This window comes from Ursus arctos, unplaced genomic scaffold (genome assembly GCF_023065955.2).
Source record: "Ursus arctos isolate Adak ecotype North America unplaced genomic scaffold, UrsArc2.0 scaffold_5, whole genome shotgun sequence".
In the NCBI taxonomy this organism is placed as follows: Eukaryota; Metazoa; Chordata; class Mammalia; order Carnivora; family Ursidae; genus Ursus; species Ursus arctos.
In genome coordinates, this window is record NW_026623067.1 from 44934154 (window position 1) to 45052339 (window position 118186).

Here is a 118186-nt window from a genome sequence, read left to right on the forward strand (position 1 = left end):
TGCTGGAATCAACTTTGTTTTTTGAACTCTGGCATCTAATAAAAAGATGTAAAACAACCAGGGAACACTTACGAAAAGAATGCTGAATTCTGGCAAGAGAGCACTGTGATCATCTCCTATACTCCAGGTTGGTAGCAGCCTTAAAGACAGTAGCTTATGTTCCTGGTGTAGGTTGCTGGTACCTGAGGCAACAATGTGGACCTTATACTCAAGGAATTGTAATTATGCATTTTCACCTATCTGGTGGTTCCCTGAAAGTTTGGCTCAAGGGCTTGCCTTAATTTTGCCTGCCTTGGAATGTCTCCAGGGCTGAGGCAGCTTCCCAGGCCTGTGTGTTTGTAGAAAGCATTTAAAGTTGAATGTATTAGTCATTGAGTTTACTAAGTAGTTAGGTCCAAACAAATTAATATGCACTTATTTCCTAACAACTTAGTAGCCATATAAATATATATTGAATTAAAATTGAAAGAAACATATTTTATTTCATTCTTAAATAGCCACGGTTGTTTACTAATGGGATGTGTACATCTATTGGGCACTGCCTAACTTCTCAAACCTTGAAATCAGGTGGGATACCACTATCCTTGTTTCATGCTTCACATTGGATTTTGCACACTTGTTTGAGACCCTAGCAACCACTGAAAACTCAATTTGGCGGATATGATGTTATCCAAAAAAATTAACTTGATCTAATGTTGGAATTGTGAATTATCTCAATGTGGTAGTTCACATGGTATCTGACAGATGTCACTGTATTTTCCTCAAAAATTTAAAATACCCTGGGGCACCCAGGTGGTATCTCTTAAGGATCCAACTCTAGGTTTCTGCTCAGGTTCTGATCTCATGGCTCGTGAGATGGAGCCCTGCGCCCAGGCTCCATGCTTAACAGGAGTCTGCTTGGATGGTCTCTCTCTCTGCCCCTTCCCCCTGCTCATGTGCACTCTCTCTCTCTGTCTAAAATAAAGAAATAAATCTTAAAAAAAAAAATAATCGTACTCTGGGGGTCCCTGTGAGTTCCCTGTGGTACTTCCACAGTTTGGGAACTGCAGGTCACTAGCCATTATTTCTACAACAAGGATTGTCAAACTTTCTCTTTAAAGGGCCCAGTAGTAAGTATTTTGGGTTTTGTGGCCATATGGTCTCTGTCATCAACTACTCAATTCTGTCTTGATGGCATAAAAGGAGACAACATAGACAATATGTAAACAAGTGGAATGGCTGTATTCTAATTTATTTATAGAAACAGATACTGGGCCGGTTTTTTCCAGTCTTCATGTATCCCGAGGCTCCTTTATTCTGGAATGGCTCCTGAAGACTTTCATTCTCTTTCATGACATTGACATTTTTTGTTTGTTTGTTTTTTAAAGATTTTATTTATTTATCTGAGAGAGAGAGTGAGAGAAAGAAAGCACGAGAGGGGGAAGGTCAGAGGGAGAAGCAGACTGCCTGCTGAGCGGGCGCCTGCCGTGGAACTCAATCCCAGCACTCCGGGATCATGACCTGACTGAAGATAGACGCTTAACAGACTGAGCCACCCAGGCACCCCATGACATTGATGTTTTTGAAGAGTATAGGCCATTTAGTAGAATGTCCCGCAATTTGCATTTACCTAATTTTACCTTGTGATTAGATTCATTATGCATTTTTGGTAGGATTAATACATGAGTATTGTAGAGTCTTTCTCACTGCATCATATCATGAGGCACATGATATTAACTGGTGCTAGAGATTCTAATATTAATTGCAACATGGGAGAAGGGTTTCCCATACCATCAAGTAATTCTTCGACACCAACTGGGTGTTCTACAATTTACCTGAATTCTGATACTGTCTACCTGGAGATAGTTCCAGATCCACACGTTAAAGTCTCAGTCCTACATGAATTCCAACGCCCCACCCAGTCAGACACCCCTTGAAAGTCCAGATTGTCCCTTGTGCTTCTGACCAACTGGGTGTATAGATCAGAGGTTTCCATGACCCTCTCCTTGGGTTCGATTAATTAAATAGAGTACATTTGCAAACATTTGCCATTTTAATAAGTGAAAAATTATATTTCAGTGTAGTTTTAATTTGCATTGTTCTTGAAAGAAATCAAGCATCTCTCTATTTTTTAAGCCATTTTGTTGTTTTTAGAAGATATTATTTATTTATTTGGCAGAGAGCGAGAGAGCGAGTGCACAAGCAGGGGGAGCAGCAGGCAGAGGGAGAGGGAAAAGCAGACTCCCTGCGGACTAGGGAGCCTCAAATTGGGCAGATGGTTAACTGACTGAACCACGCAGATGCCCCAGCATCTCTTTGTATTATAGATATTAATTCTTTTTCTGGATTATGTTGGAAATAATTCTTCCTAGTTTGTCATGTGTCTTTTGCCTTTGCTATTTATTTTTTTGTCATGCAAAGTTTTATTTTTAATATTTATGTAGTCACACTATATAAAATTATTACTTCTAGATTTTGAATTGTAGATAGAATGGTTTTCCAAGTATAGAGGAATTCACTAATGTTTTCTTCTAGTATTTGAAAGGGTTTATTGCTTTTACATTTGAATTTCTTATCTTGTTATATGGTGTGAAGAGCAGGTCCAATTTTATCTGTTTCCATGTGGTTGTCCAGTTATGTAGAGAATATTTTTGTAAAGAAGAAGTAGTCAACAGTGTCAGGGATTGATAAAAAATCTGTTAGGTTAAGAATTGAAAACTGTCCACTGGTTTCAGATACAAGGAGGTCAGTGTTGCTATTGACCTTGCCAATATCAATGAAGCGATGGGGCAAAAGCCAGATTGCAATGGGTTCAGGAATGAAAGATGGGGAAGTGGAATAAGCAAGTATAGGTAACTCCTTGTGAGTTCGTAAATTAATAAAGTCTTTTAACTAAGCACCATATAACAAATTTACAATTCTAAAACATAGATTTCAGAGTATTTTTCAGTAAAATCCCTTTATTAGTCGTGGACCAAGTAGGAAAATAGACCATTATAAATATGTAAAATAGAGGGAATTTAACCTTTCTGAGAATTAGAACTTGGTACCTGATGTGGATACATGCCACTCTGCAGGTGCACGACTTGGTAGGTGGTGAGTAGGCTGAGTGCAGCTCCTTCTTGCCTCTTGGCTTGGTGCCTTTGTGCAGGGCCTAACCTTCATAACTCTATCTGGTGGCCCTGGTTGTCCCCATTTTACAGACAGAGTGATTAAATAACTTGCCCAAGTTCATATAGTTAATAAATGGACAACTAGAGATTACCAATACTGACTTCTCAGACAAATGCTAGTAATTTCTTCCTCCCTGTTTGAAATCTCTAACTCTTTAATATTAGTAAGCATAGGTAGAAAGAGGTTTATCCCTGGTCAAGGTTCATTGACAGGACGTGGTCACTACTTCTCTTGAGGTGAAATACTTCCCTCTTTTATACCCAGGAAGATTGACAGTAATGACTTTCACAAATCACAATGCCTTTGCCATTTGGGACCCAGAAGAGTCAGCTTTTTTGGTTAGGTATAGCTAATATCTGCTGGGAATAGAAAGGGCTAGACTCTGGTGTACTGTGCTTTCCTTGTGACTGTTTACCATACTCCATACATAATTCACTGATGAAACACTGTTTTACAGCGAAGGGCCAAGAAGACCCCTTAGTCAGTACTTGACTTGTATCCTTCACTTACTTTTAGGTCTCATTAAATATACTTGTAAAAGTACTTAGGGACTACTGAATGTATTATGTCCTCTAGGAGGTCTGGTTGATTATAATTAGGACCTTTCAGGAACACTATTTAAACAAGACTGATATCTAAACCAGATTCTCAATGTATTCATTCATAATGGGGAGCAAATAAGGCTTATATGTCTTCTCCACTCCACCTCCTTTCTTAGTAACAAAATATTTGGGGGAAGTTGAATTATTAATTAGGAAGTTGCCAAGTGAGCATAGAATCAGAACATGTGCTGATGAAATATCTCTACCTCATAATGGAGAAAACCCGCCTAGTGACCAGTCCCCATATCCAAAGTCTTTTCCATTTGCACCAGTGTTTACCAAATGCTAGTCATTTGAATACCACCTTCATGATTTTTGTCATTCCTGCATACCATTAATATTTACTTTTTCTTTAATTAAATACACTTTTTTTTAACTTAACTATTTAGCTTCATTCTAAGCAATTGTATTTCTGAAATCCCAGGTTTGATATGATTGTTAGTTTTCTAAAACATTAAGATAAATATTAAGTATAAACATTCAAATAACTGTTAAAATGAAAATTGTCCATAAATTGCCTGAAATCAGTGGTATGTGTACCACACTTTGGTAAATATTGCCTTAATCATTGGAAAAATAAAGAGTTCGTCTCTCTGAACCCTGCTTGGTACCCTGAAAACCCCTCTTTGGTGACTTTCTTCTTTAGATGTGTTACTAGCACCATAGTATCTTGGAGGTGCTATAAACCTATCCCCTCCTCCATTTTGTGTTGATTTACAGGGCTCCAACCTGTTATTTATTTATTTATTTATTTATTTATTTATTTATTTATTTATAAAAGATTTTGTTTATTTGAGAGAGAGAGAGTGAGAGAGAGAGAGAGAGAGAGAGAGCACAAGCAGGGGGGAGTGGCAGAGGGAGGGGGAGAAGCAGGCTCAGAGGGAGCAGGGAGCCTGCTACAGGGCTTGATCCCAGGACCCTGGGATCATGACCTGAGCTGAAAATAGACCCTTAACCAACTGAGCCGCCCAGGCATCCGTGTAATATTTATTTTAAAAAAATCTTTCGTGTGGTTATGTGCAGAGTAAGAAATTCTCAGGTATTTTTAGTACCTAGGAATGAATATCTCTTTTCCTCCATTTGAGGTGACTCATTTTTGGCCTACTGGTAGATTAAGAGAAAAATTTAACAGCTTTGACATGATACTAGGCACAGTTTACATCAATTAAAAAATCATTCTTTGAATAATGTGGAGATAATACCAAAAACGTAAAAAGTCTAAAATATCAGTTCTCTTTGGAGAACTTAATGTTTCTTTCTAAAGTGTAAAGTATATTAACTGCAAACCTTGATTCTAAACTGTGAAACGTATTTGAGAAAACCTTATTACATGGGATGTACAGAATTTGGATAAACTGTATGTAAGCTTTCCAGTGAACCTTCTAAGACAGAAATCTTAAGGTTTTATATTCCTTAGGCACTGCCATTCTTTTCCCTAGACTGTTCCTTGAGAAATTGGCTAATTTTGTTTGTAGCACTTAACATAGTACCTGGCACACACTAGGTGTTCATTTAAAGCTTATTTAATAACTAAATGTATAACTAAATGAATTCCTGCATTTACCCTATGTTGCAATCTAGTTCTGTCACTAATTTAAGATCTGTCGGAGGGAACACAGAAAATAGAACACACGGGTATCCCCCACCATCTGAAAGTGGAGTGTTCTTATGAAACCTTTCACAGGTTACAATAGTGTAAAGTGAAGAAGCAATTACCATGAATTTATATGAAAAAATTTTGACCCTTCTCAGACCAAAAAATGACCTCTCTTAGACTTTTCTGATACCTTAGGACACATCTTGCTAAGGGATGCACAAAATAAACTGGGTTAAAGCAAAGATGCTCACAAACACAGTTCAAAGCTACAGTGGCTTGATGCTGAGATGCTTAGTTCTTGGGGAAGGAGCTTGGTGCCACTTGCTGCCTCTAAAAGACATCACTGCAGAAACAACACTGAATGCTATTTTTGCTTTCGCTTTTTCATAAAAGCAGAAATCCTCTTTGGATTTTTCTGTTAGTGAAAACAGGCCCAAATGTAGGTCTTTCATAGAAGCAAAGTGGCAGAATGTGAGCTTTCTAAACATGGGAGATACCCCTACTGGCTTTACTTTCTTGGCACACATATCATGGTGCAAGTACTTACTTAACTGTGTTTGTCTTTTTCCATGTTCAATTTTTGAATTATATTATTTTCATCCAACTCTTATTTATCCTTTCCTTAATATTGAACTTCTGTTCTCATTGTAATTTACTTTTTCTTAACTGAGGATAGTTCTCAAAAATTATAGAGAATGTTTCATAAAGAACTGTTTCATTGCAATACCTGAAAACAATAACAATCTGTTCTAAGACTGAAAAGCAGAAAATGTTGGCTAAGTGTTTTTTTAACCCAAAGAAAATGAAAACACTAATTCATAAAGATATACGCAGCTTTCTGTTTATTGCAGCATTATTTACAATAGTCAAGATATGGAAGCAACCTAAATGTCTATTGATAGACACATGGATAAGGAAGATGTGTTGTAGCTATACATTGTGGAATATTATGCAGCCATTAAAAAGGATGAGACTGGCATTTGAGACAACATGGATGGGCCTGGAGAGTATTATAGTAAGTGAAATAAGTCAGATTGAGAAAGACAAATATATCATATGATTTCACTCACATGTAGAGTCTATAAGGGAAAAAAAGACAACAAAAAGCAGAATCAGACCTATAAGTATGGAGAACAAACTGATGGTTGCCAGAAAGGAAGGGGTTGGGGGAATGAGCAAAATGGATGAAGGGGAATGGGAGATACAGGTTTCCAGCTATGGAATGAATAGTCACAGGAATAAAAGGCACAGCATAAGGAATATAGTTAATATTATTATAGTGTTGTATGGTGACAGATGGTAGCTACACTTGTGGTGAACATAGCATAATGTATAAACTTGTTGAATCACTATGTTGTACATCTGAAATGAATGTAACAGTGTGTGTCAACTGTACTCAAATTTAAAAAGTTATTATCTTTACCTCAATTCTGGAAAAAAGTTCATTTTAGAGAATAGCTCCCAAGTTCTCTATACCTAAAAAAGAATCTACTTGGTTATCATCCTATCAACGCAATTTCATATCTTACTCCTTTTGCTTAATATTTTCTCATGACATAAAAAATTTTGAAAGAACAACATGCAATTCAAAATGAGTTAAAATACATTAGAGGACCCCTTTTTACAAATTCAGAGCATCAGGAGTATTGGTGGCTCTCCCGTACACCCATAGTGATGTAAGGTACTAGCCTCCTCAAGGATATGATGTGAAAATTTGGTTTAAAAAGAGAAATTATTAAAAATGACAGGTATGTTAAAATATATTCTGGTTTGATCTTTGTTTAATATAATCTTTTAAAAACGATTCACCTTGAAAATAGTGCTAAGTAGATAAATACTGACATATTCTTGGTGGAAGAGACAGAAATAGTAATGGTGGTTCTAAAGATGAAAACTATGAAGCTGAACCCATAAAGTGCATTATCCTCAATGCTGAGTGTCAGATTATGTTGGGATTTATATTACTGAATGAAATATTCAGGCATTTCTTCAAAGATTTAGAGAACAGAAAACGATGAAAATAAAAAATGGAACTATACTTTTAAAGCAGCCCTTTGTTAGGCTTTTTGGTGGAATGGGAAAATATTGAGAAATATACTTTTTGTGAGGCAAAACTAGAAAATCTGGTGAAAGCATTAAGCATGAATGACCCTTCGTCACTCTTAGGTTTGGCTAGTATCTCTAGGGATATAAACCTGTGCACCATAATTTCAAATCTTGATGAACGACCTATTCTAGCACGATTTTCGTTTCCTTCTGCATCAGAGGGCGTCTCTTTCCCAAAGACACAGACCCTTGACTCTACACGACAGGCTTTCTTTACAACAGCAAGACAGAACCTCATCCCAGCCGTCACTGGGAGGAAAAGGAAATCTGCCCGCTCCATGGGCCTAAACTGTATGTTGAAGCAGCAGAAATCTCCGCATGTGAAGTAAGTGCCTCAGAAACGAAGAACCAAAGGGGCCAACTGCCGGGGACTGCAGTAGGAAAAAGGAAACAGAAAGCTCAAGAGGTTGTAGGGAGGGCACTACCCATCTTCCTTTTTATTTTTGGTGTTAGAAAAAGGGAGGTGGACATTTTTGGCTTGCAGTACTTGCACAGAGAAAATCTAGGTCATCTCCAGGTTGAAGAACCCACCTAAGAATCTAGAGAGAAGTGGTTCATGGCCAGCCTTGTACACACAGGATCAACGGGCCATTATGCGAACAAGATAGTGGCTCTGACCACAGACACCTCAAATGCGAGGAAGTAGGGAACGCGGGGCGGAGGTGGGGCGGGGCGACGCCGGCTGTCTGAGCACTGATTGGCTGGTGGCGCTCGTCGCCTGGTGCCATTTGTTGTTGAAGCTGCGCACCTGACGCAGTCGACTGCGTCCTGCACGTGCAGCCGTTTAAGCGGCGTCGGCGCCTGCGAGGACCCTGGGAGAGCAAGCAGCGGAGAGGTGAGTGGCCCGGCGCCTGTCTTCCTAGCGCAGGCCTCGACCTACGCCTTTGGGCTTCCAGGTAGCCAGAGTTTGGGCTAGACAAAGAGTAGATGGGGCAGGTGGGGCTTGGGGCCGTCTTATGGGGCTTTTCCTTCTCCTGCCTGTGTAGGTCTTGAAGACCGCTGGACGCCCGAAGGGCCCTAGGCCTACAGAGGAGGCGAATGAGCTTTTCTCTGCCCAGCCCCTGAGCGGCTTTTTCTCTGAACAAGAATGGCAGTAGTACCTTTTGTGTACACACGCTTCTTGAAGTAACTGGTTGTTCATTGTTGGAAGGATTTGGGACACTTAACCCAGGTCTCCTGCCCCGCCACACTTAAAGGCCTTGGCCGCAGCTCCCACCCTTCCATTAAACCACCAAAGATTTCAAACCAAGCATCTTTACAAAGATGTGCGAAGAGAGAAACTTTGAGTAGTAGTTGAAAATTTTCCCTTGCCCTTAATGTCCAGTAAGCTGTTTGGGGACACTTGGAAGGCGAGGGTAAATTCAGTGAACAGGTTTTGGGGAAAACCCTAAACATCAGTAGGGATATGGTGATTGCTAGAATGATTAAGTTGTTCAACTCATTTTTAAGGGTAAAAAGAGATGGGTAAAAGGTAAGAAACAAAACTTCCCTCTTTTTGGAAACACTTTTGGGGAAGATCAGCAGCTAATTCAGTAGTTTCAGGAGGTGTATGTGAAATTATGATAGTTTATGCTTTTAGATATATGATTCTGATCTAACAGGCCAAATGTGTGTGTGTGTTGTTGTTGTTGTTGTTTTAAGATAAAGCTAGAACTGGAAGCCTGGAAGCCACCATGGGAGATGAAGATTGGGAAGCAGAAATAATCAAACCTCATATGTCTTCCTATGTTCCTGTATTCGAGAAGGTAGTAACATTGAAAGTTTCTGGTTATTAAATGCTACAGATTTTATCAAAGTTGAAAAAATCACTGTGGTGGGAAAGTTAGAAATTACAGTCTGTTTCAGTATGCTGTGCTTATCTCCATCTGATAGTTACTAACTATCTTAGGGACAATGAGGAAGAGGCACTCTAAGCCTCAAATGAAATGAAATAGGTAATTTGATAATTAACTAAAATAAATATGACATTATTAACAATTTAAATGCCAGTGATTTAGGACTTACTGTGGGTGGAAGCACGGTGGTACAAATGTGATTGAATATGTCTGAGAGACACTTGTGTTGAAAATTGAAAAATACAATTTGGTGTTGGGTGATACTTTGAATTTTGAAGATTAGTTTCATATACCTTCTCTAAAGATAAATATGTTAGGCTGATTGAGATGGTATCAGCACGTTGCTTTTCAAATATGCAGATCTTCAGAACTTTTTCCTTAGTGGCTTTTGAAGAGTTACATTGTAATTCACAAGAAGAGGCCATGGAGTAGGTTTTTGGTTTCAGTTCTGACTTGAAAATTGGCTTTAAGTCTATTTTAGAAGTTTATATATATATGACATATATATATATATATTATGTATTTTATATATATATTTATTTAGAAGTTAAAAGTTAAAAATATTGTAAGGGATTGTTTTTGCATAAGTGAAGTCTACTTGAAAATGTCTCCAAAAGTTGATTTTCTTTTCTTTCTTTTAGAATTTCTAGTTTGCATTTATGCATTATATTGATCAATTTTGATGAACACTTTATTTCAAGTGATGTCTTAGTGGAACTTCTTATATCACACAAAAATATAAAATACATAATCCTTTATTTGTTTTAAATGTATTTGATCTGGGGGCGCCTGGGTGGCACAGCGGTTAAGCTCCTGCCTTCGGCTCAGGGCGTGATCCCGGTGTTATGGGATCGAGCCCCATATCAGGCTCCTCCACTATGAGCCTGCTTCTTCCTCTCCCACTCCCCCTGCTTGTGTTCCCTCTCTTGCTGGCTGTCTCTATCTCTGTCAAATAAATAAATAAAATCTTTAAAAATAAATAAATGTATTTGATCTGTATGTAAAGTTTATTTCAAAATACCCAAGATAATAATCTGAATTGATCATGTTTCTTTTTTTTTTTGAATTTACTTTAGAAATAACATCTTTTGTGTGTTACTTTTTTTATAGTCCTCTGCCTATCATGAAAATTCTATTACAGCATTGGGAAAAGAGGAGAAAAATCACTTAACAGTATTACTTATTAGCACAAACACTCTTATAAATTTTTAGTAAATTTTCTTCTTTTTTCCCCCCAGTGATAGTACATAATAGTACTTTTGATTCCAGCTTTTTCACTCTTCAGCACTATTCCATATTACTACTAATTTCCTAGAAGTAATTTCTTATGGTTGCATAATATTTCATGGAATGGAGCTACCATAATATAACCGATTTTCTGTTGGTGGGAATCTAAGATGTTAGCTTTTCACTGTAATGTCATGAATATCTACAGCTTATTTTTTGCTTTAATTTGGGGGTTTTGTTTTCAAAAATGGAATTACTTGGTCAAAAGGTGTTTTATGGTTCTTTTTACCCCTGGTTCCCAGTAGATTTATTATATTACAAAGTTTAATTCACAGATAAAGACTTTTTCACGTGAACTTTAGTCACCTAATTTTTATTTCTTCTTAGTCTGAGATTTTTGTCTTCATTAAGTATTCTTCAAGTACTACACTAGACTAGAGCATATTGTGCATGTTTATTGCATAGGATGTCTGAAATTGCTAATGGTTGACTGTCAGAGCTTTCAGTATACCTTTCCTGAAATATTTTTGCTATTTAGTAACCTACCTTGTTTGTTAATATTAGGAATACTAAATTGGATGTGAATGCTAATTTTACCTTATGATTCTGAATACATTTGTGTGGGGCCAATTTGTAAATTTTTTGCATTGTCTGCAAACTAAATTCTTGGTGCTGGTTGTGCAATTAGTTATCTGGCCTAGTTGACTTGAAGGAACATGGTGCAATCAGTGGCTTTGTTTGCCTTGGTTGGAAAAAAAGTGCAAAAAGTGAGGATGAATACATGATATGCATGTGTGGGAGAGATCTGAGGTCTTTTATTCAGTCTAGTTTCATTTAAAGGTACCATTTTGATTGGCTGTTCTGAATTTCTGGTTTAAGAGACAGCTGGGCTTTTGTTTTTTAAAATTTGTCTTGGCTCTGCAACTGTCTTGGATTGATGTCTTAAACAATATCTGATCAGCCTTTTTTGACTACTTTTCAGGATCTTTTTTTGGAGATTTAATATTTACCTATGCTTATATAATTTTGAACTAATAGGCCACTGTTTTGATAGCTGTCAGAACTTCCCAAATACAGATTTTGAAGTTGGCGTATCACCTAGGTATGGAACAGTGAAAGATGCAAGGTTAAGAAAAATTTGATAATCGAGTAATGATGTAGTCCATACATCTCAGTTTTTAGACAGTTACACATTGCATGTAAGCTTGTTGGGATGAGTGTTGGAGTGGATGAGTATGGTGAATAACAAGGTACTGGATTTGCTTACTAGCTGTGTAATGAATGCTTCTTGTTAGATGACCATGGGAGTAAGTCTTCACAGTGATTGCTTCTGTCTCACCTATCTGCCTTTTTGGTGGCACATTTCAGAAGACAAATATTCTTGTGATTAAAACAAACATAGCTTGAGATAATTGGTCCATCCACAATTACAATTTTTTTTTTTTTAAGTAGGCTCCATCCATGCTCAGTGTGGAGCTCAGTGGAGGGCTTGAACTCAGGACCCTGAGATCAAGACCTGAGCTGATATCAAGAATCAAACACTTAACAGACTGAGTCACTCAGGTGCCCCCACAATTATAATTTTATTAAGTAGCAAGGTTTATAATAATTGTCTAGATAAGAATATAAAGTTCAGGACTTCTCTGTTCACGTTTATACTGTGGTTCTGAAGTATTAGGGAAAAATGTGGCCCTTGGAAATGATTGAGTTGGCAGAACTAAGGAAGCTGAAATGTTGGAGCCGGAGGAAGACTATGAGCAGTTTCTGCTTATAATCATCACTGAGATGTGGGAGGATATAGTGTGTCCTATTAGAAAGCAGGGAAATTCTTGTTTCTTGCTCAGTATGTGCGCCTTGTGGAAGACAGTCAAAATGGTCATCCAAATAAAAGTCCAAGTGGCAAGCTTGGAGGAAAGATCTCTGACTAATCTTTAAAATATAAATAATGGAGTTGAGGATAGAGTGATAGAAAGGTATGAGAAGGCTGAGGGAGAAGGTTAAAGAAATTGCAATATGGCAGAGATGTTGGTGGAGTAGGTCTGGAAGATAGGGAAAACGAAATCCTTTTGAACGTCAACAGCTTATAGCCAATGGGTTCTAGTCAACTGATAGAGATTGCCTGATTCCAGAGAGAAGGTGAAACTAGAGAGCCTTTTGTTTTCCGTTTTTCTCTGTCTATACTATGTCCTCATTTGCTCTAGGTTTCTCTCAGTATGGAGTAGATGATTTCACTGTGAGTTTCGATTGTTAAATGTTTTTATTTGGGGAGATAACTTTTATTTGGAAAATGCTCTCACATACAGAAATTCAAGCCTAGATTGTGAGCTCTTGCAGCAGTCACATTTATTCCTGGCTTTGGTAGTTATTTCTAAATTTTGAGGTTCTTTGTTCTTTCTTGTGTGACGTGCTGACTCTCTTGAACTTTGGGTATGTGTGTGATATGTGAAACTCAGGAGTTGGAGTTCTTCAGCTCTGGAAGTGCTGAAATAGCTGCAGTAATTTTAGAAGATGTCTTCATGTAGCAATTGCTGAAAAAGGGGAAAAAAGATGATTTCAACTGGGGTTGTGTATGGGGCTGACCTAGCTAGGACTGATCAATCAGAAGAAGGGATAGAGGATAATATTGTCTGTATTTTGGGACTTTAATTTCTGTGTCAGACCAAAGAAGGAGACATGCTTTGTTTGAAATTAAAAATTTTAAAATTTTATGCAACACACTGACATAACTTGTCAGTTTATTTGGACTACCTATCTGAGCTTTATTTTACATGGAACTTAGAATACAAAATGAGATCTTGGTATTCTGTATAAATTGATATAATACTTCTATGCATTTCAGGGGATTTGGGGTATAAAATGAAAGAGATATTTGCTAAGGACTTTAAGTGTCTGGGGAAAGAAAACATGGAACTATCTGCATTGGACCCCACATTGCGAGCCCTGAAGATGCCTCTTCCCTATCCAAACTGTCCAGCTATAAGTTCATTTGGATAGCAGACCTGACTAGTTTTTGACATCATAACTTTACCACATTAAAAAACAAACAAAACAAAACCTTACGATATTGATGGAAGTATTCATTGGCTTAAAAACACAAAAGACCTAAAAAAAAAAAAAGTGTGATATTCCAAAATTGAAAATACTGAGTATATACAAGGTCAAAAGAAATGTGTTCACCAAAATGCAAATAGATTATTTGCAGCTGCGTATGAGAACCCTTATGTGTAAAACATTTTGAAAATTCTAAATTGGCTTATTTGAATCATCCAATGAATTTTTTTGAAGATTTATTTTTATTTTTATTTATTTGACAGAGAGACAGCCAGCGAGAGAAGGAACACAGGCAGGGGGAGTGGGAGAGGAAGAAGCAGGCTCCCAGCGGAGGACCCTGATGTGGGGCTTGATCCCAGGACTCTGGGATCACGCCCTGAGCCGAAGGCAGACGCTTAACGACTGAGCCACCCAGGCGCCCCCATCCAATGAATTTTTATTGAGCCCTATTAGGTACTGGGGATAGTGGTGAACATGATAGATAAAGTGCATAACAAGGTATTAGTTTCCCAAGGCCAGAAATTAGAAATCTTGGTGTCACCAAGGCTGTATTCCTTGTAGGCTCTAGGAGAGAATCCGTGCCTCCTCCAGCATTCTGGTAGCTATTGGCATTTTCTGGCTTGTGGCTACATCTCTCTCTGCTGTCTTCCCGTGGTTGCCTGTGTGTGTCTCTCTTAACTCTTTTTGCCTTCATAAGGACATTGGTGGTGACATTTAGAGCCTACACAGGTGATCCAGAGTAATCTCCTCATTTCAGAATCCTTAATTTAATTACATTTGCGACAACTCTTTTTCCAAATAAGATAACATTTACAGATTTCAGGGTTTGGTACTTAATGTCTGTGGTTGGCCACATTTTGGCCCACTACGGATAGTATGGCTAAAGTACAGTGAGATAAGACAAGAGTGGTAGAAAATGAACTCAGAGAGGAAAAGGGAAGAGGAAAGGGAGAGGACACTGACGGTAATTGTGGACTTAATAGTTAATAGGACTGGAGTGACTGGATATAGGAAGTGAAAGAGTAATCAAGGATGATGGCTAGGTTTTTAAATTTTATTTATTTATTTTATGGAAGTATACTTGAAACACAATGTTACATTAGTTTCAGGTGAGGGAGAAGGAGAAGCAGGCTCTCTGCTGAGTAGGGAGCCTGATGCGGGGCTCGATCCCAGGACCCTGGGATCATGACCGAAGCCGAAGGCAGTTGCTTAACTGACTGAATCTACCCAGGCGTCCCAGAATTTCACTTTAAAAAGGAAAAACTGGATCACTCTTGTTAATTCTTCTATTTATTTAAAATTTTTTTTAAACATGCTATGTCTTGCATTCTGGCTTTCCAGTCCATCACAGTCAGGTTCTTAAAAACCCATTTATCTCATGGGATATTTGTGTTAATGTTTATGGTAATCATAAATTGGAACTTTTTATTGTAGTAGTTACTAAAAACCCAAGGCATTTCAACGATGGTGTTCTGTCTGTCCTTAATAACTCAGAAAATAATTGGATGACTCTTGAGCTTTATAAAAGTAGTTTTTTAAGTCATTACTAAATAACTTTTGTGAAAGAAATTTTAGAAAGTAAGTATGACTAGTGCACTATCTCAAGATTTGGTTTAATTTATAGGAACTCATTTGAAGGAATGTTGTGACTATTCTAATGTAGTCAGTTAATTAAGATATCATTTGTAAGTTTTAGGTCACCTTTCATTTTTATTTTATTTTATTTTATTTTTTAAAAGATTTTATTTATTTATTTGACAGAGAGAAAGACAGCCAGCGAGAGAGGGAACACAAGCAGGGGGGGAGTGGGAGAAGAAGAAGCAGGCTCCCAGCAGAGGAGCCCGATGGGGGGCTCGATCCCATAACGCCGGGATCACGCCCTGAGCTGAAGGCAGACGTTTAACGACTGACCCACCCAGGCGCCCCCACCTTTAATTTTTAAATTATTATATTCTGCCTTTCATGTGCAAGAACTTGAGAGTTCTGTAAGTTTTGTCCTAACTAGAGGAAGCTTATGTGAGGGAAAATTAAGGAGTTAGTTAATGATAAGGACACCCTAGATGTTCCAAGTGAGAAGAAATTACTCAAGTTGTTGTTAACGCAGAGATACACTGAAAAATGTTGAAAGATTCCCAGATTAATTTGACATTTAGCTGTTGATTTAATAACAAAATTTGAATTTTCTGAGCCCAACAGAAATGCAAATATACCACTACAAATCTAATACATATGCATTGATAGTGAATACATTTTTTGGAGACTAAGATAGGGAAAATGGGACAGCCAGTATTTGAGAGCATCAACAGTAGTCTTCAACTGTGCTGTGACAAGTTTGATTAAAATTAACTGTGAATATTCTGTGGCTGACATGAACCACTTCTTTGTATTTATATTGTATTTGCAATGTACATATATAGGTATATTGTTTTTAGTGCATCAGTGATGTTTTCTTTATTTTAGAGTGAACCATGAACACATTAATTTGTTTCTCTTTATATAAACACAAGGGAAGTTTTTTTTATTTTTATTTTTACTTTTTTATTTTTTATTTTTATTTTTTTATTTTTGATGTAAAGTTCGATGATTCATTAGTTGTGTATAACACCCAGTGCACCATGCAATACATGCCCTCCTTACTACCCATCACCAGCCTATCCCATTCCCCCACCCCCTTCCCCTCTGATGTCCTCAGTTGACTGAGGGAAGTTTTTTTAAAAAACATTTTATTTATTTGAGACAGCACGTGCACGGGAAGACAAGTCGGGGGGGGGGGGCAAAAGGAGAGGGAGAAGCAGACTCCCTTCCAAGTGGGGAGCACAATGCGGAGCTTGATCCCAGGACCTTGAGACAGTGACCTGAGCCAAAGGCAGACACTTAACCAACTGAGCCCCCCAGGTGCCCCAACACAATTGAAGTGTTTTTTGTTTTTGTTTTAAAGATTTTATTTATTTATTTGAGAGAAAGAGAGAGACAGATAGTGACAGAGGTAGCGAGAGAGAGCACAAGCGGGGAGGAGAGGGAGAAGCAGGCTCCTGCTGAACAGGGACCCCGATGTGGGGTTTGATCCTATGACCCTGGGATCATGACCTGAGCCAAAGGCAGATGCCTAACCAACTGAGCCACCCAGGCCCCCCACAGTTGAAGTTTTAACAATAAAATCCTGTAGTACTTTGCTTTAGAAACTGTTACCTATTAGTCTCCTTCTGTGCTCTACTTTATTCTGCACAGTATTGTTGAGTATACTGTAGAATACTGAACTTTTAAAAACATATATTGGCAGGCATTGATTTATTCATGTGTTACTTTGGTCAGATTTTATTTATATAATAATACTTAATGATACTTTTCAAGTATATGAGTGGGTAAACTTTTAAGTCAGATGACAGCAGAATCTTCCCATAAAGGGGTAGATTGTAAATATTTTAGACTTTGCAGGCCTAATGATCTCCGTTGCAACTTGGCTATTGTGGTGGGAAAGCAGCCATAAGACATACCTAGATGAATGAGGGTGGCTATGTTCCAACAAAACTTCATGAGAACCGGTGGCCCACCAGATTTGGCTCATGGCTGTAGTTTGCTAGTCGCTGTTTTAAGTGATATGTTAATATGCCATGCATTCGGGGCACCTGGGTGGCTCAGATGCTTAAGCATCTGCCTTCCACTCAGGTCAAGATCCCAGGGTCCTGAGATCAGGCAGCATCCTGCTCAGAGGGAAGCCTGCTTCTCCCTCTGCCTGCTGCTCCCCCTGCTTGTGTTCCCTCTCTTGCTGCAAACAAAGAAATAAAATCTTAAAAAAAAATATGCTGTGCATTCCGTGTTAAAGTGAAGAGGTTTTGGAATAATTTAATAAAGTAGTGAGTGATCCAGAAATCTTGTAGTCTGCTTTGTTTTGTTTGGAACAGAGCCCGGTTATTAAAATTTTCTAGCATTTTTGATGACACATTTTTTTTTTTTCAAAATAGAAAATGAGTCTTTTCTTCCCTCTTACAGGAAAGGTATTCTTCTGGAGCAAATGGAGACACTTTTAACAGGACTCCACCTTCATCATCAGGTATGTGTTAAGGCAAAACTATGGAACCCTTTTTAGGTTAAGGGCTTTATCTAGTGAATGAAGAGCAGATTAGTAGACATCTTGTAAAGTGTGTTTGTTAAATTTCTGTGAGAATTTATTGTTAGAATGTTTTAAGATGAGGGCCACTTCTAGCTAGAGGAAGGGAGAGAAGAGAGAGTGTAGTGCAATAGACGATTATTTTATTTCGTGGCTGTCCTGTAGAACCTTTGCCCAACCTGGAAGTTGCATATTTGGCTTTCAGACTGCTAGAGAATTGTCAGGATTCTTAATATAAGGGAGTAGAAGATGGGACTACTAGGGTGTTTTTTTTCTTTCTTTTTTCTCTTTCTTTCTTTCTTTCTTTCTTTCTTTCTTTCTTTCTTTCTTTCCTTTTTTTAAAAACAATGTAAATATTAAACAACACACTACTTACAAGCAATAGGCCGAATAAGAAATCAAACAGCAAATCAAAGGATGTCTCAAAACAAAATAAAAAGAAAACACAATATTCCAAAACCTATGGGATGGATGCAGCAAAAGCAGATGTTAGAGTGAAATATATGCTATAAATGCTTGTATTAAGAAAAAAAGTTCAGGGCACCTGGTTGGCTCAGTCAGTTATGCATCAGACGCTTGGTTTTGGCTCAGCTCACGATCTCAGGGTCGTAAGATTGAGCCCCTCTGAGCATGAAGCCTGCTTGAGACCCCCCACACCCCCGCCCCCAGCTCTCATGCATGTGTTGTCTACCGCAAAATACTACATCAGAAACTAATGATATACTATATGTTGGCTAATTGAATTTAAATTAAAAAATAAATAAAATAAAAGGGGATCATATTCATAGTCATGATAAACCCTCAAAAAATGAATAAAATCCAAAAAAAGGATAAATTCTATAAAAGAGATAAACACTAAATAATCAAATAATGTGTACTCTAGGTTTTTATATCCTATTCTGTTCTTTCCAGGCTGTCTTCCTTCCTTCTTAAACTCAACTCAAACTGTAACACTTTAGTGCCTGAATTGTCATATCTAAGCCTCTGCCAGACATCATTTCAACTACTCAGAATCTTAAAACTTTTAAAAAACTTGTTCTGAATTCAGTAACTTTGATGTAAAATTGGCTGAGCTGTAACACCCATCATGGGCACCAGACCAATTACTCTCCTTTCCCTTGTCCACCCCTGCCACGCCTGGGCACCCTTGGCCCAGGCTGGGCCCGCTGATGAGTAGGCCTGGTCCACATTTGGTTTGTTGAGGAGTGCGGTCACATATCTTACACTTGGGGCCTAGTGTGACCCCTAGACTCCTCTCCACCCATTCTCTGCCCCCCACGAGGATCCCAGATGGGTGTCCACTAGGCTGGAGCCCCAAAGATCCACCTTGAACCCCGAATTTGGGTGTCTGCATGGGGAGCCTTTCTTACTGGAGCCAGGTCAGCCATGGCCCTTTGCAGTCCCACCTGGCCCTGGCCTAGTCTGTGTTTTTATATGGGTGGTTTCCTTTAAAAGTCTGGTGATACTTGTGTGCCTTTTTGTATTTAAGAGTGGAACATTAAAAATGCCGATGAGAAATCAACTTTATGTGCATGGACTCAGCTTGTTGACTGATTGGCTCTACTATGGATTGTTTGGGCCAGGGCCAGGCTGTTTTGTTGGGCACAGCAGGTTCTCTAAAGAGGAATCAGCTAGCCTTTGTCTAGAGGATTTAAGTTTTTTAAACTATGTTTTCTGTGTCATTTTGCTGTTAAGTCCTTCCCTCTTCCTTCATTGTATTGCACAGACCTTATGCTGCCTTTGCTGATTTTTTCATTACTCATTTTTGAATATTTGAATTATTCCTAGACCAGCTATTTAAGTAAGGGAGTGTCCGGGGTTTCTTACCGTTTTATCCCCCAAAGGAACTATTCTTTTTTATATGTGTGTTTTAACACATTTCGTGTGCCTGTTTTTTCTGTGCATATATTTTTAACTTAGAAAAATGTTATAGAGCTAAAGATCTCATTCTTTTCCACCCCACAGCTATGTTTAAGATCGCTTTATATGTGATAATCGATGTCATTATTTCTTACTACTGCAAGGTATTTCATACACTTTATCATCAAGTTTAATTTACCCCCTATTCCCATGATGAACACTGAAAAGACCTCCTATTACCCTCTGCCACCACAAGGATGAACATTTCTATGCTATTCACTTATTAGGCCGAAGTGAGAAGGTCTTTTGGGAATGGACTCAAGAAAGGAATTATAGGTTCGTGGGTGTATGTGTACTTAATCTGACTAAATATTTAACAATTGTTCTCTGGAATAACTATACTAGTCTAACTGAAATTATTGATAATTGCAGTTATTGATAATTGAAATTATTGAGTCTTTTAATTTTAGCCATTCTTTTGGGTGTAAAGCAAAATATCATTTTTAAAATGCATTCATCTGATTATTAAGAGGCTAACTGTCTCTTTATGTGCTTCTTATTGTTTTCGGTTTCTACTTCTGTAAGTTGCCTCTTCATATTTTAGTCCATTTTTATATTATGCATGTTCTGTTTCTCTCGTTGATTGGCAGGCACTTCTCCTATATTTTAGATTTTATGCTCTTCTGATAGTGAATATCTCCTTCCGTTCTATATCTGTGTTCTTTGTCCATGATGTGCCTTATTGATCAAAAATTTTGTTCTGAAGTGCTTAAATGAATATTTTTCTGATTTGCTTTCTGATTTGCTTTTGTAGTTTTAATTAAGAAACTCTTCCTCAACCTCTATGTCAGAAGTAACCACCTATGTTATAGAGTTTTACTTTTCACATTTAGCTTTTAATCATCTGAATCTCTCTCTTTTTTTAAAAAAACATGGTAACCGTAATTATTTGAGTGCCAAATTAGAACCTCATACATGCAATGTGAGTGTACATCCAGGTTTCACAAAAAAGAATTATTGACCTTTGGGTTTTTCTGGTCACCCCAGGTCATGAGTCTTTAGCATTTACAGTGAAGTTTTTTTTTTTTTTTAATTGTGGTAAAATAAACAAAACATAAAATTTACCATTTTTTTTTTTAAAGATTTTATTTATTTATTCAACAGAGATAGAGACAGCCAGCGAGAGAGGGAACACAAGCAGGGGGAGTGGGAGAGGAAGAAGCAGGCTCATAGCAGAAGAGCCTGATGTGGGGCTCGATCCCAGATCGCCGGGATCACGCCCTGAGCCGAAGGCAGACGCTTAACCGCTGTGCCACCCAGGCGCCCCTAAAATTTACCATTTTAACCATTTTTTTAAATTTAAAATTTTTAATAAGACTTCCTTTTTTTTAGAGCAGTTTTAGGCTCATAGCAAAATTGAGGGGAAGACAGAGATTTCCCATATGTACCTGTCTCACACCTGCATAGCTTCCCTCATTATCAGCATCCCCAGCCGGAGTGGTACATTTGTTACAATTGATAAACCTACAGTGACACATTATAATCATCCAAAGTCCATAGTTAGGGCTCACTTTTGGTGTTGCATGTTCTGTGGGTTTGTATGAATGTATCCATCATTATGGTACCAAAAAGAGAATTTTCACTGCCCTAAAAATCCTCTGTGCTCTGCCTATTCATCTCTCTTCCTCCTCTTTCTCCTAGCAACCAATAATGTTTTTACTGTCTGTATTGTTTTACCTTTTCTAGAATGTCATACAGTTGGAATCATATAGTATGTAGGCTTTTCAAATTGGGTTCTTTCACTTAGTAATATGCATTTAAGTTTCCTCCATGTCTTTCCATGGCTTGATAGCTCACTTGTTTTTTGTTTTTGTTTCTGTTTTGTTTTTTTAAGCAATGAATAGTATGCTGTTGTCTAGATATAACACAGTTTTTAATTCATTCACCTACTGATAGACATCTTGGTTGTGTCCAGGTTTTTGTGATTAGAAATAAAGCTGCTAGAAACACATCTGTGTGCAGGTTTTTGTGTGAATATAAGTTTTCAATTCCTTTGGGTAAATGCCAAGGAGCATACTTGCTGGATGAAATGGTACGAGTATGTTTACTTTGGTAAGAAACTGCCAAACTGCCTTGCAAAATATCCATACCATTTTACATTCTCATCAGAAATAAGTAAGAATTTCTGTTGCTATACAGTCTTGCTAGTATTTGGTATTGTCAAGTGTTAGGTTTTGGCCATTCAGAAAGGTATGTAGTGGTACCTTATTGTTTTAATTTACATTTCTCTGATGTATGTGTTAAAGCCTTGGACCCATTTTTTAATTAAGTTTGTTTTCTTATTGTTGAGTTTTAAGAATTTCTTGTGTGTTTTGGTTAATAGTCTTTTATCAGATGTGTCTTATGCAAATATTTTCTCCCAGTGTGTTGCTTGTTTTCTCATTCTCTTAACATTGCCTATTGCAAAGCAGATTTTTTTTTTTTCAAGATTCTATTTATTTATTTATTTGACAGAGAGAGAGAGAGCGAGCGCGAGCACATGCAAGAGCAGTGGGAGGAGCAGAGGGAGAGGGACAAGTGGACTCCATGCTGAAAATGGAGCCTGATGTTGGGCTGGATCCCAGGACCCTGAGAAAATGACCTGAGCCCAAATCAAGAGTCAGTTGCTTAACTGACTGAGCCACCCATGCGCTCCCCCCACTTTTTTTTTTTTTTTTAAAGATTTGAGCAGAGCAGTTTTTAACTTTAGTGAAGTTTAGCTTATCAATTATTTCTTTAATAGGTCGTGCTTTTGTTTGTATCTACAAAGTCATCTCCATACCCAGGGCCATCTAGGTTTTCTCTTATGTTATCTTCCAGGAGTTTTATAGTTTTGCATGTACATTTAGATCTGTAATCCATTGAGTTAATTTTTGTGAAGGGTATAAGGTTGGTTCTAGGTTCCCCCCCCATGTGGATATTTAGTTCTAGCAATATTCGTTGAAAAGACTGTGTTTGCTCCATTGTACTGCTACTTTGCTACTTTGTCAAAGATCAGTTGACCATATTTATATGGGTGTTTCTTGGTTCTCTAATCTGTTGCATTGATTTGTTTATTCTTTTGCTAATAATACACTGTCTTGATCACTATAGCTTTATAGTAAGTATTGAAGTTGTGTGGTGTCAGTCATGCAACTTTGTTCTTCTCCTTCAATATTATGTTGGCTGGGTATAGAATATAAACTCTCCACATAAGCTTTAGAATCAGTTGATCAATAGCCACAAAATAACTTGCTAGGATTTCGATTGGGTTAACATTGAATCTAGAGATCAACTGGGGAAGAATCGACATCTTGACAATAAAGAATTTTCCTATCTATGAATGTGAAATATCTTTCCATTTATTTAATTCTTGGATTGTGTTCATGAGAGTTTTTTGTAGTTATCCTCATATAAATCTTCTATACCTTTTGTTATGTTTATACCCATTTCATTTTTTTGCGTGTTAATGTAAATGGTAATGTGTTTTTATTTTAGAAGTCCATTTGTTCGTTACTGGTATACAAGAAAGCAGTTGGTTTTGTATATTAATCTGGTATCCTGCATCTTTGCTATAATTGCTTATTAGTTCCAGGAGTTTTTTGTCATTATTTTGGATTTTCTACATAGATGATCAAGTCATTTTTAAAAAAAGACAGCTTTATTTCTTCCTTCCCAATATGTGTACCTTTCATTTTCTTTTCTTGCCTTATTATTTTAGCTAGACTTGGAGTATGTTATTGAAAAGGATGATGAGAGGGCACATCTTTGACTTGTACTTGATTTTGGTAGAAAAGCTTTGAGTTTCTCACTATTACATATGATGTTAGCTGTGGGTTTTTTGTTGATAGTCTTTATGAAGTTAAATAAGTTTTCCCTGCTTAACCATATTTTTTAAAAGATTTATTTAGAGAGAGAGAGAGAGCATGCACTTGCATGCAAGCAGAGGGAAGGGGAAAGAGAGAGAGAGAGAGAGAGAATTTGAAGCAGACTCCCAGTGGAGCTGGATGCAGGGCTCGATTTTATGACCTTGAGGTCAGGACCTGAGCCGAAATCAGGAGTCAGCCACTTGACTGACTGAGCCACCCAGCCACCCCCTGCATAACCATTTTTAAGTGTACAGTTGAATCCATTCTTTTGAATATGATGTAAAATAGAGATCCCATTTTTCCCCACATAAAGTAATCCAGTTTTCCCAGCACCATCTGTTAAATATTCTGTCTTTTCTCTATTGACATATGATGAAAATTTCATCTCACATAATTTTGTTCTTTTTTGTCTTCAAGCAATGGATGAAACCTACCATTAACTAAATAGGAAGTTTCTTTCCATTTCTGCTCAAATACTAATTTTGTTTAGAAAAGGCACTTGAGGGGTGCCTGGGTGGCTCAGTCAGTTAAATGTCCAACTCTTGATTTTGGCCAAGGTCATGATCTCAGGGGTCGTGAGATTGAGCCCCATGTCAGGCTTTGCGCTCAGTGGGGAGCCTGCTTGAGATTCTCTCTCTCTCCCCCCACCTCTCCCTCTGCCCCTCCTCCTCTCTCTCTCTCAATCAAAAAAAAAAAAAAAAAAAAAGGCAGTTGAATGTTAACAAATGCCTTTTTTTTGAATTACTGATTTCTGTTGTCTCCTTTAAATCTTTAATGTAGTGATATAAATAGAGTTCTTTAAACTTGAACTAACTTTGTGTTCCTAGGATAAGCCCTGTATAGCTATTTTATTGCAATATTCAGTGAAATGAGATGTTTTATTTAGCACTTTTTTTCCCCTAAAGGAGACAGATTTTCTCTCTCTCTCTCTCTCTTTTTTTTAGAGAGAATGTGTACAAGTAGGGGTGGGGTGATGAGGGGTAGAGGGAGAAAGAGAATCTCAAGCAGGCTCGACGCTCAGTGCTGAGCCCAATCTCACGACCCTGAGATCATGACCTGAGCTGAAATCAAGAGTGAGATGCTTAATTGACAGAGCCAACCAGCCTCCCCTATTTAGTGCTTTTGAACTAAGTAAGATTGGCCTCTAGTTATCTTTTCTCGTGTTGTCCTAACTCAATTTTGGTTTTATGCTTTTCATCTTTATAAGAAAATAAGCTCTGGAACATGGAAATTCCCTGTTTATTACAAGTTTAGTTGCCTTTGTCCACACATCTGTCTAGGCCACGTTCTTCTTTCTTTAACAAGAAAAAAAATTTTTTTGAAGTGTAGTGTACACACACATTCAGTATTTTTACCTAAGATATACATCATAAATGTATAGCTCATTGAAGTTGAACAACCTAAACACACCCTCATGTTCAGCACCCAAATCAAGAAACAGAGCATTAGTGGAACTGAAAAAACCCTCGTATGTCTTCCTTCAAGGCACTATCACTCTATGAGTAATTGCTATTCTAATTTCTAGCAGGATAGGTCAGTTTTTCTTATAAGTAGGAATCATATAAAATGGAACTATACATTATATTCTCTTGTGTTCAAGCTTTTCTCCATGTTATTAGAAGTAGTTATAGGTTATTTATGGATGTATAGTATTCCAACTGTGTCATAAGTTGTATTAATGGGCATGCGGGTAGTTTACAGTATTTTCCTGTTAAGTATATTTTCTGGTATGTCTTTTGGTGGATATGAGAATATTGTTACTTGGAATGTGGTTGACAGACAAGTAGCATTGATGTCACCTGTGAATTTCTTAGAAATGCAGGGTCTAGGGGTGCCTGGGTGGCTCATTTGGTTGAGCACCTAACTTTGGCTCAGGTCATGATCTCAGGCTCATGGGATAGAGACTGTGCCAGGCTTCCTGCTCAGTGGGGAGTTTCCTTCTCCTTCTCCCTCTTCCCCTCGCCACCCTCCCACCCCCCCCCCCACTTGTGCAGGCTCTCTCTCTCTCAAATGAAAAAAAACTTAAAAAACAAATACAGAGTTTAATGGTCCACCCAGAACTACTGCATCACAATCTATATTTTAGCAAGATTCCCAGGCAATTCTTGTGCATGTTACTTTCATAATTACATTATCTCTGTTTGGAAAACTGAACATTGATGATTTATAAATGTTTAGTCTTCGAGCTACTTGGGATAATAAAGGGGATAAGTAGTTTGGACAGCTGGCTGCCCTCCTAAATACTAAGAAGTTGTTTCAGAACTTTTTGCCATCCAATTCTTTCTCATCTTCCCTTTCCCTTTTCACCTTGGGTTAAGCAGATCACTCTGGAAGACAGTTGGAAGATTACAGGAGGACTAGAGCTCATAGTGAAGTCCCATAGTTCTTTGTTCTTTTGCTTGGTGGTTAAATATGTGGATTTTTTAAACTTGTTCCAAATTTGCTCCTCCTTCCTGGATCTGGTCCAAATGTGATTATATGTGGGGCATATTCTTTGGTCATTTAGTGGGAATTGCTTTCATCTAATTTCATTTTAAATGGAGTTTATTTTTATTTCTTTTGATTTGTTTTGATAGGCTTCAGAGCACTAAAGAAAAATAGCTATACTTCATCATTTATTAGTATCATGGAGTTCTTTACTGATGTATTTCTTACTATGTATTTATTATGATGGGGATTGAACCTGATAAAATTCAGTAATGATGTATCATTAAATTCATGAAAGTGAGAGCAGCAATCCCTAAAATGACTAAAAAAAAAAAATTAAAGAGAGTAATTGCCTCTTTCCTCTTGACTATATGCTAATAACAGAGAAGACAAGTTGGATTCATTCTTTATTAGACCCTTCTGTTTTTGGACCATCAGTTTTAGACTCTACCTTAAGCTTTTTAAAAATTTTGCATGCTGTTTTCTGTAACTCCTAAAAATATTTGTATCGTCCTCTGTTTTACTTTTCAAATTTGAATGACTAATGGAGTCTTCCAAACTTATTTTTAATTTTGTCCTATGATTTACTATCTGGAGATGGCAAGGAGCTTCTCACAGATTTACTGTAGAGAATGTATACACGTCTTTAATAAGTAAGCCTTTAAGTCTGATAATTGGGTTCATATTGAAGTCCAGTCTTCATACTGGCTGGATGACCTTGGCGAAGTTGCCAGGGTTCTCTAAGCTGTTCGTTTTCTCGTTTTTAAAATGAGGATAATACCTTTTATAAGTGTTAAATAAGCTAGTTAATATATATAAAGGCCTAATGTAGCATAGTGCATGGTATCTGTGGTCCTCAAATGGTAATTTTTGTGTGCACATCTGATAACAATTCGCTATCTTAAATTTGACCACTTGTTTCAGTTGTCAACTGATTTTAGTTTGGTAATAAACTACTTGAATCTTAAGTTTTTCTTTTTGGGTGTAAGCTTACTCTCTTTTTTTAAAATGTCTTGCTGCTAGTTCAGTTAATTTAAATTGTTTTTGGAATTGTTTTGGAATGGCTATAGTTGGGCACAGTTTAGGGATGGAAATCCTACCTTCTAGACCTAGCACTTAAAGGTTCTGTTATTTTGGGATTTTTAATTTCATTTTTTTCTAAAAACAAACTTGGCAACACCTACCCTGATTCCTAACAGGGTTGTTATGAGGATAAAGATCAAATGACATGATGCATGTAAAGTCATTTTGTAAAGTGTAAAGCTGCATACCAATGTAGAATGCTTTTGTTGAAGGAGACAGTCCTATGTGTTGTTTGATTAGATCTGTTGTACTTTATTTTATTTGGCCAAACAGGGCATATAACTGTTGGGGAAAGAAACTATATATAATGAGAATTTACTTTTCTCTCCAGACATGGTTGAAAATTTATTAAAATAGATGAAGCCATATAGGAGTATAACCATATCATGTTTTCATTCTCAATTCCAAGTGTGGTTAAGGCTTGCATGATAGAGTGTCACAGGCATTTTAGTTAAGCAGTTATAAGGCTTACAAAGCTTTAATACTCTGTGAGCCTTTCTTTACTAATAGGCATAATACAGTATAGCTCGTATATGTTTAGCTAAATTTGCTTGACTTGAGTGAGGTTTCAGAATACAAGATTCCACGCTCCTACTAGGAAATCATTTATCCTCTTGCCTCCCCACACTTATTTCTATGGTAATTTTAATTTTTGGCCTTCCATCTTAGTAATTGGGTATTTTTTTTTAAGATTTTATTTATTTGTCAGAGAGAGAGCACAAGCAGGGGGAGCAGCAGGCTCTCCACTGAGCAGGGACCCTTAACGTGGGGCTTGATCCCAGTACCCCAAGATCATGACCCAAGCTGAAGGCAGATGCCACCCAGGTGTCCCAGTAATTGGGTTTTTGTCATAGAATTTGGGAGAAGTGTGGATTTAGATATTATAGTAACCAAATGGACATGTATCATGTGAATCTTAAGTGCAACACGGGTTAGATGAAGAGTTACTTGAAATTATAGCAGATGAAGAGAAACAGAAAGAAAAATCAGTAGTGGTGAAAAAATATAAATGTCAAAAGATAGAAGAAATCCTGGGAAGCATATACAGGAATTTCAGTTGAGTAAAGGATATTTTACTCTATTACTTAAGGGTAAAACAATTCCTGTTGACTCTTAAGAGCTTGCAATGTCTTCTTGCAGCGGCGGCAGCTCCAGAGTAGAGTACAAACTGCAGCAGCAGGAGTCATGGCAGAGCTGGTGTTTAGAAAGTTTCTTCCCCTCTTTGACCAAGTTTTAGTTGAAAGGAGTGCAGCTGAAACTGTAACCAAAGAAGGTATTATGCTTCCAGAAAAATCTCAAGGAAAAGTCTTGTAAGCAACAGTAGTAGCTGTTGGATCAGGCTTTAAAAGAAAGGGTGGAGAGAGTCAACCAGTTAGTGTGAAAGTTGGAGATAAAGTTCTTCTTCCAGAATATGGAGGCACCAAAGTAGTTCTAGATGACAAGGATTATTTCTTATTTAGAGGTGTGACATTCTCGGAAAGTATGTGGAAAAAATCATTATTAAAATGGCATGAAGTGAAGCTGCCCATTCCAGGGAAGTTGTGAAGTCTTTCATCATGTAAATAATTTTCATGTCTCTCTTTTATAATAAACTAATGGTATCAAAAAAAAAAAAAGAGCTTGCAGTGTCATATATATGTTACTTTCTTAGGTATTTGAGTACCACTGTACTGAAGTCAGCTTTATACGTTGATTCAAGATGGAAACATGACTGAACACCTTACTCCTTTTTCCTTGATGTCTTTGTGCCACAGCTTGGGAACTACCAATCTTAGACCAGTGCTGTTCATTAGAACTCTCTGCGATGATGGAAATATTTTTTAATTGCACTAATATGATACAACTGAGTATCATACAACTGAGTGACAACTGAGGAATCGAAGTTTTGATTTTGCTTGATTTCAGTTAACTTAATTTTGAATTTAAGTGGCCACATATGGCTAGGGATGGTAGTATTACACAGCATAGCTTTGAATTTGAGCCAGTTGAGGCATGCTATTCTCATCTTGTATATTTGGGGAGAGCCTGGCAAACATTAGAAGTTGGTGTTTAGAGAATTGCTAATTTTTCTGGCTGTGTCCTTGTAATGTCACCTTCCCTTTCCTGTTTGCTGTATGCCAAAAGCTAGGCTACTTCTTAGTGCTATTGTAACTGCTACTTCCATGTGGAATCCCTTGAATGTTGGAGCAGCTAGAGTTTGAATAAATCTTAAGTTGTCTTTGAACTGTGCACGATCGGAGAGCATTTGAACTTAACTTGGTTACTACTGCCTGAAATTTAGCAGCCTTTAGATTACCTGATGAAATGTCTAGCCTCAGTGAAAGAGAAGGAAGCATGTGAACTGTGATGCCAGAATCTAGCAAAAGGAGGAACATACAGAAGAGGGATATGTAGCTTAAATATTTTTTAGCACTTTTTTACTTTGTAAGTCTTCTTTTACTGTGTTAGCTGTGTGGCAACTAGTTAGAGTTAAAAACTCAATACTTGTTACCTTGCAACTTTGTTGAATCTTCATTGAAGACGTTTTCATAAAAATACCTACTGTATTAAAAATGTCATATATGCACATTGTAAAGCTTAATAAATATTTTGAACTATCACTTGTTTAAAAACATTACTACTACTGTTGTATAGCTTATGTACTCTTTTCCTGTTCTGTCCTGTCCAATTCCTATACTGCATTGTTTTCTTTTCTTTGCTGAAACAACGTATTACATATGTATGTCTCCCCAAACACTGCATTTAAGTTTGCTTCTTTGAGTTTCATAAAAATGGTACCTTACTGTATATAGTCTTTTTCTGCAATTTGAATTTTTCATTCAGTGTTGTTTTTTAAGTTTATCCATGTTGCCAATTGTTTTGGTTTATTTATAATCATACTCTCTTGTATGAGTATACTACACATATACAATATATATAATACTACATAATAAAGTGTAGAGCACAATATATGTAATACTCTCTCATGCGACCATGCCACATTTTTTTATTCTCTTCTTGATGTATATTTGCGTTGTTTCCTTTTTGCTAGTATGAACAGAGCTGCCACAAAAATCCCTTAGTTTGCTAAGTATATGTTTTTGTTTTTAAAGATTTTATTTATTTATTCGACAGAGATGGAGACAGCCAGTGAGAGAGGGAACACAAGCAGGGGGAGTGGGAGAGGAAGAAGCAGGCTCATAGTGGAGGAGCCTGATGTGGGGCTCGATCCCATAATGCCGGGATCACACCCTGAGCCGAAGGCAGATGCTTAACCGCTGTGCCACCCAGGCACCCCCATATGTTTTTGTTTTTTAAAAGATTTTATTTATTTATTTGACAGAGAACACAAGCAGGGGGAGTGGCAGGCAGAGGGAGAGGGAGAAGTAGGCTTTCCTCTGAGCAGGGAGCCCTATGAGGGGCTCAATCCCAGGACCCTGGGATCATGACCTGAGCTGAAGACGGACCCTTAAGTGACTGAGCCACCCAGGCGCCCGTAAATATATGTTTTTAAGTCATAAACTGTGTTATTTCATGTACTTTTACCTATGGAGATAGTTTTTTTCTTTTTAATATGTTAATGTTGTTAATTACCTTTTTAAGATGTTGTGATGTTAAAATACCCTTGTATACTGGAATTAACCCCAGTTGGTCATAATATTTTATCTATTCAATTTCCTATTGGATTTGTTTTACTAATAATTGTTACGGAGATTTTTTATCTACTTGTGAGTAAGAGAGATTTTCTTCTGTCCTTCACATGTCAAAGTTAGGTTGACTTGGTGGAATGAGTTGGGGAATAATTCCTGTTTCTATTTTCTGGGATGGTTATATGTCATTGGAATGATTTTTTTCTTTGAGAGTTTGGTAGAGCTCACCTGTAAAACTATATCTAGGCATGAAGCAGAGATTTAAGTACTGATTTAGTTTCTCTATGACAATTTGGTTTCTTTATCCAGAGGAGAAATTAATATACTTTCAAAAAATATATTCTTTTAAAGCCAGGATCAAGATCTAGTTTGTAGCTTCACTATAGTATATGATTTGTGCTTGTTTCCCTATGTCCTTAGCTGTTCTTGGTATTAGCAAACTTAAAACCATTTTCCAGTTAGCCATAAGGTTGAAAAAAGCTATCTCCTTCCTTTGATTTCTATTTTAAGTAAGATTTAGTCACCATTTATTTTTCTTTTGGAGAACTACCTTAGGTAGGCTACTAGGCTGTTTGTCTTTCTTACTGATTTATAGAATTCTTCCTTTGTCCTGGGGGTGGCACATTGAAAACGTTAAACGTTTAAAGTTTGTGTACTACCAAGATATTTACTTTGACTTGCTTCAAATTGTTACTTGATTTAGAAATGGATGATGGACCTTCTCGAAGAGATCATTTCATGAGAAGCGGATTTGCCTCTGGGAGGAGTATGGGAAACAGAGGTAAGTATCTTTGTCTTTCTTTAATCTTATCAACTTGAATGATGGAAAGAATAGAGACTATTATGACTGTTTGGTGCGAAGCTAAATCTGTTATAACTCACAGGAAAGTAGACTTTGGAATAGTGAGTTTATCATTTTTTCAATTAACAGTTTTCTTTTTGCTTTTTCCTTTTCTGGGATGGTAGGAGATAGTTAAATTGATAAAATAGATGGGTTAAATAGATTGGTTAAAGATAGTTGCTTTACAGAGCTACTTAATGTGGTGATGATTATTGATATCCAACAATTGACATAGGAGGAGTGTTTGTAAAAGCTTCAGAGATCTGGGTGAGAAGTATCTCTTCTTTAAGTTTTTATTTTTCAAGAAAAGACAATATGGAAGCATTTCTTTTAGCTTATTAGTGTTAAGAGGTTATTTCCCCAAGCTTGGAACTTTTTATTTTTAGAACAACCAGTACTTGATTTGACAGATAATGATACAGCAGAATACCTTTCTACAGATCATTTTAAAATTTGATAATAAAATGCTGAAAGTATTCTGCTTTATGTTTTAGTACAGGGCCATAAAATATTAAAACCTCCAGTTTATTTAAGAGTCCATATGACCATTTATTTCTTTTATAGGGTACGTAAGTTAGGGGTAATTGGTAGTTTTAAGTACACATAACACTTAATCTTGAATTCATTAGATGTTAATTGAAAAACTTTATTTCTAGGTATTTTTATTCATTGGAGACACTAAAGGTTGATGTGTGGTATTTCCTTTAATACTTGGAAAACTTAATTTCTTGTTTAGATTCAGTTAACACAGATGTAGTTCTATAGATATATGTATTCAAGATTTTATGTATTTATTTGAGAGAGAGGGAGGGCGAGCGAGCAGGCACACACGAGCAGGGGGAGGGGCAGAGAGGAGAAGCAGACTCCCTGCTAAGCAGGAAGCCCCAGGTGGGGCTCAATCCCAGGACCCTGAGGTCATGGCCAGGACGTGAGCTGAAATCAAGACTCGGATGCTTAACCTAGGGAGCCACCTAGGCGCCCAGAGAAATGTTTTAAATTAATTAGCTATTTTTTAATTTTCAAATTCAGAAAGTATACTCATATATCTTGTTAAAATTTTACATTAATTGAAGGTGATTTTTTTCTTCTTTTTAAAAAAAGTTGAAGGGGGCGCCTGGGTGGCACAGCGGTTAAGCGTCTGCCTTCGACTCAGGGCGTGATCCCGGCGTTATGGGATCGAGCCCCACATCAGGCTCCTCTGCTATGAGCCTGCTTCTTCCTCTCCCACTCCCCCTGCTTGTGTTCCCTCTCTCGCTGGCTGTCTCTATCGCTGTCGAATAAATAAATAAAAAATCTTTAAAAAAATAAAAAAATAAATAAAAAAAAGTTGAAGTGTAGTTGACACACAATGTTACATTAGTTTCAGGTATACAGCATAGGTTTTGCACAACTCTGTAGGTTATGCTGTGCTCACCACAAGTGTAGCTACTACCATCTGTCACCATACAACATTATTAACAATACTAATGACTGTATTTTCTTTGCTTTATCTTTTATCTGTGTGACTTATTCGTTCTGTAACTGGAAGCCTATATCTCCGAATAAAGGGTTTTTAAATGAGAAAACCATCACTGAGAGAGATTTTACTACACATTGTTAATTCCATACATGTTAGGTTGGAAACACATTAAACTTCTGATAAAAACTCTTGGTTGAATGTTAATACTTTAAAAAGTTATCATTGTACTACGTATAATCTTGAAAATTCATAGACCCATGAATGTAACTCCTTTCCCTTATTGTTAATGTAATATTTTAGTTTCATTCTCTATATTTTTTCTCAGAGCTTTCGTAGCTAGTAATTTGTTTTTGAAATTGACTCTTAATTTCTTATAATATAGTATTGATCACTTTTCATGTTCTGTGAAGTATGACCTAAATAGTTTTAACTTCTTGAATCATATACATCTTTAGAATCTGATGAAAATATGGATCATTGCTCATATACAATTTTGCACACGGATTTAGGAGTTTTGGAGATCCTTTACTGTCCTGTATTAGTATATGATATAGTTAGATAAGACACAATTTATGAAGACCACAAGATAATGCTTTAATTTTTTCTAGTGATAGTTTAAAGTGGCAGTTTTTGTCATTTCGGATGTCTTTTGTTTCAGTTTTTTGTTTTAAATTGCCATGCTTCTTAACTGAGGGCTTCAGAGGGGAGGGGGTGGGGGAATGGGACAGGCTGGTGATGGGTAGTAAGGAGGGCATGTATTGCATGGTGCACTGGGTGTTATACGCAACTAATGAATCATGGAACTTTACATCAAAAACCAGGGATGTATTGTATGGTGACTGACATAATATAATAAAAAATATTATTATAAAAAAAATAAATAGCCATGCTTCTTGCCATAGCAACTCTGCCCTCAAAATTCTTAACTATGAGTAGAGAAACACATGGAAAGAAATAAAGAGAGTGTGCTGTGGGAATGTGGAGGAAGGATTGATTATGACTGGAGGTTTGAAAGACTTCATAGATGAGGTGGCCTTTGAACTGGAGTTTTGAAGAGTGAAAAGAATTTTGAGAGGAAAAATAGGAAAGTAGGGAATGCCATGCCTAAGGAATAGTGTGTAGGAATGTAGAAAATATTAGAAATTCACAATGTGGAGTATGGGAAGTTGTTTGGTGTGAATTAAAATGTTGGGTGCCTCACTGTTGTGTAGTGGCAGATAAAGCTTACAAGGATAACAGGAGGCAAGACCCTGGAGGGGTGGAGATGTGACTAAGGGAGTGGTAGTTGCAGCTTTTATTTTTTATTATGTAGTTCCTTCCTAACTTGACTTTTCAAAGTGGAAAGACTGAGAGCAGTTTAAACGCTAACAAAAGGAATAAGTAATAAATAATTAAAAAATAAGACAAGAGTATGAAATTTTCAATAGCAGGGCTTTTATACAGGGACATAAATAGCTGGCTCTATTCAGGATGAGGTTTCAATATACACAAAGTCACAGAGTTGAATTTCCTGATAAAAGGTCATTAGTAAAATAAAAACTAGTAGAAAGCTGTATTTCACTAGTAGTATGTTTATGTTTTTATGTTGGTATTATAATTCGGGAGTTTTTAAATAGAGGTTGCAGGATATTTTAACTTTATAAGATCCTGTGCTTCTTTCTCCCCCATCTTTGAAGGTCCCTTTACATCAGAGATTGATTCATTCATTTAAAATTTTTATTTTTAAGTAATCTCTACACCCAGCATTGGGGCTTGAATTTACCACCCTGAGATCAACAGTTGCATGCTCTACCAGCTGAGCCAGCCAGATGCCCCCCACCAACTTTTTGAAAGATTTTATTTTCGGTAATCCCAAAGATTGGTTTAATTCCTAGTTTTTGATGACACAGTTAATTTTATGTTTTAAAGAGTTTTAACTCTATCTGAACATTTTCAGATGCTGGCGAGTCTAATAAAAGAGAGAATACATCTGCAATGGGTGGTTTTGGAGTTGGAAAGAGTTTTGGAAATAGAGGTAAACTGCTTATGGTATCTTATGATCACAATTTGAGTGAACCCTAGTTTTTTTTCTGTACTCAAGACTCCCTTCCCCTGTACCCAGCAACCAGAAATCCATCTTCTATACCTCCAAAGGTAAATTTGAATCTCAATCTAGTTGAGCAAAGAACCAGGAGAAGTTTTGAAGTTCTTTTGTTCCTTAAAAATTTTAAAAACTGTATATCATAACTGGAACAGAATTTAAGATAGAGACCAGTAATGTGTAGGTTGAAGACTTCCGAAGCCTTTTGGAAACCCAGCAGTCGAAGGTAGGATGGAGGGAAGGGGCAGTTATGGAGGGCAGTAGATAGATTATAATCCTTTCCTGAACCAACTTGAAAGATTGTAAATTCTGAAATGACCTAAATAACTCAAAACTTAGGTTTTGTGGTAATATATTCTTTCTGTACAGGTTGTGTTTATTTTGAAATGATATATCTTTTCAAGGAAAAACGTTTTTGTCATCTAATCATATATTGAGGATATAGGGTACTTATTTTTGTATCATAATTGTGTATTGAATTTCTCTGCTAAAAAGGGGTGTTAGAATTTTTGAACCAGAGATATTGTGACTTTATGTATACATTCTGCAGTTAAATTTAACATCTGTCACACAGTAATTGATTAGTCTCTGTATTGCAGAAGCCATGATTTAATATGTTTAATATTTTATATTTTAGCTTAAATACTGATTGACAGCCATCTTATTAGTGATCTTTAATTTTAATGGATATTAGTCCCTGAATATTTTTGCACTAAAGATCATTTTATTAACATTCAACATTTAAAAATTTTGTGAAATATTACTGATGAATGCTTTTAAAATTAATTTTAGAGATGTATCTATATGCTCCAGAGACACATAAATCTAGATACAGGTTTTTATTATATGAGAAATTTGAAAGCAGAGCTAAATGAAAGATGTAAAAAAAAATTTTGTAAACAAAAAATGTCAGAAGAATTTCCTTAGTACTGAGATGGGAAAAATTATTGAATATTGGATTATAATTTAGTTGTATTGTCCTCTGGCAGATGAAGAGATTGAGTTAATTTATAAGGTTTTAAAAACTTTGATATTTTGAATAGAAAGTATATAGTGTTTATGTTGATATATACCACTGTTCTGACCATCTACATATATATGACATTTGAGGTAATATAGCACTGGCTGGACCTTTTACCTTAGTTAATTGACACCAGGCAGAAATCATAATGCAACCTGTGTGAGTTTTCATTCAGTGTGTGTGTGTGTGTGTGTATAAATATATGTCTCTCTCTATGTGGTTTATTTTATTTTGGGGGTGCATCATAACTGGTAGTCCTTTCGGTTTTTGTTTGTTTTTTGGTTTACCACAGAGGAACAAGTAATTGTTTTCAGAAATTTGCATGTTTAATTTTCTATTTTGTATAGGTTTTTCAAATAACAAGTTTGAAGAAGGTGATAACTCTGGTTTCTGGAGAGGTAAGTTCAGAGTTTTTTGTAGTGGATTTTAAAATTTAATGTTCAGGTGTACATGCTAAAGAGAAACTAAGATTAAGTGTCCTAGTCTTTTTCAATTCTAATTTATTTAAACCCAGTTTTATAAAGCACCTGTTGCCAGAGTCTTCACCAAGAATTCAGGCATCCTAGTTTGGCCTTTTTCAGTCTGCCTTAGTTAATCTATGAGGTGCAACTTTTGAATGATTTGCTACCTTAAAAAAGGTGGATAATGGAAAGAGCACATCAAGAATCAAAACTCATGTCCGTATATACATGCAGTTTGGAACATGCAGATCCCATTCAGCCTAACATAATTCTTGACATTGGAAAAAGATTCATGAGAATGTGGATGACTACGGAAATCGAGACATTTCTGTCAAAGGTACTGACATACTGGTTTGGAGGAATACAGAGGATGATGAGAATAGAGTAATGTTACCAGAATATGGATTACAGTAATTAATAGTGCTTTCCTAGGAGAGCCTGATTAAGTAGATTTGGGTGAGGTCTTGGAACCTGTATTTAAAAAGCATCCCTGCTGACTTTGATGCCTTTTTGTCTGGTAATCACTGATCTGTGGAATGTTTTTTTTTTTTTTTTGGGAGAGAGGAGGTGGGTAGGGGCAGAGGGAAAGGGAGAGAGAGAATCTTAAGCAGGCTCCATGCCCAGCACAGAGCCCACTCGGGGCTACATCTCAGAACCCTGAGATCATGACCTAAGCTGTCATCAAGATTTGGACGGTTAACCGACTGAGCCACCCAGGTGCCCTTATCTGTGGAATCTTAATAACATAATATACTTTGGAGTTGCAGACTTTGTTTCCTGTCCCTGCTCTGCGACCCCCTAGTTGAATGACTTAGAGCTAGTTGCTTAATTTCTCAGAGCCACAGTTTGCTATTCTGCAGAATGGAGGACATCCCTATTATAGGTTGTTAGGCAGACTTAAGGAAAACGTGTATGAAAATATGAAGTTTAATACCAGACACATTCATGGTAAACAGTAAATGCCATCTATCTTTATTAAATATTTGAGTCTTAATCTCATTATACTTTTAACAGTGATTCTCAAAATTAAAACCAAGCCTCACCTGATCACCTAAAACCCTTTGAATTATTTGGTGTTGAATTATTTGGGGTTTTAATATATCTAATAAAACTGTTTCCCTAAGTTATTGTCAGTCTCATTCTCCCTGATTTTCTATGCTTTTTTCATTTTAAATGAAAATGTACATAACATAGAACAAATATTTAACAGAAGAAAAAAATGACCATTTTTAGTCTTTTCCATTTCTATCTTACCTAATCTCCCTTTTTAAAATCAATGAATATTCAAGATCATTTTCACTTAGCCTAGACCTTCTTCCCCACTTGACTCTTATCACTGGTAGACCAGAGCACTTTTGAGCACAGATTCTAGTTTCTCATGGCATCCTGAGAGAACTTTCCCCCAAAATGGTTTAATTTCTTCCCTTGGTCTATTTTCTATATACATATATATATTTCTGTGTATATATATATGGATTGAATTCTTTTATTCTTAAAATCGTTATTGGCAAGCTCAGGAACAGATTGCAATATCATGATAGAAGCTTTTATTCTGCACTCAAATAGCATCTTTTGTGGTTGTTATTTTTCCTGCAGTCTAGATTTCTCCATCTAGTATAGTTAGTGATAAGGACTGTTGATTTTGGATTTGGACATTGTAGGTTTGAGACCCAGAGTCTCCTCCTCTCAGTTGTATTATCTTGAAAAAACATATTTAACTTCTGTATTTCATTTTTTCTATTTATAAAAGAGAATAATACCCACTTCACTAGGTTTTTGTGAAGATTTAAAAAGTTAGTATGTATTACTCAGTGCTAGACCATACTGAATTCTATATGTGTTGTTATTACTATTAATTATGAGTAATTTTAGGTAATATATATTTATATGAATATATATTTATATTAGATATCTAATATATTTACATACTAAATATATATTGAATTAATGTATCATATTGTTATTTATGTTTATATTTTAAATATTTATACATGTTATATATATTTTATATATTCTCTGTAATTAATTTTTATGGAATAATATAATATGGTTGTAGCTTATATTGGGATAATATCTCTTTTTTGTTGGTGCTTGCCTTTATTTCCTAACTTTACAGATAATTTTTTTTCAATAACTATATTTTGAAATACTCTAAGACTCATTATAAGTTAGAAAAATAGTACAGAGAGTTTCCTTCACTCCTCTCCTAGTGTAATTGTGCTCTTCACCCAACTTCTCCCAATGTCATTAGCCTATTTTAATTCCCAGTGTGGTCAAAATATAGGTTTGTTTTAGGGGAAAAACTGGACAAAGATATTGTGAGATCTCTTTGGCCTTGTCAGGTCTCAAATTAATTTACAGGTTTTTCTTACATAAGGCAATAAATGTTAGTTGTCCTCATTATTCCAGGGCCGGCCAACCTTCTTTTCAGACTTCTTTCCTTCCTGTTAAGCTCCTTTGTAGTATTAAATCCTGCTTCCCAGAAAGTTGTCTTAATATTAGATGGCTTTTTAGGAATATTTAGTAGTTGTTGACTTCATTTCAAGTAGGAGCCTGCAATAAGAGCTCTGGGTTATTTCTTATAAAACAAAATTAGTTGTTAGGAGATTAGTCATTTTGCACAGGAACTTATAGCTTCTAAGCTGTATAGCCACTTGATATCATTACTACGACTTAAAGTTCTCAGATTTTAAGCATTTAATGACATGTACAAAGGTCTCTTGAAATCATTTCTGTATTTCCCAAATGTGGCTTTGTTGGAATCCTCTAGAAAGCTTAAAGTTATTACTTTAAGTCATGTTAGTAACATTTTTAAATTTTGAAAAATTATTCATTTGTTGCTCTCACTCTATACTTTTAAAATAAACATCTCTGGGGTGGATTCTAGGAATTTATTTATTTATTTATTTATTTAATTTTTTTCCTAGGAATTTATTTTTAACAAACTTTCCAACTAATTCCTAGGTAGCCTTCAGTGTAGTGATTCTCATTCTGCTGTTGGGAAACTGGTAATATTACTTGATAACATCGTTAAAAACAGAAAAGCTAAGATATTCCCCAATTGTTTCATTAGGATGATTGGGGAAAAATTTGCGTATGTTAAAAAAAAAAACCACTAATGTCTGAGATATAGTAAGAAAGGCAAATTACAGAAATATTGACAGTATTATAAGAAGAATAGTCATGTATTTCTAGTGACTAGTAGCCTACATTTAAGAACCACTTGACTACTTTAATAGTTTAGATAGTTCTGAAACCATTTTTAGTCATACCAGTATGGACGAAATTCTTATTTTTTGGCTTGTGCTTAGCTCTTGGGAAATAGCAAGTTCTCAGTTATACACTTAACATTTAGGTATGTTAAATGATTTGTATAGGGATTTGTGAATAATGTCTTTATATTTCTGTTGCTAAAATTATTTCAAGAATTAAAATGTTCATATTTTTTACCTTAAAAATACTTATTTTTCTCACTAATTTATCCTGTGATAGTGCTATTCTTTAGATATTACAACTATGAAGTTAATTATTTAGATGCTATTCACATGTTAAATTCTTATTCAAGAATCTAATAATGACTGTGAAGATAATCGAACACGGAACAGAGGGTTTTCCAAGAGAGGCGGTAAGGACCACATTTTGGAATGATTTGTACTTACAGTTTCTAATGTCATGGATTTTTTTTCCCCCAAAGATCTCCAGAATGTTCTGTGAAGTACAGAATAGGGACTGTGAGTTCTGGTCAGTCACAGTATCTATGAACTGGGATGTCTTTGTCTCTGAATAGAATATTTGGGTATGTGGGAGAGTGAAGAAATTGTAGGTTACTTTTTGTTAAAAGGTCTGGCAATGCCCTACCGTACTCTGCTAATCCTGCCTCTAATAAAGTTAGGATGAGATGGTATAAACATTACCATATTTAATTCTTGATAACCTATGGATAGACATGTTAAAATATCAACGATAAAACCCACAAAAAACATAGTGAACTTATAAGATTGTTAAAGTTGTGCAGATCTACTTATGATAAAAGAGTTTATTCTTAGGAACTATATGATAATCAGATTCATCAGTGTCTTTACTGTAACTTGGGAACATCATTTTCCTTTGCCCATTAGATAGTTAGCCCATTGAATACCAGACCCTTCTTAGTGCCGCTAGGGCTTGTGTGGACTTCACTGTAGCCTTCTTAGGGCTGTGAGGTGGGGAGGAATTTGGTGGTGAATGAGGTTTGGCTGTTTTTCTCATAAATTGAAGGGTTTTTTTTAATGATAATTGCAGGGGGACATGTAATGATAGGGAGGAAATTTAGGTATAAGAAAAAGCCAGACTCATCTTTTAGAATTGCTTATTTTCCCCCTTCAACAAGCGATTTTTAGCACTTAGTGTTCTTTTTTTTTTTTTTTTAAAGATTTTATTTATTTATTTGACAGAGATAGAGATAGCCAGCGAGAGAGGGAACACAAGCAGGGGAGTGGGAGAGGAAGAAGCAGGCTCATAGCGGAAGAGCCTGATGTGGGGCTCAATCCCATAAGGCCGGGATCACGCCCTGAGCCGAAGGCAGACGCTCAACCGCTGTGCCACCCAGGCGCCCCAAGCACTTAGTGTTCTTAAAACATTGCTCTTAGTTTTAAATTTTTGGTTGTTTTTTGCAGAACAGTGAATATCTTCCTCAGTATTTTCTTTAAATTAATCTAATTCATATTTAAGTGAGGCAGTCACAGGCTGGTTGCAGCTCTATGTGCTTGATCCTGGCTTATTGACTAATACAGTGTGACTAGCAGGCAAACAGTCATTTTTGCATATCCCTGATTGCTGTTCTCTTTAGTTGTATACATTTGAAGGGAGGAAATTTGCTCATGGCGGTCACTCAGTAAATAAAAAATATATGTGCATAAATATAAGTATATATTGAAATATGACTTGATATAGCACCAGACATGTGCATATGTTGTACCTGTATAGCTCAATGATTTTTCACTAACTGAACACACCTGAGTTTATTGTGTTCACAAGCATCCAAATCAAGAAATAGAAATTACTGGCACCTCCAGAAGTCCCTTTTATGCTCATTTTCTTTCACTGGCAACCCTCCCATCCCACGGTTAACTTGTAATCTGACTTTGAGCAACATAGGTTAATTTTCTCTGTTTTTGTACTTGATATAAATGGAATCATGCAACATACTCTTTTGTGTCCATCTTCTGTTCAATGTATTTGTGAGATGCATTCATAGTGTTGGTTGCAGTTGTAGATCACTACCATTGCTATATAGGTTCTTTGGTTCTACTGTTATGCTAATAATGCTGTTTGGATGTCTTCCAGCTTTACGCTATTTTGAAGCTGCTGCTGTGGACATTCTAGTACATTTCTTTTGGTGCTGTTCACACATACTCAGAAATGATGCCTCATAGATTTTGTATATTTTTTGCTTTAATAGCTATTGTGAAATGTTTTCAAGATAGATATACTAAGGTATACTCCTACATCCTCACCAATGTCTGGTTATTTTCTTTTTCTTTAACCATTCTGCTGAGTGTGCGGTGGTATATCTTATTGTGTTTTTAATTTGTCTTTCCTTGATGGACTAATGAAATGTCCAGTGCTTCTTAAGTTTACTGGCCATTTGTACATCATCTTTTGTGTAGTGCTGATTCAGTTCTTTCGCCATCTTTTCTGTTAGGTGTCTATGTTTACCTTTTCATTGGCAAATAATTTAAAACTTAGAGAAAATTTGCACGAATAGGAAAAATAACTCCTGGGTGACATTTATATTGGGAGTCTCTGCTTCTTCTAAAGTCATGAAGATAGTCTCTTCTATTTTTCTTTTAAAGTTTTATCTTTTTAGTGTGCACATTCAGATTGTAATTCATCTGGGCTTTATTTTTGTATATGACGTAAGTTAGGGATCATGGTACATTTTTTTCCCCGTAGGAGTGCCCAGTTGATTCCTTATCACTTAGTGGAAGACTTTTCCTTCCACTCTACACTACAAGGACTTCTTTGTCCTAAATCAAGTAACAGTGTATATGTGGAAGTGTTCCTGGACATGATTCCTTTCCATTGGTCAGTTTCTATATTTTTGCACCTTTGCTATATAGCCTAATTAGTGCAGTTTCATAATAGATCCTAATATCTGGTAGTGTAAGTCTTCCAAGTTCATTTTTCTTCAGTATTACCTGGGTTATTCTTAGTTCTTTGCATTTGTATGTGATTTTTAGAATCAGTTTATCAATTTCCTGGAAAAAACCTAATGGGTTATTTTGGGGATTGCATTGATTTTGAGGAGAATGACCATTTTTACAGTTATCAAGTCTTTCAATCCATGAATATCCCCATTTAAGTAGGTCTTTAGTTTTTCCTAGCTCTGTTTTGCAATTTTCACTAGAGTCATTACACATCTTTCTTTACATTAGTATTTGATATTTTGTGATGCATGTTTTTTATTTATCTAATATTCCATATAACATATGTTTCACCATTTTAGAGTATATACTTCAGTAGTTTTAAATATACTCACTGTATTGTATGCCCATCATCACTATTTAATTCCTGAACATTTTCTTTCTTCCCCCTCAAAACCCTGGGCCTATTAGTAGTTAGTCCCACTTCCCTCTTATCTCCATCCTTTGGCAATCATTAATTGACTTTCTGTAGCTATGGGTTTGCTGATTCTGGACATTTCATATAAATGGAATTGTGTAATGTGTGGTCTTTTGTGTGTTCTTTCACTTAGGATGAACTTCTCACAGTTTGTCCATGCTGTAGCATGTGATGATACTTAGTTACTTGTAATGGCTGAGTAATATTTCACTGTGTGGCTGTACCACATTCTTTTTATTCATCAGTTGATTACTGGGTTGTTTCTACTTTTAGGCTATTATGACTAATACTCCTATTAACCTTTGTGTACAAGTTTTATGTAAACATGTTTTAATTTTTCTGGTGCATATACCTAGGAGTGAAACTGTCAAATTGTTTTCAACAGCAGCTGTACCAATTTATATTCCTTCCAACCATGCATGAGTGTCCCATTTTCTCAGTATTCTTTCCAATCTTTGTTGCTGTGTGTCTTCTTAGTGGTTGTGATGTTTGTACACAAAATTTAAATGGTATCTCATTGTCGTTTTGATTGTGGTTTCCTGATGGCTGTTATGTTGAACAGGTTTCCTGTGTGTATTGGCTGTTCGTATATCCTTTTTGGAGAAAGGTCTATTTGCTTATTTAAAAAACTGGGTTGGGGGCGCCTGGGTGGCGCAGTCGTTAAGCGTCTGCCTTTGGCTCAGGGCGTGATCCCGGCGTTATGGGATCGAGCCCCACATCGGGCTCCTCCGCTATGAGCCTGCTTCTTCCTCTCCCACTCCCCCTGCTTGTGTTCCCTCTCTCGCTGGCTGTCTCTATCTCTGTCAAATAAATAAATAAAATATTTAAAAAAATAAAAATAAATAACTGGGTTGTCTTTTTATTGTTTAAAGAATTCTTTGTGTCTTGTTACATGTGCTATCGGGTAGACAATTTGCAGATATATTCCCTTTGTGTTACCTTTTTATTTTCTTGATGGTGTCCTCTGAAGCACAGAAGTTTTAAATTTTGGTGCTGTCTGGTTTATATATTTTTTGTTTGTTGCTTGTGTTTTTGGTGTCATATCTAGAAAACATTTGCCTGTTAAAAGGTCATGCAGATTTTTACCTGTGTTTCCTTCTAATAATTTTATTGTTTTCCTCTTTGATCCATTTTGAGTTCTTTTTGTATGGTGTGAGGGAGGAGTCCAACTTAATTCTTTTGCATGTGAATATGTAGTTGTCCTAGCACCTTTTGTTCTTGTTTTATATTGATAGGGTGTAGTTGTAAATCTCTTTAAATTTATCCTACTGGATGTTGGTTAAGCTTCTTGGATGTGTGAATTTATATTTTTCGTCAAATTTGAGAAATTTTCCACTCTTTTTTTTGTGGTAAAATACCTGGGACATAAAATCTGCCATTTTAGTTATATTTAACTGTATAATTAAGTGGCATTAAGTACATTTACAGTGTTACGCAATTGTCACCACTATCCGTTTCCAAAATTGAAAGCAGAAACCTAAGCAGAAATCTATATCCATTATATAGTACGTACCCTTATCTTCTCCCCCCAGGTTCCTGGTAAACTCTATTCTATAGTCTCTTTGAATTTGCCTCTGTTCTAGATATTTCATACAAGTGGAATCATACAACATTTGCCCTTTTGTGTCTGGCTTAATTCACTTAGCTTAATGTTTTCAGTGTTCGTTCATGTTCTAGCATGTATGTGAACAAAGTACATTTCTTTTTATGGCTGAATAATTATCCATTGTATGTATAACACCACATTTTATCCATTCATCTATTGACGAATATTTGGGTTTTTACTTATTTTGTCTATTGTGAATAATGCTTCTACGAACATTCGTATTTATTTATCTGTTTGAGTCCTTGTCTTTGCATCTTTTGAATATATATGCCTAGAAGTGGAATTGCCAGGAGATGGGACTGAAGTAAGTTGAAATATACCACAGAGTTCACTGTTCTTACTAAGAATCAGCTTAAAAAAATATTCTCTGGGTTATTGCAAGTTTGATTTATTTCCATTTTAGAAAATGTTAATTCTGACAGTTTTTGTGCATTTTTTTTTTTGGAGTAGCAGAATTTGGAGTTTCGTACTTTGCCATTTTTGCTGATGTCAGTGATCCATATCATTTAAAAGTTTTCATTTTGTTTGCTAGTATATAGAAATACAGTTGAATTTTGTATATTGAAGGTTGAGTGACCTCGCTAAATTTATGGTAAGTACTTTTTAAATGAAGAAAAGATGTTCATGTTTCTTTTACACAAAATTTAAATGATTAATAAACTTACTTTTTTCTGAAGATTTTACCAGACATCTTTAAAAGGCTGCAGGAGATTGTCAGCTGTCCCTTATGAAATGCAGAATTCATGGAAGGACTAACGTCACCTTTAAAAATATGTTAATGTTATTTTATGAAAAGCGACATTTAAAGTGGTAAATTTTGAAATATTTCAAAAACTCAGAAAAGCACAGAATGTTTTTTTTTGTTTTTTTTGTTTTTAAGATTTTATATATTTGACATAGAATCAGAGAGATAGAGTGAGAGAACACAAGCAGGGGGAGTGGCAGAGGGAGAGGGAGAAGCAGACTCCCGGCCAAGCAGGGAGCCCCATGTGGAGCTTGATCCCAGGACCCTGGGATCATGACCTTAACTAACCGAAGGCAGACCAGGTGCCCCAGCACAAAATATATACAACTTGTATACCACTTGTATACCACTACCTGGATTTAACAGGAATATTTTGTCATGTATACTTCAAATATAGAAAAAAAATTACATAATTGTTAGAAAACTCATCTTCCTTTTGTATTTTATATCTCCTTTTTCCTGAGGTAACTTTTTTTAAACATTGATATGTAGTGTATACTTCCTATTCATACTTTTATAAAAGTTTATTATACCCATCTTTTTGTGATTTAAAAAAAATTTTTATTTTTAAGTAATCTCTACACCCATTGGAGTGCTCAGACTTAAAACTCCAAGGTGAAGAGTTGCATGCTCTACCGACTCAGCCAGCCAGGCACTCCCCCCTTTTTTATGACTTTTTTATTCCATGTTTTTAAAGATTTATATGTTGAAAGTATAGATCTAGTTCATTTATTTTAACTTTTGTAGTGTTTTACTTACCTTTTAACCTATTTATTTAAAAAGAAATTATTATTTTTTTAATAATATTTTTTTTATTATATTATGTTAGTCACCATACAGTACATCCATGGTTTTTGATGTAAAGTTCCATGATTCATTACTTGCATATAACACTAGTGCACCATGCAAGACATGCCCTCCTTACTACCCATTCCCATTCCCCCACCCCCTCCCCTCTGAAGCCCTCAGTTTGTTTCCCAGAGTCCATAGTCTCTCATCGTTCATTCCCCCTTCTGTTTACTCCCCCCTTTCTTCTTCCCTTTCTTCTCCTACCGATCTTCCTACTTCTTATGTTCCATAAATGAGTGAAACCATATGATAATTGTCTTTCTCTGCTTGACTTATTTCGCTTAGCATTATCTCCTCCAGTGCCATCCATGTTGCAGCAAATGTTGAGAAATCGTTCTTTTTGATGGCTGAGTAATATTCCATTGTATATATGGACCACATCTTCTTAATCCAGTCATCTGTTGAAGGGCACCTTGGCTCCTTCCATGATTTAGCTATTGTGGGCAATTATTTTTAACACCATGTAGGATACGTAGAGTTTCTAGCCTTACCTTCTAACAAGAAAGTTATTCAGACTTTTAATTCTGTATAACTTCCATTTTCTTTTCATCTCTAGTTATTAGACTCCTTATATAACTAGAAATTGGCATCAGCTATAGGGAAAAAAAGAGCATGTTCATTTAAATGTTTGTATTTCTCCTGTGAATGAGATTATTAAGCTATAGATACTGGAGGTACTGAGTCATTGTGTAGTCATTTGCACAGTAGAGAAGCTAGTTTTGAAAAGGAACCAAATTGAATTTACAGAAAGCAGTAGTGATTGAAAACATAATGAATAGATTAAACAGATTAAACAAAGATGAGTAGAATAAATGAATCCAAAGATAGATCTGAGGAAATTCTCTAAATTTGGGAATGGAAAACATGAAAGCATTTAACAGTCACGGAAGATAAAATAAGAATCTCTGTTATTCCAACGTATGTCTAAATATCTCCTGAGAAGAGTACAGAGAAAATGGAAGGAGGAGAGGGAAGGAAAAGAAGGCTATTCAGAGAATAGTTGAGAAACTTTTCCAGATTTAAGAAGGTACAAGAATCTTGAGCAAATTAAAAAAAATTCACACTCTTATATGTGTGTTGACATTGCAAAATTATGGAGATAAAAATATTCAGAGCTAACAGAGAAAAAAGATTCACCTGTAAAAGGACAAAAGATTGACAGCAGAACTTGTTTTTTTTCAGTAAAGGTAGAGAACATAATAGAGTAGAACGTAGAATCCTGGGAGAGAATAGTTCTGAATTGAAACTGCTATATCCAGATAATTTAGGTGTCAGAGAGAAATAAAACCATTCAGATAAAGACGGTGTTGAGTACTGTCAGGCCACTGAGGAAAGAACTACCGAATCTTGTATATTAGCAAGAAGGAAACTGAATGCAACAAGAAAGAAGTAGGAAGCAATGATGAGAAAAAACTAAATAAATACACATTTTAAAATTGGCAAACATATTGGTAAACCTAAATAAGTATTGACTGTAGAAGATAGTAATAATGTCACTAATTTAGGGGTTTTAGAAATAAGAAAGAACTAAAATACTAGCAAATGAAAAGTCTTTAGTTCTTTGTCAGCTCAGTAAGAAAGAGAACAGATTGAAACTAATTTCAAAATTTCTTAAAAATGGTAAAATTGAAGGATAATAAGAAAAAGGATATATAATGTATAACTTACTAGTGGAGGAAATCCAATAGGATAAAAGGCTAGACTTTGAGGAGGGGACAAAGATGAAAATAAATATTTCTTAAATATTCATTGCTGAAATTGAAGGATATCAGTAAAAGCATAAAATGCAGTGTTTGGGAGATCAATAGAAGGACAGAGAGGAAAAGAAAAAAAATTGAAAAAACTCAGGGAAGGGAACAGACAAAATAAAATGATAGAAGTAGGAAATTGATAATTAGTAATCATGATATATGTAAACAGTAAACGTATTTCAATGCAGAGTTGAAAATAGAAAAAATGTCAGCTCAATATTAACCCCAATAGAAGTATAGGATACAAAATAGACTCTAAAGCAGACATAAAGAAATGAGCAGGAATAAAGCAGGAATAAAGAAATACTTAATGATAAAAGTCATTTTCACTGGGAAGGTATTACAGTTTGGAACATGGTTCGAAATCTAACAGTATATTCTTAAGTATATAAAGCAAAAGTAGACATAATTACATGGAAAAAATTGCAAATTCTAGTTAAACCACTAGTCCTAGGGTTGTTTTTGTTTTTGTTTTTTCCCAAGATTTATTTATTGGAGAGCAAGTGAGAGAGAGAGATCATGAGCAGGGGGTGGGCAGAGGGAGAGCGAGAAGCAGGCTCCCCACTGAGCAGGGAGACATGGGCCTTGATCACAGGACCCTGAGATCATGACCAGAGCTGAAGGCAGATGCTGAACCACTGAGCCACTCAGGCGCCCCCCACTAATCCTAGGTTTAAACCATTTTCCCCTTAGAACTGATAGAATGAACAGACCAGAAATGATTAAGACTGTGGAGACTATAGAAGTTTTGAATACCAGTTATTAAGCTTGATTTAATGTTTCTGTTTGGAATAATATGCCCCATATTATAAATTACACATTCCTTTACAGCACATAGAAAATACACACAATTTTACCATCTATTAAGGCCAAAAGGAAGTCCCAAAATATACCATAGAATTTATCACAAACTATGTCCTCTTGTTAAAGTTTCATGAAAGTAGAAATCCGTAACAAAAAGCCTAACCCTTGCGGTTTAGAAACTGAATTTATCAATTTATGAATTAAAATTCATATAGCAATAATAAAGTATAACAAAATAATAAAGCTATACTCTTAAATGTATGGAGTAGAAAAGAAATTAGTGAGCTCAGTGTTCAACTTAAGTAAAAACTCAGTAGAAGGAAGTTAAAAAGATAATAGACATGAATGAAACATACAATGGAATGTTATTCAGCAGTAAAAGTAAAGTACATTTTCACACATCAATAGAAATGAAGGTGGATTAAAGAAACAAAGAATATATTCTATATGATTCTGTTACATAAAGCTCAAACACAAACCTAAACAATACGTTGCAAAAAGTTATGTACATAGTTGGTAAAATTTTAATTTTAAAGTATTTAATTTAAAATTTAATTTTAAAATATTAAAGTAAGAGCAAGGAAATGAAAAACAATTCAGGATATTGATTGAGAAAGGGGAGTGGATTTTACAGGGCAAAAGACTATCCATGGGCTCCAGAGGTGTATTGGGAACATTCTTAGTTTTAAGCTGGGACCATAGGTTTTCATTTTATTATATTTAAACTTGTATATATAAGTTTTATGTATTTTGTTTATTCATGTGTACACACCAAAGTAACACGCCTTAAAAAGAAGCAGATCAAAAAGATAAACTGTTTCTTTAAAAGAGATAAACCCCAACAAGGCTCATTCAATAATAAAGAGGCACAAATAAATAATTTAGAACTAAAATGTAAATGTAATTATTGATAGATTATTGCCAGATTGAGGTTCTGTAGGTTTTAGGTAGTAGATTTATAACTCTGAATCCACCTTGACCTAAGTCTGCCCTATTTTATAAATAGGTTTTGAAAACCCATATAATTCAATATCAAGAAATATATGGAGAATTTTTACCTTTATTCGTCAGTTTCTTTGGGTGTAAATAGTGGCAAGTTCATAAACTAAATCTCAATTTCTTTATTTTCTGCGCAGTTGACATTTGGTTTTGAATTGATCTCATTCTGCTCTAGGTGGGATCAAATTTTACTTGAACTGTTGATACTGATTTTTGGTATTCAATTGAATTAACACATTATCTGTAGCAAGAAATCAGACTTCATATATAGCTATATGTCTGTGCTTTGAGTAAGATGTTTTACAGTTTTCTGTAAGGAACAAATATAAGCCTAGATTTATCTAATCGTTTTCTGCATTGTTGAAATCTTGTTAATGATGAGGTTGTGGCAACACTTACTGTTTTACAAGTGACACTTTTTCCTTTTAGTCATTTTTAGTTTTTTTTTTTTTTAAGTAAACTCTATTGCCAATGTGGTCTTGAACTCAGGACCCTGAAACCAAGAGTCACATAGTCTACCAACTAAGCCAGCCAGCAAGCCCAAGTCATTTTTAGTTTTGATTCTCAAAGCAAGCAGTTTTTTTTTTTAAATTGTAGCTATGTCTCTTTATGTTAGTAAAGTTGAACATTTATAGGTCAAATATGGCATTTCTTTTTAGTAACTGTTATTGCCTTAAAATATTTAAAGTCATTGAATTATGCAAGGCTTAAATTAAATTTGGCCACCATTTCTCCAAGATTTTTTGTTATTGTTTTGTATTGTTCTTGTGTGTGTGTTTTAATATTATAGGCTATCAAGATGGAAATGATTCAGAAGCTTCAGGGTCATCCAGAAGAGGTGGAAGAGGTAGTTTCCGAGGTTGCCGTGGAGGATTTGGTCTAGGAAGTCCAAGTTAGTAGTGAATCGCAAATGGTGTGCTTTATCTGTTAGGTTTTATTTTTCATCATTTCTTTCTTAATACATAAGGTTGTTGAGAGGATTATATGAAGAATAGCTTAGCAGAGTGACTGGTACATAATCACCTAAATTGTATATAACATTATTTTTTAGACACATAATCTACTTGCATACTTGTTAGTTGGAATATATGAATCTTTCTAAACGTTTGTGTGACTCAGCTCTTTAATCTTATTTACTAATTCTAAGTGTTTTAGAGCCTTGATAATGATAGCCAACCTAGAAAGAGGTGGCCTTCTCCAAGGTTCTAGCCCCTCATTATACTTTCTTTCACTAATGTGGCTTTCTACCTTAAATTACTCCAGCCATCATTTCTTGGAGCTAGGGGTATTAACATCAGAAGTCACTGTTGGATTGCATTTGTCTCTTAACGGAGGAGGATAGATTAGTGGTTGTGGAAGTTAAAATTAAATTTGTAATAATGATTTAATAAATGTGTAGGAGATTAATGAATTGTCACTTTTAAAAAAGTGTAGGGGTCTTGGGGTGGTTGTTCAGAACTTGGAAGGTTTGATTTGGCAACAGTGGGAGCAAGGGGTTGCTATTCTGGAGAATAAGTAATGAGATTAAGCAATGTGAAGTTTCTGGAGCAGTAACAGTTTACTTTTTGGAGGTCATTTAACTTTTGCTTATATGATATTTTAACATAGCATTGGCCCTAACTACTTTTATAAAATAATGTTAATAAAATAAAAACTTTGAGGAAGTAATTTGTAATTGAAGGAAATAATTTGTGTAGAAATCCTTTGTATGGTGCTTAGAAAAATGCTCATTGTGATTCCTTTAAAATTTTAACCATTTTGCCTCACATCTTTAACTTCTGGCACTATGACTTGATTTTCTTCTCTTTACTGTACGATTTTAAAACTTTTTAGAAATAACATAATCTCATTTTATTATGCATAAATATAGATAGTGAATATGAACAAGATGAGGGGACACAGCGCACTGGTGGCCTTTTTGGTTCTAGAAGACCAGCATTAAGTGGCACAGGTGAGAAATAGAATTTCTTCCTTTCTCCCCCCTCTTCCTTCCTTTTAAAGATTTAATTTATTTATTTCAGAGAGAGAGAGACAGAGAGAGACAGAGGGAAAGAGACAGACTGTAAGCATGAGCTGGGGGGAAGGGCAGAGGGAGAAGCAGACTCCCTGCTGAGCACAGAGCCCATTGTGGGGCTGGATCCCAGGACTCTGGGATCATGACCTGAGAGGAAGGCAAATGTTCCACCCAGGCACCCCAGAAATAGAATTTCTTATTTACTAATTCAGTAAGAATGTTAAGAATTCATATATGCTTTTAGCTCTATAATTAGTAACCTAATAGATACATTTAATTATACTAGGTTAGGTCATGATTTTCTCTGCTTTTTAGATCTGCAGGCAAAAATACATGGGCAGCTGTATTATTTCTGTGCACCATGCACTGTGAATTATTTCTTCCCTCTTATCTATCAGTTAATTTGAGGCGTAAGCTATAGCTTTAATTGGAGGAAGGAAAATGAAGTTTGTAGTGGTTTCAAAGAAAGAACTCTGAGTTAGGGGATTTGAGGAGAAAATGAAAAAAAACCCCAACATTATTATTTTTTATTATAATAATATTTTTTTATTATATTATGTTAGTCACCATATAGTACATCCCTGGTTTTTGATGTAAAGTTCCATGATTCGTTAGTTGCGTATAACACCCAGTGCACCATGCAATACATGCCCTCCTTACTACCCATCACCAGCCTATCCCATTTCCCCACCCCCTTCCCCTCTGAAGCCCTCAGTTTGTTTCTCAGAGTCCATAGTCTCTCATGCTTCATTCCCCCTTCTGATTACCCCCCCTTTCTTTATCCCTTTCTTCTCCTACCGATCTTCCTAGTTCTTATGTTCCATTGATGAGTGAAACCATATGATAATTGTCTTTCTCTGCTTGGCTTATTTCGCTTAGTTATCTCCTCCAGTGCCGTCCATGTTGCAGCAAATGTTGAGAAATCGTTCTTTTTGATAGCTGAGTAATATTCCATTGTATATATGGACCACATCTTCTTAATCTCATCATCTGTCAAAGGGCATCTCAGCTCCTTCCACGATTTAGCTTTTGTGGACAATGCTGCTATGAACATTGGGGTGCATATGGCCCTTCTCTTCACTACGTCTGTATCTTTGGGGTAAATACCCAGTAGTGCAATGGCTGGATCATTGGGTAGCTCAATTTTTAACTTTTTAAGGGACTTCCACACTGTTTTCCAGAGTGGCTGTACCAACTTGCATTCCCACCAACAATGTAGGAGGGATCGCCTTTCTCCACATCCTCCCCAACAATTGTTGTTTCTTGCCTTGTCAATTTTTGCCATTCTAACTGGCGTAAGGTGGTATCTCAGTGTGGTTTTGATTTGAATTTCCCTAATGGCTAATGATTTTGAACATTTTTTATGAGTCTGTTAGCCATTTTTATGTCTTCATTGGAAAAGTGTCTATTCATATCTTCTGCCCATTTTAATATTTGTTTATTTGTTTCTTGTGTATTGAGTTTGAGAAGTTCTTTGTAGATCTTGGATACCAGTCTTTATCTGTAGTGTCATTTGCAAATATCTTCTCCCATTCCATGGGTTGCCTCTTAGTTTTTTTTACTGTTTCCTTGGCTGTGCAGAAGCTTTTTATCTTGATGAAGGTCCCACAAGTTCATTTTATCTTTTGTTTCTCTTGCCTTTGGAGATGTGTCATGAAAAAGGTTGCTGTGGCTGATGTCATAGAGGTTGCTGCCTATGCTCTCCTCTAGGATTTTGATCGATTCCTGTCTCACATCGAGGTCTTTCACCCATTTGGAGTTCATCTTTGTGTATGGTGTGAGAAAGTGGTCAAGTTTCATTCTTTTGCATGTAGCTGTCCAATTTTCCCAGCACCATTTATTGAAGAGACTGTCTTTTTTCCACTGGATGTTTTTCCTGCTTTATCAAATATTAGTTGCCCAAAGAGCCAAGGGTCCATTTCTGGGTTCTCTAAAAACCCCAAAATTATTGATAAAAATGTGCAAATGTGGATAAACTGGTACATCTAGACAATAGAATATTATTGAACACCAAAAGGAAATGAGCTATCAAACTATGAAAAGGTAAGAAGGAACCCTAAATGCCTATTACTAAGTGAAAGAAGCCAATGTGGAAAGGAAACAACTCTGGAGAGGGGTAAAAAGATCAGTGGTTGCTGGGGGGAGGGATGAATAGCATGGAGAATTTTTTTAGGACAGTGAAAATACTTTGTGTGTTACATTAATGGTGGATACATGTCATTTTATATTTGTCCAAACCCATAGAATGTACAACACCTAGAGTGAGCCCTAATGTAAACTTTGATTATGTCATGTCAGCTTAGGTTCATCAGTTGTAACAAATGTACTACACTAATGGGGGATATTGATAACGGGGGGTGGCTGTTCAAATGTGGGGGCAAGAGGCAGTGTATGGGAAATCTCTGTTCCTTTCCTTCAATTTTTCTGTAAATCTAAAACTCTCTTTAAAAAAAAAGGGAAGTCTTTGAACAAAATGTTCAAATGAGGAAAAGATTTAAATTAAATGTAGAATTAACAGATGGGTGGATGAAGGGACCAGGAATCCTTAGCGCTCAGTATTTGAATCGAAATAGCTATATGGTTTATGTGTTCAAGGAGGAGACCTGTGTTTAAAAAAAAAAAAAGGTGAGCTGAATTTTCCCTAAATAATCTGCAAAAAAAAAAAAAAAATGCATTACAGGTAATGGTGATACTTACCAAAGCAGAAGTGGCAGTGGAAGTGGACGAGGTGAGTTCTTACTTGGTTTACCTATAAATGGTTAATAGTAATCCAAATTTCATTTTTGAAATTAAAGGTAACTGTTACTGCTTTTATATATTTTGAGGAGTAGAAATACGCTCAAACTGTTTTGGAAAGATATTTAATACTCCTCAATGTAACAGTTCCATTATAGGAATTATATATCATAGATGCATTTGCTGAACCTGTGCACAAGGGTGTTCACTGAAGCTTCATTTATAATAAATAAAAACTAAAAAGAAACTAAAATCATCAGTAAATAATGGTTTAATAAATCATATCACCCTAAAATGGGATACTGTGCAGATATTGAAGATTGAAATACATCTATATGTATATGTTCTTATTTTATAAAAACCGTATGTTTTTTTCATATGAGATATTTATTTGATTTGGTATAAGGCATAAAGTAAGTTTAATATACATGATATGTACTATGAAAATTTTTTTCAGAGTTATAAATATTTAAATGTCATAATATAAAAGTTAAAATGCTTTTCACACTAGGAAAATAATAAAACTTATTTGATGTCTCTGAAAAATCCTGAGTGATCATTAGTAGTCTGAGAGCATTTGAAGAGACGACTCCTTTGAACTGCCCCTGTTTACCCCCCTTGATTCTCAGATTTTTCATTATAGAAAGAGGTTCTTAATGGTTATTTAAACCATATCTACAAATGCTCAAATCTTGTTGGGTAAAGGATTTGAAGACCTGTGGACATTCAGGACAAGAAAAAGAGCTTACATGTGAAAATATATCTAGTTAGATTTTCAAATCTAATGAAGACCTTATTATTTTTTGTGGTAGTACCGGAAAGTGGCACAATAGAGGACTAGTTACTTAAAACCATGAAGATAGTGTATGGAAAAAAGTTAACATGACAGGCCTGATTGCTATTCTTTGAATGTCCTGCTTACCAGATTGTTTTTTTCCTGGCATCTGGGAGATTGGATTTGGGGAGGTTTCTCACCACCCTAACTAGTTTAAGAATGGCTTACTGTGCCTGGAGTGTTTTTACAACACTGTAGTTTTAATACCGGCTTTTAATACCTTTTCCCTTTGCTGATGCTTTCTGTCATTTCACTGTAATAAATCATAGCTGTGAGTATGACTATATGCTGGGTCCTGCTGAATCATACAACTTGGGAATGGTAATGGGGATACCTGAATACAGATGGACTTTTAGTTCATTTTAGAATATACATTCCTTTGCTGAGGAATATAGGAACTAGGAAAGGGACTGAACAGTTAAACAAAAACTGATAACATAAAACAGTATCATCTACATAAAATTAGCATTTTGAATATTAAACTTAAAATTGTTAAGGATTCTGTTTGTCTTGTCTTATTTGTATGAAGGACTTTAAAGATGTCTATTTTTAGAACTTGTTCTTTTTGAAGACAAGCAATGAAAATAAAGATGTACACAGCCTTGTATCTTGACTAATTATCAGTATGGATTTCTTTAATTAGGTGGTTACAGAGGTTTAAATGAAGAAGTAGTAACAGGCTCTGGAAAAAGTAAGTTTTACGTTAGATAAGGTATTTGATTTTCATAGTGAAAGTTCTTTCACCCCTCAATTAAAAAAATATTTATCTTTTTTTTGGGGGTTTGATTCCGTTTAAGATTCTTGGAAGTCAGAAGCCGAAGGAAGAGAAAGTGGTGATACTCAAGGTATATTAATTTTTGTGTGAGCCACATGAACGTCTGTTGCATTTTAATAAAAATGAAAAATAAGAGTAGAGTTAACCTTTTTTTAAAATTTGAAGTGAAAACTTTAATGGTAAACAGTGGGAAGTTCTTCAGTACTTAAAATTTGATTTTCAGTTTTTGTTTTCCCTCTTACTTTTCTTCTGGTCCTTGTAATGTAAGCTCTATCTTTTATTTGAATTCTAAGGACCAAAGGTAACCTACATACCGCCTCCTCCACCTGAGGATGAGGATTCCATCTTTGCACATTATCAGACGGGCATAAACTTTGACAAATATGATACTATTCTTGTGGAAGTATCTGGACATGATGCACCACCAGCAATTCTGGTCAGTGTAATAATTATTTCTGTATTGACTGTAGCAAACTTTGTTTGTAAAATATATGGTACATTTCCGTAGGTTGATATAACAGAATACAAAAATTTCATTTTTAGCATATAATGGTTTAGGTTAGAAATTGAGAACCATATCTACCATATACTACTCATAGAATTAATGGCTATGTTGAAAGAGTATTAAATTTCATCCCCACATTCCCAAACTAGGATGAGAACTTCATTTAAATTTAATAAAAAGGGTATTTTTCCTAGGGATTGAAGATTTCTTCTTCCTAAGTATGTGAGAGAGTCTGTCTTAGGAGAATGATATTTTAAGGAGCGGGGGGCACCTCTGGTCCCCTGTTGTTAATGAGCCATTGTTACTGATCAGGATATTTATATTTTACAGGTTTTAAGGGGCCAGAAGAAAATGTTTTTAGAACTAGTGTCTATAGGGAATGCTCTTTAATTCAGTCAAGTAATAATATACCGGCTGTTGATAGTACTTTTGAGTGGGGGCATATTGGTAAAGTAACTTTAGTATATAAAGTAGAATTAACAAAAACTTAAGACTAACTCAAATGAAATATGTTTATGGAATGATCTGCATATGATGTATGAAATTTAATCATACCCTTCCCCCTTTTTTTAGACTTTTGAGGAAGCTAATCTCTGTCAGACACTGAATAACAACATTTCTAAAGCTGGTTATACTAAGCTTACTCCTGTGCAGAAATACAGTATTCCTATTATATTAGCAGGACGAGATTTGATGGCTTGTGCTCAGACAGGGTCTGGAAAGACTGTAAGTCCTTTTTCCCCACGTGTATTCTACCCCATATTCAAATTATTTATAGTTTTTGAACTTTAGTTCTTCTCAAGTAGTTTGAGTCTTTTTTGTTGGATGGAAGGTTGATGATTTCAGGGAACTGTTAAAAACACATTTTTTTGCTTCTGAATTCTGGCTTTATTGGGGTTTTTATACTTCTGAAGAAAGAATTTTGAACCATTTCTCGAGTAGTGTTGCAGTTCATGGATGTTTAATTCATTTTAAGACTGTTCACTTCCTTCTGGAAGATGGTAGTATCTAAAACAAAATGGTTGAGGGGTGCCTGGGTAACTCAGTCAGTTAAGTGTCCGACTCTTGATTTGGGCTCAGATCATGATCTCATAGTTGTGAGACTGAGCCCCTCATCAAGCTCTGTGCTGGGCATGGAACCAGCTTGGGTTTCTCTTTCTCCCTCTGTCTTTGCCCCTCCCCCCCCCCAAATAAAATAAAACAAAACGATTGAGGGTCAAAGCACCAGAGGTTATAAAAAGCAGAGAAAGAGAGACAATAAGTTGCATAATAAAGCTGATAAAATTTTGGAGTCAAAAGAATGAGAAATAGCAATATGTGTTGTACCTGGTCTTTAATATGAAGTAACTTCAGGTTATGCTATCTAAAAAGAACTGATGAGATTGGTTTGATCTTAGGACTTACTTCTGGGATCTGTCTGTTAAACAGGATTCCCTGAGATGAGCCTTAAAGCCTGTCCTTTCTGAATCAAAGAATTGTGGTTCATGCTATTTTAGCTTTAATCAGCCTCTGGTAGTAGAATTGAAGGGATAATAAATGAGTTATATAATACAGCAGCCTCTAATACATAATTTTGGAGGTAGATTTTACTGTCGGATTTGCTTATTGAGAAAACTATAGCACAAAATTTCTCTTGCCACATTAACTTCACTAAGGGTGAGTAATCCAAATGAATGATTTCCCACTTTTTGCTCTTTGTGTACCACTTTTGTCATGCATTCTGTGATAATTTCAGTTCTACTCCAAAAGGAATTCATTTAGAGTAATGGCTAAATGCAGGGATTTACATCAGGTTATGTATACATTACCCTCTATAAATAAGTTAATGTTAATTATTTAGAATTCATGGGTATGCTTTTTAAATAACTGAAAGATATCTATCAAAAGTTGAAGTGTTAAAAACTCACTGAAGTAAAAATTGTTTTCCTCTCTCATCTTAAATTTACCAGTAAGGTGGAAGAAGAATGTAGAAGCTGTAAGGGAATAAAGAATAGATTTATTTCTGCAGGAAGAAAGATGATGTATTATAAATTTGTAAATTATGTAATTCAACTCCTAGGCAGCTTTTCTCTTGCCAATTTTGGCACATATGATGCGTGATGGAATAACAGCCAGTCGTTTTAAAGAGCTGCAGGAACCAGAGTGTATTATTGTAGCACCAACTCGAGAATTGATCAATCAGATCTATCTGGAAGCCAGAAAGTTTTCTTTTGGGTATGTACATCTGGAATGCCACTCAAAACAAGTTTTTCTTCAGAGATTTTTTATTTTGGGAAGAACTCAGTTCAGTCATGTAATTAATGTATTTGATTGAAGTGTACTTTTTCATAATCTTTATGGAATCCCGGTTTATTTTTATTTTTAAAATAAACATGCTTGTTTTTTAAAAAGCATACATATTAAAAATCAGATGATAATAGAAGTAGAAAGAAAATAGTGAACATATTGGTGGTATATTTTCTGTTAGTTTTAAATGTATGTTTAATGTACTTAGGGTGTCCCTAATAATAATCTGTTTACATATAACTTCATAATATAGAGAATGCTTATATTATAATCACCCCAATTTTTAATCATTTTAAGATTATATGTGTATGTATTTATGTCTCTATTTTGGGGCATTTAGGTTGTTCCTACTTTGGGGCTACTATAAATAAAATTACAATGAACAGCTTGATAAGTAAAGTTTTTCTGTTTTAATGGTTTAAGTATTTCCATAGAGTAGGTTTTTATAAGTTTAATGTTAAAGGGCATGAACTTAAAGCTTTCACCAATATACATTTCTATCAGCAGTATATGAGAATGCCAATTTCATTATTCATTTTGCCAACATTTGGTTTTGTATTATCTATTGCTGCCTAACACAGTACCTAAAACCTAGTTGCTCAAAATGATAACTATTACCTATTAGTTACTGGGGATTAGGAATTGGAGAACAGTTTAGCTGAGTGCTTCTGGCTTGAGGTCTCTTAAGAGACTGTAGACAAGATACCAGCCAACAATTACAGTCGTCTGAAGGCTTGACTGTACCGTTCCCATAAGGATCCTTGGTTGTCCTTAGGAAGTGACTCTAGCTTGCTTAGAGTGATAAACGAGAAAGAGCAAGGAGGAAGTTACCATGGGTCTTTTAAAACAGTCTCAGTCACTTCTGTCCTATTGTGTTCATCACTCAGCAAGTTACTAAGTCAACCTCATACTCAGGACTAGCTATGTCATTTGCTGGAACCAGTGCAAAATGAAAGTGCAGGGTCCCTTGTTCAAAAATTATTATGAATTTTAAGACAGCATATAGCAGAGCATTAAACCAAGCTAAGGGCTTTTCTTACCTTGGGACCCTATGTAGACTGCGCAGGTTGCACATGTATGAACCCAGCCTCACATACACGTAAGGGGAAAGAGAGTTAGGATCTTTATTTAAAGAAAGGAAGGAATATGGAAGAATTTTGTGTATATATTTTTAAACCACCACAGGTATCTTCATTTTTTTCATTTATTAAGAGGTTGTGAACTGCCTTTGGAATGCTTAATAAATTTTCCTTTGTTAATTAAACAGTGCTATTTACCACTTTATCTGATTGGATCTTAGTGTTGTTTTTGCAGGTTTTTTTTTTAGAGCTTTCTATGTAGAAATTGTTAACATTTTCTTTAGTTTATTAGTTTATTTTTTTAACTCCACGCTAGGCATGGAGCCCAGAGTGGGGCTTGAACTCACAACGTTGAGATCAAGACCTGAGCTGAGATCAAGAGTCAGATGTTCAACCAGCTGAGCCACCCAGGCACCCCTGAATCAGTTTATTTTAAAATAAGAAGAAAAAACTAAAGTTATTAAAAATCTCATGTCAAGTTTAACAGATTTTTTTTTTTTTAAAGTGGATACATATTGCTTAAACCAGTGTTTTGTCCTAATAGTCCCCATGTACTGTGTTGCTTTTAGGCTTGTAAGTCAGGTAAAAAACACTTTTTTTTCTTTTAAATATGCATGGTAAATTCAGATAATATGTATGCACAGAATGAATATTTGCACATGGAAATTTGTTGTAACATTGTGGCAGAAGACTGAAAAGTATCTAAATGTCTTCACTCAAGGACTGGTTAAGTTATGGTACACTTAGAATAGTAATGGTAATAACTAAGTTACTGAATCCTTAGCATTTGCTAAGTTATAAGTGTTTGTTATGTATTACCTTATTTAGGCCTAGCAATAGGAGAAAACAAAGAATCTGTTTAAAGTAATGAGTTTATTTAATTAACATCAAGTCTTTGGGGTGCCTGGCTGGCTCATTCAGTAGAACATGCAACTCTTCATTTTTTTTTTTTTTTTTTGGAGATTTATTTATTTATTTTTGAGAGAGAGAGAGAGAGAGAGAGAGAGAGAATCTCAAGTGGACTCCACGCTCAGTACTGTCTGATGCAGGGCTTGATCCCATGACCCATGAGATCATGACCTGGGCCAAATTATGAGTCAAAATTATGAGCCGGACACTTAATTGACTGAGCCACCCAGGAGACCCAATCATGCAACTCTTGATCTCAGGGTCATGAGTTCGAGCCCCATGTTGGGTGTAGAGATTACTTAAATAAATAAATAAACTTAAAAAAACCATTAAATTGTCCTGTACTCTTCACCCCCCACTTATTTAATTCTCCTCTTTAGAGTTACCCACTCTTAACAGTTTTGTATGAATTAGTGTAGAAATAGTTGGCGCACGTGTATGCAGTTTAATCCTCCTTTTAGCAAATGGTAGCATACTGAACTGTTGTCACTTTATTTTTTAATGGTAAATGTTGGCGATAATGCTTAATCTGGAGCTATACCCTTTTTTCTTTTTATGAATGCACGGTATCCCTTTAGACGACTGGACTGTAATTAGTACTTTTCTATTGTTAGACACTTAGCTTTATTTTTAGTATCAAAAGACTGAAAACTAACAGTAAATATTACTATAAAGTCATCTTTCCCCATTTGTGGGGCCATATCTGGAGGGTAAATTCATACATGTGTATTTACTGGGACAAGAGAGAAGTTTTTAAACTTTAAGAGAGATTAAAATTGTGAAAGAGCCTGTCTCACTGTATCCTTTTGAGTGCCAATTTCCCCACACCATGGCTAACGTGGTATTATTACACTTCAGGAAAAATGTGTTAGTCTTCATTTGTCTTCATTTTTAAAGTAATGTTGACCTTAAAAAATGTTTAAAAGCCATTTTTATTTTTTATGAACCACTTGTTCATGTTTCTGGCCAATTTTTATGAGGTGGTGTTTGTGTTTACTATTGTTTTTGAGGAGCCCTTTATTGGATAGACTGCAGGGGTTTTTTTCATCATTGTCATTTGCTTTTCAACTTCTTCCTAGGAGGAATTTGGTTTTTTTCAGATAGTTGAGTATTAGTTTTTTTCTTTATGGATTTCTTTTTATATCTTGTTAGAAACAAATGTATACTTTTCACATAACTAGAAAATAACATACATTTTTCTTGTTAATAGGACTTGTGTTAGAGCTGTTGTTATATATGGGGGAACCCAACTGGGGCATTCAATTCGACAAATAGTACAAGGCTGTAATATATTATGTGCCACTCCTGGGAGACTGATGGATATCATAGGTAAAGAAAAGGTAGGCCCTAGACTGGTAATAAAATTGTGGATTGAGTAATAATTTTTTTTTTTAATGGGACAGGGAAAGAATGATGCAAAGAGATAGGGGTTTATTAGAGTACCATTTATGTTAGGCCCCCATTAGATTCGCTGAATGCATTCTTTTTTTTTTTTTTTAAGATTTATTTATTTATTTTAGAGAGTGAGCACGGGGCAGGAGGGGTAGAGGGAGAGGGAAAGACAGTCTTAAACAGAAAGACAGTCTTAAACAGACTACGCTGCGGACGGGGCTCAATCCCACAACGCTGAAATCATGACCTGAGCCAAAACCAGGAGTTGGACACAACTGACTGAGCCACCCAGGAGCCATTCTCTGAATGCATTCTTACATAATTATTAAAATAATTCTAACAGGAAATAAATAGTATTTCCTATTTTGTATTTGAGAAGACAATGAGTGAGATGATGTAATTTATTTAAAATCCCTCACTTAGCTCTAATGATAGAGCTAGGGTTAGAATCTGGATCTGACTCAAATCTATATCCCATATTCCACTATACTGGGAGAAATGGAGTAAATGCTTCTGTCTAGTTTCATGTAAGTCATGATGACATCTTTTCTTCCTAAATGAAAGCCTGATTGCATTAGCATTTGTTTCCTTTTTAAGCAAAGGAATGATGTTAACCAGGACTGTTAAATTTCTGAGTCTTTAAAAAGACATTTAGGTTTATGTACTTAATTTAGGTATTCACTTAACACATTATGTGATTTTAGTGCTTTAAGTTCATTTTGATGAACCTCATTTGCTTTTTTAGGCTCTTCTCTAAAGGGGTTACTCAAAACATGGTCTTTCTTCATAGAGATAGTTTTCTTTGGATACTTATGCAGACTATCCAGAGAAATCCACCTCGATTTCTCACTAAATAACTTACATGGTTGTGCCAAATTCATTTGTTTTCCTTGAAAAAGTCTGCTTCTCCTTATAGTAATAAGTATTCACGCAAAAGTGACAGAAATTTCTCAGTTGCTCCCAAGTGATTAGAGAATGGAGAATTTATTAAGAGTTTAAAGTGTTAGAGCTTTAAGTCAAGCAGAGAAAGACAATTATCATATGGTTTCACTCATTTATGGAACATAAGAAGTAGGAAGATCGGTAGGAGAAGAAAGGGAAGAAGAAGGTAAACAGAAGGGGGAATGAACCATGAGAGACTATGGACTCTGAGAAACAAACAGGGCTTCACAGGGGAGGGAGGTGGGGGAATGGGATAGGCTGGTGACAGGTATTAAGGAAGGCACATATTGCATGGTGCACTGGGTGTTGTACGCAAGTAATGAATCATGGAACTTTACATCAAAAACTAGGGAGGTACTGTATGGTGACTAACATAATATAATAAAAAAATATTATAATAAAAAAAGAATCAAGAAGTCAACAAGTCAGCATATCATCTCTCTCATGAACCCTGCTGATCTTTAAAAAACAGACATTTTCTGAGGCCAAAACAATAATTAAAATCCTAAATATGTATTGCTACATCAAGTCAAACAATTGGAAAATGCAAACTCATTAAGAATATTTTAATCATCTCATTACTTCTGTGTCATAGTTGTATATAAATAATTTTAATTCTACAGTTTATGTGAAACATTTGAAAAGACAAAAAAATTAAAATCATTGAATTATTGATTGACTTATATTAAGTAATAAGTTGAAAAAAAGTGTTAGAGCTAAATTTACAACTTATAAGACGTTTGAATATGTCATGCTGTTAGGACATTTTTCTTTCCATTAAAGAGTCTGATTTTATCAGATAATAAGATCTTCATCTGTGTAGTCCAATACAGTAGTCAGGAGTCACATGTGGCTATACAAATTTAAAAATGACATAAAATAAAAAAATCCATTCTTTAGGCATACTAGCCAGGGTTCAAATACACAATAGCTATATGTGTCTAGTGGCTAACATGTTAATGAAAATCAAGAATTGTTAATCAATATTTAAATAAACAGTACTAGTGTTATCTAAGCATAACAATTCTCATTATTTTATGCATTGATTTCTATTCTTCATGCTTAAGAATAAATTAGTAGTTGGACTTGTGAGGAACATTATAGTTTAATATATCGATTAGTATGCATTTTCTGCTCTAACTCTTGAAAATATTCTTAAAGATTGGTCTCAGACAAGTCAAACATTTAGTTTTGGATGAAGCTGATCGCATGCTGGATATGGGTTTTGGACCAGAAATGAAGAAGTTAATTTCCTGCCCTGGAATGCCATCAAAGGAACAGCGTCAAACCCTTATGTTTAGTGCAACTTTTCCAGAAGAAATTCAAAGGTAACATTTTTTTCTTCTTAAAAATAATTGTTTTGTACATAAATGCTTTTATGAAAGGAAAAGCAATGTGAATATATTATTTTTGAGGGTTTTTTTTATGTTAAGATTTTAACATAGATAGTTTAAGAAGTGGATGTATTCTTAAAAAGTTGACTGTATTTTTCATTTCGTTGTTTCTTGCCCTTATCCCTGGCTTTGCATCAGTGTCACATTTTGTTCAAATGTGTATATGTGTGTGATTACATAAGTGCTTACTAAATGAAGTTATTTTTATATTTGTATCTTCAAACCAAAATTATAGAGCTTAGGAAAATTGGGCCTTTCTTAGAAAATTCATGTACTAGTTGTTGACATGTATCGAATATCTTACTATATATACTATATGGATTGGTGAATTCTGAGATTAGGGTGACACATCCCTTCTAGAATTGTGACTCTTCTTCCTGCTTGCTGCTTCCTTGGCCACAAGCCGCCTGAAGTGACCAGAAAGCAACTTTAACTTGTAACTCAATAAGACTCCTCCTGTTGACTCTGACAGAACTTATCTCTCTTTAGGAACCAAGACCTCCAAACCTGCAGAATCTGTAGCTTAGGAGGGATGGGAAGCACAGATTTCCTATGTGGGTCACTGGGACTGATGGTAAGGGGGACACTCTTGCTTGCATCCCTTGGTTCTCAGACCGAATGCACCATATAAAGATTTCTGATTGAAAGTTACTGTGCCCTGTTGAATGATGTGCTATCCTTGTAAAGAAACACTTCCAAGCTGGCCTGTGAGCTGTTCTTTAAGTGGATGTTCCACTTTGTCGGGATGACAGCTTCTGAGTGTTGTGGTGAAGCAAGAGAACTAGGCTTTTGTCTCACAGAGTCGAAGAATGAATCTCGCAGAAAAGGAGAGTGAGTAAAGCGATAGAGTTTTAATAAGTAAGGATACAGAGAAAGCTCTCTGGAGGGAGAGGGGTCTGGAATGGGTTGCCACTGAGGGCTTTTAGTGGCAGTCTTTTATTGAGAACTGACTGGGAAACTTGCGTCCTTCAGATTGTTGTGTCATCTTGGTTTTAGCAAGGGCTATTGGTAACCCTATTAATGACTTAATTCTTTGAGGTTTGATCATTTTCTGTGATACACTGTAGCCGCCAAAGAAAAATACTCCCGATAACATCCAAGGCCAGGTGGTATGTTTTCTTATACCTTGTTCAGTGTGTCTTAGCACTTCTACCTGCCAGAAATAGTCTCAGAGCCTAGCCAGGGGCCCCCTATCTTTCCCTGCCTATACCTTAACCCTTTCCTTAGTCAGTGCAGTGATACGACCTATAGACGTTATGGTTATGGGCCTGCTTCATTACTTCTTTTGCTGTGAAGTGGGTCTCCTTGTCTGATAGAGTGTCACATGGACTCAAACACGTCAAAAGTCATCAGATAGTGGGGCTGGTTATCGATTTAGTTTACTTAAGAGATGATTTAAAAAGTCTCTGTGTAAGATTAAAAAGAGCTTTTTATTGGGGAAGATGTCTAAATAATAAAGCATTGTTGATCAGTTAGGATTTTTTTCTTGCTTATTAGTATATAAAATAATAGTTTCTTATATTAAATGGTGTCTTAAATTTGAAAAGTGTTATCTGCATTTCCATCTTCATCTTTGGCAATTAATAGTGGGTAGGTAATTACCTACCTAAATAGCAGGTAATATTCTGTTGCCTCTCTGTTTTTTGATTCACCCTAAAATAGGAAGGTATTTGGGTATTGGCCAGTCAACATGATTGATTGTACTCTCATCACTAATATTTGTTGAGTGCTTTTTTTTTTTTTTTTAAAGATTTTATTTATTTATTCGACAGAGATAGAGACAGCCAGCGAGAGAGGGAACACAAGCAGGGGGAGTGGGAGAGGAAGAAGCAGGCTCATAGCAGAAGAGCCTGATGTGGGGCTCGATCCCAGATTGCCGGGATCACGCCCTGAGCCGAAGGCAGACGCTTAACCGCTGTGCCACCCAGGCGCCCCTGTTGAGTGCTTTTTATGAGCCATATTTGATTATAAGTCCTGGGGATATATGGCAAACAAAATAGAGGCCCTGACCTTGAGTTGCTTACAGTCTTAAGTTACTGAAGACTCCTCACTTGCTTCACTCTCTGCTTTCAAATGTTACAAGTTGCCCATTACTGTGTTGAAAGTACACTTTTATAATTGTGCATGTTCACTAAACCATTGCAGCATCCATTTCCGTGGTTTATGTTTTTTTTCTGTAACTGTCCCACATTTATTACCTGTATCCCTAATCTCTTTCCTGAGCACCAGACTTGAGGATTTAACACTTTAAGAGTACCTTCTTCAGGGCACCTGGGTGGCTCCGTTGGTTAAGTGTCTGCCTTCAGATCAGGTCATGATCTCAGGGTCCTGGGATCCAGCCCCACACTGGGCTCCCTGCTCAGCAGGGAATCTGCTTTTCCCTCTTTCTCTGTCCCTACCCCCTTCTCATGCTCTCTCTCTCAAATAAATAAAAAAAATCTTTTTTTTCTTTAAAAAGAGTATTTTCTTCTTAGATGAATTACCAATAACTAATGTTCATTATGTCCAAAATGGAAGCTATTCTTCAATACCTTCTTTCCTATCCAGTTTTCCTTATTGGCAGCAAGTTCTTTCTAAGCCAGAAATCCTTTGAATCCTATTGATTGCTCCCTCATACTGCTTTAACTTTCTCCCTTCAAAAATACTCATTTTGGTAGTTATCTCTAGAACATTTCAAATCTGTTAGTTTCTTCTCTGTTTCCTACCTTAATTTAAGTCCTTTTCAGTTTCCTTCTGCTCATTGTTAGTGGCTTTCTAATCTGTCTCCCTGGACTCTAATCTCAATTTTGTGTTAGTAATGATTCCAAAATAAAGTCTGTTTTTTTTTGACATTTATTCAAAGTAAACCCTCCCATGTCTTCCCATCTTCACAGATTAACCATCTTTCAAACTCTATACATGATGTAATCTACTGCTTTATTACTTGGAATCATATATTTCTTGTCTATTAAAAGTATTTCCTTTTGGCTGATCAGGCCAAATTCTGTCTGTCCCTCCTCATTATCTATTCTTGTTTCTTCTTTCTTCTCAGAATGCTTTTCCCTAATCACCACTGTTCTACATTCTTGCCTCTTGCTGCTTAGATCCAGCTTCATACTTGAAAGCTCTTCCAAATTTACATCATTTCATCTATTTCCTGCCATTGTGTTTGTGAAACTGTTTTAAACACTTTGCTCATTTTTGGGAATATAGGAAGTGTTCAGTAGATGTTAATTATTAAAACTAGAATATTATATTAAAATATATTAAATATTAAAAAGTTTAATGTGATTATACAAATATTAAAATGATACTTTAAAATATAGTAATTATTTTTTATATAACTGTGTTTATCTTGCTGATGTGAGCATCTCAGTGTCACAGACCATCAAATTCATCTTTGTACTCCCAGTACTTTGCACCATGTGTGCCTGACACAGACACTCACTAAATGTTTTAGAGAAGGATGACAGATAATAAAGAATTCCAGATGGTTTTGAGATTTGTGGTTGAGAAGGTGCTTGACTTTAAAAGGAGGGATATCAAAAAGAAACTTTTTCTTTTATTGTAAGAGCAGGTGAGGAGAAAGCAGCAATGATTTATTAAAATTCTGGAAATGCTGAGTTTGAACTATTTTCTTGATATTTTAAGAGGCATATGGAAAGTAAGGGACTACTAAATGGGAAAGAGGAGGACTGATGACAGATTTGGACCTCCTCCTTAATCCCAGAAAACTCAGCTCTTTGATTGGCAGTTCCCTTTCTCCCCTCCCTATGTTTTCAGATGATCTAAAGTAGACCTCAGTTGTGTGCTGTCATTGAGTTATGTGTGTGTCAACATGCTGATACCCTCAACCTTTGGGGTGAGCATCAGCCCCTAGGCCCTTCACCTCTTGTGTGATTTTTTTCCCTTAGTTATGCTCTATAAATACCATTTTTTATATGTGTCATGACATGAAAAGCACTGACCTAAGAACTGGTTTGCTCATAATTGTTCAAAGTATAGTAATTTAACAAATAATGTTATCAGAAAATAACTCCTAGCAATAATACACATAAAAGCATTTGTGAAGAATAGAATTTTTGCCCTAGGCTTGCATTTCAGCTTTTAACAAAAATTCCTGTTTGTCGTAGTCTGATATTTAAGCATAATTTACATTATAACATACACATTTTATATAGTTTTAATGGCCACCATATCCACTTGAAATTACTGTATCCATAATTTGACACAAACTTTTTCACTAACAGTTGTTGAGTATTTAAAAAAATGTTAACATTTTATACTGATTTTTGGAATTAGTACTTGGATGACATAAGTTATTTACCTTATTATAGTTGTTACAATCTAATATTGAAGTAACACTTGCAGAAATTCAGTGCATATTATAAGTACTAATGGAAGAGGATAAGTTAAGGAATAATCTTTTGTCTTTGAAGGTTGGCTGGGGAGTTTTTAAAGTCGAATTATTTGTTTGTTGCTGTTGGACAAGTGGGTGGAGCATGTAGAGATGTTCAGCAGACCATTCTCCAAGTTGGCCAGTACTCCAAAAGAGAAAAACTTGTTGAAATTCTACGAAACATAGGTATCTTACATTGGTATAATTGTTTTTTCTCATGATTTTGATTTTTAAAAAATGACTAATTTAAAAAAATTACTCTAAAAATTGTTTGGCATGAGTTTTTAAGTGTGTTTTCATTGCTTTTTTCTCCTAAAGCTTTCTGTATAAAAGGTTTTATGATTTAATTTCCTGTGTAAATGATGTAGCAATACAGTCTTTTCTTCATAAAGGTTAAAAATAGGAAGGATTTGAGACTTAAATAGTGTTTGACTAAAAACTATTCCAGGAGAAATATATATATTTTTGTTTTAAGAAGTAAAAAGGCCTATTAATGTATCTTTACATCAAACTGTGTTTACTCCACCAAAAGTGAATTCTTTGTTTTTAGTTCCCAGGTTTTGCTTACTAAGGCTTCCCATAAACATAGATTCAGAGAATTTGAGAGCTGATGGGGACTTTAAAGATCTAGTTCTGTTTCTTCACAATACTGATGAGAAATTTCTCAATCAAATTAGTTTGTGCCTGGAAATAGAACTTTTTAATATCACGATTTTAATACCTTAGTACCTCATAGGCTAAGTGTACTTACATGCTGTACATTCCCCCTTCCCTCCATTTTAGTAATTGTTTCAATTTGAATGTCACTGTTGGGATGGGGAGGTGAGGAGAGAAGGCAGGAAACGATCTAATTGCAACAGTGAGGGGGGAGAAAAAGGAAGTTGTGTTAGAAAGCGCGTAGTCTTCAGTTTTTGTTGAGTCTTATTAAAAAAACGTTTTAAAACCAAATACTCATCTTGAGTTTGAGGAATATTATTGGTTTGCTTTATCTGATGTTTCATAATATGTTGCATATGGCATATAAAATTAAAATAATAACTTCAGTGGGCCACATACTGTTCTGATTGTACATATGTTAACTCATTTAATTCCAAAACAACTTTCTGAGGTAGGTTTTGCTACCCACATTTTAACATTGAGGACACTAAAATACAGGTCAAGTAACTTGCCTGGTGTAAATTGTGGAAGAGATGAGCTATATGTAGTTTTGCTGAAGTTAGAGCACATTTCTGGTGTAATAACCTTAAGATTTCATTATGTGTGAATTTGTGAAATAAAGGTTATTTTAAGAATAATCCTGATGAGAATTTTTCAGAAGTGCTGTTTTGCCTTTGAGAAACCTTTGAGGTCAGTGTATGAGCACTATTTGTATGCTTCTGTATTATTTAAACTGTTAAATGTTTTGTAACTTAGGGTTCATTGTTCTTGTAACTTATGTATGTATGTATATATGAATGAATGTATGTAAATATGTATATTTTTAAAAATTTGCATGGAATTCAGTATATCTCCAAATTTTACATATTTTTGTTAATATAATTCATCTTTTTTTCTACTCTTTAACTTAAAATCTGCTAGCCTATCCCCTGCATCTTTAAAACGTATCGGCATCATTATTTTATGGTAGTATAACCAATTGCCTTTTTCATAATTTAATTTTACTTGAACAAGTGTCAAAGATTTTATTGAGCTAATTAGCTCATTTGAAGAATTCAAAGAATACATGTATGTGGAGGCTGTTAGGAAGGCTCAAATAAATTTACACATAAATGTAAAATTGCATTTTACAGGCAATAATTAGCTGCTTCTGAAGGGAAAACTTCATTTGTATTTTTATTGATAAGAATCATTTGCGTTGGCATCAGCTGTAATAGAGGTATAACAGAAAAAAAAGTAAGACACATAACCATGAAATGTATGCTAGACAGTAATATTTTTTGCTTATTTCAAAGTCTTTCACAGTTTTTCCTGACAGCCTATGATCTCATGATCACAACAATCTCAGAGATTATTCTTGGTCACAAGAAAGGTTGGTCTCATGTTTGGCTTATCTGCATAGATGCAACAAGATTGTTCATTAACCGTATAGGCCTCTTTGAGTTTGCTTTGCAAATCTAGAGCCAAACAATACTGCATAATAAATAAGATCACAAAATTAACTTCTTTCTGGAAGTTTGCATAAGAAATCTGACATTGACCTTTTAAAAGCCTCTATTATTTGCTTAGATAGGAAACTAAGTCTGGGAAGCTCTCTCAGTCAAATTATATCTGTAATACCTAGAAATTAGAGTGAGCTCTCATCTTCTAAAGGTCCCCATGTCTTCATAATATTTCATGTAATTGTTCCATTGCATCTGTTGGCAGTATGCCTTCATGATCTGTTTCTGAACTCATCCTAGAAATTCTTCTTGTCCAGTGATAAGGTTTAAAAGTTATTGAAGCACTGTCAACATGGAACCTTCTACCCAAGACTATTTTTTTGAAATATTGGTAGTGTGAAGCGCCTGATACAGTTTTTTTTTTTTTTCCCCACAAGGCTTGGAGTCTGTCCTTTGTTGAAGATACAAACTGTGCTATCTAGCTTATAGCAGAATCTTTGGGAAGGCATCAAAAGAAAACAAAAACTATATATAGTTGACGAAGATTTAATGATCATGGTTAATTTATTACTGATAATTGTTAAATATGGAAGATTTGATGAGGGTTCATAATAAAAATAATGTTACTAATAAGAAAGTGTGGGGGCGCCTGGGTGGCACAGCGGTTAAGCGTCTGCCTTCGGCTCAGGGCGTGATCCCGGCGTTATGGGATCGAGCCCCACATCAGGCTCCTCCTCTATGAGCCTGCTTCTTCCTCTCCCACTCCCCCTGCTTGTGTTCCCTCTCTCGCTGGCTGTCTCTATCCTGTCAAATAAATAAATAAAATCTTAAAAAAAAAAAAGAAAGAAAGAAAGAAAGTGTGGTTGTTTCTGTGGCATGCAAAATAAAGGTAATTTGTTATTTTGGAATATTTGGCATGCCAAAGAAATTTTAGGTGAACTGTTTCTAATGATGATGATTAAGCCTATTTTCAAAGAAGTATGTGATGGTTATATCTGATTTACAAAAATGGGTAGGCCTAATTTTTTCATACCAAGAATATCTGGTAAATAGATTCACTAAGTGTCAAATAGGATCTGGTTATCAGTATTTCTACAAAATGCCATGGTTAAGTCTGGGATATATTCCTGTTTGAGAACCACTATCCTAGAAGGTGCCAGATTCAAATTAAGAAAGAAGTAAAGTTTTAGCCAAATACAAGCATCTTAAATAATAAGTGAAATTATGACTGGCAACATTATGCTGTTATATCAGGCACTGTACCGCTAGGCCTCTGATGAATATAGGAAAAACTCTACAGAGTTATTTCATATTTTAATCAGTGTTTCTCTTGAAGGTACAAACATAATAGGCAAGGGAAGGGAATTTACAAATCTCCAAGTACTTCTTGTAAAATATACATTTTGAAAGTATTACCATAAAGTATATACTTTACCTCTGTGTTTTAACCTAGGGAAAGCTTAATACCTCTTCTCATTTGACATCTCTTACCATGCAACTCTTAAAAAAAGTAAACATCAAACAAACCTAGTTATTTTTAGCCTCTCTTTTAGAAGGTGAGATAGCAAACCTTTGTGCTCTTCCTGGGGTTCTCTGAGAAATCTCAGAGGTAGTTTAGGTAGATTTCTTTTCCTAAATTTATAGTGCACTTAAAAAAAAATATTTATTTATTTGTCAGAGAGAGCACAAGCAGGGGGAGCAGCAGGCAGAGCAGGCAGAGGGAGAAGCAAGCTTCCTGCTGAGCAAGAAGCCCAATGGGATCATGACCTGAGCTGAAGGCAACCACTTAACCGACTGAGCAACCCAGGCGTCCCTATAGTGTACTCTTAAACAGGCAAATCCAGAGTTGTCAAAGGAGAGTTGACTATTTGATTAGTGTAGGATCATTGGTGCCTGAAAAACAATACTTGGTTGCCAGTTTAATTGAAGTGACAATAAAGCATTTAAAAATAAATATGAATCATCAAACAATAAATCAAGAAGTAGTTACATCCCAACTGATTGAATTTTGCTAAAATTTTAATACATTTCATAGCTTTTTTTTTAACACTCACATAGTATAAATCAACACAAATAAAACATATTTTCCAAGTTTTGTCCTTTCTTGTGCTTTCTTTATTTTCTGGAGCAAATCACCAATTCAGTTTAGGACAGAATGAGTCTTGCCCAGGACCCCTAAGACTTTCTCATGGGGTATGTGAGATAAAACAATTTTCATTATTATACTAAGAATTATTTATTTTAACATAATACATTCAAATAAGTATTTAAATTTTTTCTTGGTTTTAAGTTTTAATATGGTAAATTTCAATAGTTACAATCCACATAACTGAAAGTCTTTGGGATTGTCAGTAAATTTTTTAGGATTTAAAGTTCATAAACTAAAATTTTGAGAGCTCCTACTTTGGGGGAAAAACTACTCTTTTTTTTCTTCGAAAAGTAAAAGCAGATACAGTTTATATTTCTCTGTCAAAATTACTTCTTCTGTAGGGGTGCCTGAGTGGCTCAGTATGTTAAGTGTCTGCCTTAGGCTCAGGTCATGAGGTACTGGGATCAAGCCCCACATCGGTCTCCCTGCTCAGTGGGGGATCTGCTTCTCCCTCTCCCCATCCCCACCCCCCCGTGTTCTCTCTCTCTCTCACTCTCAAATGAATAAATAAAATCTTAAAAAAATATTGCTTCTTCTGTAGTCTCAGCTACTTATGTTAATTAGAACTCTTAACCATAGTAACTTCTATTTCATAGAGGAAACTGGAGGCAGGATTGGACATTTGAGAGATGTCAGACACAAGCAGACACAAGCATTGTAGCTGACTATTAGAGCTCATGAACTTTTTATACTACTTTCTATGGCATACTTTGTTAAAATATAAAAGTGTGAAGTGTTAAATTAGCAAAAATGAACATGTTCATTAACATGCCTGAAAGATACTGCATATGAAAAATAAGCAAAAGAACATGAACTCAGGTTTGGTAATTAACATGTGAGAACTCTATTCTGTGTTCAGTGATAATTTATTCAATATAGTTTACTGTTTTAAGTTACCTAAAGCTAAAGACCTTGGAAATTATCTTGCAAATTATGTAAAATATAAGTACTGTTGAATAATGAGTGAATTTACTTGAACATAGATTTACTTTTTTATACTCCTAAACATTACGGAGAATATTAGGTTATACTCCTAAACGTTATGGAGAATATTAGGTTATTTGAGTGGCAAAACTATATATGCTTAGAAAAACCCAAAATAAGGTGTTTGTATTATAATTAACCCTGATAAGTCAGAGAAGACATAAGGATGTTTTTTTTTAAACCAAAGTTATTAAATTAGCCTTAAATTTATCGAAGATTTCACTTATGTGTACTTGGGATCTTAAATATTTCAGATTTAGTTCCTGTAGGAAGAATTTTTTTCCAAAACATTTAATACAGTTAACGTTTAAGGAATTCAATTTCTTTATTTTCTGAAATTTTAGGAATGTTTACCTCTATAAATTATTTTTATATATTATTTAACTCAATAAACCAAATTAGAATTAATTTAATAGACCTTTTAGAGACTTTTTAAAAAAGGCTCTAAGAGACGTTAGCATTTTTTTTCTAGTTCTCCATCTTCTCTCTTCCATTATATTCTTCCGTAATCCTAATTAGATAATATTAGATCTTCTCATTCCATTGTCCATGTTTTGTAACCTCATTTTCATATTTTCCACTTCTTGTTCTGTACTGTATTCTAGATAGTCTGGGTAGTTTTCAGATTTGCCTTCACTTTCGCAGAAACAGATAATTGTACAATGTGTGCTGTTTTTATAGTCATACCTGCCACTCCTACCCTCACTCCCCATCTCTATACTTTCAAAACCACTAATATCTTTTTAATCTTTATATTATAATTTTAAAAATGTTATGTAAATGGAATTATACATTTGTGACCTCTGAAATAGGCTTTTTCCTTTCAGTATAATGACCTTAAGATCATCCAGATTATTGTGTTTATCAGTAGTTGATTTCTTTGTATTGCTGAGTAGTATTCCATGATATGGATGTGTTTGTGTTTTGTTTTTTTTTTTAGCCACTCTGCCAATTTTAGGCTACTTTTAATTGTTAAATTTATACTATTTATATCCAGTACAATTATTAGAGGTTAGGGCTTAACCATTTCATTTTTCTTTTCCTTTTTTTTTTTCTGTTTTTCATTTTTTTTCCTTTTTCTGTCTTCCTTGAACATTTCTTAGAATTCAGGTTTGATTTTCCTATGTTTTTTTAGTGTTGGAGTATATCTTTTTTTTTTAATTATTTTTTATTATATTATGTTAGTCACCATACAGTACATCCCCGGTTTCCGATGTAAGGCTCGATGATTCATTAGTTGTGTATAAAACCCAGTGCACCATGCAATACGTGCCCTCCTTACTACCCATCACCGGTCTATCCCATTCCCCCACCCCCCTCCCCTCTGAGGCCCTCAGTTTGTTTCTCATAGTTCATAGTCTCTTATGTTTCATTCCCCCTTCTGATTACCCCCCCCTTCTTTATCCCTTTCTTCCCCTACCGATCATCCTAGTTCTTATGTTCCATAGATGAGAGAAATCATATGATAGTTGTCTTTCTCTGCTTGACTTATTTCACTTAGCATTATCTCCTCCAGTGCCGTCCATGTTGTAGCAAATGTTGAGAACTCGTTCTTTCTGATAGCTGAGTAATATTCCATTGTATATATGGACCACAACTTCTTAATCCAGTCATCTGTTGAAGGGCATCTTGGCTCCTTCCACGATTTAGCTATTGTGGATATTGCTGCTATGAACATTGGGGTGCATATGGCCCTTCTCTTCACTACGTCTGTATCTTTGGGGTAAATACCCAGTAGTGCAATGGCTGGATCATAGGGTAGCTCAATTTTTAACTTTTTAAGGGACCTCCACACTCTTTTCCAGAGTGGCTGTACCAACTTGCATTCCCACCAACAATGTAGGAGGGATCCCCTTTGTGTTGGAGTATATCTTGCTTGAGGCATTACATTACACATAGATAATTTATCCCAGTGTATCAGTACTGATGTCAGTATTTTACCACTTTGAGTGAAGTGTAGAAACCTTACCTTCCTTTATGTCCCTTTATCTTCCACCATGTATTTATTTAATTATATATATATATATATATATTTTTTTTTTAATCATGTACCCTTTAATCTCCATCACCTATTTTACCCTCTGGTAACCATCAGTTTGTTCGTTATAGTTAAGAGTCTTTCTTAATTTGTCTCTGTCTCTCTTTTTCCTTTGTTTTGTTTCTTAAATTGTACACATGAGTGAGATAACATGGTATTAGTCTTTCTCTGACTGATTTTGTTTAGCTTTATAGTCACTAGCTCCATCCATGTTGTTTCAAATGGCAAGATTTAATTCTTTTTTATGGCTGAATAATATTCAGTGGTGTCTACACACACATGCACCACATCTTTATCCATTCATCAATCGATGGACACTTGGGCTACTTCCATAGTTTGACTATTATAAATAATGCTGCAGTAAGCATAGGGGTGCATGTATCCTTTTGAATTAACATTTTTGTATTTTTTTGGTAAATACTCAGTAGAGCAATTACTGGATTGTAGGGTAGTCATATTTTTAATTTTTTGAGGAACCTCCATATTGTTTTCTACAGTGGCTGCACCAGTTTGCATTCCCACCAACCAAGCAAGAAGGTCCCTTTTTCTCCATGTCCTTGCCAACACTTGTTTCTTGTATTTTTGATTTTAGCCATTCTGGTGGGCGTGAGGCTTTTTTTTTTCTTTTTTTAAAGATTTTGTTTATTTACTTGACAGAGACAGCCAGCAAGAGAGGGAACACAAGCAGGGGGAATGGGAGAGGAAGAAGCAGGCTCCCAGCAGAGCAGGGAGCCCGATGTGGGGCTCGATCCCAGAACCCTGGGACCATGCCCTGAGCCGAAGGCAGACGCTTAACGACTGAGTCACCCAGGCGCCCCCAGGGGTGAGGCTTTTTAAAAAGGCTTTAAAAGACTTTGTAATTTAATTTGTTAATATGCTCCATAAGGTATTAACATAATGATTACACATAATAAAAAAAAGCCCTTTCTGAATTACAGATGCATAAAGAGTGTATAACTTTAGTTCTACCACTCCAGCCACAGGTCAAGAATGAACACAAATACAAAAAAATAACAGTCTAGCTACCAGAGCTGAAATTCTTTTTAGATTCTTAATTGATTTTATTTAGCTCACCATAGACTAATAGAGAAAAAAAAGACTAACAAAATGGATTTTCCATCATTTCTCACCCAACAGAATAGAGAATTATAATTCATCCATTTATAGAGATCACTGAATGGTCTAATCATAAAGCTAAATTTGCAGTTATTGTCGTCACCAGTGGTAGTATGGCTTATTGTCTGAACTAGGACAAATACAAAATCAATAGGAAAAAATTTAGAGAAAGGGATTCAAATTTTTATTGCCACTTGGGATTCATATTGAGAACCAAGAAAAGAGATCAGGGCTTAAGCTGTTCAAGAGTGTTATATACTTGATTCTATCAGATGAATCAGTTTTGACTTTGGACATCTTGTTGGATGACCTGCAAAATTGTAGAAAGATAATTCTTGATTTAAAAAAAATCCTTATTCTAATAAATAAAAATGACTATGTCTCAAAGATTTAACTGATTTATTACTGTAAGAATCAGTTGCCATTTTTATTTTTCTGCTTGGTTAATAGATCTGAGACTTAATGAAATACCACCTCAGCCTTTTTTTTTCTTGCAGATCTCTTGTCTCAGTTAATGTTAGTTCCATTTTTCCAGTTGTTTAGACACAAACTCTTGGAGTCATCCATTTTTTTCTCTAACAGCATATATCTTATCTATTAGCAAAATTATTTTGATTCTACCATAGAAATATATTCAGATTCTATTAGCTCCTCAGATAAAACAAAGATCAGATCTTGTCACTTCTATGCTCAAAACCTAGTGGCTTCCCTTCTCAAAAGAAGTTCTTTCAGTGGCCTTCAAGATGCTATGTGACTTGACCGCCATTACACACTCTCTGTCTTCATGTTCTGCTGTTCTCTTGTGCTCACCCTACTCCACCCAGGCTGTTCATTACTGTCCCTTACACACGCCAGGCACACTTCTGCTTCATGGCCTTTGTACTTGCCTCTTTTCCCTTTGTTTTTTTCTTTTTAGCACATCAGGAACACCCATAACTCAGAGTGTTTATATTTGTCCTTCCCTGTGCCTTGTAATATGCTTCCCCAGTTATCTCAGGAGTTCAGTGTATTATTTTATTCTTATTTCTACTCATGTCATCTAATTAGAGAGGGTACATCTGAAGTAACCCTTTTGAGACTCTTTATCCTTGTGGGGTTTTTTTTTCCCATTTTTAGGACTTAATGCATAATGTTTGTTTATTATTTGCTTCTCCACAGTGAAAGCAGGGGCTTTATTTTATTGAAGTATTTCCAACACCTAGAATCGTGACTGGCATCTCTTAGGCACTCAATATTTGTTGAATAAATGAAGCCAACTAATAGATGGAGGAGAGGGATTATGAGCAGTAATACAGTCTTCTTTCCATTACTCTAAATTATCCTCTTCCCTCTCTAACACAGGGAAATGTGTGAAAAAAAATCTCTAGCTTATGCTTGAATTTCTACTGATTAAGTACTTTAAGCTAACCAATAAATATTTTTGACTCCTATGACGCTAGGATAAAGTTTATTAATTTTCTTGATGTATGATACTTCAGGGATAAAGGGGTTTGAATTAATAGAGAATGTTGGAGCATGGAATATCGTAGAATTTGTCAACCCTGGGTTGGATGCCTTATAAATACTGAGGGAAATCAAGGAAGAATGAAGGATTGAATTATCTTGGGAGGTAAGGAGCAAAGGCATTTATTTAACTAGAGAGGGAAATGAAGGTCAAGTGATGAACTGCTAAGAGTTGGCAGGTAGATATCATTTATCTAGCCCTAAGTCTCTACCTTGGTATTGGCCTGAGAGGGCAATGGGCAAGCTAATTTTTTTTTTTTTTTTTTGGTCCCTAAAGTAGAAAAATAGCCCTTGATTCTTTAACTTTGACATTCATTCATTCAGGAAATATTTGAGTTTCTATTACCTACTAGGCCTTTTCTTGGTCTTGGAAATACAGTGGTGGATGAGACTATTTCCTACTAATACCTCTCTGCCTTTTTTTCCTGTCCCTAGTTTTGTAGTTTGAATGTTAATCACTGTTTCATTGTCTTATAGGTGATGAAAGAACTATGGTTTTTGTTGAGACTAAGAAAAAAGCAGATTTTATTGCTACTTTTCTTTGTCAAGAAAAAATATCAACAACAAGTATTCATGGGTGAGTAGATTAATAAGATTTCATAGTAAGGAGGTGACACTTGTATTTGTCATTTAAGAAACATCAGTGTTTCTTAACATCACATAATCCTAGGATTAGGATTCAGAATTCTCAATATCTAAACTGTTATTTTCATTTTAAGTTTTTGTAAGAAGTAGGTGATAGGGTGGGCATTAAAGGTCTGTCTTAGACTCCTTATCCTGAAGAGTGGTAACTTCTCAAGAGAGCTTGCTTAGGGCTCTCTGATCCTTAGATCTAAGTTTTTCTCCAGAATCCATTCTTTCTCTTGCTTGATATTTTTTTATTTAATTGCATAAAAATGTCATATTAACACAACTTTATTGGTACTTTACTACTTTACTAGTGGATCTAAAATATTAATCAGTGAATATATCGAAATCTGAGATTATATTTTAAAAGAACTTCTTTGGTATTCTAATCATAGTTATATATTATTTGTCAAGACTGGAGATTGTTAACAGGTGAGATTTGATGTTTGTCATACTTAAGTTTGTGTTTTAGCTCTGTGTACTACCTGTTACTTTCTGTGTGCAAATGGGGATAACTGTTCCACCCTCAAAGTATTATTGTGAGAATTAAATGAACTGATGGCTTGAAAAGAATTAGTATAATACCTGATATGTAAGAAGTAGATAGTAATATTAAATGCTGCTATTTTTACTATTATTAAAAATAAATATATATGTTGAACTTTAATGGTTCACTGTAATAATTAAGAGCTGTCCTAACACATGCTTGCTTTTATTTCTAGTGACCGAGAACAGAGAGAGAGAGAGCAAGCTCTTGGAGATTTTCGCTGTGGAAAGTGCCCAGTTCTTGTTGCTACTTCAGTAGCTGCCAGGGGGCTGGATATTGAAAATGTTCAACATGTTATCAATTTTGATCTTCCTTCTACCATTGATGAGTATGTTCATCGAATTGGACGTACTGGTCGTTGTGGAAATACTGGCCGAGCTATTTCCTTTTTTGATCCTGAATCAGATAACCATTTGGCACAGCCTTTAGTGAAAGTATTGTCAGATGTAAGTTTTAAATGTTTAAAACTGAATGGATAGTATTCTTACCTTATCATTGAAAGTAGACATTAAATATATATGTGTATTCAGGATAAGTAAACTGTTCCAAACTCTGAGACTTGATGCATTTTGTATATGAAATTGATGTATTTTTTAAAGGCTCAACAGGATGTTCCTGCATGGTTGGAAGAAATTGCCTTTAGTACATACGTTCCTGGCTTCAGTGGTAGTGCAAGAGGAAATGTGTTTGCATCAGTTGATACTAGAAAGGTTAGTTGACAGAAAAAATTCCGAACGTGGCTTCCAGTTACTCTTTGTGAATGTTGTGGTTAATAATGTGAAGTAACTATAACATTCAATAATTATCCAAACCATTTTTTTCACATCTAGGAGATTAATATTTCTTAAAATTTAATGTATGTATATATTTTTGGTCTTAAAAGTGAGACATTAACAACATTTATGCTCAAACATCCTCCTTTCCCAAATTTGTTGGCATTTAAAATTCTAATTTGGATTCTTCTGAACCTTCTATAAGAATTCTTCGTGTTTAGAATTCTGATGGTATTATTAAATAAGACAAAATACTAGAGATAATGAGTTGCATGTCTTTTTTGATGTATCATTTTATAGGCAGCAACACTTTTATTCAGAAACATTGAGAGTACTAATCATTAAATATTTATGCTTTTTTTATTGAAATATAGAGCTTTCAGTTTTTCCATTTGCCAAAACTACTGGTTTAAGAAAGCTTTTTCTTGAAATATTTTGTGCAATTTAGACTTCCCAGGTTGATATGGGATATGGGCCTTTTTTTCAAATGGATTAAATTTAGTTAAAATCAAGTTTTTTATTATATATTTGGGGAATACATGGTGGGAAGCTTGAGTCCCCTCTCTGAGTCTGGGCAATGTAACTTTAGAGATGATGTAAAATTAAATGTTTCTTTCTTTCTTTCTTTTTAAAGAATTACCAGGGCAAGAGCACTTTGAACACAGCAGGGTTTTCTTCTTCACAAACTCCCAATCCAGTAGACGATGAGTCGTGGGATTAAAGCTAAAACATCCTTCAAGTTTGTGGTATAGTTCTGATGCAGAGAAGAAAATAGTTTTGATTTTTGACTTTTTAACAGAAGTGTGTTCTGTCCTTGTGTTCTTATTCCCACCCTTAAAAAAAATTCTTACTGACTAGTTATGTGAAATGCTAAAAATTACAACATTGCAGTTACTGATACAAATGGTGTTAACTGGAAAGATTAAAGCATTCTAAACGTCTTGCTTATTTCTAGTGTATTCTTCAGGGGTTTTCAACATGTTTCATGTCTAAATGCTTAATTTTAGTGTGATGTTTATTGATCCTACAACAAGCAGTAGGATTTATGACAAACTTTCGTTTAGAAATTATTGAGTCTCATTTTTTACTTAAAAGGAGCCTTTAAAGCAATAGTATTTCACTGAAACATGGTAACATGATTTTCATGTAGCTGACAGTGAAAGACATAAGCCTTTTAAGGTGATTTTAATTTTAGATCATTAGATAAGTGATGAAAATGGTTAAATGCAATGTGAGCTCTGTACTCAATGACATAACAAATGTTTGTGTTTATTCTATACAGACTTTCCTTGAATATAAAGGATGAAACACGTTTCCCCCTTAGTTTTCCAAGAGCACTTTTAATTTTTCTCTGTTGGCATATCATAGTTCTCCTATATTTTGAAATTTTGAGTCTTGTAAAACCAATGAAGTGAACAGGGTCTTACATGAATTAAATATTTATGTATAATAATAGACAATAGTACACAGATGTAATGGTGAAAATCATTCTTCGAACTCAAACTGGCAACAAAACACAATGCTGTTCACTCTTGCCATAATTAATATTTTGATATTTTAAGATTAATGAGGGAAGGAATCCTTTTTTCATTTACCAATATATACCTTACATTCTAGACATACTAAGTTTAAGTTGTTCTTAATAAATCATTAAATAAATGAACCAAAATATTAAGACATAAAACAAGTAAGATGTAAATATTAGGGAGCCAAATAATGATCAATTGTAAATGTTTGTTATTATTAACTTAAGAAATGCAAAGCACCCTGTCCCCAACATATATCCTGTTGCATGAATTTGGTTAATATGTGAGGCATCACATATGAAAAGAGAAGGTCTGTTAAACAGATGTTGTTAGGACTAGATGCCTACACCGTGCCATATTTGAAATCTGTTCCACATGTATTATCAAAAATTAAAACTACAAAAAATAGAGTTTACTGTGAAACCTTTGAATTGGGGATGAGAGTTGACGTAAAACTCAAAGGTCAGAAATCACGAAACTCCAGATTCGAGCACAAAAGGATTAGTTGCTTATATAAAGAGTAAACAACAGACAAGGAAAAATATTACTGTGACTACAATGGATTATCAACGTGTAGTTCTTTACATGTGGATATGTAGGAATACCAGTAGAAGATTGGACAAAGAACAGACAACTCAAAAAAGGAAAGTTCAGGTAATGAAAATATGGGAAATATTTAACTTGTATTCTGTAATGTCATTTCTGGGAAAGGTTAAATGAAGGAAAGTATTTGGGTTGTTTGTTATTGTAAAATACCTGTGTGTCTTAATTTTCTCCTCCATTTTGTTTTGTTTACAAAGAGCATTTACAGGCCATTTGTCATCCCCCGCCCATTTCTTTAAAGAGTTTTTTGGTCATAGCTGGCCTAATTGCTTTTAAAATTTTTTTGAAATTGCATGATTCGTAAAATTACCATAATAGCATTACTGAATCAAATATAAGAAGGGAGAGTATTGTACCTAATTCCACTATCATTACAAACCAACTGTAAATGTTCCTATGTTCACTTACTTTCTGCACTTCTAGGTAAATATTTGAATGATTTCTTTAAAAAATATCAAAGTAACAAATACAGGTATGAATAGAAAATAAAATGCCACAGAAGAGTTTATAATAGGAAGCAGTATTCTCCTGTGTCTCCCTTTCTTAATCACTATTTCACATCCCACATCCAGCAGCCTTTCACCATTACTGGTAGTTGGTATTTTGTGTTTTATTTTTGTCTCACCAAATTTAGATTTCTCTTGGCTTTCCATATAATACGTAAAGATTTGACTTACCTCGCTCTCACTTTCTTGGTGATTTTAATAGAGTAAGAAGTATACTTCATGAGCTGATAAAGGCACCCTTTCTCTTCTCTTTCACAACTTTTACACTGTATCATCTATAAACTGTACATTTCCAGAGCTAAAAAGTGCACTCTATTCTATAATCATAAAGTCTCTCTTCTTTTATTTATAGACTAATTCTAAAATTGGAAAACAATAGGCAGGGTTTACATTATATAACTATTGTTTGCTGAATGGAACAATTAACACAGTCTGATTTCCTTTTACTTATTTTTCCAATTTTATGATCTGTGTTTCCAGGGAATTATAAATGTCAGGGTGAAATGAAAATTGATCAAAACCATTCCACATGCCAATTTGTTTTCAACTTGCATCATACTCTTTTTGAGCAATTTGTTTACCCTGTATTTTGTATTTTTCCCCCCTAGGAGAAGAAACATGTTCTTTCCACCTTACTATTACCTTTTTAGGTTCAGTGTTATTGTATTGATCCCAAAAGATAGTGGTGTTTTTGAATTTTATGAGTGTGATTTTTAATTCTGGTATTTTAGCAGACCATTCTTCTCTGGTCCTGGAAGTATTTTGTGTTGTTTCTTTGATAATTTTTCTTAAGTTTTCTTCATTCTCTCTCTCTCTCTCTCTCTCTTTTTTTTTTTTGGTGCATCTTTTTGCTTGTTATGTTCAGGTAGAATTTTTAATATTTTTTAACCCTGTGATTTTTTTTTTTTTTAGCAATAATTATTTCCAAGGGCTATCTTCATTTCTTTTGTTACTCAAAATGTTGCTTAATAGTGAATTTTTTCCCTCACTTAGAAATTTAACCTAAAGATAATTTTTCTTACGTTAAACATTTATTTTTCTGCTGCTTGGCATCAGAAATATTAAGTCTTTGTCAATTTATAAGTTGCATGTCCCTTGAATGCTAGCTTTACTCACGTTCAGCAATCTGTACCTTCCCCCTGGAGCCCCGTAGTCTAAGTGCTCTTCTGTCTCTCTAACTATGTATCAAGGCCTGCTCTCAAGAGAAGGCATAGGTTAAGACGTGAATAATAAAGCTTAGCTTTCCTTTCCTAGAGGCGCCTGCATTTATAATGAGCCAGAGGCTCTGGCCTAAACCAAAGTAGGAAGGTCAAAATGTGGAATATCAAGCATTAGGTGAAGGTTTAGGAATAATGGTGATGTAGTAGCAAATAAAGGTGAGGAGAGGTCCTGATTCCACTTAAGGTAAATTTACGTAGGTATTCAGTCTGTCCCCAAGTTCTTGGAGTAGAGTTACGGTTTTTCTGATTTTTTTTTTTTTTTTTTTTTTTTTTTTTTTTTTTTTTAGCATTGATAACATTTCTATGTAAAGCAGCCCCACTGATTAGAAGTTTTCCCTTACCGCCCTTCCCATGACGTTACACTTACCCAGTTTGCAGTTACGTCTTTACTGATCCTCTGATTTGGGAGAAGGCAGCTTTTCATTTTGTTTGGTTTGTGTGCTCTTCATAGATTTTTAAATGTGTTGAAAATAGGGTACCTCTCTAGTCTTTAATTTCTGAGGGCCCTTTCTCAGTCACTCGCTAGTGCGCGGCTCTTATCTGTGGTTGGCAGAAGCTGCTTATGCTCACTGTCGGCTTGATAGCCTCATCGCACGCCCCACGCCGAACTGCGTGCTTACTACCTCTTTGGTAAAAATTAGTCCAGTGTGCAATCGCATTGTGTCCCGAGGCCCTGGCAGTGAGGAAAGGCAAAGACGATCCTGCCAGGAGAGAGCTGAGCCTTGGCAGTCAGGCGGCTCTGGGATGGCTGTGGCCACTGCGTCCCCGCCAGTGCTGGAAAGCAGCTTCCGCCTGCGTCCGGGCTCGTGGAGGCTGCTTCCAGGAGCGCCCCCAACCGGTGGTCCTTCCGCTCTCCTGGACCTGGCAGAGCTCACTCCGAGGCGAGGCCGGGATATGACAGCGAGCGGGGGCTTGGGGCCTCGGGCGTCGGGAGACTTCAGGGCGGAGCGGGAGGTTGGCCTGAGAGGCCCCAGGGGGCTGAACAGTCGGGGAGGGGTGGGTGCCTGGGCGAGGTGTGTGCCGGTCGGTGGTGGGCTGGCCCTGTGGGCTTTCCTTGGACGCTCTCATTAGCATGCCTGAACTTTTTCGATCACATAAATTACAGAGCCCACTTACACATTAGATCTCAGGGATCTTATCAGCCTCTCTAAAATCCATTCAAAGACCCACACAAACGGTGTGGAACCGCAGATTAAGACTACTGTTCTAGAGATAGATATCGCAGTGCCATAAATAATTCATGTCAGGAGAGGACGGGGGACGACAGGGTAGTGTGCTGGGACACTACGGACTCTGGAAATTGAAGTGAGCAAATGATTTGTCTTCAAGTTTGGGGCTGGTGGTTCAGGTAAATCCGTTAATCCTTTAAATGATTCATTAATTGTTTTGCTGAATTTAGGGGATGATTGTGGAACTGTCACAGTAGAATATTGGAATTTGCTTTTTCTGTGGGGGATTTTCAGTGTGAGAATCCCCCAAAGGATTTTTTTTTTGTCTCCATAGTTAGTGTTTTCTGTATTTGGAGTCTAATGTGTTTGTGGGATTCTTTTTCACTATCCAGGAACAAAAACCAATTTTCTTCTGAATATATGGACTTGTTAATTATCCCAGAGTTTTGGATATGTCTTTGATTTTTGTCTTAGTTTTAGGAGGGGGGTTACCATGTGGGGGATTAAAACATTCTCAACAGAAATCCAAACACTTTATTTAAAAACATTTATATATAGGAGGAGAAGCTCCTATATAACAAGGTGGGCATGGTGCTTTATAATAACTAGTTGGAGTAAACTTAACATTGGCTTTATTTGTTGACTTGTCTAGCACAATGAGTGATCTGCTTTAGGCCTTGGTTGGCTTATATACAAAAAGAAGACAATAACTGGATTTTTCTACCTGTTCATCTCCAGCCAATGAAGAAGTCACATAATGCATGCAGTTACAATAAAGTATTTTTTAAGAGAGGCAGACTTGTATAAGAACTCAGAGTATCATAGCCAAATGTTGGTGCACTTGTATTTTAATGTTCAAGTCTTATTCTGTTGCACTAGCTGCTTTATCAATGTTAAATGGATAGCTGAGAAACAAGTCAGATCACATTTGCAACTGCAGTGGTTGAATCTCTATTAAAAATACCACACGGCATGAGTGATGCTTGTTAATTGACCGTTTTGGCATCTTACTGTATACCTCATCTGTTAATTTTTTTGGTTATTCTTAAGATGTTCAGCACTGGAGATTTATTCATGATCATTCACACATGGTAATCAGCCATTGTGTTCTTGCCAGGTAAATGCAATGCAAGTTCTGACAGTTTCATCTTAATATGTTTGTTCTTATGAATTATCTTACTGTGTTACCAGTCATCTGAGTTTGTAGACAATTTAGTTGCAATAATTTATTTCAATTCTGTTGATACAATGCCACAAAGTTAATACCAGCATTTGACATAGAATGCAGTGCCAAAATAAGTATAGTTTTACCATAGTGTGGATATTAGTAATAGACTGTATATAGAAAATGGTGCTAATCACTTATTTAAACTAAGTAGTAACAGAAGCTTGTAGTTTTCTCCTCTGTTTATATAATGTGGTAGGAAAATGAACACTGCTGTAGTGAAGACTCAAGTTGACTTAAGTTTGAACCCCAGCTCAACTTCTTACTAATATAATAGTTGTGTGCTCTGGGACAAGTTAACTGTTTAATTTCTTTATTTGAAATAAAATTGATATATAATAAAATGTGTATGGCTTAAATTTTCACCTGTGTATACTTCTAACCATCACCCAAATCAAGATAGTGTAACACTTGTATCACCTTCTTGCCCCTTTCCAGTCAAATCCCTACCTAGAGGTAATTACTATTCTGATTTTTATTACCACAAAGAGATTTGCTTGTTCTTGAACTTTATATAATTGGAATCAGAGTATGCCCTCTTTTGTCTCTGGCTTTTGGCCAACATAAAATCTGTGAAATTTATCCATGTTGTGTTTTGTGTATCAGTTTTTTCTTTTCTTTTTTTGATTGTGTAGTAGTCTGTCATATGAATATATTACAAAATGGTTTTCCAATTTCTTGTTGATGGGCACTTGGGTTGTTTCCAGGTTTTTATGAATAAAGCTCCTATGAATATTCTTGTACAAGTCTTTTGGTGAACATAGCACTGAATTCTCCTAGGGGTGGAGTTGCTGGGTCAAAAGGTAGGTTTAGGTTTAACTTTATTAGAAACTTAATTTACAAGCCAAAGAGTTTCCCAAAGTGGTTGTACCATTTAACATAGCCACCAGTGTTTTGAGAAGATTTAATTTGTTCAACATCCTCACCATTACTTTGTACTTCCAGTATTATTTATTCTAGTCATTTACTGTGGTGGCAGTTTATATTTACATGGTGATTACTGATGTTGAGTGCCTTTTCATATACCTGTTGGGTATTTTTGTCTTTCTGCACCTGTTTACATATTTACCTCGTCAGGTTGTGCAAACCATACGCCTTCAGTGGTAAAAGGGAGTGAGAAAAAATGGAATCAAGAGATGGGGTGCTGTCTTGCTGCTCAGTGGTGACACCAAGAGCTGTGAAAATGGTTTGTCCTTAAGCTAAATTACAGTTCTTTGGGTTACTGATTATATCTATTAGGGTGACACTAGCTGCTGTTAAACCCCTAAGACTTCAGTGACTTAAGATAGAATTACTTTTTTTTCCCCCATCTTGACTGTCCAAGGAGAGAATTCCTGGTAGGTAGGTGGTCTCTCTCATATTTATTTAGGACTCCAGGCTTCTTACATCATGTAGCTTTGTAATCTTTGATACATGGCTTCCAGGGTCTTTATGCTTCTCTTCATCAAGCCAGAGAAGGGAAGAGTGGGGGCAGGGGAGGGAGGACATGGGCATATATGCAAGATTTTGATGGGTTAGACAAGGAAATAGCATATACATCTCTTTTCATCATATTCCAGTGTTGAGAACTCAGATGAATCTAACTGTAAGGGAGGCTGGAAAAAGTAGCCTTATCTGTGTGCCCAAGAAGTTGGGACTCAGCCAGCAGTCTCTGCCAATAGTGATGAAATGGTATGTTCTCAGGAATAGTCAATGGAGTTCTGTATTAAACTGAGTCAGGACAAAGACTAACTTCTTTGTTAGCTTCAAATAGCAATGAATCTGTATAAACTGTTAAGTAAGGCACTTCCCATTCTCTTTGTGTAGCCTGACAATGCTGTAGAAATTGGAGAGTGACTATGAGAAGTACAGATAATGATAACTTAATGAGTCCATTCTGTGATGGCTAAAACTCTTTGCTGAAAGCTCTTTTCCATTATAATTTTATTTATTTAATATCTGATGTTTATAAAATTAATATAGAATAAGGTAATTACTTTATCTTTTATTAATATTTCAGGACTTTGTGATTTTAAAACTTAAAAGTGGGTAAGAAGTTTTTAGTGGCTTATTAGAAAATGACTTCTGATACTGTCCATGGGGAAATGCAAAGCTGTTGCTTTGATACCTTTACCTAAAATTTCTAAGATACTCCTAATATGTTAGAGTTGCTAAGTCATTCAACTTTTTTTTAAATTGTTATGTTCTGAACCAGTAAGAGAAGGATTGCCTTGAATTCTCTAAATCCTGGGTCAGTAATTAAGAGTCCAGTCAGTGCACATCATTGTTAGAGGGAGGAGGGAGAAGCAAATACAGGAATAAAGAAGAAAGGGAACAGAAAGAAAATGAACATGAGTTGAGGTGCAAGCCGTAGAGCTTCCTAAGTAACCCTGTGTTTGAGCTTTCTATGGGCAAAGCGTTGCTCTAGAGTAGGGCTGTACTTTAGAAATACAATGTGAGCCATATATGTAATCAATACATCCCAAATATCATTTCAGCATCTAACCAATATAAAAATTAATGAGATATTTTACATTTTTTGGTACTATATCTTTGCAATCGACTGCATATTTTATAATTACCTCACATATCATTTTGTATGTGGTTTTCATTGGAAATAATTCAACAGTATTTAGCCTTTATAAAATATACATAATATATATTGTGATTCACATACCCAATGTAGGTTCACATACCCAAGTTGTTCCAAATATACTTAAAAGTTTTCCAGTAGCTGAAGCAAGTCTCAATTTTAAAATTTAAATTTAGGTTAATAAAATTAAAAATTTATATTCTCAGTTGCACTAGCCATGTTTGAAGTCTTCCATAGCTACATGTGGCCACTGGCTTCAGTATCCACAGTGCAGCTCTAGAGTCTAGGCTGAGTTTGAACTCTAAGCTTTAGGAAAGCATATACTTCTCTCTGGCATTGAGAAAGTACTCAAATAATTTGGTTTGAAAATATTATCAACATATTTTCAAGTAAGTGAAGTTGAAAGGCATAATAAATAAGCTAATTTAATTGAACAGCTGGAGGGAAGCCAGGCTTCTTTTCCAAAACTTAATTATTCCTAATTAGCTTTCAGAGTGCAACTATTTAGACCAGAGTGGCTATACCTTATTGGAGGATGCCTCTTTCCAACCCAATGGCTGGTAACTGGTCAAATTGCCTATTAATTGCCACATAGTAGATTAGCTAAACAACTGTGGGGGAAAATATTCAAGATGCCCTTTCTATAACCCACTAGTTTGGATTTGGGGTATACAAATAAAAGGATAATGAATGTAGTCAAAACAATTAAGGTTGAAAATATGAAAAATAATCCTACATCCCATTCCATGTCACTCTGAAGGGGAAAATACTTTGTTGTTAGAGGGACATACACCTTTAATTTACAAAAAGAAAAAAAAAAACCTAACCTGGAAAGTGTTCCACAGTGTTAGAAAAGAGCTCTATATTCTTTGAAAAGGGGGATATTATACTTTAATATGCATTTGCTTTGTCCACTAATTACCCAAATTCTACTAGTTCAGTGTTCTACCCAAGATGCATTTCTTCCATAAAGCCTTCCTTGACTACCATAGTTCAGGTGCTACCTTCTTTCCTTGAATTCCTTTCTCATGAGAATCAAATATTTATTTTGTCATCCAAATACATAACTACAGCATTGTGAATTGTTTCCATTTGATTAATAAATTTTGTCATGTCTAGTGCATCCAATTCAGTGTTTTAATCAGTAGCACTTGCTTGACATTTGCTTGAGTCCCCAGAAAATGAGGGCAATTTGGAAATTCTGGCTGATAAAGTTCTTAGGAACTTCTGACTATTTCCATGCTTTATGTTACTGCTTTACTGCATTCTGCTCAACTTGACTGATGGCACAAACTCAGCTGAGCTTCCATGTGCAGGAGTGCTGGATTAAATAAGCCAACAGGAAAGTGACAGTCAAGCTTCTAACCACTTACTGTAATTGTATAAAGAGGAGTCTAAATTAGAGAAAGACTACCCTGCTCCGCTTCTCCCTGTGAAATGGCCCATTGGTTGAGGGTCAGTTGCATCAGCATGAATATGGGCTGTTGTCTCACTGTTGAGTGAGCCACAAACAAAAGGCTTCTGTGAGTTTATGGACTAGGGTGGAGGGTAGAGGAAAAAGGGGGAGGGCTAGGAGTGAAAAAGCATTAAGTGAGAATGAAGGAAATTGTCTTCCAGTTTCCCCCCATAAGGAGACCTCCAAATGGAGTCACCTGGGCCTGAGTCCTTCATTGCAACAACCTTCAGAGATTGCAGTGCACTGGCTTTACACCAAATCTGATAAGGGGAGGACAGCTTTCTCCTATGAGGCCTGTCAGGTAAAGCCTTTGTAATTGCCTACGTTCAGTCCTGAAATTTCAGAGAGCATTGTTTTTTGTTTTTTTGTGTTTTGTTTTGTTTTTTGCTAGAAGCAGCTGGACTCCTCAAGTATGAAATCACTTCTCTTCTAAAGACTTGAAACTACTTTCATCTAATGCAAGATGTACATTTTTCCTATGTTTGAGTGTCTTTGTTATCAGGATGCATTTTCCAGTTGATGTCAGCCAGGTAACGGTCATGATCTAATTGTGTGAAACCTTCCATTGACACCTTTCAAAAGTACCAGCACCAAAAAGTCTTCGGTTTCATTGTCTTTTCCCCAGTGTATATTCTTGCCTCCTGTATTGTAGAATAATTGATTGTGTAAGCATGGACTTATTTCTGGGCTTCCTCTTCCATTCCATTGATCTACATGTTTGTGTGTGTGTGTGTGTGTGTGTGTGTGTGTGTGTGTGTGTGTGTTTGTTTTGTGCCAGTACCATCTTGTTTTGATTACCACACCCCTGCTGTATATCTTGAAATCTGGGATTGTGATGCCTTCAGCTTTGTTCTTCTTTCTCGAGATTCCTTGGGCTGTTCCGGGCCTTTTGTGCTTCCTTACGAATTTTAGTATTATTTGTTTTAGTTCCATGAAAAATGCTGTTGGTGTTTTGATATGGATTGCATCGAATCTGTAGATTGCTTTGGATAATGTGGACGTTGTAATAGTAACCCTTGCAATCCATGAGCATGGAGTATCTTTCCATTTGTTCATGTCATCTTCAATTTCTTTCATCAGTGTTTTATATTTTTCAGAGTACAGGTCTTTCATACCCTTGGTTAAGTTTATTCCTTGTTTGATGAGATATAGTATCCTTTTGTATTGTCTTCATGAACTATATCACGTCTTGAATTTGGCATTTTATGTCTTTGGCATCCTTCTTAACATGTTCTGATGAGAAGTATAGGGTATAGAAGAGGAAGGGAATATAATGGGACATTCTCAAGCAGAGAGGCTAATGTCTAATTGATTGTTCTTTAATGGTTGTTACCCCATATTTAATTATGAGAGTTTCCCATAATTAAGTAAATTGTTTCTCAGCCACCTGCAAAGAGTAAGTTTTCTGTTATTTTTTTTTCTGATGAAAGGCCCTTAACCTATAAAGGTCATCATAGTCTAAAAACACCTATCAAATATTTGTTGTTTTTTCCCCCCCATCACTGATATTTATTTACCTTTTGTAGGGAGTGTTTGAACCTCTAACTATGCCAACCTTTTCTGGAAATGACTTGAAATCTTGCTTAGTACTTTTGAAAAATGTGACATGACTGAAAATGAAACTTGTCCCATTTGACTAGCCAGTGATCCTGAGGTAGTTGTAAAGAGACTACACACAAGAAAGGAAGTTTCACTGTATTCTGTGTCAGGGCTGCTGTGAGTTGTTGCATAAGCTTTGCCAGAGCAGAACAAATGAATTAAACCATGGAATGTTCTATGAGCTTTTGTAGGATCACCTGGAGCCATTTCCTAAAATCCGACTGCTAAAACTGTCCCGGAATAAGGTCTGGGAATAAGATTCGGATGATACCGCAGTGCTATCCCCCTTCAGTCTCATTTGTCTTCAGTGCAGTTTGGAAACCAAATCCAAATTGCAGATAGGAGCAGGAAACCAAAGAATGCTGAGGGACCACATAAGGAATGTGGCAAGCCAGGGCCCTTCTGTAACAAGAAGATCAAATCCTGGGACAATGGCTGTGACAGCCTCACCTGCCATAGACTGAACAAGAGGCTCAGGCATTGGAACCCCATTGGAACAAAATGGACTTTGTCTTCCTCTTTTTTTGTAACCCCCACTTTACTTTTCCCATATATTTCTCTGTTCTAACACTCCCCTTAGCCCTGGCTTATTCTTTTTTTTTTTTTTTAAGTTCTTTTTTTTTTTTTTAAGATTTTATTTATTTACTTGACGGAGAGATAGAGAGCCAGCGAGAGAGGGAACACAAGCAGGGGGAGTGGGAGAGGAAGAAGCAGGCTCCCAGCAGAGGAGCCTGACGTGGGGCTCGATCCCAGAACGCTGGGATCACACCCTGAGCCACCCAGGCGCCCCAAGCCCTGGCTTATTCTGATATGCACCCTTTCTTAAGAACTACTGGTCAGACCTGCTTTAGAAAGAAACATCACATATAGATAAATGTATATTAATAAGTTTTCTACTTTCTCTCTTAAAATCTGTTTTAGTTACAGCTGCATAATAAATTACCCCCAAACTGAGTGGCATAAAGCCACATCATTTCACCATTTCTGTGGGTTAGGAATCTGTGTGTGGCTTAGCTAAGTCCTCTGTTTCTGGTGTTTCACAAAGCTGTAGTCAAGGTGTTGGCTGGAATGTAGTCGTATCAGGGCTTGACTGGGCAAAGAGCTGCTACAAAGCTCGCTCACATTATTGTTCACAAGGTTTAGTTCCTCTCAGGTTGTTGGGCTGAAGGCCTCTGTTTCTCACCACCTGTTGATCAAAGGCTTCCCTGTAAGTTCTTTGCCATGTGTGCATCTCTGTAGCACAGTCCACAACATGGCTGCTGGCTTCATCAGGGCACGCGAGAGCCGAGAGAGTATGAAAAAGAAGTTAGAATTTAAAAACCTGATCTGAGAAGTGACATCACATGACTTGTGCTGTATTCTGTTAATTAGAAGTGAGTTACTAGCTCCCGAACTCCACAGAGCATTACAGAGAGTGTGAATAACAAAAGGCAAGATTAGTGGGAGACCTTTTAGAAGCTGTGTGCCACAGAATACATATTATTACATAATGATATAAAATTGAAAATGAGTGTGGATGTGAATCCTGTTCTGCACTCTTGAATGTAATATCACAAATGAAAAATTCATCTTGAATCTTCCATCTGTCTGATTGGAATAGTAGGAACCTTCTCTCAGTCATTATTGGAGATCACTCTCACCCAACACGTAAACTCAGAGTTGGCTAAGATTCTAGGTCATGAGCACCACCAAAGCCCTGGGCAGGCCCTTCACATCAAGCTCATGGAACCTACAAATTCTTAGTCTTTCTCCAGTTTGAGGTCGGGTGGGAACTTTCTTACTCTTACTCTCTGCTACGCTTCCCTGAGGTACCTTTCCATTAATCTGGGCTCTCCCTAAAGACTGGAAGAGTCATGGACTTCAGGTGTACATTTCCAGTTAGTTCTCATTCCTAAGTCAAAGAAATAACAGTGGTCCTGGTTTCTTGCTTGTAATGGGGAAGAAAGGAAAAATAAGAGTGGAATATTAATGTCCCAAACTATCCTGTTGGACAACATATAAAGAGAAAAACTTCTTAGACACCATTTCAATATTTTTCACCAAGCTGTTCATATCGTTATCTTAAAAATTTCTGTTTGATATCTCCAATATCTGAGTCATATCTTAATTTGGTTCTGCTAACTATACCTTGACAAATGTTGCTCAATTCCAGTCATGTGTAGAGACAGGTAAATCATTTTTGTACCTGAAAATAGATGTACTTGTTCTGGCAGGCCATCTATGTATGTGGAGTTGATTCAACTTGGCCAGATTTTGAGCTGGGTTTGGGCTTCAGTGTACCACAGGTTGCAAATTCCTCTATTTGTGGGCTGCTATTACCTTGTGCTTAGAGTGAGGTCTGGGCTGCTCTGCACAGGTCCACCACAGAGGGGTTCTCTCTCTCTCCATGCTCTTAACTCTCCCTCAGCAGAAGACCGTGGTTGCTGGTTACTTGGTTCTAGGCTTGTGGCCATCTTAGCATGACCTATGTCATTCTATACAACAAGGCTTGTACTCCTAGGCCTTGGAGGTGAGGCTTTCTCAGCATTTCTGCCTTTCCTACCCCTTGTAGCCAAACTCTGCCTCAGATCTGCAGCTGGTCTTGGGCAAGTGATGGTTTCCTATTTATTCCAGTGGTAGCAGATTTTTGGATCTTAGTGCCAGATCCTGAGCCTGAGCTTCTTTCTTCCCCTTCCCCGATGAGTAGAGAGGTTTTGCTTTTACCTCTTCCCCAGTGGCCAGTGGATCTTCTCCTTTGTCCTGGGTGAGAGGACTTCCTGCCCTCTTCTAGAGGCGGCGAGTTTGCTTTTTATTCCTCCTACAGAGGCAGTGGAGTTTTGTTTGTGCCCCGGTGGTAAGAGGGTTCTTTGTTCTGTGATACTGGTAACTGATTATATCTTGCCATTTGCTTCACTGAGGAGGGGGTGCGGGTGGGTGAGATCAGTCTCCTGCCCCATCTCCAGTCTGTCTTGTGAACACTCAGTGGAGCACTCTTTGGTAAAGAGCTTGTTTATGACTGGCTTCTCCAACTATTTGAAAAAGACATGCTAGCCCACATTGGACTAAAGGATTTGTTACAAGTCTTGCTGACCTCTTACCTGCTTGTAGGGCGGCCACTTCTTTCTCCTGTTCTTGCTCAAGGTGAAACAATTTGTATGTTCTGTCTCTCCTTGCAGGAACTTGTCCCTCTTTAGAATTCCTTTTATTGGTTGCCTTGGGACCTCAGCTCTTTGATGGGCTCATGAAAAACTTTTGTGTAATAAGGGCTGGGTTTTTTTGTTGTTAAGGTGGAAGTTAACATTTTCTTGCAGTTTTCTACATTCTAAACCAAAGGCTGATTTCAATTTCCTATAACATTGAATCAGCAATGATACTTTCCACAAACACAAATATAACTAATCTCAGAGGCAAAGGGTATATTACAAAAACACAACACTAAAGTCCCCACTTTAATGTAGAATCTCATAGAGTACTTCTGGCAAAAACAAAAACAGCAGCAGCAAAACGCACCCTATAATAAGATGAGGAGTATACATAAATCTGCCAGGAAAGGAACCTTTATCCCAGCTTCCATTTTTTCAGAATTTCATAGTAGACTGCAGTTTGAATCTTGTGCTCTCTGGCTTCAGCTCTAACTTGCCCAAAGCTGATTTGCTGACATCAAATAAAATAAGCACACCAATAAAAATACAGGCTGTTTGGATCCTATGCTTCTCTAGTACCTGGACCTTTATTTATTTTTCTCTGCTCCTCTGGGCCCTTAAAACAAATGCACGGTGTGTGCATATTGTAAATCAGCTCTCATTCCGCATTATGGCAGGTTCTTTTGGGTAACAAATTTATTCTTTCTTCCCTTTCCTCTCACATATACTGCAGACTTCCAGAACATATATCCCTAGAATTGGAAGAAAAATCCAGAAATTAACCTAATTTATGATAAGAATGATACTTTAATTCAGTAGAATAAGAAATCAAGGATGAATGCAAAGCAAATTCCATATAGAGTAGGTATTTAAATGTATGAAGATTTAAATGTATAATGAAAAAATCTCAAAGCTTCTCAATCGATATTGTAAATTACAGAAAGTCTGAAGGGTGAAGGGGATTGAGAGCACACTTATCGTGATGAGTACTTAGTAATGTATAGAATTGGTGAATCATTATTTCGTATGCCTGAAAAAAATATAACACTGTATGTTATTTATACTGGAATTAGAAAAGGAAAAATGGAAATATTTAATAAAGGTTTCAAATAGAAAAATTAAAATGACTTATATGATAAAATATGTTGTTACAAATAGCTAATATCCATAGATGGTGATTGAGGCCTCTAAGGAATGGGATGTAGAGAGAGAAGAGAAGGCCCAGAACAAAACCCCCAAAGGAGTCGATATTTAGTGGATGGGCAGAAGGGAGGTTTCCTAAGACTGAGAAGCAATTAGAGCTTGGAGTGATCAATTCCAAATACTATTAGAGACCTAGTAATGCCTCTCAACACCTAAAAGCCATCAAGGGCTTTCTTTTATTATTTGAGTAGAAGTTATTTAAGGCAATGTGATTAGTTATGAGGTAGAATTCGTACAGAGGACTATTTCTTAAATATGTGTGTTAAAAATTATACATGTACAAACCCTAGCCCATACCTCTTGAATCAGAATTTCAGGAGGTGGGGGCCAAGCATATGTATTTGAGGAAGAACGTCTTTCACTAATGATTTTGATTACCACCCCTCATTAAAGAACTGGGTCTGCAGATGGGACTGGCTACATAATTTGCAGAGCTTCATGCAAAATGAAAATGGGGGGCTCCTTGTTGAAAAATAATCAAGAATTTCAAGACAACAGTAGCAAGGTAATAGGCCACATGAAGGGACTTTTTAAGTCTGTGATGCAGTTATATAAGTGGCATGCCTTGTCTATAGAAAATGAACAAAAGATGGAAGTTTGCAAAGTGACTGAAGAAAAAGATTCATTTATTTAAAACTAAAAAGAATTCTATTACTTTCATGATACAGATTACAGAAAATAAATTTAGACCAAATCTTCTTGGCCTTATGGGATATACAGAGGACTGACATTTCAATATGTGAGATTTTCAACTAGAGGGGTCACTGACTGTGTGCTGTCTGTAAGAGTGAGAGTGAATTACATTTTCATGTTTATCAAAAGTAAGGGTGGATTTGTAAAGTTGGGAAACACTACTATAGAAAATACATAATTTGGATATGAAAGATTGCTGTGAGATTTCCAAGGCAACTGTATGCAGTTGTTGAACTAATATCTATGCAGTACCAAATATACTGCCAAGTGCCAGTACTCCCAATACACTTTCCAAATAAACATGGGAAACTTCTTCCTTATTGGGGGAATTTACTGTGGTTGCTTTACTCTGGGGCATAGCATGTTTATCAATGTCTCTGAAAGGGAGGGGCAGGAAGCAGGGTTGGGCAGAGGGATAACTGGAACTGAGATGATGCAGGTCTAACAAATCCTAAGAGTTTGCTTTTCTAAACAAGCTCCTAGTTAAGACTCACATGGCTGATTCCTAGACTCTACTTTGAAAAGCCAAATTCTGGTGCACATTGACTAGTTCTCAGCTGGTAGTAGCACAATGAGAAAAGAAAACATGACTATTATCTGTATACATAATTTTTTTAAAAATTTATAATGGTTTAGATGTAATGTGGGAAAACCATTTGTTATTTGTGAGACATGCTTAGTTATATGAAAATGCAAATAATGTTTACCATTCATGGGTTTTAAACATTTTCGAAGATTCATTAATGAACATTTTTGACGATTAATTAATGAGGTAAATGCTTGAAAGGCTTGTAGAGTTTCCCAGAAAGCACAATATTGCGTTAGCTCTTGCCATGATAATGTAATGGATCCATTTGTAAGAGTTTCCTTGGAAAGTTATGTGATTCTATTATATTTCAGAAAAATAGATTTCAAAACCCCACTTCATTTTTTAATTTAATTTTATTTTCATGAAGTTTGTTTTAATTCCCATATAGTTCACATACAGTGTTATATTTGTTTCAGGTGTACAATGTAGTGATTTAACAATTCTATACATTACTCAGTGCTCATCACGATGAGTGTACTCTTAATCCCCATCACCTATTTTACTCATCCTCCCACCCGCCTCCCCTTTGGTTACCATCAGTTTGTTCTCTATAGTTAAGTGTCTGTTTCTTTGTCTCTGTTTCCTCCCCCCCCCTTTGCTCATTTGTTTTGTTTCTTAAATTCCACATTTGAGTGAGATCAGTGGTATTTGTCTTTCTCTCACTGGCTCATTTCACTTAGCATTATACTCTCTAGAGCCATCCATTTTGTTGCAAATGGCCAGATTTCATTCTTTTATGGCTGAATAGCATTCAATTGTATAGATATATATAACACATCTTCTTTATCCATTTATTTATCAACGGGTACTTGGGCCGTTTCCATAGTTTGGCTATTGTAAATAATGCAGCAATAAATACAGAGGTGCATGTATCCCTTTGAGTTCATGTTTTTCTAGTTTCTTGGTTAAATACCCAGTAGTGTGATTACTGGATCATAGGGTAGTCCATTTTTAACTTTCTGAGGAAACTCCATAATATTTTCGACAGTGGCTGCACCGGTTTGCACTCCCACAAAGAGTATATGAGGGTTCCTCTTTCTCCACATCCTCTCCAACACTTGTTGTTCCTTGTGTTTTTGATTTTAGCCATTCTGACAGGTGTGACGCAATATCTCATTGTCGTTTTGATTTGCATTTCCTGATGGTGAGTGATAATGTGCATCTTTTCATGTGTCTGTTGGCCATGTGGCTGTCTTCTTTGGAGAAGTATCTGTTCATTTGTTCTTTTTTTAAAAAGATTTTATTTATTTGAGAGAGAGAGTGCAAGAGAGAGAGCATGAGCAGGAGGAGGGGCAGAGGGCAGAGGGAGAAGCAGACTTCCCACTGAGCAGGGAGCCTGACAGGGGTCTCCATCTCAGGACCCTGGGATCAGAACCTCAGCCAAAGGCAGATGCTTAACAGACTGAGCCACCGTTTCTGCCCATTTTTAAATTGGATTACATTCTTTTTAGGTGTTGAGTATTATAAGTTCCTTATATACTTTGGATAATCACCCTTTATCGAGATGTCATTTGCAATTTTCTTCTCCCATTCAGTGGGTTGTCTTTGAATTTTGTTGATTGTTATTTTGCAGTGCAGAAGCTTTTTATTTTGATGAAGTCCCAATAATTTAATCTTGCTTTTGTTTTCCTTGCCTCAGAAGACATATGTAGAGGAGGGAGGAAAAAAGATGGCGGAGGAGTAGGGGGTCCCCTTTTTCAGCTGGTCCCCTGAGTCAAGCTGGATATGTACCAGACCATCCTGAAAACCCACGGTTTCAGCCTGAGATGCAGGAAGATACATCTGGATCTCTACAAATGAACATCTCCAGCACTGAGTATTGAGGTACGAAGCGGGGATCTGTGAATCCACACACAGATATTGGAAGATAAACGGAAGGGGGAGGGAGCCGCTGCGCTCGGGCACCGGGAAGCAGTAGCCACCTGCATTGGGGAGTGGGCTGGACTCGCGGACCAGCACCCATGAGAGAGCAGACTGAGACTGTGAGCCTGGGAACGTTCTTGCGACCAGACTGAAAACCGGAGCTCTGGAGCGCACACTCGAACTAGACTGAAACCGGGAGCTCAGGAGCGCACATGCGACCTGACTGAAAACTGGAGTTCCGGAGTGCTCACTGGAACCGGACTGATACCAGGAGCTCGGGAGCGCATGTGTGAACAGACTGAAAACCGGCGCTCTGGATCACGCACGAACCACACTGAAACAGAGAGCTTGGGAGCGCGCGGGAATCAGGGGCGGCTGGCGGTGTTAGAAGCACAAAGGACAGAGATGTGCCAGCCCTGGAAGTGAGGGCTGGGACACCGGCTGTGGGGCACACAACCCAGGATGCTGCAAGGTTTTTGGCAGCACCGACAGAAACAGAGTTAAAGTGGCCAAGAGAACTCAGTGGAGAGCGGACTGCGATCTCTGTTCTGAGACAGAGGCTAGGATTCGGCCACTGCTGCTCTGACTCTCAGAAGAGTCACAGAAAACTGCCAGGGAAAGCTGCCAGAGAACAAAAGCCTGGAAATACCAGCTCACATTGTGCCCATCCCCATCCTCCCTCTCAGGGGACAGGGCAACTCTACCCAAACAGGGTTGCCTGAATATCAGTGCGGCAGGCCCCTCCCTGAGATGGCAGGCTGAAAAATCAAGCAGCCCACATCCCTAAGATCCCTATAAAACAAGTGAACACTTCCTGGGTCCTGGTCAATAATTTGGGCTCTGGGCATCCCCGCAACCTCTCCTCATCAGAATGACGAGAAGGAGAAATCCCCCCCAGCAAAGAAAAGATAATCGTTCTGTGGCCTCTGACACAGAACTGATGGATATGGATATAACCAAATTGTCAGAAATGTAGTTCAGAGTAACAATGGTCAAGATGATGTCTAGACTTAAAAAAAATATTAACGCAAATATTAACGAGAATATAGAATCTCTAAGGGTGGAAATGAGAGCGAATCTGGCAGAAATTAAAAATGCTATGAATCAAATGCAGTCAAAACTAGATGCTCTGATGGCCAGGGTAAATGAGGCAGAAAAACGAATTAGTGAATTGGAGGATGGGATGGTAGAAGAGAAAGTTAAAACAGAAACTTGGCTCAAAAAAATCCAATCTCAAGAATGTAGATTATGGGAGATTACCGACTCAATGAAACGTTCCAATGTCAGAATCATTGGCATCCCCGAGGGGGTGGAGAAAGGTTTAGGAGAGATATTTGAAAAAATTGTAGCTGAAAACTTCCCTAATCTGGCAAAGGAAACAAGCATTTGTGTCCAAGAGGCAGAGAGGACCCCTCCCAAGGCCAACCACGGCAAACCTAAACCACGTCATGTCACAGTGCAATTTGCAAATATTAGATCCAAGGATACAGTATTGAAGTGGCCAGGGTGAAGAGATTTCTCAAGTACAGAGGCAAAAATATCAGAATAATGTCAGACCTGTCTACACAGACCTGGAAAGAGAGGAAGGGTTGGCAGGGTATTTTTAAAGCTCTATCTGAGAAGAACATGCAGGCAAAGATCCTTTATCCAGCAAGGCTGTCATTCAGAATTGATGGAGAGATAAGACCCTTCCAGGATTGGCAGAAACTGACCGAATTTGCAACCACAAAACCAGCCCTACAGGAGATATAAAGGGGGATTTTATAAAAGTAAAAAGGCCCCAAGAGTGATACAGAACAGAAATTTACAATCTATAGAAACAAAGACTTCACAGGCAACATGACATCATTTAAAAATCACATCTCTCAATAATCACTCTCAATTTGAAAGGCCTAAATGCTCCCATAAAATGCCACAGGGTTGCAGATTGGATAAAAAGACATGACCCATCCATTTGCTGTCTACAAGAGACTCATCTTGAACCTAAAGATACATCCAGACTGAAAGTGAAAGGATGGAATACCATTTTCCATGCCAATGGACCTCAAAAGAAAGCTGGGGTAGCAATTCTCATATCAGACAGATTAGATTTTAAACTAAAGACTGTAGTTAGAGATACAGAAGGACACTATATTATTCTTAAAGGATGTATCCAACAAGTGGATGTGACAATTATAAATATCTATGCCCAACAGGGGAGCAGCTAGATACACAAGCTAACTCTTAACCAGAATAAAGAGACCTATAAATGATAATACGTTAATAGTAGGGGACCTCAATACTCCACTATCAGCAGTAGACAGATCGCCTAGGCAGAAAATCAACAAAGAAACAAGAGCTTTGAAGGACATATTGGACCAGATGGACTTCATAGATATATATAGAACACTACACCCCAGAACAACAGAATACGCATTCTTTTCGAATGCACATGGAACATTCTCCAGAATAGACCATATACTGGGTCACAAAACAGGTCTTAACTGATACCAAAAGACTGAAATTATTCCCTGCATATTCTCAGACCACAATGCTTTGAAACTGGAACTCAATCACAAGGAAAAATTTGGAAGAAACTCAAACACTTGGAAACTAAGAACCATCCTGCTCAAGAATGATTGGGTAAACCAGGAAATTAAAAATAAATTTAAACAATTTATGGAGACCAACGAGAATGAAACACAACGGTCCAAAACCTATGGGACACTGCAAAGGCGGTCCTAAGGTGAAAATACATAGGCATCCAAGCCTCACTCAAAAGAATAGAAAAATCTAAAATGCAGTTTTTATATTCTCACCTCAAGAAGCTGGAGCTGGAACAGAAGAACAGGCCTAACCCATGCATGAGAAAGTAGTTGATCAAGATTAGAGCAGAGGTCAATGAATTAGAAACCAGGAGCACAGTAGAGCAGATCAACAGAACTAGAAGCTGGTTCTCTGAAAGAATAAATAAGATTGATAAGCCACTGGCCAGATTATTCAAAAGAATAAAGAAAGGACCCAAATTAATAAAATTATGAGTGAAAGGAGAGAGGTCACAACCAACACCAATGAAATAGGAAGGATCATTAGAAACTTTTATCAACAGCTTTATGCCAATAAATTAAACAACCTGGAAGAAATGGATGCCTTCCTGGAAACCTATAAACTGCAAAGACTGAAACAGGAAGAATTTGATTATTTAAACAGACCGATTAATTATGAAGAGATTGAAGCAGTGATCAAAAACCTCCCCAAAAACAAGAGTCCAGGGCCTGACAGATTCCCCGGGGAATTATACCAAACATTCAAAGAAGAAATAATACCTATTCTCCTGAAGCTCTTTCAAAAATTGAAACAGAAGGAAAACTACCAAACTCATTCTATGAGGCCAGTATTACCTTGATCCCCAAACCAGGCAAAGACCCCATCGAAAAGAAGAATTACAGACCGATATCCCTGATGAATATGGACGCCAAAATTCTCAACAAGATCCTAGCTAATAGGATCCAACAGTACACTAAAAGGATTATCCATCATGACCAAGTAGGATTCATCCCTGGGATGCGAGGGTGGTTCAACATTCACAAATTGATCAGTGTGATAGATCATATCAACAAGAAAAAAGCCAAAAATCATATGATTCTCTCAATAGATGCAGAAAAAGCATTTGACAAAATACAGCATCCTTTACTGATTAATACCCTTCAGAGTGTAGGGATAGAGGGTACATTCCTCAATTTCATAAAAACCATCTATGAAAAGCCTACGGCGAATATCATTCTCAATGGGGAAAAGCTGGAAGCCTTTCCCTTAAGATCCAGGAACACAACAAGGATGCCCACTCTCGCCATCAGTATTCAACATAGTACTAGAAGTCCTTGCAACAGCAATCAGACAACAAAAAGGGATAAAAGGTATTCAAATCGGCAAAGAAGAAGTCAAACCGTCTCTCTTCGCAGATGACATGATACTCTATATGGAAAACCCAAAAGACTCCATCCCCAAACTACTAGAAGTTATAGAGCAATTCAGTAATGTGGCAGGATATAAAATCAATGTTCAGAAATCAGTTGCATTTCTATACAGGAACAATGAGACTGAAGAAAGAGAAATTAGGGAATCCGTTCCATTTACAATAGCACAAAAATCATACGTTATCTCGGAATTAACTTAACCAGAGACGTAAAGGATCTATATTCTAGAAACCACAAATCACTCTTGAAAGACATTGAAGAAGACACAAAAAGATGGAAAAACATTCCATGCTTATGGATCAGAAGAATAAACATAGTTAAAATGTCTGTGCTACCCAGAGCAATCTATATTTTCTATGCCATCCCAATCAAAATACCAATGACATTTTTCAAAGAACTGGAACAAACAGCCCTTAAATTTGTGTGGAACCAGAAAAGGCCCCGAATCGCCAAGGAATTGTTGAAAAGGAAAAACAAAGCTGGGGGCATCATGGTGCCAGATTTCAAGCTATACTACAAGCTGTGATCACAAAGACAGCATGGTACTGGCACAAAAACAGACACATAGACCAATGGAACAGAATAGAGAACCCAGAAATGGACCCTCAGCTCTTTGGGCAACTAATCTTTGACAAAACAGGAAAAAACATCCAGTGGAAAAAACACAGTCTCTTCAATAAATGGTGCTGGGAAAATTGGACAGCTACATGCAAAAGAATGAAACTTGACTGCTCTCTCACACCATACACAAAGATAAACTCCAAATGGATGAAAGATCTCGTTGTGAGACAGGAATCCATCAAAATCCTAGAGGAGAACATAGGCTGCAACCTCCTTGACATCGGCCACAGCAACTTTTTTCATGACACATCTCCAAAGGCAAGAGAAACAAAAGATAAAATGAACTTGTGGGACTTCATCAAGATGAAAAGCTTCTGCACAGCCAAGGAAACAGTTAAAAAAACTAAGGCAGCCCACGGAATGGGAGAATATATTTGCAAATGATATTACAGATAAAAGACTGGTATCCAAGATCTACAAAGAACTTCTCAAACTCAATACACAGGAAACAAATAATCAAATCAAAAAGTGGGCAGAAGGGGCACCTGGGTGGCGCAGTTGTTAAGCATCTGCCTTCGGCTCAGGGCGTGATCCCGGCGTTCTAGGATCGAGCCCCACATCAGGCTCCTCCGCTAGGAGCCTGTTTCTTCCTCTCACACTCCCCCTGCTGTGTTCCCTCTCTCACTGGCCTCTCTCACTGGCTGTCTCTCTGTCAAATAAATAAATAAAGTCTTTAAAAACAAACAAAACAAACAAACAAAAAAAAACAAAAAATGGGCAGAAGATATGAACAGATACTTTTCCAATGAAGACATACAAATGGCTAACAGACACATGAAAAAATGTTCAAAATCATTAGCCATCAGGAGAATTCAAATCAAAACCACCTTGAGATACCACCTTATGCCAGTTAGAATGGCAAAAATTGACAAGGCAAGAAACAACAAATGTTGGAGAGGATGTGGAGAAAGGGGATCCCTCTTACACTGTTGGTGGGAATGCAAGTTGGTATGGCCACTCTGGAAAACAGTGTGGAGGTCCCTTAAAAAGTTAAAAATTGAGCTACCCTGTGATCCAGCAATTACACTACGGGGTATTTACCCCAAAGATACAGACGTAGTGAAGAGAAGGGCCATATGCACCCCAATGTTCATAGCAGCATTGTGCACAATAGCTAAATTGTGGAAGGAGCCGAGATGCCCTTCAACAGATGACTGGATTAAGAAGATGTGGTCCATATATACAATGGATAATTACTCAGCCATCAAAAAGAACAATTTCACAACATTTGCAGCAACATGGATGGGACTGGGGGAGATAATGCTAAGCAAAATAAGTCAAGCAGAGAAAGACAGTTTTCATATGGTTTCACTCATCTATGGAACATAAGAACTAGGAAGATCGGTAGGAGAAGAAAGGGAAGAAGAAAGGGGAGGTAAATAGAAGGGGGAATGAACCATGAAAGACTATGGACTCTGGGAAACAAACTGAGGGCTTCAGAGGGGAGGGGGGTGGGGGAATGGGATAGGCCTGTGGTGGGTATTAAGGAGGGCACATATTGCATGGAGCACTGGGTGTTATATGCAAGTAATGAATCATGGAACTTTACATCAAAAACTAGGGACGTACTGTATGGTGACTAACATAATATAATAAAAAATTATTATTTAAATAAATAAATAAGCCTTTAAAAAAAAAGAAGACATATGTAGAAAAAAGTTGATACAACCAATGTCAGAGAAATTACTGCCTGTGCTTTTTTCTAGGATTTTATGGTTTCACGTCTCATATTTAAGTCCTTAATCCATTTTAATTTCTTTTTGTGCATGCTGTAAGAAAGTGGTCTGGTTTCATTGTTTTTCATGTAGCTGTCTAGGTCTCCCAACACCGTTTGTTGAAGAGGCTGTTTTTTTCCCATTTTGTATTCTTGCCTTCTTTGTTGAAGATTAATTGACCATATAAACATTGGTTTATTTCTGAGCTCTCTATTCTATTCCATTGATGTGCATACTTTTGTGCCAGTACCAAAATATTTTGATTACTACAGCTTTGTAGTATAACTTGAAAGCTGAAATTTCAATGTCTCCAGCTTTGTTTTTCTTTTCAAGATTGTTTTGACTATTTAGAGTCTTTTGTGTTTCTATACAAATTTTAGGATTGTTTGTTCTAGTTCTGAAAAATGTTGGTATTTTGGTAGGGATTGCATTGAATGTGTAGATTGCTTTAGGTAGTATAGACATTTTAACAATATTTGTTCTTCCATCCATGGTCATAGAATATCCTTCCACTTGTTTGTGTTGTTTTCAATATCTTTCCTTAATGTTTTATAGTTCTCAGAGTACAGGACTTTCACCTCCTTGGTTAAGCTTATTCCTAGGTTTGTTTGTTTTTTTTTAAATCTTTGGTGCAGGTGTAAATGGGATTGCTTTCTTAGTTTCTCTTTCTCTTGTTTCATTATTAGTATATGAAAATGTTGTGTATTTCCATACATTGATTTTATATCCTGCAATCTTACTAAATTCATTTATCAGTTCTAATGGTTTTTTGGAGGAGTCTCTATGGTTTTCTGTATATAGTAGTATATCATCTGCAAAAAGTGAAAGTTTTACTTCTTTCTTTCCAATTTGTAGGCCTTTTGTTTCTTTTTATTGTCTGATTGCTCTGGCTAGGACTTCCAGTACTATGTTAAATAATAGTGATGAGAGTGGACATCTGGGATTGTTCTTGACCTTAGGCGGAAAATGCTCTCAGTTTTCCCCCATTGAACATGATCTTAGCTGTGGGTTTTTCCATGTATGGCTTTTATTATGTTGAGGTATGTTCCTTCTATCCCTATTTTGTTGAAGGTTTTATCATGAATGGATGTTGTACTTTGTCAAACGCTTTTTCTGCATCTATTGAAATGATCATATGGCTTTTTACCATTTCTCTTATAGATGTCATGTGTCACATTGATTTGTGAATATTGAACCACCCTTTAACCCTGGAATACATTATTGTAAAATATTTTATTTTACTTATTTATCTGAGAGAGAATGAGCAGAGTGGGGGGGCGGGGGGAGGGCCAGAGGGAGATGATAGAAAAGCAGATTACCTGCTGAGCCTGGAGCCAGACATGGGGCTCTGTCCCAGGACCCTGGGATCACAACCTGAGCTGAAGGCAGAGGCTTAACCGGTTGAGTCACCCCAGCTCCCCTGCTGGGAGTTTTTTGATTACTAATTTAATTTCATTGCTTGTAATAGGTCTGTTCAAATTTTCTATTTCTTCCTGATTCAATTTTGGGAGCTTATATGTTTCTAGGAATTTATCTATTTCTATTTATTTATCAGCTTGTTGCTATATAATTTTTCATAATATTCTCTCGTAATTTTTTGTATTTTCTGTGATGTCGGTTGTTATTTCTCCTCTTTCATCTCTGATTTTATATTTTTGATTCCTCTCTTTTTTTGTTGAGTCTGGCTAAAGGTTTATTGGTTTTGTTATCTTTTCAAAGAACCGTCTCCTGGTTTCATTGATCTGTTCTATATTTTTAGTTTCTATTTTGTTTCTTTCTGCTCTAGTCTTTATTATTTCCTTCTTTCTACTGGTTGTGGGTTTTGTTAGGTTTTTTTTTTTTTTTTCTAGTTCCTTTAAATGTAGGTGAGATTGTTTATTTGGGATTTTTCTTGATTCTTGAGGTAGGCCTGTATTGCTATAAACTTCCCTCTTAGATCTGCTTCAGCTGTATCCCAAAGATTTTGGACCATTGTGTTTTCTTTTTTTTTTTTTCTCCATGGAATTTTTTATTTCTTGGTTGACCCATTCATTGTTTGCTAGTACGTTATTTAACCTGCAAGCATTTGTGTGCTTTGCAGATTTTTTTCTTGGGGTGGTTTTTGTTTCATAGTGTTGTGATAAGAAAGGATGCATAGTATGACTTCAGCCTTTTTGAATTTGTTGAGACTTGTCTTGTGGCCTAATACAGATCTCTTCTACAGAATATTCTATGTGCCCTTGAAAAGAATGTGTATACTGCTGTTTTAGGATGGAATGTTCTCAATACATTTCTTAGATTCATCTGGTCTAGTATATCATTCAAAGCTACTGTTTCCTTGTCAATTTTCTGTTTGGATGATCTGTTCATTGATGTAAGTGGGGTGTTAAAGTCCCCTACTGTTATTGTATTACCATTATTTCCTTTATGTTTGTTATTAACTGTTTTATGTATTTGGGTGCTCCCACGTTGGGTGCATAAATATTTACAGTTGTTATATCTTCCTGTTGGATTGTACCGTTTATGATTACATAGTGTCCTCCTTTGCCCCTTGTTACAGCCTTTGCTTTAAAGTCTGTTTTGTCTGATACAAGTATTGTTCCTCTGTCTTTCTTTTAACATCCATTTGTATGATAAATGTTTCTCCATCACTTCACTGTAAGTCTGCATGTTTCTTTAGGTGAAATGAGTCTCTTGTAGGCAGCATATAGATGGGTCTTGTTTTTTTTTTTTTTAATTATTATTCATTCTGTCACCCTGTCTTTTGATTGGAGCCTTTAGTCCATTTACATTCAAAGTAATTATTGATATATGTGTATTGCCATTTTGTTACTTGTTTTGTGCTATTTTTATTATAGTTCCTCTCTTTTCCTTTTTTCCCTGCTGTCTTCTCATGATTAGTTGGCTTTCTTTAGTGAAATACTTGGATTCATTATTCCCTATTTTTTTGCATATGTATTTGTATATGTACTGTTTCTTTAAATTTGTGGTTACCATTTGGTTTTTTAGATAACATCTTCTGCATGTAGCAGTCTATATTAAGCTATTGGTTGCTTAATCTTTAACTCATTCTTTACTCCTCTCCCCTCCACATTTCAGATATTTGGTATCATATTTTACATCCTTTTACTTTGTGTTTCTCTTACTGATTTTTACAGATAGACTTAATTTTTGCTTTTGTGCTTCCTATATTTATTACTCTTACTATGGTTTTTGTTTTCCATTCACAGAATCCCCCTTAACATATCTTGTAGGGCTGGTTTAAAGTGTCTCATTCACATCGTTGTTCCTATGGAGGTGTGACTGTGTGCACAATGGTTTTGGAGTTTTACTGCCGCTTTCCTTTGTTAAATCAGTGAAGTTACATCCCATTTTTTCATTAGCCTATTCAAATCCCAAGCCCTGGAAGTGGGATCGTTGGTTTTTGTAGGTATAGAGTTAGAGTTAAGAACTGTGTAACAGGGGAACCTGGGTGCTGCAGTCGTTAAGTGTCCATCTCTTGGTTTTGGCTCACATTGTGATCTCAGGGTTGTAAGATTGGGTCCCGAGTCGGGCTCTGTGCTCAGTGTGGCATCTGCTTGAGGTTCTCTCTCCATATGCCCCTCCCACTTGTGCTCTCTCTCTAAAATAAATAAATCTTTTAAAAAAGAACTATAGAAGGCATAACTATGCAATTCAGAAATTTATTTGTTTGAAAAATCAGAATTTATGTTAATTCCTTAGGGTGTTGGTTTACAAGATCTCCAATGTATTTCAATAATATTGTAGTTGCTCAAAATTCAGTAGTAATTCTGGCTACTTTTTTGGATATCTGCCTCAACTGGGCATTCTCAGCTGGAGTTCTGAGAGAGAATTAAGCTTAATGCCCTAAGGGCGTCCATTGTATGTAATACTATATCGTACATCTTGTAAATTAACTTCTTTTCTGTGTATCTGGATTGGTACTAATTATGTTCCATTCTTTGTCAAATGCAGTAGTCATTTAAGTTCTGGTTTGTAGTTCAGATGAGAACCCTAGATGAGAAAGTCTGCCAGAGATTCTTATAGTTTTAATAGAGTTAATTTGCAGATTGCTGTGTAATTATCTCCTGTTATAATTATTAAAATAGGAAGAGGGAGGGAGTCACGAGTTTAGTTAACGAAACAATAATGAAAACAGAAATCTCCCCTTTGATCTGTGCCAGGAACATATTGCTTGATTTTATACTATAGTTATTTTCTCTTGAAATAATAATCAATCAGATGAGTGCCACAGAATCTGAGGATGTTTTCAGCAGTCGTCATTCCTCAACCATTTAAGATCCTGGGTGTCACTCAGTTATCCTTGTCCTCAGCAGGATCTGGTCCCTAGTGTGCTCATCTCATGAGGGAAATGAGATCCTTAGATCCTTTTTTTTTTTGTAGATGGCCATTTCTCCTATTTTAGTGGGGGAAATTGAGGCTGTCAGGTGGAGAGGACTCCATTCTGCAGGTACATCCATTCAAGCCCATTCTTTTTTTTTTTTTTTTTTAAAGATTTTTTATTTATTTATTCGACAGAGATAGAGACAGCCAGCGAGAGAGGGAACACAAGCAGGGGGAGTGGGAGAGGAAGAAGCAGGCTCATAGAGGAGGAGCCTGACGTGGGGCTCGAACCCGGAACGCCGGGATCACGCCCTGAGCCGAAGGCAGACGCTTTAACCGCTGTGCCACCCAGGCGCCCCCATTCAAGCCCATTCTTAATTCTGGAATGACAGATCAACACATACACCCTCCTCTCCCTTGCATCCCACCAATGTGTCCTTTTGTCACAGTGTTCATTTCAGAATTAAGCTTCTTTCGGGAGTCAAGCTGCTTCCTCACTTCCTATGCACCCCTCCCTGCTATAGCCACGTCCTGCTGCAAAAACCTCTTTGTAGCTGCCTCCAAAAAGATACTTCAGAAAGAAAATAGATTTATTTTAACAAAATGTACGATGAAGAATTTGGATGATTTTAGTATTAGGTGAAGGTATAGGTTCCTCATATCAACAAGAAAATAGAAGACAAAAAACTTCAGGAAAAATAAAAAGCTCTAGTAGAAAATCATTGTCCAAGTGGGAGGAGTAAATGTGGCATAGTTTTGAGGAATAGAGTTTAAGAAAAGATAATCCAGTTGACTTTGATTCTTGACATATACTCAATCTAGCAAGATAATTTGAGGGGCATGGGATTACATTTCTTTTTCTTTCTGTGCAAAACACTACTTGCTTCTGCTGTGATTACCGATGATATAATCATAATATTGGAAATGCTTTTTATTAATGTTCAAGTTTTAGAATTAAGGTATAGGAAAAACATTCATGACTTAATTAAAATAATGGAAAGTTTACAAACTTTGAGGGTATAAAAGTATAGCTGAAGATTTTCAGAAGAGGAGTAAAGGTGGAGAGAGTTTAGAGGCAAGGCTGGATTAAAACTAGAGCAGCTACAGTCCAATAAATATAATGTAAGCCTCATTTTAAAAAGTAAAAAAAAGTAGGGGCACCTGGGTGGCTCAGTTGGTTAAGGGTCCAACTCTTGATCTCAGCTCAGGTCTTGCTCTCAGGGTTGTGAGTTCAAGCCCCGCATTGGGTGGAGCCTACTTAAAGAAAAAAAATATGTTAAAAAAGTAAAATTATAATATATTTAACCAAATGTATTTAAAATCTTATTTCAACATGTAATCAATAGAAAAATTATTAATAAGAATATTACTTTCTTTTTGTATTAAGCTTTCAAAATCTGGTGTGTATAGTACACTTCCAGCACATCTCAGTTTGGGATTGCACTTTGCTTGCTCAGTAGCCAACTGTAGCTAGTGGCCGCCACACTGGACCTACCACAGTCCTTGGCACATAGTACATACTAATAGATGATCAGAGACTGACAGAATTGAGAAATTGACATATAAGATATTGAGACCTAATCCAAGGCAGAAGGACCACAAGACCTACCCTGTGGAAGGATGTGAATGGTGCTTAATAGAGCTATGCTTGTTTCAGTTTTTGGACCATTGGATACTCTCTTTTTTCAACTTCTCCCCAATGTGAATATCTAGTCTGGGGCCTGAAACCATCAATGTTGTATTTATAAAAGAAAACTTGCTTGCTTTCTCTTCAGTGCACCTTTTCATTGGTAAAATTTCCCACCTGTTACCTTTTCTTTCCTAATCAATTTACACTTTGAAGTGACTCATTTGTTTAGTAACTATCATTTTATTTCACCTCCTTCTATTTTCTTAAAATGAAGTTACTCCCAAGCATCATTGTTATGCTGGGGAGCATTTGGTTACAAGGAACAAAAATGTACTGAAATGTAACTTAGCAGCAGATTATTGGAGTGACATAGCAGGTAATGTCATGGACATCCACAGGCAGAGAACGCACCAGGGTCTCATGTGTTCCACATAAGCAGCTGGGAAGTCAGATACTGAAATTTCGTCACACAAACTCTCTCCTTTGCTTATCTCTTTGCTTTGTTTCACTGTCTTCTTAACCTTCTCCCTTTTCTTGCATGTTTACAACATCTCTGCCAGCACTCACGACCTGAGAGCCTCATTGTCCACCACAGTCTGGCTGATTCAGTTCCATATTCCTTGATGAAAGAATTTGGTAGGTCAGCCTTGCCCATGAATCACATGTAATGTGTGATAGAGAGGTATGTCAGTTACCTTGGGCTATCTAACAAATCACCACAAACTTGGTGACTAAAAACAGACATTTATTCTCTCACAGTTCTGGAATACCAAAGTCCGAAATCAAGGTGTCAGTGGGCTTGGTTCCTTTCGGAGGCCCTGAGAGAGAATCTCTCATAACTCTCTCCTTGCTTCTGGTGGCTCAGGACTTTTAGGCTTCCTTGACTTGCAGACACATCACTTTGGTCTCTGATTTCCTAATCACATAGCTTTCTCCTGCGTCTCCCTGTGTTTTCTGTCTCTTATAAAGACACTGGTCATTGGCTTTAGGATCTACCCTAGTCCAGAATGATCATATCTAGAGATCTGTATCTTAATTACATCTACAAAGAACCTTATTCCAAATAAGATCATATCCTGAGGTTCTGATTGGATACATCTTCCGGGGGTCCAACATTCAACCTACTTCAGGAGGTATAGTGAAGGGATACCAGTATGTCTTCTAGACCCCATCCCAGGTGCCAGCAAATGTCAGACTGTTACATATCTCTCCACCAGGAATGTTTATAATTTTGTACATTTACTTCCAAGTATTGTGTTCCACTAAAAAGTCCCTTTTTATTTATTTTCTGGGATCCTCTTCCCTTGGGGTAGAATTAATGGCTCCCGTTTGTCATTTTCTGTAGCACTTTATACACGCCTCTTTGGCATCCCTTGGCATATTGGTTTGTAGCATTGTGTTTACATGTCTCTTTTCCCACTTAAGTAGTGAACTTTTTCTGGGGGGGGGGGCGCTCTGCCTTTCTCAGCTTTGTTTCCACAGTGCCAAACACAGGACCTGATGTTGAATTATGTTTGTGGCATTGGGTTGAAATGCTAGAGTGCATGGATTGAGTTTCTTCTCCAACCTCAGTGTTATTTTATTCAAGCATATTAATTATTTGTTCTAGTCACTTCTTTGTGATATTGTGCTCTGTCGTGCTCTGTTACATGCTCAAATCTGCCCATGTCTTCCTCTTGTGTGGCCACCACATACTTAAACCCTTGTCATCATATTTCTGCTGCCATGTCAATGGGCCCTGCAGATTCGAGTTGCTCTCCTACTCAGTTCACAGTAATCTTCCCTGTTACACAGATGTTATTTGTGGTAACTATGTTCTATAAAGTCACTGACAACACTAAAATATTGAATAAGGAACCGTTCTCCCTAGGGGAAGTACACAGCTGAGTTCCTGCAAGCCTCTGGTTACAATGCTTTCATCAGTTATCAATATATAACCTTGCTCTATGTGTGTTTGGCTTAAAGATACTGTATTTAGTATATATAGTTGATGCATTAACCTTAAGCTTAGAGCCAATAGCAGTATAATTCATGCCTAAATGAAGCTTATCTAATAGATATTTTCTCTGTAAAGCACATCACTTCTTCCACTTGGGAACACTAGCCAGTGCTTTAGCGCTGTTCTTAGGGACAATTTTAAACAACAAAACCACCAACAAAAATTTAGAAAACGTGGCTCTAAATAGATCATGAAAAGGATTTTTGCACACAGGTGACTCTGGGTTTTCACCAATGCACATGTTTGCAAATGACAAATGACTGTAAAAGCACCTAGAGTATTGATTTTGGGGGTACAATTTTAGGTGTATTTGCAAACACAGAATCCATGAATAATGACGATAGATTGTGCCCACCTAGTGTCTCAAATTCCTGAGCCATTATGAGACACGATTTGTCTTGTTGGCATTTCTCTTAGGCATTTTTAGCTTTCAGCTTTCTCATTTTTACCAACCCAGTTACCACTTGATTCATTTGTCATTTTCCAAAAACTTGTTGACATCTTTCATTTCATGTGTTATTATCTCTGCACCCATTTGTTTTGTCTTGTGGCTCTATACCTTCCCTGTAATTTTTGTGGCATTTTCTGAGAGAATACAGATAAATAACTATGTTTAAACAACAAATTCTTTTTTTTTTTTTTAAGCTTTTATTTGTCAGAGAGAGAGAGAATTCACAAGCAGGGAGAGCAGCAGGCAGAGGGAGAAACAGGCTCCTTGCTGAGCAGGGAGCCTGAGACGGGACTTGATCCCAGGATCCCGGGATCATGACCTGAGCCGAAGGCAGATGCTCAACCGACTGAGCCACCCAGGCATCCCAATCAACAAACTCTTAACCAGAATTTTATTTCATGCACAACACCTTCAGTCAGGTGTGACACATATAATAGGTGTTTACTAAGTACTGGCTGAACAAATCAAAGAAGTGCTGTTTTTATGCCCAAGTTTAGCTCTGCTAGATAATACCTTACAATGGGGTTTTTAATATCTTGTAATCTACTAGGTAAGAGACTACCACTCTTTCTCCTTATTTCTGCTGAACTCTTTTACTTAGTGGAACATTGCCTGAGGAAGGTGGGGAATGGGTTTAAAATAAAACATGAGTTTGGAAAACCTATCTTGTTTTAAAACTTATGTTTCTGAGGTGCCTGGGTGGCTGAGTCAGTTGGGCATCTGACTCTTGGTTTCATGGTCTCAGGGTCCTGGGATCGAGCCCTGTGTTGAGCTCAGAGCTCAGAACCGAGTCTCCACGTCCCTCTTTCTCCCCCTCTGCAACCCTCCCCCGGCACACGTTCTCTCTCTCTCAAATAAAATCTTTTAAAAAAAAAACCCCAAATCCCTTATGTTTCTTTCCCTTTGCATTGTAGTCTCTTCCTTAGTCTTTTTATGTCCTTTATGATTTTGTTCATTGCAAAAGAATGTGGAATTATAGTGCTCACAGGAATCCCAGAAATCATGTAATTTAAACTTTAGATTTGTGGGAAACTGAGGGTCAGGCTGCCTTGGCTCCTTTCTTGGCTCTACCACTAATGTTAAGTTTCTCAATTGTTTTGTCTTCAGTTTCCTCCTCTGTAAAATGGGAATAAAAATACTATCAGTGTTTTAGGATTGTTGTGAAGATCTAAAGAGGTAATTAAAGTTCTTAGTACTGTGCCTGACACACCATAAGAGCTCCACATATTATTAATCATCATTATCATAATAAATTGCTAAATAAGAAGCTTAGGTAAATAAGTGCCTTGGTTTGGGCTTTGCACATAAATAAAAAGCACATAAATAACAGCGCTAAAGCACTGGCTAGTGTTCCCAAGTGGAAGAAGTGATGTGCTTTACAGAGAAAATACCTATTAGATAAGCTTCATTTAGGCATGAATTATACTGTTATTGGCTCTAAGTTTAAGTTTAATGCATCAACTATATATACTAAATAAGGTATCTTTAAGCCAAACACACATAGAGCAAGGTTATATATTGATAACTGATGAAAGCATTGTAACCAGAGGCTTTCATAATAAGAATTATGAAAGTCTGTTCTTTTAGCTGCTACTTTCTTCCCCTCATCTCCTTCTTCATTTAAAGCTAATCACATGATTGCATTTTTCCCTTTTCCAGTTAAAGATATTCTCAGCATTTCACCCATTACCACATTTGTAAGGACTTCCTGAATAGAAAATTTAAAATTTAGTTGTTCCTTTTAATTGTTTATGACACTTTCAGATGGTATTTTTCCTGTAAAGTTGAGTAGTCTCACAGAAGCAGATTTTTTTTCCAGTTACCATTATGCACCTCACTTCCCAGCATAAATGGGTTAAGTGCCACCCTGGCTTGGATTTTGCTTAAAAGCAAAGAGAAAGCTTCCAGACAACCAGACAGGAAATATTCACACATCCAAATTCCCCTCTCTGTCCTGACTTGTGCTTTAGGGGACAGAGCACCTCTGATGGGGAGCTTTTGAACCAGCAGGACATCTTCTGGACACCACAGGAAGGTGAGTGCCACATTCCTATAGCAGAGTCGGGTACTCAAATCCTTGCAACTTAGGCCTCTTTTTCTTTTACTTGAGAATCTTTTTCTGCTTTCTTCAGTGAAGTTATAGGTCAGAACCCACCACATGAATTATTCCTTAGACTGGTCTTTGCTAATTATGGAGAATCTAATCTTTTGGCAGTTAGTATTTTAAATTGCTGCAGTAGGGGTGGGGAATTATGGGGGCCAAAGTTCAGGGGCTGGTGAAAATATGTGAATATATATAATGGATATCTTTCTGGAAACTCTAGGCTAGAGAAAATTAGACCTAGGAGCTTCAAAAGAAGATCCTTTTTTGTGTACTAGTGTTTTGTGGCAGGAGGGTCTGAGGGACAGTAAATCACTAATAGCTACTGTTTGATTTTGGTGGAAAGAGTCCAGGCTTTGGAATAAGACAGTCATGGGTTTGAATCCCAGCTATACCAAAAATGTTTTTGGACTGGTTACATAATATCCCTGAGCCTCAACTTCCATATCTGTAAAGTGGAGATAATAATACCAAGTCCACAGCAATTTTTAGAAGGGCAAGATATGGGGTGCCTGGGTGGCTCAGTTGGTTAAGGGTCTGCCTTCAGCTCAGGTCAGGATCCCAGGGTCCTGGGATCAAGCCTGCTTCTCCCTCTGCCCCTTCCCCTTGCTTGTGTGTGCGCGCGCTCTCTCTCTCAAATAAATAAAAATCGATTTTAAAAAAGGCAAGATATCATTTTTGTAACATAATCAGTACTTTGTAGACTCTCACTATCACATCATGATTATGTTTTTGCCAGTCTTGCTGCTGGCATCTCAAAATGTTCTTTGTGTGAAGGCATCCTGAACCTCAATGGGTTTATAGACTTTGAAACTGAATGTGGTTTTTTGACAGCTTTTTAAAATTTATATATAATTAAGTATAACATTATATTAGTTTTAGGTGTATAACTTAATGATTTGATATTTGTATATATTGTGAAATAATCACCACAGTGAGTCTAGTTAACTGCCATTACCATCCATAGTTACAGAATGTAGTGGGACTGAACGAGGCTTGCAGCTTGCTACTTCCTCCCTCCCATCGGTAGAGTTCACAGGTTCTTAATTAAATTTATGGCCAGAGTGCTGTACCTACAATTTATTCCTTCTTTGCCCATCCTTTAAAAACCCAATTCCATGCTATGCATGGTTCCTGGCACAGAATGGCTATCAACATACATTAGTTGAGTGAAAGTAT

The 118186-nt window shown here is 36.4% G+C and overlaps 1 protein-coding gene and 1 pseudogene across 1 annotated transcript; both read left to right on the forward strand.

Moving 5' to 3' along the window:
• Positions 1–9105: 9105 nt before the first annotated feature.
• On the forward strand, positions 9106–81725 carry DDX4 (DEAD-box helicase 4). The gene is made up of 21 exons (XM_057307368.1): positions 9106–9203; positions 17562–17622; positions 31269–31346; positions 34802–34879; positions 36314–36364; positions 39993–40052; positions 50575–50676; positions 51655–51735; positions 54479–54526; positions 56013–56060; positions 56167–56214; positions 56438–56580; positions 57223–57375; positions 58709–58863; positions 62134–62263; positions 64419–64585; positions 69070–69215; positions 79396–79495; positions 80268–80538; positions 80692–80802; positions 81500–81725. Exons 1-21 carry the CDS (start codon positions 9132–9134, stop codon positions 81584–81586), a joined length of 2190 nt encoding a protein of 729 aa, XP_057163351.1. The 5' UTR covers positions 9106–9131; the 3' UTR covers positions 81587–81725.
• On the forward strand, positions 28122–28450 carry LOC113254957 (10 kDa heat shock protein, mitochondrial-like; annotated as a pseudogene).
• Positions 81726–118186: the final 36461 nt, after the last annotated feature.

Excerpts from the sequence above, each read along its gene's own strand:
- DDX4 (XM_057307368.1), top strand. The coding sequence starts at position 9,132 with ATGGGAGATGAAGATTGGGAAGCAGAAATAATCAAACCTCATATGTCT. Across the intron at positions 31,347-34,801 it reads GAGGAGTATGGGAAACAGAG|ATGCTGGCGAGTCTAATAAA; the intron begins GTAAGTATCTTT and ends GAACATTTTCAG. Across the intron at positions 56,215-56,437 it reads AGAAAGTGGTGATACTCAAG|GACCAAAGGTAACCTACATA; the intron begins GTATATTAATTT and ends TTGAATTCTAAG.